Below are 141519 nucleotides of genomic sequence, written 5' to 3'. Positions count from 1 at the left end.
AGCAAAAACAAAATAACTTATTTAAAAATGCTACCTCAGATCTAATGTTGGACCTTTATTTTAATAGACATTTTTATGTCAGTCATTGTCATGGACATAGACAATATTTATGTGACTGGTTATGTTAGACATAATTTTAGCGGTGACAAGTAGGCTATGACCCTTATAATATTTGAAGTAGGATATGGTTTCAATTAAATTGAGACAAAACCGAAACCCCAGTGTGCGGTGTTCACTGAATTGCTGGCACATAAGAGAAAATGCAACATGGAAACAAAGCACCCCTGTCAAAGACAAAACTATTGAGTACTTTGAAGGGGGACATCAGGAGTTGAAGACTTCACAAATGTAATGCCAAACACCAGCATGTTCCAAACAAGTAAACCTACAGGCACTTCACGTGTCTCATGTAGCTCACCGTATCTGTTGGCTTGATCAGTAAAAAAATATATGGGTCGCGACTTAATGAACATGGAAAACTATGGGTCCCAAAGCAAAACCAGTTAAGAACCACTGGTCTACAGAACCCATGTCCCTCTACAGAGTCTATTCAACACAAATAGAACCAGACAAGCGTGTCACTTTGTTCTGCTGGCAATGCGGTGAGAAAACACAACATGAGCGCACTTGCCTCCTCTGAGGTGGTCACTTAATGGGTGTGATTGCACTCCCTCGCCCAGGTGTTTGCTGCCTCCGCCGCTGGCCTGCGCTGCACCGGCTATGAAATCAACTCCATCCTGACGACGAGCGCCCGGGTGCGGGCGTGGTTAAGAGGAGTGCCCCCTGGCAGCGCCACCTTTGTCTCTGAAGACTTCTGGAAGGTACGTGGTGGTGATGGGGTGTTCTCACAAAAGACTGATGCATTCATGAGAATGGCAAACCTCATTATATTTAGTGACTTGGCTGACACTTTTATCCAAAGCCACTGAAACAATCAGGGTACAGAACAACAACAGCATGTTAGTGCAGCAATAAGTACTTCTTGCATAGAATAGACTGACTTGAGGAACTTGTGCTTCAGTTACTCTGGTCAAGGGTCTCTCTTTGTCTGTCTTCTTTCACAGACCAACCTGTCAGATTACAACAATGTGACAGTGTTCTTGGCCCCAGGTGTGGTAAGTCACATTAGTATCATATAGGTTCATAGCAGAGGGCAAAAGACTGTCAAATCCAGTGTGTGTGTGTGTGTGTATGTATGTGTGTCTGTGTGTTCTGTATTGAATAATGTCTGCATTCATACACATACAGCACAAATGAGATGGCGTAAACTGTCTGCGGTATGGAAGTGTCATTAGTCCTAAGTGGAGCAGCCATGTTGTTTGGATACAAGGATACAAGGAAGTTTATTGTCACATGCATATAGTTACTGGAAGTAAGAAATGCAGTGAAATTATGTCTGGTGACAGCCTATTTGTGCATTTATGCGGGGGGGTAAAAAGTGCAGTAGAAGAGGGGTTTAGTAGATTAAGTGGCAAGGGCTGCATAAGAAAGGTGGGGGAGGATTGGGATTGGGGGGGGGGCACCAACAAGGAGCTTGTTGTTTGGGTGTGTAGGTCTGTTCTCTGTTCTGTTCATTAGTCCTTCCCACTGATCAGTGGCACCACAACTTTGATGATCCACTAGAGGTCTCCTCCACTTCGCGAGCTCGAGCTAAGCTGCGTTTAATGTATACAAAGTATCTGATTGGACACTCTTTTCTTCTTGCGTTCTAGAATCTTTTCTGTGTACAGAGATCTGAACTTTTTCGATCTGAATTTCAATCTGAATTTCGCAATTTGAATTTTTAGCAGTCTAAATTTCAGATGTTGAAAAATTACGGATTGATTATCATACTTACCGATTTGACAGTTACACATTTACAATTGTTTTCATTTCAACCCTTTTTATTCAATTTTTTTTTTTCATTTTATGTGAAATTACAGGACAGAAAACATTTGCGTTATTCCAATGTGTTTATTTCAGGTATTTAATTCAATGTCAAACATTCAGATTCAATACTTCTGGCACATTTATACTTCCATAGTCCTGCCCCTTCTGCATGCAGCACGTGAATAGTGCACACGGGAGAGCAGAGCAGCCGTGGGTCAATGATTGCACAGACGTTGTGCCGCAGGTCAGCAGAACCAGTGGACCAGTGGACCAGACCACATGCCTCCCGTGGAGCAGTTTGCGTGGCTTTGGAGAGAAAGCAGTCCGTTCACGTGCACCAACAGCACCACCCCCCACCCCCATTACCCAAAGAGTCAGTCAGAGTGTTCAGGCACGATCCACACAATTGTGGAACTGGCCGGATGCCACACAACCCCATGAGTTTTCCCCCCCCAACATATACACTGGCATTCAGTTCACATTAGAACTTTCAACAGCATAAATCACAAAGGCAGTCTTCTGTCACGCCGTGATGAGTCATGCTGCCGGCTGGTGGTTGAACGGCTGCAAACTTCACACAGACACCTAGATGCAAGGGTATAGTCTGCCTTCGTCTGTGCGGTAACAACTGATTCATCTTCACCAAAGACAAATACATCCATAAAATCTCATTTGTAATGCCAGACTGATTTAATTTACATAGGATTTCAGCTGCAAACCTGATTTCGGTGCAGTGCATTGAATTGAGCTGTTATAATGGCTGCTCTTTTCTGAAAGGAATTGATTGAGTAATAGGGATCTAATTAAGCATTCCAGGTTGTACCCTGCTTTTTAGCGAAAGCTGCTCAAACTGTTGGAAACAATATTTGTCCCGCTCATATAAAATACTGTTCAAGTTGCCCTTTTGTCAAATTTGGCATGTGAACTCATTTTCAATCATTCTACAATCAGATTCTACAATCATTCTACAATCAGATTTGATGATTTAATATGAAGTTTTGCATATGAGTGTCTACTTACCACACAGACCTAAACAGAACAGAACACAGATCTAAACAACAATGTAATTCTACTCATGCTTGAAGCCATCGGTTTCTAAATTGCACCTGATTATACACTGCAACAGGAACCTGAAACGATAAGACCCCACAGTTATTGCATGCAGGTGGTAAGCCTTAGAAATGCCTTAATTTGTCAGCACTCGATGCCAAGGTCCATAGTGGCTATGTGGATGAAGGAAATGTGTGTGTTCTTCCTAAAAGAGAGTTTTCTGTTGCCCCTGTTGCTTTAGTACATACTGTAATATAGCATATAGTGCATGGTCCAGGGAGGTCAAGGATCAAGGTGCATGTTCAAGCTGGGCTCCGTGAGGCTGTTTGTAAATAAAACATTGAATATAATTGAATTGTTTTCGTTTGTTGATTAGTTTGTGTGTTTGCTTGCCTTCAGATGGATGTACTTGGGGAGAAGCTGTTGAAGGAGCTACCTGATGAAGCACGGGTTGTAGCCTGCCGATTCCCCTTCCCTCACTGGCCCTTCTCTGCTTCTGAGGGACAGGGTCTCGACCAAGCCTGGGCATACGACATGGGAGCTGTGCGTGGCCATCTCCTCCAAACCCTCTACACCACGGCCAAAGGCATATAGACACAGTATAAACACTCCCTTTTGTCCACTTGACGGTGGACGTTGATCTTATTGTACAAGATGAGATCTGTAGCACAAATGGTACCAAATGCTCTCCCCTATTCCCCCTACACAGCTAACCTGAGATGCTGGATCAGGAGACGCGCCTTTATTTGTATCAAATATCATAATTTCTGTCACATCCACAGTCACATGGAACTTTGGACTTAGTATTGTGAAGCCATTCTGTCCATGTAGTCACACACAACTGCATTACCCATAGTCAGTGATTTCATAATGAAACTTTACTCAGAAAAGTGCAATTATTTTTTTGTATTTATAGTTGACTCCAAAAAAATGTGAAAATAACAATTAAATCCTATCATGAATCTTTTGTGTAGGCTGCTCATGTGTTACCTTGTGTGGTGCTATAAAGGAACAGTCACACAAACACGCAGAGTGGCATTTGAAATCCCCAGGAGACATTCATTTATCATTCATACATCAGCAGGTACTGTAGTAACAAACAGTCTAATAAATTAGCCATGTGCAGGCTTGCAGCTGGTATTTCGGCACGAGGAACCTCTCGCTGGGCTCAGACACCATGTTGTAGGATGACTGTTCTCAGAGCCTTTGTCTGGGCCACGTGTAACTGGTGAGAGTAGCAGTTGGAGGCCATGGCAGGCAATGTCATGCTGGCTCTTGGCGGTCCTGACTGCTGCCAATCTGTCTTTACTGTTAGTGCTCCAACATATTACTGTAGGCTATGTTCCCTATATTTTTAGCCTCCCCATTTTGAGGAGACCGCTAAGACTCGGGGTGTGTCACATCATAGCCATATCAGACATGTCAAGACAAGTCTCCTGGACTTTGATCAACTGAAATGACCAAAAGGTATTTAATTGTAAGGGCAGTTATAGGCTACTGCAGTTTTTTTCAAAGTACAGTGCAGTTACAGTACAGTGCGGTACAGTAGTATTTCAAAATGCTGAATTTCTGCAGTAAAGTAGCCTACAGTACTATGCAGTTTTTCCACAATACTGCATTTCCTGCACAAGAACGGCAAATATTTCCTCCAAAACTGCAGTTTTGATGCTCAGGGAACTGCAGTTTTGACACAGTTAATGCAGTTATTTTATAAGGGCACTAAACGAAATCATAATCAGTTAGGAAATCATTCTAGGACTGGTGGTTGTTATGTTGCCTAAACATTGGCGCAAATCACTTTTGCCTCAATAACCATTGGCCATTGAATTTGATACCACCAGATGACGCTGCAGCCTGTTGCTGTCATGAAGAAGAATGCCCATGAATCCACATTCCATATACTATTTTCCTTCTCCATAACAACACTTCTTGTGGTAATTCTGCTAATTGTGGATATGAACATGTATAATAAGCCTTATGACGTTGAAATTCACCAGTCCAACATAGCATAATTTAACCTCTCATGTCTTACTTGTATCCATCACATTTTGTGTCGATTAATGCATTCGCGAATAAGCTTAACATTATGCACACATCAATCTATAAAAGTACATGATTTTGAAGCCTACATGGATACAAGCTGATTTTAGACGTCATGTGAAATAGCTCACTTCCGAGCCTTGTTAATGAACGCACAGTAGCTCCCCCCCAACTCTGACGTAGGAAACCCAGACTGAGGGCGGTCTCCTCTCTTATATTCAGCGGAGAAGCCGGTGCGCGCTCAGAGTGCCAAAACAGAGACGAAAGCTCCGTTATGGATATACTGAAGAATACCAGCTATGTGCAGACAGCCAGCAGACAGACAGTGAGTGACCAAAGCACAGTCGGTGAAATGCGGTGGAAGAAAGGACAAGATCATGGACACATGCCATCAGAGCTGTCCAGGATCATTACAGACCCCGTTACTGGGAAATGTTATTGCCGTGGAAAAGTTTTGGGGAAGGTATTTAAATTTCCATTTCATTCTTCGGCATATTAATCGCCTGCTGTCGATTTGACGGACCATCATTGATTCCGTGTGTTTTGCTTCGGTATAGGGTGGTTTTGCAAAATGCTACGAAATGACCGACCTCTCCACCAGCAAGGTGTATGCAGCAAAAATTGTTCCTCATGCGCGCGTGTCCAAACCCCATCAACGGGAGAAGGTGAGGATATGTCTATAGCTACTTGGTGCAGTCTTGGATTTGTCAACCGTTTGCGTTGGTATGCTTAGCCACCTGTTTTCATATTGTGGTCTCTGTTCCCTATAGATTGACAAAGAAATTGAACTCCACAGAGGACTCCACCATAAAAACATTGTTCATTTCTATCATCATTTTGAAGATAAAGACAACATATACATTCTGTTGGAATATTGCAGTAGAAGAGTGAGTACTGAATGTGAAGAAGTTATTATCGTTCAGTGAAATACTTACCATATGTGACATATGATGCTAATTTTACCCATTTCTCCTTTTCTCTCTTTTACAGTCATTAGCACACATTCTTAAAGCGCGTAAAGTGCTTACTGAGCCCGAGGTGCGGTATTACCTCAGACAGATAGTCTCCGCGCTAAAGTATCTCCACGATCAAGAGATTCTGCACAGAGACCTGAAATTAGGTATGCTTTTCTTCAACAGACACCACATCACTATAAAAAGTGCTTTACATGGTCATGAGCTCAAGGGATCATAACGTGTATATTACAAGTTGTAGCAATGTGCTTTAGCTGACTGGTATATAGTCTAACTTATTGTGACCTTGTATATGTTAAGGTAACCTGTTCATCAATGACTCCATGGAGGTGAAGCTGGGAGACTTTGGCTTGGCATCTAAATTGGAACCAGTGTGCAACAGGCGAAAGACCATTTGTGGAACCCCTAACTACCTGTCTCCTGAAGTACTGAACAAGCAAGGTCACGGCTGTGAATCGGATGTCTGGGCACTTGGTTGTGTCATGTGAGTGTTGTCTTGTTTTGATTATGTTTTCATGCTTGCCCTGCTAGACACTGGACATGAATTCAGGAAGAACTGTGTAGCTTTCTGGTAGTCATAGTGACAAACCATGAAACTTTACCTGAGTTTGACGGCATTTTGCTTTACTCATGTCCTGCAGGTACACCATGCTTCTAGGCAGACCACCATTTGAGACCACTAACCTCAAAGAGACCTACAGGTGTATCCGGGAGGCGCGGTACACCATGCCCTCTTCACTGTCCCTTCCTGCCAAACAGCTTATCGCCAGCATGCTGTCCAAGGGCCCGGAGAACAGGCCACACCTAGAGGATATCCTGCACCATGACTTCTTTACACAGGTGTGGTGTTAGTTATCTATATGTTCCATAATGTAAAGGGCATGTGCATACTTTCTTTATTGGATTGGATTGTCCCTTGATAGCTATTTAATGTTGTTATCTTGCCCCCTCATCCATTGCCACTGCAGGGCTTCATGCCGGAGCACCTCCCCCCCAGCTCCTGCCACAGTGCCCCAGACTTCCACGTCTCCAGCCCAGCAAAGAGCTTTTTCAAAAAGGCTGCAGCCGCTCTCTTCGGCGGGAAGAAGGACAAGGCCAAATACCTGGACACTTTGAGTGAGTGCTTGCATTTATTTATTTATATATCTGTTTATTTATTTATTTGTGGTTCACATCAACATGTGTCAGTGTGGTGTAAGGGCCTACAGAGGTTGTACTTCCTTTCTATTGAAAGGCGCAATTGCCATCAGATGGCATTGCGCAAGCGTTCAGAGATTTATAAGTTGTTGTTTTTTTTTTTCATTGGAACAGATAAGCTCACCAAGGAGGAGGAAGACATCTACAAATTGCGACAAGACTTTCAAAAGACTGTTATCAGCCAGCCGGTCACTGAGGTATGCCGAGTTTCTAGATTAAAAATCAAACAAAAATCAAATCTGTTTTCCTCAAAGCCTACAATGCTAAGAAAAACAAAGACACAGTGTATCTGAATACAACCTCTTCTCTTCCATCGTTTCAAAAAATAAAGCAGGGCGGTGGGTCCACAGCTGGGAAGCAAGTGCCCCTGACCACAGACGGCCGCCCTCAAAGGAGAGACGCCATCCGCATGATTGTGCGAGGCAGCCTGGGCAGCTGCAGCAGCAGCAGCAGTGAATGTGAGTATGTGTGCGAGAGATGAGTCAGAGGAAATGTCATTCCTCCGCCGAGAGCAGTGATTAAGTACGCAGCAGGGAGCTGTCTCTCATCACTGTAATCGTCTCTTTCAGGCCTGGAGGACAGCACCACGGGTACAGTGGCAGAAGCCGTCGCCAGCGTCCTCCGGGGATGTCTCGAGCACATGCCCAAAGGTGAGGGTTCGTCTCCCTATCTCTCTTAAGACCTGCCGTCAGTTTCCTCTGGGCTGTATACTCTATCTTAATCAAACACTGGTGTCCTGTCAGCCTTTTGTTTGGCTCTCTCTTATGTTGACTCTGTGTTTGTCCTCAGCTGATAGCATTCCCAAAGGAGCAAACACCAGCACTCTTCGTTGGGTGACCAAGTGGGTGGACTACTCCAACAAGTACGGATTTGGTTACCAACTCTCTGACAACATTGTGGGCGTCCTGTTCAACAATGGGACACATATGAGTCTTCTTGCTGACAAGAGGTGAGATTTTGTTCATTTGACTGTTTTTGTTTTTTGTGTACTATGTACTATGTGTATACTAGGTTATGTGCTAATCAGTTGTATAGGACTCTAGGGAAATTGAAAGACTACTGGTTTGGACTTCATTTTTGGTTGCCTAGCAATTTGTCATTCAGACTCAGATTAAAAGTACAGCACACTGCAGACTGACTAGAGTTAATCTTTGCCATCTAAATGGAGTGGAATTTAAAAGTGACCATTTATATCTTACTCTTCTCCCTCTCTCTCTCTCTCTCTCTCTATCTCTCCTACAGGACTGTGCACCACTATGCTCAGTTGGGCCATTGTTCAGTGTTTACAGTCTCTGAAGTGCCTGAATGCTTTGTGGGACAAATCACCATCCTCAAGTACTTTGCGCACTACATGGAGGAGAACCTGATGGATGTAAGTGTTTGCTTTGGCTCTCACACACACCCACGCCTTGCCAGGAAGTCAGCCTTCCTGACGAAGGAATGTTTTTCTTCCTCGTTCACCTCTGACCCTTTCTCCTTGCTTCCTTTATCAGGGTGGGGATGTGACCAGTGCCACCGAGAACCAGATGCCCAGGATTTACCTTCTACAGTGGCTCAAGTCAGACCGGGCGTTAATGATGCTCTTCAACGATGGCACCTTTCAGGTAAAACCACCTGCCTACCCACATCCACATGGCCTACAATAATAGCATACCACACGTGCCCACGGGTTCGAGTCCACTGGTTGCACTGGTTGCTTTCTCCAGCTATTGAATGACCCATTCTTCTTCTTGTGAACAGGTGAACTTCTACCACGATCACACCAAGCTGATTCTATGGACCGAAGAGCAGGAATACATGCTGACCTATATCAACGAGGACCGTATCTCCACCACCCTGAAGCTGAGCGCCCTGTTGACCTCCGGCTGTACGTCCGACCTGAGGGAACGCATGGATTATGCCCTCAACATGCTGATGCAGAGGGGCAACTAGAACATATCCACACACATACACATGTGCTCATACACCACTGGGAAGCGAAGCACAGCTGGGAACCCCTCTGTGTATGGTCCCCCTCTGGGTTGTCATCTTTTTGAAAGACTGTGGAGCTTTACACAGGATGGACTTCCTGAACCACCCTGGAGAAGTACTCTCTGACCAAATACCCCCTGCCCACTGAGCCAGAAAGGTCTTTTTCACAGGAAAGGGCTGTACCCAACTCCATGTTGACAGAAAGGAAGATGGGGGAAAGTGATTGAAAGGATATGGATGACCGTTGAAGGATATTGTTTTTGTTTTGGGGTTTTTTTGTGTGTGAAAATACTTTAGGTAGAGGAACCATACTGGGCTGGACCCAGATGGACCGGTGCCGAGTAGTCTATTGTCATGAGAAGTGTGTAGATATGGAGGGCAGAGCTGGGCTTGTGGACTGTTATTTACAGAGCGACTCTGTTGACCGGAGTGGTGTCTCACTACATGAATTAAAGATGACGGAAGAGCGTTTGAACAATGGTTTTAGAACATTAGGTGAACATATTGTACAAATGGGATTTCATAAGCATGAGGGAAAAAAAGTCAATGTGTTTGAGGTCTGTCCATGAACGCATGGTCCGTTGGAAAATAATTTATTGTGTACATAAAGCAGTATTTATTTATTTAATGAATAAAGTTGAACATTCAATTACATGATGATTTTGACTGGTTGTGTTTAACTCTGCAGTAACTGCACAAAACAGATCAAATGGGAATATACCAGGACTCCTTTTTACTTATTGTTATCCATAATGAGAAGTGGTTTTAGCTTTAATATTGACATCCTCCTGTTCTTCCATCTGTATGCCTTTAATATGATACAGCAAACAACAGGAAGGAAATTCATTGGTTATTCGATTTAGGTCACTGCAATTAGTATCAAGATCCTGAGTCAGATGAAGACTAATTTGGTAATGAAGTGACCTGCAGATGGTTGCCTGGAGAACAGATGAAGGTGGTAGGTGAGCAAGATAGATAGATAGATAGATACTTTATTGATCCTCAAGGGGAAATTCAAGGGTCTCAGTAGCATACAGACATCACTTACAGCAGAAATGGTAAATATAAGTATAAGTATAAACATATAACTAAACTCCACTGTACAATAAAGACAGTAGAAGATAAGAAAACTAACAAAACTAAATACTAAATATTCTATATAAATTAAATTTAAAAAGTCCAATGTGCTTGAGGGTGATCAAGCATAAGACGCTTGTAGTGACAGGGCCGGGACTGGTAAGGTGCAATGTGTCATGGTGAAGGTGCAAAAAGTAGTCCAACCATAGTCCTTTAGTTATGTGTACATGGTAAGGTGCTCAAGAGAGTGAGTATCATGGTGAAGGTGCAAAAAGTAGTCCAATATTAGTCCAACAGTGCAACAGTGCAAGAATAAGGTCTAGAGACCAGCGTAAATAATATAGACAAATAGGAGAGTAAAGTATAATGTAGACAAGGTGATATAAAAAACTATGTCAGTGCAAGAACTATGTCAAGGGGACAATTAGGATGTTATTGTGCAGAGTGGAAGAACCCAGAGAACAAAAGACTGATTAGAATATGTTGATCCATCCTCAACGAAAACAGTACATCCTTGAAAAATTCTAATCAGGTTTTAGATCAAATCACAGCACTGAAACAGCCCTAGTAAAAATAGTGGATGATTTCAGACTGGTAACTGACTTAAACAAAGTCTCAATCCTTATTATGACCGCCGCGCAGCGACGATTATGACCTTTTTCGCATGTCCAAATTTCCGTCAAGGATTCCCGGGACACTGAAAGACCGGGGTAGACGAAACTTGGTGGGCATGTAACCCCATATGGATAGCATGGAACCATCGTTTTTCGTTTTGAAAATTTGAAAACGTATCTCGAGAACCGTAAGGTTTAGGAGGACCATTTTTTTTTGTATGTTGATCTCAAGGGCCATGTCAACCCATTCCATGACCACTCATTTCATGTATAGCGCCACCTAGTTAAACACAAAAAAGTAAAAATGAGGTGTTGTAATCGCAGGTATCTGTGACCTAACATAGTCAAAACTGCACGAAATTGGAAGTGTAGGATCATTAGGACACCCTCTGAATGCATACCAAGTTTCGTGGAATTCCGTTAATGGGGGGCCACACAATAAATTAATTTATGTTACTATACACCAACTGGCCTGTAGGTGGCCGGAGACAGTTTTCTGTGAATATCTCGAGAACCGTAGGGCCTAGGAGGTCCACCTTTTTTTTTGTATGTTGGTCTTAAGGGGGCATGTCAACCCATCCCATTACCACTTATTTCATGTATAGCGCCACCTAGTTAAAAATTAAAAAGCAAAAAAATTAGGTGTTTTCATCACAATATCTCTGGCTGACAAGGTCAAAACTGCACGAAATTGAAAGTGTAGGATCATTATGACACCCTCCGAATGCATGCCAAGTTTTGTGAACTTTCGTTCATGGGGGGCCTTACAATAAAATAATTTATGTGCAAGTAACGAAGAGGAATGACTGATAATGACTGATTCTTCTTTATTATTGTGTTACATGTTCCAAATGTAAAGCACTTTGAGTTGCATTCCGTGTATGAAAGGTGCTATACAAATAAAGCTCATTATTATTATTATTATTATTATTATTATTATTATTATTATTATTATTATGTAAAACCAGATGGGGGTCCAGTTAAAACATAAAAAACACAGTTACATGAGAGACACATTGTGAGTGACAGTTTTTGGTATTCTTAAAAAAACTAACTCATACACCATACAACATTAACCACACTCAGGACAGAATATACAAGGCACAGAAGTATGAGGGTAAAAAATATGTGCTCATTGTAGATAATAGTGTTTTTGTGCCCTATTTGCGCAAAGCCTATAGAGAGCTTTCTCTTCCCATGACTTGAATGTCAATTTTTTTTTTTTCGGTGAGAGAACATATTTTTGATGACAACCTTATTTCTAATGAGTTTCACACACTCCTCCTGCCAAAACTATCCCTGAATGCCACCCTCTTTTCAGGTCTCATCAAGTTGGCCAAAACAACAAACTCTGTACCTTTGCTTAATGGAAAAGGCAACCCGTGAACTACAGCAACAACAAAGGCCTTTGAAAGTCAAAAAATACAACACAAAAAAGCATCTGCCTAAAATACCACTGCGGGAGTGTTGAATCCATCACAAACATGAGCATGTTGTTTCATGTTCTCTCTTCCCTCATTGGCAACCTTGATTCACTAAGTCACTGCTCGTCATCTGCGCGTCAGTCCGAGTAGTGTAACACTAAAAGGGGGATATCTGCTATTTGCAGATGTCTGGAGGCATTACAGCTTCGAGTCCCATATAAGCTCAATTTTGTGATAAGGGTGGGAAATGTGCTACGTTGAGGTTTTTTCTCATTTCAAGAATATTTTAGCAGTGACATGATGAATAGGAATTTGCATGTGCTCTGCAGGAATCCAACAGTGTTTTTTTTTCCAAGTATACACAAGAGAGATGTTTAATTCCTAGTGTTATACGTAGAGGATTTCACACAGCGGCCAATCAAACTACGAACCCTGTTTACAGTCAAAAACAACTATCTAGAAATCAACCTTTGTGGACGTCACTAAGAGAACAGCATTCAAGGGCATTTCATTAGGGTTATCAAGCAGGCAACTTCCTTCATGGGTGTTTCATTGAATTAGGCCCACAACACCTCCGGGAGGTTCCACATGGTATCTGGCGTCTCTGACCCACCCCCCTCCACACTCATAACAGGTGTGAACACAAGAGGTATCATTTCTAATGTGATATTTTTAATGTTTTATAATGCCCACCCCCTCAGGGAGTCGACAATCAAATTGATATACATATTAATCAAAACTAGATGTACCGCATAGCGGTACAAAATATGACCGCCGCTCAGTCCTGTACATCCGTTCCGCAAAAAGAAATCACACTTTAATGTGTCTCCATATTTTACTCCATCCCCCACTCTTGAAACTTTTGTGTAGGCCTATGCTTGTTTGGCATGCCTGAGTGTGTGTGTGCGGCTGCACAGAAAGTAGCCTACTGGTGCTGAAAAGGTGAATAGATTGTAGAATAGCCAAAGAAGATGTAGCATTGTTATAAAACCTTTAAAATCTCTAAACAATCACAAGTAGGGCAGTTCATCACAGTTCATCCATTGCAACTGGATTGATGAAAGGTCACTTACACCTGTAGGCTACATTGTATTTGGGAAAAGCAAAAGGTATCAGCATAATGTTATTATGACCGCCGCGCAGGGAAGCGGCGGTCATATAGGTTTAGTCAGATTTTTTTTTTTTTTTTTTTTCGCATGCCCAAATTTCCGTCAATGATTCCCGGGACACTGAAAGACCGGGGTACACGAAACTTGGTGGGCATGTAACCCCACATGGATAGCATGGAACCATCGTTTTTCGTTTTGATCTGTAGCCCCCCCGCTGGACTGGACCCCCCGAAAGGAGGGTAGGGCAGACACAGTTTTCTGTGAATATCTCGAAAACCGTAGGCTTTAGGAGGACCATTTTGTTTTTTGTATGTTGATCTCAAGGGGCCATGTCAACCCATTCCATAACCACTCATTTCATGTATAGCGACACCTAGTTAAACACAAAAAAGTAAAAATGAGGTGTTGTAATTGAAGGTATCTGTGACCTAACATAGTCAAAACTGCACGAAATTGGAATTGTAGGATCATTATGACACCCTCTGTATGCACGCCAAGTTTTGTGGAATTCCGTTCATGGGGGGCCACACAATAAATTAATTTATGTTACTATACACCAACTGGCCTGTAGGTGGCCGGAGACAGTTTTCTGTGAATATCTCGAGAACCGTAGGGGCCTAGGAGGTCCACCTTTTTTTATGTATGTTGGTCTTAAGGGGCATGTCAACCCATCCCATTACCACTTATTTCATGTATAGCGCCACCTAGTTAAAAATTAAAAAGCAAAAATTAGGTGTTTTCATCACAATATCTCTGGCTGACAAGGTCAAAACTGCACAAAATTAAAAGTGTAGGATCATTATGACACCCTCCGAATGCATGCCAAGTTTTGTGTACTTTCGTTCATGGGGGGCCTTACAATAAAATAATTTATGTGTACATTTAGTGACGCATTACACCAACAAGGATTCGGGACACTGAAAGACCGGGGTACACAAAACTTGGTGGGCATGTACCCCCACATGGATAGCATGGAACCGTCATTCTTCGTTTTGATCTTTAGCCCCCCCGCTGGACTGGACCCCCCGAAAGGAGGGTAGGGCAGACACAGTTCTCTGTGAATATCTTGAGAACTGTAGGGCCTAGGATGACCAATTTTTTCCGTATGTTTGCCTCCAGGGGTCATGTTAACCCATTCCATGTGCACACATGTGCATAAATAGATACACACGCACACACATACATTTACAGTAATCATACGTATGACACATACTCACACAGTAGACATATGTACGCATGCATGCACATGCACAAACACACATACGCAGGCAAACACACAAGCACGCACATACACACACACACACACACCCACACACATAAACATAAATTTGTACACGCACACATGCACACAATTCAAGAATTTTTCCGTCATCTACTCCCTGAATTTTTGGTCATTGATACCGGGACACGAACCACCGGGGTACATGAAATTTGGTGGGTATGTAGCCCCACTAGACTTTTTGAAAAAAATTTCATTTAGGTACCGGGGACCACCACCAGCCCCCCACCCCCACCCCGGGCTGGGCCCCCGAACCGCCAAAAAAAAAAAACAGTTTTTCCTAAATAACTACCTGAACCGTGGCACTGAGGATGAAGAATCTTTTTTATGGTATGTTGGTCTCAAGGGCCCACATCAACCTGGCTCATAATCACTCATTTGTGATTTGCACCCCCACCCCCCGGTAAAAAATGAAAATGCAATATTATTCTGCTTTAATTGCCCCTATCTTCAGTTAAGATGTTCAGAACTGCACCACATTTTATGTGTATGATTGACCTGGCATTCTCTGGGGTATGCCAAGTTTAAGTAGAATTTCATCCATGGGGGTCTAAAAATTAGGTTATGTGTACATTTAGTGACTGTACACTCATTGGCCTGTAAATGGCGGTGCACACATATACACATGCACACACACAGGCACCCACATACTATCGGTATTAGAACGGCCGATACATAATTACAAATTCAGTAGGATTAAAAGAAAGCCAAAATAAATATTCATCATCATCATCATCATGGCTGCATTTTCAGTATTGGCGATAAGTAGTCGTTTGTCCACTAGATGGCGCATCGTTGCAGTGAGACGTAATTTTGTTGGAAGTTAAAAGTGGGTTGGAAAAACAATGGACGCTTCCTACAAGGACTGTAATTTACCGCAGCGGACATCTAATAAGGATAGGACGATGTTCACATGAAGTGTAATTCCCATTTCTTCTTGAAGCCGAAATAAATCTGAGGATGTTTATCGGACATGCTTGGTTTTTACTGCAGGTACGTTAATCTTGTAATATCAATAAGGACCTAGGTAATGTTACCGTTAGCGTTAGTTGAGTGATGGAGGCATTTGATTGATTGCATTTGTAGAAAACTATAAATGCTGTTATACCAAGCAAATTGATAGCAGCACTGTTTGTATCTTTCGACTGTCATTTATTGCACGTGCTACAAAATCATTCTGTGCAATGGAAGATTTACCAACGTTACACCGGTCTGATACAGTTTTGCCTATACATGCGTGAGACTGAGACGCCTTTTTATTTTGTTATAAAGTGCGTGCATGGTGTGAGAGGGGAGTCGATGTGCTTTGATTACAGCTTGGTAGTTGTAGTCTTGTGAAATTAAAAAGCACGTGTGTGTGAAGTATCCAAACAATGACACCTTCATTTCATTATGGCTGCTTTAGCAACACACCTTAAGCTACTGTGTAGTGGGTCCCATCTAGAAGTGGCTACTTCATTCGCGCTTTCCTTGACTCATGGAGCTGCTTGAATGTTATTACAATTTTTAATACGATATGGCAGTTTAAGTCCGCTTGATACTGTAAGGCGTAAGCCATTGGTTTCAAAGGAGATTTTATTTGTGTCGCCCAGCATAGCCTATTGACAATTTATGTTGTAAATAGGCCTACCTTATAATCCTACCTGTAGCTTAGGGAAGCTAACAGCTTTCTATTAGGATCTAGTTTGTTAGTTACCGTTTTGTCATAACTCCCTGATGCATTTTTGCATTTAGAATAGCCAGGCGTGTATATCTCAATCGGAAAAATTAAACAATATCCAGGTTGAACCCAGCCTGATCTGCCCAGCTATTTATTTTTTGATTTCTTAAAAGATTGAGCTTGGTCTGATGAAAGCCAGACTAGCCATGGACCTCAGTTACACAATGCAAGGGAACATGAATCAGCCTATATTTGCACGAACAATAACGGACAAAAGCTCTTCAACTTTGGCCCGTTAAAATGTGTATGAACAGTCTAGCGACGCATTTCATCAAGGCCCATTTGGACATGTCAGTTATTTGCACCACTGGTTAGATGTAAAACAGCATTTCGTTTCAGACTAGGCTACTGTTACTTAATTTGTGCATTAACAATAACGTTTCAGACTACTGTTACTTAATTTGTGCATTGACAATAAAATTATTACATGAACTAAAGATGACTAAAATTTTATGTAGAAGAAGAAACATTCACAAAAAATCCATCCATCCAAAAATGACCTTTGTTTTTGATAGCTGTTGAAAACGGCATGGAACTGACAGAGATGTTTTTGTTTATAAATACACAAAAAATAAATAAATAAATAAATAAATAAATAACATTATGCTGATACCTTTTGCTTTTCCCAAATACAATGTAGCCTACAGGTGTAAGTGACCTTTCATCAATCCAGTTGCAATGGATGAACTGTGATGAACTGCCCTACTTGTGATTTGTTTAGAGATTTTAAAGGTTTTATAACAATGCTACATCTTCTTTGGCTATTCTACAATCTATTCACCTTTTCAGCACCAGTAGGCTACTTTCTGTGCAGCCACACACACACACTCAGGCATGCCAAACAAGCATACACAAAAGTTTCAAGAGTGGGGGATGGAGTAAAATATGGAGACACATTGAAGTGTGATTTATTTTCGCGGAACGGATGTACAGGACTGAGCGGCGGTCATATTTTGTACCGCTATGCGGTACATCTAGTTTATTTATTTATTTATAAACAAAAACATCTCTGTCAGTTCCATGCCGTTTTCAACAGCTATCAAAAACAAAGGTCATTTTTGGATGGATGGATTGTTTGTGAATGTTTCTTCTTCTACAAGATTTTAGTCATCTTTAGTTCATGTGATACTTTATTGTCAATGCAAGTAACAGTAGTCTGAAACGTTATTGTTAATGCACAAATTAAGTAACAGTAGTCTGAAACGAAATGCTGTTTTACATCTAACCAGTGGTGCAAATAACCGACATGTCCAAATGGGCCTTGATGAAATGCATAGCTGTTCATACACATTTTAACGGGCCAAAGTTGAAGAGCTGTTGTCCGTTATTGTTCGTGCAAATATAGACTGATTCATGTTCCCTTGCATTGTGTAACTGAGGTTCATGGCTAGTCTGGCTTTCACCAGACCAAGCTCAATCTTTTAAGAAATCAAAAAATAAATAGCGGGCAGATCAGGCTGGGTTCACCCAGCCTAGTCCATAGGCACCCAATATTGTTTAATTTTCTGATTGAGATATCCACGCTCTGGCTATTCTAAATGCAAAAATGCATCTGGGAGTTATGACAAAACTGTAACTAACAAACGAGATCCTAATAGAAAGCTGTTAGCTTCCCTAAGCTACAGGTAGGCTTATAAGGTAGGCCTATTTACAACATAAATTGTCAATAGGCTATGCTGGCGACATAATAATGTTTGACATTTTAGAACCTTTTAAAGTGTGTTACTGTGACTGCACCTTTTAAGCTAATAATGAGAAAATAAGCTTAAAAGCCTCATCTCTCACCACCAACCTTTTAAGCTAATAATGAGAAAATAAGCTTAAAAGCCTCAACTCTCACCACCAACATTTTCAGATGAACTCTGTTGGTTTTAAGAGTAACAGGGTTGATATAGATCAATGTTTACTCTTGGTTCACTGTTTTTAAAGGTTAGTTTTATAAAAATTAAAAAGTTTTAAAGGTCATGTCTATTTGTATTATTAAACAAACATCACTTTTATACAGGGAAGGTGCCATATAAAACTTGGCAGTACTTTTAGTGTAAGGTGTTGTTTGGTGCATGCATCGTGGATGTATTTAACATACTGTAATGATTTTCTTGTGCTCACTGTTTTAAATTTACAGTTGTTAATGTGTATCTATATTTTAACCCACTTTTACAGAAAGTACAGCATGCAGAAACTGCCGGATGCTAATTTGCATATGTTGGGCAATTTGTGTAATTGAGCTAATTAGCATAACTTAGCATAATCACCTATATTGATCATATTATAAGAGCTGCTTGGCCAAAATGGACAATGTTAGTATGTTTGTAGGGGTTACTGGAGATGCTGAGTCCATATCAGACATTTTCAAGATTCAAAATCACTATTTAAACATGGTTTGGTCACGTTTTTACTCTCATTAAGCTGATTTTGCTGAGTTTTTTGGTCCAATTTAGACAGATTTTTGGAGGATAGGGCTGTAGCTATATACAGTAGGGCTGTAACGATACACCAACCTAACAATTCGATTCGTATTGCGATTTTTGACCCACATTTTGATACGAACCTCGATTTTTCTTTTTTTTTTGGGGGGGGGCTAGACATTTCAATAGCCTACCTTAGAACAGCCTATAGCCTGGAAATATTGTAAACAAAGTAGCATAGTTGGCTAGCTTATCATAGTCTACTGATTGGACTGTTCAGTTTCCTCGTGTGTGTTTAAGGTAATACTGTTCTCCTTGGGACAAGCCCTTTTGGGAAACATTGGTATTGAGATGATCATTCAACTTCAATGCAAGAGCTTTAACAAATATGTGCAGCATGATAATGATGCTAAGCAGATTTAATAGTGTAACAATTGATGAGACAGCGTTGTCTGATCAAAAGCTTTATTAAAGGTCGGGAGCAGGGACATAGGCACAGAACATAGCACACGCTAGGGAAGTCAAGAACACTCGCACCTAACACACATAGGGTTGGACGCAGCCTCACCATACAGGCACAAGCACACACAATAACAACCCCAAAATTCTCCCAGAATCCCCAGCGCGAAACATTGTGGGAATCTCAAGCACAGTCCAGCACGCTGACGTTACACAGCTCCCCCAACAAGCCATTGCCGTCCTCGGCGCGGGCGTTCCCACATTCAGTCCAGCAAAGTCTCTGACACTGCCACACAGCAGGTGGGGTGCACACACCGCAAGAGCCCTACTCACTCCGGGGGAACAACAACCACCAATGGCCCAATGCGGGCGTGCTGGCAGTCACCTGGCCGTCGCTGCTCGTCCCCAGCTCCCTTCAGTGAACACCCTCAGGTCGGACATTCGCAGTGTGCACCACCACAACGTTCCTCCAACACCTGGCGGGGCCTAGCCTCCACTGCCACAGACTCCCCGGCACTGAGCACCGTAACTGGCACCACACCTCCGACCCTCCACTCCGTCGTCTCGCCAGTCGGGGCAGCAGACTCCAGCTCCATCGCAGCCGGACCACGCTGCGCAATCAGGCCGTCGCAGAGCTGTCCTCCGCTGCTCCCGGCCGCTCCACTCTGCCACGGTCGCGCCAAGGCCTAGACCTTCTCTCTGGCTCGTGCCATCGGATTTCACACAACAAACTTTTTTTTTTTTCCTTATTTTTTTCTAAAGAGCCGCCCGGCCGAACAGGCCAACTTCGAACAGGCCCCCGCTTTGCATGGTGCCTCCCACACGCACCCAAAGGCTTAGAGTTCAGTTTTTCAGAGGGCCCTTCCGCCGAAGCTGCCCAACCGTTGTGCCTCAAACGGCTCCGCCAACCGTCCGTCCTCAAAGCACCACCTCCTTGCCACTCCACCTCTGCTCTGCTCCGCAGCCAGGGTCACCGCCAACTCCAGCCTAAAGCCGCCCGGCGGGGGCAGGGGCTCCAGGTCTTCTCGCGGTGAAGTCAGCGCCCAGGCCGGCGTCACCACCTCATCTTCCAAGGCCGCTTCCTCAGGCCGCTCTCCCTATCGCGTGAAGTCCTTCTCCACCGTGGCCACTGCATCGGAGATCCTCTTCAGGCAAGCACTCCTCCCGTAGCCCAGGCAAGCCCAGGCGACAGCTGGTCTCTTCCTGCGGCTTCTTCTGAAGGCCTCTGTAAGCTTTTTAGTGCCCCTTACAAGGGCTCTCTTTGGATCCTCTTGCTTGGGCATCCACCTAGCGGTGAGCATAGACGGATTATGAACTTTCGGGCCCCTGGGCCCAGATGTTTTAAGGGCCCCCCATACATTTTCACATATGTGGAAGGTGGGTTTGGAGGTCCTCCCTCAGAAATGTTTTAATTTGTTTGATGTGATTTCCTGTATTCTGATGCATTTTGGGGATGGCCAATCAGATTCATAGCCTACATCCTGATGTGTTGATATTGAGGCAATGATTTCATGCAAAGGCTTAATAAGACTAAGAACGTGACCAAACCATGTTTAAATAGAGATTTTGAATCTTGAAAATGTCAGATATGGACTCAGCATCTCCAGTAATCCCTAAAAATATACTAACATTGTCCATTTTGGCCAAGCAGCTCCTATAATATGATCTATATAGGTGATTATTCTAATTTATGCTAATTATCTTAATTACACAAATTGCCCAACGTATGCAAATTAGCATCCGGCTGGGGACCCATACTATATAGTTCTATCATAAAACTTTGGTGTACTCAACATTATTGAGTACACCAAAGCCCAAAAAGTATTATAGTCTGAGTAGAAATTTTTTCTTGAAAGGTCTGAATTTACATATTGAGCAAACTCATGATGCTCACAGGGTTGACATGATGGTAATACAAATTGTTATATTAGATCTGTTGGAAATATCGTATAACATGTGGCTATCTTTGTGATATACTATCAAGTATAAAACAAAGAATGGGATGTCATAAAAGTTCTTGTAGGTGTAATGGTCAAATGCCCTGATACTTTTGTCCATAAAGTTACTTTCAGGGTTCCCACCCATTTTCACTGACAAAATTCCAAGACCTTTCCATGACTTTTCAATGACTCTGAATGAAATTTCCAAGACTTTTCACGGCCTACAAGTAGAAATTTGCTTACTGTACACCACAGGTTGGGGCCAATATGAAAGGTTACAAGATTGGATAAAATGCATTTTCTCCCAAACTATTATATATCTATGAAGGAAGCGATCATATTATGTGAGTTGATGTATGCTCCAGGTGTGTCACTAGACCCAAAACTGCACTGGGGTACATGTCCCTCATATAAGGTGGACCAGGGGCATGCTCCCCGGAAGAACATTTACATTTTAAAGTTTAAATGCATCAATCTGGTAGCCTGGCTTCGCCCTTCTACGTACTTCCGCTCAATTTTAATTTCCCTTCAGTACGTCATCTGGGATTTCGGTATATTCGCGGGTTTTCTCAGGCCAAATTTTACCTGTCCAATCAGCGAACAGAGGGGGTGGCTGAGAACGATGATGTTGAGGTCGTGCGCTAGTTTGATTGGTTATGGCAGATCTAGAGTGACTCTAAGCAGATCCAATAGTTTTAAACTTCAACAGAGTACTTGCCTTCAAGGAAGTTAACGCTTGGCAATTGAAAGTGGCCAGACTCTCTGTACATTATGAAATGTACGAGAGTATGGTAGGACCAGACTATCAATCTGGTGCACTTTGAGAAGAAATTAAAATATTTCACTCGCTTATTTATATGGAGATATTTGTGCTGTAGCCTAAACTATTTTACACTTTAAAATGTTAACCATGCACACACAGGTGGAATAGTTATGATGATGCTGCAATAACTTTACAACCACAGAGCATGGTTGATGAATTTCACAGTTCAGAAATTGTCAAAAATAGATCATACACTTCATGAAATTAGGACAATAGGGTGCATTTGATTGTCTTATTGGGAAAAAAATACATTGGTATCCACATCTTTTGAAAAATCCATAATCTTAAATCCATATAAATTCCATAATCTCTGTGTAAAGAAGGATCACAGTGCCCAATATATATACACAATCAACCACATATTTCCGGTTTGTGATATGAAATATACAGTGTCACACAAACCGTATATATATATATATATATATATATATATATATATATATATATACATGTATGGAATATATGGAATGTGGTTTCTTGGGTGGTGGGTGGTGGTGTCAAACCATATGCTTGAAGGGTGGACCAAGTCAGTCTGTTCAGCAGCAGGTTTCAGTTATGTCATGAGAACATTAGAATTATGTTACTTCCTGGTGGAGTAGGCCTAACATCCCAAGGTTTCCTTTCACATGAAGCCCACTTTGTCAGGCTTTCAACACTTCCACAACCCTCCACCCAAGGTCTGTGGTATCAGATGCTGATAGCTTTCAATGTCCTATTGACACGCATATGCATATGTTTGGATGATAATTGATCTTTTATTATGTTATATTATATATCACCTAATATACATGTGCTGTGCTTACCATTTATATTGATTTTTACAGACTAATATAACTACTGGCTGCAGAGAAGGAACAACACTATGTTGGACTGGATTCTGGCACCATTCTAAACTGTGGTCCCCAGACCGTTGAATGCCTCTGGATCCCTATGACAGGGAGTTTGGAAGGCTGGGGCCCCTTTTCCCTGGGTTGATGTACCACCGCTGCTGCTCCACCCAGTTCCACCCACGGATATAGAAAACGGTGACTTATTCCTAATAGAACTTAACAGACAATGTGGTATTTAGGTTTATATATCTATGTTCCCACCCATGTGTAACACCAGCAACAACCTTTGGGTAAATATATTAAGGAATATATTTCAAAGCATGCTCAAAGCAAAGGGGCTCTCAATCTCGCAGAGCTTTTCTTGCCCTCCATATTCACCATCTCGCCATGCTCTATCCCTGACTCAGTGGCACTCTCATCTGCACACACCTGATTATGCCAATCAAGAACATTGTATCTCAAGTGACTTGAGTCAGGTGTTCTTGGAGCAGGATCGGATCAATAGCAGACCTGTGCATTGTGAGTGGAGGGGTTCTGGTAATAGGGCTAAGACTTCTAAGCTGAGATAGCAGTGTGTTAGCTTGGTGTACAAGTTCCTCGCTGTTTTAACACCTTGGTGAATAGGGGAACGGAAACTATAGGACTTATGTCTGTCTTTATGCACTCCAGGCTCCAGTTTCTTCTTTTGGCTTGCTTAGTCATGTTGGCAAGGTAACATATCCTTGCTGCCATGGAAGAGGTGACGTGCATTATGAAGTGATAGGAGTACAAAACCTTTTTATTTTTTTGCTAAACACGTTTGAGCATATGAGAGCTATATTTGGTTCCAACCAGGAACCAACAGCGATTTAGAGGAACACTTCAAAGGGCAACAGTACGACTCTTCCTACGGTTTGCGACGTCACTCTCCATGTGAGAGAAGCTTTTAAAGTCCACCACCTTGCAGTAAATAGCAGTCTCTAAAAGCAGTGAGATTGATGCTTTTCCTCCTGCATCTCGCTGCACAGCAATTACCTTTGTGATGTCACCGGGTGCCCGTTTCCTCACACTGTGGGAAACTCCAAGGGAACTGCTATTAAAAATGGCTCAGTTTCATTCATAAAGTCGTTCTTGAATGTTATATTCTTGCTGCTTTAAAAAGGATTTTTTTTAAAAACCCAGCCAAGCTTGTTAAAAATGATCTTTGCATAACTAGGGCCTAGGGCCCATGGTATTTTGGTCCCTCCCTCCTTTGTTAGCAAATTATCAGGGATTGTAGATCACCTAAAACCAGCTTCCCATACTTTGGTTTGGTTACAGTATGCATGCTGCTTTTTACAAATAAGTATAAAGTGTATTGCTCTCAGCGATTAGGCTCAGTATTAGCCTGGTCATGGAACTCACAATTCTCCACAGTAGTCCTATCATGCACACCATACTCTTCGTGGGTCTCATTTGAGGACAAAAGCACTTTTTGTCATATAAAAGGGATTTCTGTGCACCCACTTCTTCTGGAGCAGATTGTTATTGTGTACTGTAGTGTGTTATTCTAAAATGAATATTTCTGTTCGGATTGGACACGTTCCATTGAGCAAACCTATGCCAGGAGGTTACAATAAAAGTTAATGGTTGTCATGAAGAAAACGTTACGAAGACTAGCCAGATTCTAAAGCTCTTGCACTGAGAGCTAATGGTGGCATGGGGAAATTATATGAACACTAGCTCCATTCCAAAGCACTGAAAAAAGGGAGGAAGCAGCCTGATACAAAAACTTCCACTCAATGGCTGAATTATCCAGATTGTCTCCCTGCATGGTTTTCAGCCCTCTGGCTCTAGTGATAACCCTCTGCTCCATTCAAGTTCAGAAAAATGCCACCAGAAATGTTATGTAGGGCTCTTTGCCAGCTCTCCGTAGATCTGCGTCCTCTGTTCTGACATCTTTCGGGGGAGACGCTGTCCCTGAGTCCATCGTCTCAGAGGATGACATTTTCATTCCCAGGAATGCGTCTAAATAGGCCAATGAACATACCCTTAAGCAAGGGAAATCACATGCACCTAAATATACACAAATACGCATCTCTGTATTTTGACTTCATGCATCTTGAATCAGAGATGACACAGCTAGATCAGACAGTATCTCTGTCCTATATCTAAACATATGAAGTATCCTTTTCATAAAATTAGTTCTTATGATTACTTGTCCTCACCCATTTAGGCCAAGATTTACAAAGGTGTATTGTCTATTGTCTGAACATTGTCTGTTGTGTGTCTCAGTTCACCATTACATGAGAAGACGCCTATAAAACTGTAGATTCATAAACCAGATTAAGAGAAATACAGGAATAAAATCAACATAAATCTGGTCATCAAACACATTTGTCGAATAATCGGTGTAACAGTAAGCACCATGTTGATAAATTCAATCTATACAAACAATAAATGAAGAGTTCAGATGCAAAACCCTCTAAATCCGTCTGACCACTTTTCTTTTAAATGAGCATTTAAATTCAGGTTCCTATAGGTTTTTACCTATAAATCGATATTTCAGACCAGGAAGAGAGTGGTATTTAGTGGGTTTAGAAGTTAAATTATTTGATTAGCGTATACTATGTGTGGAGAGCATCCCCTCACCATCTTTATCTCATTTTTGACATAGGTGGCATTTAGAGGCTTTTGCATCTGAACCCTTCAAATATATTCGAAAGAAAGAGGTGAAGAAAGTGCTCAAATTAATGTAGAGTAGGTTCATTATGATACCAGACTCCAGTGAATGCAGATTTTGGCACCTGGCCACAGGCACTGAGCAGGCTTTGTATTTATGAGATTCATGGTTGTGGTGTGCTGCAGCTTCTGTTTAATGTTACCATGTCTCCTCTCACACAAGACAACAATCATACTGGAATTAATTGACCACACAAGGACTAGTTTTACACCGTATACAGAAAAAGCATGATGGATACAACAATATTTGTTCCTTAACATGGTTCTAAATACTTCGGTAAAAATGCTTTATGCAGAACAAATGGTGTAAACATAGTGTCATAAATTGTCATAAATTGTGTGAAAAGCTTCCATTCTCTCTCAACATCTGTTTAAAACATTCCACAGCTGCAAATCTTGGATACACCATCCATTGGTAAGCACAGTTCACAGGCATTCTATAAACTACAGGATATGGACAATGCAAGATGCAAACATTTGCTTCTATTTACACATAGAAGTATCAAGCAGACATCCTTGTGGATATCCTGTGTTTTGCCAGTGACATTGCTGGCCAACAATAGCCTCCTGACACAGAGAAGAGAGAGAGAGAGAGAGAGAGAGAGAGAGAGAGAGAGAGATGTGAGGTAATTCCAGGCTATTATTGCTGAATGGTATTGCTGTTTTTCTTTTTCACTATTGCACAACATTTGCAAAAACATTCCAAGGCATTCAAGGTCTGTCATTGACAGAACAGTGAAGCTTTTGCTTTAGGTAATCGACTAAAAAGGGCTCTCCCTGAGTGCCTGTTGACCTTGTCCTTACAAAGACAGAACATGTAGAAACAACTTTCGGGGAGACTGTCATCTCTGATTATGGCTACTTGTGTTAGTCTTGCTCTGACACGTTCCAGCTGGGTGATTCACAGTTTCGATGAGCCTAATCCCATACATCTGTGTCTCTATGGATAAGCACTTTTGCTTTGAATGTGACTTTTATATGTGTGTTTATCCGCTGTAGAAAATCATGCCTTGTACAATGTCACAGGCATATATCTGGTCACTGATAATAATGCTTACATAGAAACCAAATCACCCTGCAGTCAAGGCATGTGTTTTCTCAGCAGTTGTGTTTTCATGTTGCCCGGTGAAGCCATGAGGTGTATTAGTCCTTGCAGTATATATTTGGCATAAGGAGCTTGATACTTCCTGTGTGAGAGGACAGTATTACACATGCATAATACACGACTGAAAGGTGAGTCAGCACACGTGTGTTCCTCCACCTGCACCAGTGCATGACTTCAGAGTCTGCCCGTGTTTACTGCAGGTAGACAGAGCGTGACTGGCGTGTTTCGTGCATTCTCAGGACCGCCCGCATCCCAAAATCCCCCTGCGGCTCTGATCTCTCTTGGAGTCGACCCTGGAGGCAGAGGCGTCTGTCAGGAGGAGCGGTGTGCGCTGGGCGCATCAGTCCTCCGCGAGCTCCTCGAGCCTGTCAGTGGTGACGCACTGGCTCCGGCTGCCCGCACGCACGCCGAGGAAGGCAAAGCCAGAAGAGCAGTTCAGCCTCAGACAGCAGCGTGTGTCAGAGAGCTGCCAAGTCTGCTCCGCTCCGGCAGAGATGGCATCAGAGCCAGAGAGTGATTATGCGTGTATGTACGTGTGTGTGTGTGTGTGTGTGTGCGTGTGCGTGTGCTCCTGCCGCACGTGTAGCGTAATGTAGGGGGCCCATTCAGGTCCTCCTCTTATGCCACGGCTGTGTCAAACAGATGTTCCTGGGTGACTCCCACAGCACTGGGCTCCAAGTTATCATTACATTACTCACACAGCAGGTGCAGTGGAGCTTACATGGTGGTTTGTGTGTGTGTGTGTGTGTGTGTGCGTGTGTGTGTGTGTGTGTGTTCTTGAGTATGTGTCTGTCAGTCTATCCATTAGTGTGGGCGGGTACCTGAGGCTGTCTGTTTTATGTGTGCGCATGTGTGTCTGTAAGTCTCAGTATTCACTCATATAGTCATCCAAACATCTGTCCTTTTTTCTTCCTCATTTTATTGCGCACTGCCAGGCACCGGAAAAGATGGCACTTAATTGTTCGAATGCAGACATTTATAAGTCAGCCCATGTGACGGGATGTTCTGTGGGCTGGCGTGTGCAGCGGGGCCTCTCCTGATTGAGATTTCCTTTGTCTCACAGAGGCCAGTGAGTCAGACGGCTCCCTCTGTGGCCACATTGGAAACAGAGGCTGTGTGGAGCTGTGCGGTGCTGTTTTGGTTGGGTGTGGGAGGATGGGGGTCAGGCAGGAGGTGTCAGGAATGACGCAAGGACCCAGAGAGAGAGGCAGAGATAGAGGAGGAGAGAGAGGAAGAGAAAGGGAGATAAAAACAGTCATCATCGCTCATATTCAGGAGAAAACGGTGCAGTTCTTTTGTCATGAAGGCAGTGATTCTCATCAATTCCATTATCTCTCTCTCTCTCTCTCTTTTTTTGTATATCTCTGTCACTCTCTATCCGTCGTTTTCTCCTCATCCTTCTCCCCCTCTCTTGCCTGATCTTTATCTCACTCTCTGTCTTGTCACCTCTCCTCCTCCTCAGTTCTCTCAAAGCATTAAAGGCACAGTTCATGCAAAAATGACATTTGTCACAGCCATCCTACCCAGTACAACTCCATATTAGGTTTCTCCTTCCTGTGAAACACTAAAAGAGCAGACAGACTTATCCAACAGAGAGATACATTTTCTGTAACGTGGGACTGAATGAAGGTTATAGCTCTTTGTAACCACAGACATTTTGGTGGCTAATTCATGTTGTATTTCACTGACCAGCAAACCTATGGGTGACTACTGTCATACAGTAGATGGTGGCAGAGTTTTCATTTTAGGGTTAATTAGTTATTTAGTAGTATTCAGTTCAAAAGCTCTTTTGCACACCTCTTTTAGGACAGGTGCGTCGGAAAAGGTAAGGTGAAGGTATGTGTGACCGAAACATTGTGTGAAGTATAAGAACAGTGTGCGGGATTTCGTCTACACACATTTAGTAGTGCATTGTCATGAATAAAGTATAAATACATTAAAACAATCCCATGCATTGTTACCTCTCTAACGTTCTCATGTGTCAATCACTATCCCTCAGCCTTTCTGTCACAAATTTCCAGTGCTATGCATGGCATTGTTTAAATAGTGTGCTCAACATAAGCCTAAACGTGTTGCTCTCAGGCATCCAGCAACTGGCATCAGGAAATATTAGTGGGAGAAGCTTCCCCTTGACACACATCTCTGTTCTTCATTTTAAAAGCTTTTCCACCAAATGTCACACTTTGGAGATGCGCAGGCAGTCAGCCCAGCCACTCTCTGCCCCCACCCCCCCACTCAGGACAGAGTGTGTAGTCATGTCCCGTTTGAAAAATGGATTGTTATCTTGACACTCACGTCTCCCTTCCACCTGATATTTACTTTTTGTCCCCTGGGTTTGGCAGAAATATATTTCTCACTCTGGACAACAGGATAGGAGGGAGGAAACTGTTCTGAGGACAATTTTTTTTTACGTTTTCCTCCACAGGTTCACAGCTAGAGGCTCGTCCCTGAACCACACTTATGTATGCAGCCACATGCATCTGCACAAACACAGATTGGACCAAAGTTAGAGGGCCTGGCTGGCTTGGGAACAGTTTTGCTATCTGTACAGGGGCAATTCTCGCTCATCAGATTGTCAGCACAGTGATTGCCCTGAGGAGCAGCACAATGTTTTCACTACGATTTTTTGCTGATCCACTTTGTTGAGAAGTGCTTGCTGTGGCAGTCAATGCAAGTCGGGGGAAGGGTGATTGAAGTTGGCAAAAAGTGGGGGCTCTGCTATCGTTGCTATAGTTCCAGAATATCTCTTCGGCTGACTTTCAAAGGGCTATATCTGGACATGAAATCACACCTTCTATGAGTAGTTGGAGACTTGTTGTCAGAGCTCTGCCGTAGTGTGTGGGCAGAGAAATGCTAGATACAAAACACAGGCACACGCAGGCACACTCCCCTCTCCCCTCTCCTCTCCCCTCTCCTCTTTCCTCTCCTCTCTTTCTCTCTCCTCTCCTCTTTCCTCTCCTCTCTTTCTCTCTCCTCTCCTCTCTTCTCTTCTCTTCTCTTCTCTTCTCTTCTCTTCTCCTCTCCTCCTCTCTTCTCTTCTCTTCTCTTCTCTTCTCCTCTCCTCCTCTCTTCTCTCCTCTCCTCCTCTCCTCTCTTCTCTCCTCCTCTCTTCTCTTCTCTTCTCTTCTCTTCTCTTCTCCTCTCCTCCTCTCTTCTCTCCTCTCCTCTCTTCTCTCCTCTCCCCTCTCCTCTCCTCTCCTCTCTTTCTCCTCTCCTCTCTTCTCCTCTCTTCTCTTCTCTTCTCTTCTCTTCTCTTCTCTTCTCTTCTCTCTTCTCTTCTCCTCTCCTCTCCTCTCCTCTCCTCTCCTCCTCTCCTCTCCTCTCTTCTCTTCTCTTCTCTTCTCTTCTCTTCTCTTCTCCTCTCCTCTCCTCTCCTCTCTCCTCTCTCCTCTCCTCCTCTCTTCTCTCCTCCTCTCCTCCTCTCTTCTCTCCTCTCCTCTCCTCTCCTCTCTTCTCTTCTCTTCTCTTCTCTTCTCTTCTCTTCTCTTCTCTCCTCTCCTCCTCTCCTCTCCTCTCCTCTCCTCTCTCTCTTCTCTTCTCTTCTCTTCTCTTCTCTTCTCTTCTCTTCTCCTCTCCTCTCCTCTCCTCTCCTCTCCTCTCCTCTCCTCTCTGCTGGCGGTGCCGCGGCCGGGCACCTCGTCACTGCCAGCCTCTCTGGCCCTCTAACTCATCCCATTTCACACCTCATTGCTTATGCATGCACCACCACAGGGGTGCATTAGATCAATCACAGCCATGGCAGCCGGGACCAAGCACTCCTCTCAATTGCAAAAAGGACTCAGACTACGTTGTCATGTGTGAGTGTGTGTGTGTATGTGAGGGGTAAAGAAAAAGCCTACAGCACCAATGTGTGCGCAAGAACACAAGTAAAAGAAAGACTTTGTTTTGCACCTGTTGTCCTGCGCTTTTAAAGACTCTAATTGATGTGCGTGGGGAAGCATGGTCTGAAATACAGACATTCAGATCCAGCTGCACAGAGCTGTTAAGACACTTTCTCTGTACTCTGGATACAGTACCCTGTGTTCGGAACAAATTAACCCCCCTCACGTCCTTCGAGGGCTTATCTAGCCAGCTCCCGTGCGCACAATGCATCCACAGTTCGTCTCGAGTAGCGACCCCCGCCCGGATAGCTCGGACATGCTCCGACCTGTTGACTGACAGGCACGGCGCAGAGCAGGGCACAATGGGTGTTTTTTAGGCGGTAATGAAATATGTCTAGTATGCGTGTGGGTAAGCGGCATGTCACCGCAGCAGCTCTCCCACGGAGAGAGATGTAATTACGGGCCTGATGAATAAAGCATGCCGGCCTGCCACTGGGTTCCAGCCCACTGACTCAGAGAGAGAGAGAGAGAGGGAGAGAGAAAGAGAGAGAGAGAGAGAGAGGGAGGAAGAAAGAGAGACGGAGGAGGGAAAGAGACAGAGCAGAGGGCTAGTCACACACGGCTCTGCATCAGACAGTCGGCAGAAGAGCAGAATACTAATGCCCACTCCGGAAGAGTGGAGGAAAGAGAGAGAGGGAGAGAGAGATAGAGAGAGAGGATGGGGGAAGAGAAAGAGGCGGAGAAAGAGAGAGAGGGAGAGAGCGAGAGAGAGAGGAGGGGGGGAAGACAGAGAGGACTGCTGGCTGCTCAGCTCACACTGGACTGACAGACTGACTGACTGACAGAGAAATACAGAGAGAAAGAAATGGCATTGCAATACATTGCATTTTGTACATACATGCATGTAGTTAATGCACAGTCACTATAGTTGTATTGTTTCTAAAGGAATGAAAGTAGTAAATCTCTCTCTCTCTCTCTCTCTCTCTCTCTCTCTCTCTCTCCTTTCTATCTTGCTCTCTATCTATATATCTAAATACAGTGTATACAGTAGATTGATATAGATATAGTTATAGATAGATAGATAGGTAGATAGGCACACCACACATAAACCTAAAAGTGCAGGTCTCTTCAGGGTTGCATGGGGTTCGTGCACTTCAATGCAATTAGTGCATGTTTCCACTGTCTAGAACATTTGCCTTTGCCTAAGTACAGATTGATTAAATGAGCGTGTTTGGGGGTGGGACAGCAGGGTGTCGGACAGGAGCGCCTCCGCAGACGACAAAGCCTTGTGCTGCCCGACAGGCAGGCCAGGGACAGGCTGCTCTACTCCGTCTGGTTTTTTCATCCAGGCTTTGTTGGAAATGATCCTTCCAGTGAAAAAAGACCCGGAAAATGAGAAAATACCAACAGGCAAAAACACTCCATTCCACACATCCCCTCAGCAAGCACTGCTCCCTTGTCACGACACGAAAAACAGAACATATTTAGAGCCCCATGCTGTGGCAGACAGCAAAGTAGCTCTAGTGGGGAGTGGACAAAGCCAGGCCATAATGGCCATCTCTGACGTCGCAGGATATTGTGTCACAGGCCACTCACTACTCCAGCTTTTCCTGCACATCCTGCACCATTTACCCTCTCCAGACACTCAAGCCAACCACCTCTCTTATGTAAGTCTTTCAGTGCACTTCAACAGCCACAACAACCACCACATGACACTACGCCAACCATACGACCCAGACTCTGTGAGAGGATGCTCTTGATTACATCATTAAAGTTTGAAGTATGGAAAATGTTATGACTGACGCTGTAAAGTTATATAAGTGCTCTGACAATATTCTGTGCTGTACCTTGCTGAGAGCTCGAAAGAGCCGCCAAAAAATCTCAACCACTCAGCGCTCATTTTTACCTAAAGCAGTGAAACCACGGATGCCTCTCTTTATTAATATTGAAAAGCAATGTGATAATGCGCTTCACTGTGCAGAGCATCCATGCTAAAGTGGCCATCTCTGGTCCTGTACCACTTAAGTGTACATGACCTGTTATCCCTGTCTTATGTAAGCAGTGCAGGAAGACAGAGAATTAAAGACAGAGAACATTGAGCCTCGCTGAGAGCTTAATACCGCCTCTCCAATGTTTCTCCAAGTCGTCCACTAACGAGGGAGCCTTTGAACCCCCGGTGAATTCAAAGCTGGGTAATTATTCAGCTACATTGGGTGCAATAATGGTTAAATGCACACAAATAAACGGGCAGCAAGTTTCTTTGATGCTTCACATTATAATTCTATTTAAAACTGATTTGCAGTCATCAGAACACCTGCAAGCACTGTGGTGGAAATAAAAGACCCATGTTTCAATGTGAAGTGATTCAGACAATGAATCCATCAATTACACAACAACAACAACAGAACACTTCCTATATTTTTCCCCTTTACTAATCATTTCAAATTCTAATTTCAGTTACTGCACAGGAAATCATGATACCCAATCTTTAAGCGATTGCATCTTGCTCTGATCCTGAAAGTGGCAGACGAAAATTCCCTCTATCAGCTTGGGAAAATTCATAGCGTGGAGAGAGAGAGGGAACAGCTGGCTACTTGTACACACATCAGAGGAGGCCTGTGTGGCGGTGGCTTCAGAAGTGGATGTGGGTGGAGGCAGCAGAAATTATGTGAGTGGGCCGCACAAGCATGGGGAAAAACCTGACAGGAGAGCCTCCCGCTCTGGGCTTTCTCAGTGGAAAAATCAGCCAGTGAATCTCTGCCTTTGTGATAAGCTTACCATCTACACTCATTTGGTGAATCATTATTATCAGGGGTCCAAGCATAAATGACGCAGCTGGTTCTAAGCATATACTGTAGGCACCAGGAATGTGCACAAATGCACACACTTGGTGGAGGCAGTTGCTTCATAGCTTGTTAGTACTAATGTATGTGTTATGATCCCATCAAAGTATTTCTGCAAAATAATTTCTTCTTTCTTAGACTCTTACAAAAGTTCTTATCTATAAGTCATGACTGGGACTAAGCAACCACTAGGAAACTGCTGTGGCAATTGCCCCCCACACTTTGGTGCATCAGTGAGTGAATGTTTGCTGTGCCTTACAATCCCTTGTATCATGTACATGTTTTGTGTATGTGCACACGAAAAATAACCACTTATTCATAGTCTTGTACCATTCGTCAATATTTTAGCTGTCTCATAACCCAGCTCATAGCAGTTGTGGAAAGAAGGTCAACGTTTCTTTCAGAACCTTACTAGTTCCAAACATTTGTTACATTAGTCATCATATACTTCCTGTTTTTTTTCTGTGGACTATTGACAGGCATTCATTTCAATTTGTTGTGAAAGGAAAATTGAAAGGCCAAACTTTGGCATGATGTTTTGATGGAATGGGACTAAAAGGCAATTTGTCTTGTAAAAGCAATTCATCATGTCTTCTGACCTGAACATTCTCAGGCACTCTGTTTGGAGTAGATGTTCAAACGGATGCTGGCTCAGGTGAATTGGATGCTTCAAACTGGTCAGTCATATCTCAGAAGAAAGCTAATACTGATTACATGAGCTAAATATACAGCACCCTCCATTTACGGCATCCCTGGTTAGGTTGACTAAAAAGAGGAAACGCAAAAAATGCTATAAATGTGTAATGTGTGCTGTATATCAAATCAGCTATCGACTCAGACATAGGTCAAAGCATTTCAGAGAAAATACTCTCAGAATAGTCAGAATGTATTCAGCTGGATATTTTGCCTATTGCCAGGAAGCTCCTTGGAAACTTTTGAACTTGAAAGCTTCCTGTGAATTTCTACTATCTTTTATTCAGGCTTTGTGGTGGGCTATGTTTGCAGTGTAAATGCAACACCTGGGAATATTATGTGCTCACATGAGAAGCAGAGTTGTGGATCTTTTTCTGAAATTATGAATGGAATAGATAAGGTGTTATTTGCCTATGTGTCTATGACAAATAAGCCCATGAAATAAAGATGACTCTCCTATTTGTCTTTTATTTTCTCTCACTTCTAACAAACATTCTTTTTTTTAAGTCTTATATGGACTCCTTCACCTCATTCAGTATTTATATCTGAAGAGCCTCTACCCTTTTAGTTGCACGGCAACAGCCCATATACAGCGCTCGACTGTATCATCATTCAAATTCGATGTAACTCAGCAACAAGACCACAGCTCTGATTTGGGCTCCACCAATGTACTTCATCTTGGCCAGCGCGCCATTCCCTCAATGGCTGTCACCCACTCCTCACAGACACCACCCAGCCACTGAGGCTGAGTAATATACGCTGTGATTGATTGTCACCCAAATCACCGAGCTCTCATCCTCAACTTTTTCACATGATGAGCCCGACAGATACTGCAGCTCCTGCTGCCGCCACTCCACACCTCTCGTTGTTGACTCCGATTGGCCTGAGCTCCCAGGCTTCTTCTCACACAGATGGACTGCTATGTTGTCACAAGGCTGATAAGTCCCCGAGAGATGTCGCCGCTGCTGTTGGCTTAACGGCTACAGGGCACACACACACACACTCCGCTGAACTTCAATAGCCCCAGCCTCGCATTCATCTCTTTTGGGGTAAACATACCACCACCACCCCCCACCACACACACACACACACACACACACACACACTCCTCCTCCTCCTCCTGGCCATACGCCAGATAACAAATAACATTTCAGGGGTTGACTCAACAGTTGCACGACCACGCACAGGTGCAACGCACAAGCTGTAGCCCTCGAGGTAAACAGGAAGGGGCTAAATATGTCATAGTGTTGAGTGGGGAAGGAGGCCATTTGGCTATTTTCTTCTGGAAAACTTCCACTCTCCTCAACGTCACATATCCTTGACTTCATGAAAAGTCCACTGTTGTGAGCAAGCAAGGTCATCTTTTTACTATTTCTTTCCCCGTCAGCCTTTAAGACCTTTCTCTGACCTCTCTGGTGATAAACAATTCTTCTAGATGTACACACACACGCTCTCTCTCTCTCTCTCTCTCTCTCTCTCTCTCTCTCTCTCTCTCTCTCTCTCCCTCTCTCTTAATATACACTAACAAGTCAATTCCAAATTCTGGGAATACAGGCCTGAGTTTTACTGCAATGTATCAACAGTGGAGAGGACACCAGTCACATGGATCAGGATCTAAAAGGTCATCCTTTTAGCACGGAGCGCTGAAGATTAGTCTCTGAGTCACACAGCCACTGCTTGCCCCTGCTGTAGGAGGGGTGAGCAGTCCAGGGATATGAACCATATTGGTTTGAGACATGAACCGCATGCCTCAAGAATAGCTTTGCACTTATTTGCTTAGACATTATGATACAGAGCAAAATACAGAGATAGATGACTCATAAGGGGAAAAAAACACAAAAATAATTGTTCTGTGGGGATCATTGTCTTCTCCAATAATGCTATATTTTCCTGTGATATGAGTCAGCCAGCATGTAAAAGGTCAGAAGAAGGAACTCAAGTTCAAAAAGTACGATTTAATTACGCACATTCAAATAGTACAGGTGCAGGACGAAGATACAGTTCAAAGAAAAAGTGAAAGATCCGCACACTGGAGACCTCCCATTTAAGTATTTTTAATGGTAATGTTTCAAGCCCTTACGGCCCTTCCTCAGACTTCCAACAAGTGTTACACAGCTGCCCTTTTCAATTCCATTTGTCACATGATTACAATTAGGTTGCAGGATCCATTATACAATCAATTAAAGTAGAAAACATAGAATATTGCACCATGCCCATGTACATCAACAATACACACATACAATCAGGTAAAAAAGACTATTCTTTTACTTTTTCTCAGAAAAAGGAACTCAACATCACTTTGATTTTGTAACTGGTATTTCATGTAGGGACACATACATAACATCTCGTAAAGGACACAATTCCTTGTCTGACTCGGCTGTGTTCATCCGCATATGATGTAAGTCTGTGCCTGCGGTGCACCTACACCGGTGAGAGCTCAGAGTTGTTGTTTTTGGTGAGACTGCGTGGACTTCGCCCCTAACTGGGCTGCCCTGGTGGCAGTGTACAAACTAGCGGAGGGAGGGAGTTCCCAATCTGTGGATCCTGTTTTGTTTCTCTCCCTCTGACTCTGCTTGCCGCTTCCCCAGCTTCACATCATTGTTCTTCGCAGCAGCTGGAGTGACGTGAGGGGGAGGAGGGAGTTCAGCCTCCTTCCTCTCTCTCTCTTTATCGCTCTCCTTCTCTCTCTCTCTCTCTCTTATTCTCTCTCTATGACTCTCTCACTCAATTCCCCTGCTTTCAAAACACAGCGGCCTCACTCGGTGACCTCATCCATTGTTCAGGCCCAGTGCAAGCCGATGCATTAATTATTGACACAAAAACGAGAAGTGTGTAGCATGGCTGTGTGCAAACACCAGAGGGGCTGAGAGCAAGAGCTCCTCTATGGTGGGAAAAAACATGTCAGGCCCAATCTTTTCTCATCTGCATGATTTAGAGTAGAGCTACACTGCAATTTACACCAGCAGAGTGAGTTACAATGTTTACCACGAGTCGCCTAAGAAGACTACTTACTCAGCAAAACTTTGAAAATGTACAATGAAATAATGCTAACATTTAACTGAAGCATAAAACACACCATATATTATTGATGCTTTTAATAAAAGTTTATTTATAAGAGTTTTATTAGCATGACTGTTTGGGTACAGTGTTGCCAAAGCTAATGTTACAAATAACACAGTAATATCACAAAAGAAAGAAAAGTATGATAAGAGTACCGGTATACTCTCATCTGTGGACAATGAGACACCAAAATGGTGGATCTAAATACTGTTTGTCTTTTGGCCCTGAATTTGCTATGCAAAGTCTTTTGAAGTCACTACCCCCTCATATTTATCTCTGTAGTGACAAATGTAAATATTGCCCTTTGAAAATAACTTTATATTTACATTCTCTGTTTATATTTACACTCTCTGCATAAACAGATGATCCATATAAATACACAGAAATGCGTCATACATGTGTAACAAGTTTTACTCGAAGATGTGTGTGTTGTATTCCTCTAAACCAAAGCAAAGTGACTTGTGCTGCACAAAGTGAGTTGTGCTGCACTTGGGAGCTTTGGTCTGGTCTCCAGCTGGGTATAGTATACACAGGGAGAAAGAGGGAAAACACAGGGAGGGAGAGAGAGATAGAGATAAAGAGAGAGAAACAGAGTCAGTAAGGGAAAGAGCGAGAAAGAAAGAAAGAAAGAGAGAGAGAGAGAGAGAGAGAGAGAGAGAGAGAGACTTTTCCAAGGATGACTTGTCATTTCACGGCTTCCCCGCTCACACCCAGGGCTAGATCTGATGAACACGGTGATTCAAGGACACGTTGTGTTTTGACATGTCCGCCTTCGGTATAACCTCACAAGTTGTGCCCACGTGTGTTAGGAATCCTCAGAGCGACAGATGGCATAACTTGGTATAGTGCTCCGGGTTGACAACTTATGAGCAAATAGTGAACTGAGGGCCTCCAAAGTCTGGTTCTCTCAGGCTGTAAAAGATCTTCCATAATAAGAGAGAAAGACATTGAATCTCCCTGACCTTTTGAAGCCTCTAACATATCACAATTCTCACAGCTTGTACCTCTAACAAACAGTGAAGCCAGGATTCGGTGCCATTTGTGTACATCCCATAAAGCAAACATACCGCCACACTAAATAAGGATAAAAGCATCCTCTGAACACGCTGTCCCTCTGTCTTATTTACCTCGGATAGCTGCATGAAGAAAGCATAGAAATGTCAGATATGACTGTGCTGCAGCGATGAAAGTACACGCAAGCACAGCAGGTCAGGAGAGGGGAGATTGGGAAGTGACGGGTTGCGTAAGCAGGTTGGTGAGAGGAAGGCCCTACCTTCCTGTGATGCCAGATGCAGGGGAGTTGCGCCCGCCCCCGATCGAATCGGGGGTCCCGGTGAGTCAAGCCTCTCGCTGGCAACCCTCACCAACCTGCTGGCTGAATGACTGACTGCCTGACACTCCCCCTCGTCTTTCGCAGGTTTGCTTCTGTGTGCACTCAGATTTCTGCATTTTAATCAGTGAGTCAACAGCCTTGCTCCTATTTGTACTGCTTCCTGGGCGGTTCCCAGCGGACAGATTAGTGTGGTACTAATGGAGAATTGTGATTTGTTAAGTACCATTTAAACTTACCAATATGGAGGCATCATCTCATTAAAGGTCCATTAGATAAATGTAGGCAAATGTAATTTAGTTCTTTTTGTGAACCCAGCCCCCCCCCCTCCCCAGCACACAATAGATCTTCTTCAATCTCCCTCCATTATTTTTTCTTCTCTGAAAGATGGGTGTGGAACACTTCTGTCTTGCCAGGAGCAAGTTTAGTTTGGGCTCGGGCCTGACAAATGGGAGGCCCTTTTGTCAGAAAGGTGGGAAAGTTAACAAATTGACCGACAATACAGAAAGCAGGAAGTTAACCGAACCCTTGTCAAACACCCCTTTCTGCTCACATCTGAGGTATTCCAGTTATGTGGAAACTCATAAGTCTGGGCCAGCTCAGTCATGGGTGGGGATGAGGTGACCATGGGCCAGCAACGCCACCCCCCCCCCCTCACACACACACAGATGCACCAACATCTCACTGCCCCTATCCTTGTCCCCCTAAGCACTGTGATCTGCACACGTACATCCAGACCTGCACAGAAAGGAGCACCTTTGAACCTGATGAGTGGAAAAGGATGGGTGGAAATGGGGGAACCATCTGCAGAGGATGTGGGTGGCATCCTTCCCGCTCAAGGAAACGTCAAGGTTTGGGAGGAAGCCACCTCCATGTGTTCAGATTAAGGAATCCTGCAAGGCTTTTTGGACACCCTCAAGTGAGGCTGCTATTGTCACCTAAACTATCTGTACATTTAAGTGAGATGATGATCGGAGAGAAGAATATTTATATCTTTTCAGTTTTATTTGTTTCATGCAAACAGGGACAGTTTTCCATTTTAACAAGTTAATGTTTTTGTCAAGGTGAACAAATGACAATATTGTGAACATGCTGAAAATAGGAAAAAGGAAAATATTGCCCTTAGATGTGGTTTAATGATACCAGGAGAAAGCCTGTCCAAACAGCGAAATGATGTTTTCTCATCTCTTCCCAAGTTATTTTTGCCTCTGTGTTATATTTAGACTTTTGGAAAATAAAATCTAGGCTGTAGTCAAACAGGAAGCCAAAGATAAGAATGGTTTAGCTAAAGGGCTGCTAAAGAGTTCTACAAGAAAAGTGTGCTTGATAATTATTCAGCACAAGCTACAGCAAATAACAATCTTCTTTTATCCCATTTTGGACTCCTGGTGAAATGTATCAATTTAATGTGCTGACATTTAAGGGTTACAAAGCATTTTCATCTCTTTTATTAAAACCATACAAGCAATTTAGAAAATTAAAAGACACAATTAAGATGTTCCTGTTACCACAACCTGCAACAAATATGACTTACATAAAAATAGACATATTTCTGACAGAAAGAGCTGAATCACTTAATAGAGCCCAACCAATAGGCCTAGGGGTAGACCTATGGGATTTTATGTGATTCCGATTTCGATATCTGAGGATTTCACAAACCGGGCTCTATCACTTAGCTACTGTATATAGCCTTGTGAATTCTTGCTCCATACTAACTTGTTCATAACAGGCTTTACATGCAGGAGAAGAATGTGGTGTTAATTGTCTATAGGTGTGGCAATAACTGCTCACATCTCAATTACAATGGCATAAAAAAGCAGTCCTTCGCTTTCCAGGCCGGGGTGGTCCTGCCATAGGTGAAGAGCAGACGTGCCGCTGTCTGCATTTCTCAGGCTCTGGGGATCATCGGGCCAGCGGAGGACATCCTGAACAGGGAGGGCCGAGCAGGCCGGTGAGTTCACAGCATTGGGAGAGCGTTTGAACAGGACTTCCTGATCTCAACAAGGGAGAACAAATGGAAATGCGCCGAGCAGCGAACACAATGCTGAGAAAAGCTGCCAGCAGCAAGGTCAGTGTGGAGAGAGGCAGGGCACATTCATCAGCTATGAGTGAACCTGGGAGAGTTGGCGAGCAGTACGTCCATACGCATCATAGGAATGTTCACCTGAAGTGGTTGTGCACCTGAAGTGTGGATTTTTTTTTTTTTTTGCTGTTAGAAAATGTTATTGTTGCGTATAGAAATCTGACCCTAACATATAGTACTCTAATTTACAGGAAAAAAATACAGTATATTTACTCTTTTGATCCCGTGAGGGAAATTTGGTCTCTGCATTTATCCCAATCCATGAATTAGTGAAACATACACAGGACACAGTAAACACACAGTGAGGTGAAGCACACACTAACCTGGAGCAGTGAGCTGCCTGCTACAGCAGCGTTCAGGGAGCAGTGAGGAGTTAAGTGCCTTGCTCAAGGGCACTTCAGCCATGGATGTGGGCATGGGAGAGCAGTGCTCAACCACTTCTCCCACCCACATTTTCCTACTGGGTCGGGGATCGAACTGGCAACCCTTCGGTTACAAGCCCGAAGCCTTAACCATTAGGCCACGGCTACCACAGTAGACCTATGTGTAGTAGCCTACAACATTTAAGTTCTAAATGGTTTGGCAAATGCCATTTTGTAGATGACACAAATTCTGAAATTAATTGAATTCACTGTCAATAGTTGTCCTCATTTGATAATGTTCTTGATACTAATCAAATTAGCTTTTCTACATGATCTTACATAAATAAACCATTGAAGAGTTCTGTTTTTAAAAACAAAGCTTAACTCTTCAATGGCTTATTCTAAAATCACCTTGTCTGTACATTTCTTTCTTTGCACTTTGTCTTATTGAATACGTTTCTTTAGTAAGGGTGTGAAGGTACATGTATTCTTACCGAACCGGGGTGCGTTCCCCAAAACCATAGTTGCTAACCTGTTAGCAACTTAGTTGGTTGGCAATGGGAAATTGCATTACAACCAACAAAGTTGCTGACTTAGTTAGCAACTATGGTTTTGGGAAATGCGCCCCTGTTTAGTATAGGCTACAAGACGTTAGGTTCATTACAGAATATCGAATGTACCGAATGTACCGAATGTGTGGACCATGTTTCAAATTCGAGTTCCCGCACAAACATATCAAGTGGCACATGTCAGTTTAGTCAATTGACATACTTAAGCATTTGACACTTTTTCGAACTACTATTTCTGTTGCAGATCAGCAATATTGTCAGTGAACAGACTTACAGTACCGAAAATTAACCAAACCGTGACCTCAAAACCGAGGTACACATCATACCATGATTTGTGGACAGTTACACCCCTACCTGTTGTTCATCCTCACTTGAAATTTACTTAGTATGAAAATGTTAATATGTAAATATGTGGGGGGTTTTTATGTTGAAAATAATAAATATGTAACTGTTTCAGTGACTATGTCCATTTATTATCAGCACAATCCTGAATTCACTTTGTAAGTTATGACCAAATCCTCAGCATTTAACAACATATTAACCTGAAGCTAACAAAATGACTAGGTTTGCTCAATCCTTTCCTTTACAAGAAAACACTTGAACTAATCATGGTTTTTGAAATAGTAATAGTAGTAATCCAATAGTAATTCTGAACAATAGACTAATGTACAAGGAGACCCACTCCTATCAATACTTGGTCACTACCGACTGCTGTTCCTGCACGTTCCATAAGACATTTACCCGAATTAGTCTGGGGATACATGCACGTAGACCCAGTTCCTTCCACATTCTCTTGGACAGCTCACAGACAGGACCTAAAATTAGACAGACTAAAACGCTGTTATTGTCCCCTACACCCAAAGGCGTGGGAATTTTCTGCATCAGTTGATTCTACATTGAAGAAAAAGAAATGACAAGATAAAACGGTGGGCAGGAAAAAAAAGATATCTCACTTTAACACAATTCACTTGCTGAAGCTGTCAGTTTGAAGGAATAAGAGGAAAATAGCCAGTTTGGCAGAGCGGATGTTTGGTAGAGTGGATGGTAGGAGCTTCGTGACCGTGTACGTCACTATTTAAAAAGATGTTGTTTTTACTGAATGTGTGGACCATGTTTTCTGACATTTTTTTCTGAGCCTTATCATTATAACCAGTATGATAAAGAATTGCAGATGTTTTTGTCCTTGTTGATGCACACCCCACCACCATATTAAGCCATATTAAGTATCTCCAGTTTCACAAAAGGTTTCAGAGATGTGTAGCCTATGCCAAACACCTACATAAGGGTGATTATTTAAATGAAATATCACAAATTACTCATTCTAGTTCAATATCCTTTTTCATTATTGTGACATTACCATTCAACTCAAAAGGCCTCTCCTGAAAGGTCAGTCTGGTTGCATTTCTACCAATTTCACTGGGGCTATTATGAACATATTAGTAAATATACTTTAGTTTAAGACCTAGCACAATGAACTTAACACTTCTCCTGTATATATCTGAAAAGCATGGCAGATATGGTCAGATGTTGGGTTACAGTCTGAGGCATTTATAGTGCATGTGGACACAGTATTATGCACCCAACAAATTCAATGAGAGAAACGTTTTTTGCCTCAAAAGTAAAGCCAAGACACGTCAGTGACTTTAAGGATTTTAAATGCACACTGTTAAATGCAGGTCTCTCTTACAGAGGAACCCCATGCTAAAATAAACCTCTGTAGTCACAAATTTGATTGTGTTGGTATGAATATGTGTTGTAGGATGTGAGTCCTAAAAAATATACTAACATCATAGTTGTAACATTATTTAAATAGATTAAGAAATCCACTGCTATGGTCACCACCAAAGATTCTAAAACAGCTCCGCTCTAGAATCTTTTGTCACCACTATGGCTAGATAGATTCAGTGAAACTGCTACCTTGGCAATGCCATGTCATGGCTTTGGTACTCTTTGGTTTCTAGAAGGACAAAGGTCTTTGAGGATGGCATCACTCCTGGCATCACACCTGGCCTGTGTCCTTTCTCTACAGCCCTGGGCCAGGCCAGCTGTTTATTCATGAATTGTTTGCTTCAGTGGATTAGTCTAGCTGTTATTACTACCCAATGTAGCAAATGGTATTGCCAAGAATGATCCAGAAGATAACAACCCTGTGCCTAAGACGTGTCTAAGACATGTGGGAAAACTTTGGGTGAAGAGGAGGACATGCTTGAGCATGTGCTGAATGGTAACCAATGCACGCCAAAGGGGCAAGGTGCAGGTTGGCTATTTTATCTAGAGTGGAGCAAGATGTCAACATCACCTGACCATGTACAAAAACAATGAGGTTTATATGTCACCAGCTTGTCTGTGACAGCAGGAGATCCTGAACATGTTGTGTACAAATATTGTGAAAAGCTGATGGCATACTTTGAGGATTGACATCTGGCCAGACAGGGCTTTCAGTTGCTTCATTAATTAAAAGCTAGTAAAACTTTAACCTGGGGTGCCTTTAGTTGCCTGAGGTAAGTATTTGCAGACATTTTAGGATTTAGAAGAGAAATTGAAAATCATGCATAATGTACCTTTTCAGATGTGTTTATCCAGCAAAAAATGGATTCAAATTAATAATAAAAGATTAGTAAACTCAACATAACACAATCAAATCAGAGTCAAGTTATGTGAACGTGTATTGTCAAGTTTATGTGAATCCAATGGCATTCATTGTTAATAATAATTAGGGAAACTAACTCAGCAATGTCTGCTTGAATATCAATCAAGTAATGTCATCCGAACCAAGCATCAGAACTATTAGCCAAATTCTATTTAATTAGCCTAATGTATATTGCATCATCTGATTACCAACATCAAATCAGTGATCTTTTCCTATTCTGGAGACTTCATAATCTCCCCATACATCAGTAAAAAACACTGCAGATTGTCTACTGACCCTTTCTTTGTATGTTATTTACTAAACCCTTTAGAGATTTTATGTTGGCGTTTAGAGTGCTTTCTTTGTGGTGGGCAGATCAGTAATCCATTGCCCATTATGTGCCCGTGTAAGCTCCTGCTCTCCACCTGGGCCACCACGGCAGTAAATCAATAGCCAGGCCAGCGACCTCCAGCCCAGCACTGAGAGTTTACATGTGCAGGGCGCTTGACCTAAGATTTGCCTCTGCCAGCGCAGCAGCAGTCTTTCCAATTTCCCAGGGAAACAGGAAGGAGTGCACTATAACAAAAAAGCTGTTGGGCAAGCAGGCATTGTTGCGCCCACTGGGGCAAGAATACACATGAGAGGGTGTGGGGGAGTTTTCAGCGAGTTGCAGGTTTATATGCATGTGTCATACATACACAAGTTTAATCTTTAGCAAAATGCTGTTTAAAAAGAGCATAATCACACACCTTTCCCATGTTCAGAAAGAGAACCAAAGGAAGTGCTTGTTTTAATGAATCATGAAGATAGTGGACCACTAAAACACAATGCAGCTTGCCGTTTATAAAAAAAGACAAAAAAAAACACCTCAACATTCCATAACATGTCAAAGCAAGAGATATCTCTTGTGGTCCATAGGATCAAACCTGTTGTTGTTCAGTGTTCTTTGCCCGCCCTGACAAACTTTGTGACTGAGATTGTACTGCATTGCCATCATGTGGACTGAGCTAAAACGACAAGCATGTTTGAGAACATTCATTTGTTGAATTCTGTTACTACATCACAGCTGAGTGATTAAATCCCATGATGTTTACAGTAGTATGTTCATCATGAGATCCTACTAAAAATGAAGAGACTGCATGAATTGTACAACCCCAAAACAGAAAAAGTAATAATATTCAAATCTCTTAAACTCATATTTAATTGCAAAAAAGACACAGACAACATATCAAATGTTGAAAATGACAAATTTGAGTATTTCGTGGAAAAATATGTTAATTTTGACTTTGATACCAAAATGTGTGATGTTTCAAAAAAAGTTGGGATGGGGGTAACAAAATGCTGGAAAAGTTGTGTAATGATAAAGAAAACAAAAGGAGGGAATGTTTCACAACTAATTGGGATAAATGGCAACACGATTGGGTGTGAAAAAGAGCATCCCAGAGAGGCAGGGTCTCTTAGAAGTATAGATGTAGGGTATTCATCACTCTGTGTAAACCTGTGTGCACAAATGATGAAACAAGGTCATTTTAATGCTTCTTAACATGAAATTGTGACGTATTTGGGGAGTTAATCATCTACAGGACATAATATTAATAAAACATTCAGAGAATCCAGAGACATCTTTGCAAACAAGGTAAATAGCTGAAAAACAAATTGGATGGCCGTGGTCTTTTGGACCTCAGATGGCACTGCATCAACACTAGACCTGTTTCCAGACCTGTCATTGTATGGGCCCAGGAAAACCTCTGATAACCATTGTCTATGTGCACAGTTTGATACTCAATTCAAAAACTGCAGCCAAAATTGTAAGAGCTAAAATTGTATTGAGACATGATACAGAAAATACCACCCTCTTATCTGGGCCTGAGCTTGTTTAAAATGGACTGAGGTAATGTGGAAAAAAGGTACTGTGGTTAGACCAATCAAAGTTTGCCATTCTTTTTGGAAATCATCTGGGCTAAAGAGGAGAGGGCCTATCCAAGTATCCAACCTATCCAACTTGTTTTAGTGCTCAGTTCCAAACCCAACATCTATGACAATGAGGAGCATTAGTGCCTAGCATGGGCATCTTGCACATTTGGCAAAGCACAATCAATTCTGAATGATATATACAGGTTTTGAGCAACATACTGCCATCCAGGCAATGTCCTTTCCAGGGACTACTTTGAATATTTCAGGAAAACAACTGCAAAATGAATTCTGCACATATTTAAATATTTCTCCATAGAGGAAGAGTCCAGGTGCTAAGATGAACTGTCTGCAGTCCAGATTTGTCAAATTAGGTGCATATTCTGCATAATTGAATGAAAAACATGACTAAGAATACCCCATACAGTTAAGCAACTGAAATCCTGTATCAGGGAGTAATGGGACAACATTTCATTCTCAAAACTGTAGCAAATGGTCTCCTCAGTTCATAAACATTTACAGAATTTTGTTAAATGAAGAGGTGAAGCAGCACAGTGGTAAACATGCTCCCGTCCCAACTTTTTTTTAAACATGTTGCTGGCACCAAATTCAAAATTAACATATATTTTCCATGAAATAGTCCAAATTTTCATTTTCAACATGTTGTCCATGTCCTTTTTGCTGCTAAATATGGGTTTGCAAGACTTGTATATTATCACATTCTGTTTTTATTTACATTTTACACAATGTCCCAACTTTTTCTGTTTTGGGGTTGTACTAAAAGTGCACTTAGTCAGTCAGTAAACAATTCAATTTCAAGAAACACTCATTCAAAGTGAAACCATGATTCACAATTTGCCATGTCTTATTCCACTTGTTGCATTTTCCAGGGTTGGTTTCAATATGAATCGTTTTATTTTCATTATCAGTTTTAATTTCTCCTCAGTGCATTAATCTAGGAAGGGCTTTGTTTTCCTCCATCTGCTATCATTCTCATCGCCCAAAGCTTTCTTGATGGCGTTTCTCTTCTCTCTCTTCCTGATTTCCTTGGCTTTCCTTCGAGCAATCAGCGTCCATGTGCTAAACAATGCAGTGGGCGCTACAGGAAGAGGCTAATGAGGCCTTGCTGAAAGTGCAAATTTGTGGTCTCACACCATCCTGTCAAAGACACAGGAAGAAAGGAAGGAAAACCCCTCTTTGCTCTCATCTGTTCACTTTAACAGTGCAGCTGGTGTACCCATCCAATGCATTATATATTCTGCTTGGATGGAAACCGAGGAAATGCGTAGGTTTAGTGTAAAATAAATTCTGTTTCCTGGGCTTCCTTAGGCTGCAGGCAGATGTGAAGGCAGGGACCTCTGCTTATCCAAGGTTGTTAATAATGAGACTATAAAATTATTAAAGCAAATGTGACCATGTTGTTAAAAAACATTAATTACATAGTTCGATGGTGCTTGATTAGGAGGTTATTGCAGCTTCATTGCTTGGTCTTCCATCCCTGGTCATTAGTTAACATTTCCAGAAGACTCAGAGTACCCTAATGTCAAAGCTGATACAGTGTAGTAGCACTGCCCATGGTCCCTGTAAGGTAACACAATGGAGCCAAGATCCATTGTCCACAAAAAAGGGTAATTTTCATGAACATGTGGAGCTGTACAAGAGGTAGGTTGGAGCTGTACAACAGAACTTCAGGACCGTGATGCAGGTCCACCTCTATTTCCAGATATAGAAAACATGACCCATCTCCTTCCAGAATCACGTGTTGAATTATTTTACTCAGACAATGGCAGCTTCATATTCTGGTCATGGAGTTGTAGTGAGATTAGAACATCCCCTGCTGTTGACTCTGTGGATATGCACCTCAGTGGTGTTGAATCCAATAGCTCTTGTCATGTTCCAGTTCTCATGCCAGAGGACTTAGAACATGTTAACCTTGAGTCAGAGTTCAGCTGTGTGCAGGATCTACTCTACTCTGGAGAGTAAGATTCTCAACCCATCAGAATCGAAGCATACACCAGATGAGGGCTTTCAATATCATGGGCAAGTGGCAACCCTGTAAGTCAGTCAGAGTAAATGGCTATACCTATCTGTAGAAGACTAAGGCACAAGCTGGAAGAGTAACCGATAGGACCAAAGTGTTGTACTCCACAGACTGTTGGATGTAGGATATAGTGTAGGCCTATGCTGGCTTAAACTCATGTCACCCCAGCAGGGTTGTGCACAATTTGAATTGCAATTCTGCTTCCTGTTTGCTACCTCAATTGAAATGCAAGTGAAATTCAAGAATTGAATTGGAATTTAAGAGCCAGTTTCAATTCAATTCTGGAATTTTGCACAAGCCTGCACCCCAGAGAAACAGGTGTCTGCTATGAGAATTTATTCTATCAGCAATCAATGGCATAGAGCATTTTTAGAGATTGTGGATTGTGGCTACCGAATGTAGGCTATTCTCTGATGCTAATGGAGTCCACTGAGCATAATTTTCAGACTTTGAGTGTGTGCCACCTTTCACCAAGCCAAAACGGACACCCCTGAATCAGATCTAAGTGGTTCCTGCACAGCCAGGACATTTAACAACGAGGCTGGATGACATTGACCAGGAGTATGGCCTACCCCCATAATGACGCCATTCTGTAAATGGATTCAGACAAAAAGGTTAAGATTAAGGTTTTCATCAAGCTCAAAGGCCTACTCTGTATTTTACCTTGCTGCAATGTAGCCTAAAAACAATTGGCTGAAACTAAATTTAAGTGTGGATTTCTTCTTTGAGAAGCAGATTTGCTTTGATACCCGATCATTACTTAGGCCTAATTTGTATAATATTAGAATATTTGTAATTATTACATCTAACAAATACAAAATCTTAACAACAACAACTTCTAAGGAATGTGCCATTTAAACATCTGGATATCATGATATCCAGTAGGCTACTATTCCACTGGCAACTTGCCTTTCCAAGGCACTGAACTGCAATATTTTTTATTTTCCTTGTCTTTAACAGGAGCTTAAACAGTTTTCACTGCTAAAAATCCAGGACAAATAAAAATATGTACAGGTCGGTGTCAAGTCTTATTTCAATTCGTAAACTGCATATTACGCATGCCTCCGATTGGATAACGGAGAAGATCCGGGTACCCAGCTGTAAGAGCCTATCAGCCAAAAGGCACCAATATGGCGGAGGTAAGAGGGAAAGCTGTGAAGGGATGTCAGGTTTTAAATCAAAAAATAACATGTTAATTACGATTAAGTTCAAGTTAAAGAAATTATTTAGATAAATGTTAGCGTTGTGTTTTTATTTTCAGCGCCGATTGGCAAAATCGCGCAAGGTAGAGGCTAAAATGGTTGAATGAAAAAAGAAATCCAGCAGGACTAGCTAGGCCTTTGCGTCCTTATCAAGCGTCTAGGTAGCTAGCTTACTCGGCTAGCAAGTTTGTGTGCTAACGGGCTGCAGGAAAATCCGTCAATCTTATGCGAAATGCATCATTAAACTGCACTGTGTCACGGACATTAAGAGTCTGGTAGACCAAATAAGAAATATATAACCGTAAGCGTTTTTTGTGCATCACCGGGAAACGTTCAACCGGCATACTGTCGTTGTAAAGGGAAGATTGTTTATGTTTTTGCCTCGGCTGTGCTTGACGAGATTAGCTAGCTGACTAGCTAGCCAGCCAGTTATTGCAATTAGTGGCTCACTAGGAGGGACTAGTTATATTTCCCGCAGTGGCTGTATTAAGTACCGTTATTTATCTATTGCCTGTTTTGATAAGAAGAAAAAATGTGTACAGAAATAACATGCATATCTTCAGTAAAACTACATCTTCAGTAATCGAAATGCAATTTGGTCGTGTCGTGTAGCGGAAAATGTAATATGTCGCTTGTTCCTACATTATTTCATTTTCATTTACCCTCCTCCTGGTGTAACCATCCCGTGCATTCGGTCTTTATTGTAGGCTAGTTCATTCACTTGAAGTATAAAATATGTTTTGTTAATTTAATTCTCATGTCGTGGTTACAGGCTTCCCTCGGGAGTTCGAGCCCAGGTAAGGGGAAATACCTCTTTTCTGACCTGAAAAATTCCACTAACGTTAATGAAATGCGGATGTCTCTGTTTTATCATAGGTTATTAGCATGAAACCTATTTGAGTATAGTCCAAAGTCATTACTTCTTCTCATTTAAAACTAAAGTATTATTTTCTCCCTACAGTTGGGTCTTTATCTTCAGAAGACCATGACTTTGACCCAACAGCAGACATGTTAGTCCATGAATATGATGATGAAAGAACATTGGAAGAGGAGGAGACGATAGAGGGCGAGAGGAACTTCCGCTCTGAAATAGCTGATTTAGAAAAGGTAACTCCACAAAACCATGTCTCATCATTCAGTTGTATTCTTGTAGCTGTTATTTGAACTTGGGAATGCTGTAATGTTTATATATTGTATATTTTATGTTTATATATATATATATATATATATATATATATATATATATATATATATATATATATATATATAAAATATTATTCATACTCCAAAATTATTCATACAAACTATTGATTTTATGTTGATTTTTCTCTTGACCAATATGTTTGTTCTGACTGAAAATGACACTGCCACATGCCAATAGGTTGTAAGACAATGTGGTAGAAACATGGAATCCAAAAAATAAGCGTTTTTATCTTTTTCAACATTTTTATGAAAATGGTGTGTCCACAATTATTCATACCCTTTTAAAATAATCACTGGAAACATCTTTATTTGCAATCAAAGCTCTCAAAATGGTTCTTATACGTACCAAGGCGCTCCATGTCTCCACAATGATTGTAGACCGCACCTTTTTAGCTGCAATCTGGGTTTTGAGACGGGAACAATTATTTGCCATCACTCTGGCCTTGTACTCACTTTTTTGACGGATTGAGGTCTGGACTCTGGCTGGGTCACTCTAAAATATGACATTGTTCTCTGTTAACCATTTCTTGACTTGTTTGGATGTATGTTTTGGATCATTGTATGGTTTAATGGTCCAATGATGCCTATTGGGGCAGGTCTCTTGGCACACTTCCTGACCTTTTTCCTCCAGAATCTCAGTGTAGTCTCTTGCTTTAGTGCTACCGTTTATTTTGAGAAGGTCACCAGGTCCCCCTGGTTGAAAAACATTCCAAAAGAATACTTTTCTAACCCCCACAATTGAAATGGACATGGTGTCATTGGAATTTAATGCTTCTTTTTTATGCCAATCTCAGGCCATGTCCCTAGGTCAAAAAAAATTCAGCGAAAGCTAAATTATTTGTCCAAGTGTGCCCTTTAGCTGAGTTGTGCATGTTTGGAGAAGCGTGATCCATGATCAGCATCCAAGATGACCAAGTGATCCATTTTAAGATGGAGTGAACATTTCAACAACCAAAACACCATCCGCAATGTGGAGAATAGCTATAGAAATGTATTAGTTTTGGGTGTTTTTCAGACAATGGGTAGTGATGAACTTCTCAAAGTAAACGGTAACACTAAAACAAGGGGCAAATTAAGAATTTTGGAGAAGATCAGGCTGTCTGCCGAGAGACCTGCCCCAGTAGGCGGCATTGGACCATTAAACCACATAATGATCCAAAACATACATAACAAGGCAAGAAATGGTTAACCGAGAACAATACCAACATTTTAGAGTGGCCCAGCCATAGTCCAGACCTCAATCCGAAGGCCAGAGTGATGGCAAATAATCGCTCTTGACTCAAAACCCAGATTGCTGTTAAAAAGGTGCAGTCATTGTGGAGACATGGAGAGGCTTGGTAGGTATTATAATAACCATTTTGAGAGTTGTTCATGCAAATAAAGATGTTTCCATTGATTATTTAAAAAGGGTATGAATAATTTTGGACATGCCGTTTTTCATAAAAATTTAAAAAAAGATGAAAATGCTTCTTTTTTTGATTCCATGTTTCTACCACATTGTCTTACAACCTATTGACATGTGGTAGTGTCATTTTCAGAAAGAACAAACATTGAATCAATATTTGCCAGGGGTATGAATCATTTTGTTCTTAACTGTATATTGTAATATCATAATTTCTATTATTATTTTTATTATTAGTTCATTATTATAAATGAAACATTTTCACTTTATTGTATACTTTTAATTTGAGTAATAATGTAATGTTTATTGTTAGTCTATGTTGTACGTCTCTTTGGATAAAAGTGTCCGCAAAGTAAACATAAACAAAGTATTCTACAGAACCAATGGCATAGACAATCCTCTACCCAGCTCTCCCCACAAAGACAATAGTCATATTTGTATTAATTTCAACAGGAGGGCAACATGCCACTGGAGGAACTTTTGGCGATGTATCGCTATGAACCGTCTGTCAGTACTGGAGCAGGATCCAGTATGGACAGCTCATCTGGTGAACTTACAGATGAGCTGCCAGATATGACACTAGATAAGGTGAGCTATTCGACCCATACCATGATGATGTAGGTTGGGATACATGAGACATGGGGGTAAAAAAAAATCATGAAATGAATTGTGGGGGTTCAATTCAGATATGTAGTTGCTTTGATGGAAGTCATTGAATGTGTCATTAGAGTCAATAATTTACTGTAATTAAATTTGTAATAAATGTTTTGGATTTTCAGGAGGAAATAGCTAAGGACCTGCTGTCAGGGGACTATGAAGAAGAGACTCAATCCTCTGCTGATGACTTGACACCGTCAGTGACCTCTCATGAAACCACAGATTTCTTCCCTAGAACACTCAGATGTGAGTAGTGTTTGACGATATTCAAATAGGCTGCATTATTACTCAATTCCAAGGTGGCTGAGAACTTTGTGGTTGACTATATTATAATGTTGACCGTTTGTCAGATAAATTCATCATTAATTATTTTGTATAGATATTTTCAAGAATTGATTTGTGCTACATATTTTGATAGTGTAATGAGAAATATCAAACTATGTACACATTTATGAAATGTAGTGATTGTGAAACGGCATGGTTCTTGTGTTTAGCTAACGCTACATATGATGGAGATAAGGAATCTGAGGGAGAGGAAGATGGCCCAAGCCCTGAAGACTCGAGAAAGGTGAGTCTGATTTTCTTCTGTTCTTCTCATGGCAAGTCAGTTTTTATACAGAGCAAGCCGCTTATTTTTCTACTCTCAAACTGGTTCTGTCTTTTCAGGAGATAATGGTTGGATCTCAGTACCAAGCTGAAGTACCCACTGGAATCTGCAGTTATGGAGAAGATGAAAAAGGTGGGTTTTGAGCTAATATTGAATCAGTGTTATATAGACCACAAAGACCATTTTCTGAGCATCAGGGAAGAAAAGATTTTGTATAAAGTGTACACTTTAGCCCAGTGTTTCTTAACTGGTGGGTCGCGGAACTGTTCTGGGTGGGTCGCGGAACTTGTGGTTAAAAAAATTAAAAAATCACCCATTTAAAAATGCTACCTTATCAGATCTAATATTGGAACTTTATTTTCATAGACTTTATTTGTATGTCAGTCATAGCCATTGACATAGACAATGTTTATTTGACCGGTCATGTTAGACATCATTCGGTCATGTTGGACATCATTTTACCGGTAAACGCAAGTAGGCTACGACCCTGAATATTTGAAGTAGGATATGGTTTCACTTAAATTGAGACAAAATGGGACAGAAACCCCAGTGTCCAGTGTTCACTGAATTGCTGAGAGAAAATGCCACATTCAAACAAAGCACCCCTGTCAAAAACAAACCTGTCGAGTACTTTGAAAGGTGACATCAGGTGTTGAAGATTTCACAAATGTAATGCCAAACATCAGCATGTTCCAAAGTGGTAGGCCTACAGGCACTTTCGGTGTCTTACGATGAAGCTCACTGTATCCGTTGGCTTGATCGCTAAAAAAATATATGGGTCGCGACTTAATGAACATGGGAAATTGTGGGTCCGAAAGCAAGACCAGTTAAGAAACACTGCTTTAGACCACTAATATAATGGGAACCATGTGTTTTGTTTTACTTCAGTGTATGAGGAGGAGGACCAGTTACTGTGGAATCCTGGATTCCTGTCAGAGAGTAAAGTGAAAGAATTCTTGTCCCAAGCATTGTCCCGTACTACAGAAGGGATATCAGACAATGGTGAATGTAAAGGACATGTACGCGATAACGAACAGGTATGCATTTCACCCTTTTACTATTTTAGATGTTGAAATATTAAGCTAAGTATTTAAGTTCATCTTTAGTATCAAGATGAGATGTAAACTTTGTAAAGTAATCATAGTAGTTGATTAAATTGGGATTCATTAACCAGGCCAAACTAAGTAGTACTACGGTACTAAATTAATAAAAAAAAAACAGTTGAGACTGTGTAATGTTTACAAAGTACAACAAAATAGTCAGAATGTTGGTTAACTTTACTGTTGTATTTTTGCTGACACCTCAGTGCTATTAATACTTATTACTGTGGAATCTACAGCATAGAAATCTGTTTGTAAACTAATCTTTAAGCTTCTACACAAATCTTGCCTTTCCATCAATAAACTTAACCTCTGTTTTTCTATTCAGGCTTTGTATGAACTTGTGAAATGTAACTACAATACACATGAAGCCTTGGAACGATACTGCAGTAATTTGAAATCTTCTAAAGGTATACTTTTTTCTTTTGTTCTGATAAGAGAGATAAGATAACTTCGACTGTTTGTTATGAATACAAAAGCCATTAAAGTGATACTACAGTAATTGTTTTCATGTATGTGTATATAGAAGAGTCACCACCCTGGTCTGAAGACGAATGCAGAAACTTTGAGCATGCACTGCAAATATATGAGAAGAACTTTCACCTCATACAAAAACACAAGGTATGTTCCACCATTCTGTTTGTCACACTACTGGAAGGGGTTTTGACTCTTGCTTCAGTTCTTTTAATCCCCTTTTCCAATGTCCTCGTTACAGGTGACGACACGAACAGTTGCAGAATGTGTGGCTTTTTACTACATGTGGAAAAAATCGGAGCGCTTTGATTATTTCGTACAGCAGAACCGCTTTGGAAAGAAGAAATACAGCAGTTACCCTGGTGTCACGTGAGTATCCACTTCAACATTCCCATTTCTGGAAGTTTGGGCTGAACATCTCCGTCTCCATTATCACTAGCCATCAATGTGTGTTTGTTGGAGTGGATGAATGAATCACTCGACTGATTTAACAAAATATTGTTTCCTTCTCCGCAGTGATTTAATGGACAGACTGGTGGACGAGGCTGAGGGTCTGGCCGACACCACGTCGTCTGTGTGCTCAGTGGGAGCCAGTGGCCGGTTGGAGCCTAGTGCCGAGCAGCAGCTAGGCCTCCTCAACTCTATCACGGCCAGCGACCTCACAGGTGAGCTCTCAGTTCTTCAGGCGCTCATTGATAATCCGTAGTGTACCTGACCACACCTTTGTTAACTGTACATTTGAAATACAACTTATAAAATGTAAGTAATAGCTATATAAAAGAATAAATCTTGTGTTAATTGATCTGTGGTTGTGAATCCTTGCCCTCTGGTCCATCGTTCCGGGCATTACTGAACCGTGCTACTAAACATTTGATCAATTATTTCCAATGTGTTATCCATGGCTCTAGATTTTGTTGGTATTTTTTTCCACACGCTTTATGCACTGCATAAATATTTATAGTGCTACAAGAAGTCTTTATGGTACTAGGCTTAGGGGGGGTCATTTATGTGTTTTTCATAATCTATTTTACCTTCTGCAGCCCTTAGCAACAGTGTGGCCACTGTCTGCAACCAGAACGACTCAAACTGTCTAGACTCCTACAACTTCCCACCCCTGGAGAGCATACACCGGCCACTAAACCACGAGGAGCCGCTGGATTTCGGCCCCAGCGGAGAATCGGAGTGCCTCGGCCTGCTGGAGGGGGGGTTCTACCGCTCAGACCTGGGACCCATGAGTGCGTGTGGGGGTCGGGGAAGCAGCGGGGTCAAGGACTGCGAGCGTCCCCCCAAGAGGATGAAGATGACGCTGGGCCCAGACGCGTTCATGGGGGACGTGTCTGTGGCCAGTCTCGGAGTGGACTTCGATGGAAGCCGGAGGGCACACCGCATCACTGGAGCCAAGATGGCGGTGTCAGTCACAGACTTCAGTGGCCTGGCCACGGCCGAGCCCAACGGGTTCATGGGCCCACATGCACGGCACCATCACCAACATCAACACACAGCGCTGCAGTCTGAGTAGTGTGCACACACACACACACACACACACACACACACAAACACTCTCTCTCTTTCTCACTCTCTCTCACACACACACACTCTTATTATCATTCTGCATACACCACAGTGTACAAACCATGGACATAGACTCACTGAAAGTGATTCAGATTTTTTTTTTTAAATGGAAAAAAAAGTATAAGTCTATATACGTATACGTATACATTTTTTTTTTCATTTTGTTATATATTATGACATCAGTGATGTCTTTTATTGTATAGAACAAGAAAAAGTCTTGATTTCTCAAGAGTTTATATAGCCATTTATTTTACCTGGCCTTAGATTCTTTGTACTCCTTCATAATCCTTGTTAATGTCTGGTGAGTCATTTGTCTGTCATCCCTCTGCTTCTCTCTGGCATTATCTGAAGTTAGATGTTGCCAGAAACTGCATTTGTTTTTGTTAGTTTTTCATTTGTTTTGTAATTGGAATGTTTTTTTTTTTCTCCTAGATATGTCAGTGTTTACACACACCTAGACAGACTAGGCCTTGGCTAATGTAGCATTTTATATGTCAGGATTTTTTGTATTCAATGCAGTAAGAGCCTCAGCGGTCAAGACTACACAAGAGAGAAGAGCACTTTTTTGGCTGAGTCGTTTCATGTCCTGCTCCTTGTTTTTCTTCCTGTGGATGCATGCATGCTAGCTTGTCTGCAATTTTTTTTTACCAATACCACATAGGGGCCACAAGAGTTTTGTGATTTGGTAAAGTGCAATGTTTTATAATGAACAATTTCATATCTGTCCTTATAAATAGCCGTGAGTTCCTGGTGTGATTTGTTCCTGATTAGGTGTACTATACCATTGAGATCTTCCTCTCTGCAAAGCACAATATATGCTTTGTTTGGGGCTGTTTGGATTAGTAGTATTTGAAATGGGCAGGTGTTCGTTTTCAACAACTTGCACGATTTGAGGGCATCATACAATTACCACTAAAAGCTTTTTGTGTGTGGATGTGTCACTGAAAGTGTCTTGGAGTTTTTTTGGAAGTTTTTTGATTCACAGGTAACATTCACCTGCCCAAGGAGAATCTTACTTTGTATCTTGACAGCAGAGTATTCAGTACAAATGTCAAGAATGTCAAATATTTGTACAGAAACCATATGGCTACATTGGCTACTATCATGGGCCTTTGCATCCCTTGTTTTTTTCCCTTTGGCAATGACATGTTGCAAGTGGTTGCCATCATTAACACCATGTGGTAATCCATCTTGCAATTGTTAAAGGTTCCCAGTGATGTCCGTCAGGAACTAATTAGCAGGACAAGATTGTGATTGAGACTTTTTGTCACTGGAACTTGGTCAGTATTATGTTTTATGTTTTAATGCAGCTGCATATGTTATCTGTATTCAGTATTACCAAGGGGGGAAAGGGTGGGTAACCTGTTAGGTGTTTGTATTTTAGGTTGTGAAGTTGTATTGGTTTGAAAAGTGATGGCGTGTGTAGGGGGGTGGATACACATTTTTGGATTTGTTTCAGACAAAGCAGTAGTTACCCATCTGTAACCATACATATTATTAATTTATGGCATTCGTCTATGCAGACATTGATAACTTAATTTCGGAGGATCAAAGTGCATGTTGCATGTCAAGCTTTCTCTCTTAAGCCATATAGTACTTCTCTATACCATTTTTGTACTAGTAACATCACAAACCATTTTCACCATGATGCAGCTCAGACATTCTGTGAGAAATTATGGCAAAAACCTTGAGTTTGTAAAATCACACGTACTTATTAAGGGAATTGCTGATGCAAAAACTAAAAACTTTCAATTACTGTTATGGTCCTGAGGCAATAATTTGTAGATATGTATAGATGTCCTGTTAAAACATTTTCTCTGTTTACCATTTTGCTTTTTGTTTGTGTCTTTCCTTTTCTTTTTTGTGTTTTGTTTTGTATTTTTATGATTATTCATCTAAACCATGCATGCAACCACTCCTTTCCCTGAAAAACCACTGTTGAGTTTTTTTTTTTTTTTTTTTTTTTTTTTTTTGCAATTCTGTAAAAAGTGTTAATATATTGTTCAATATGGCACATGCGTTTGAATCACATTAACTCACAAGATAATGTCAACTTTTAAAACAACTAATTAATGTCTGTTGTGATTAGGAGATTGAGTCAGATTGCTAAATACTAATCAATATGATGAGGTTGTGTTCTGGTCAGAATGGCTGGTCACTGGTTCTTTTACTAAGGCAGTTGGTGTTTCATGAGCACATTACAGAGATGTGATATCAGCCCTATTTTAAAAGATCTGGACACAAACACACAGCATAATCTAAATCTTAAAGTTGTCCCTTGCAGAATGTCCATATTGGGCTTCAGTCCCACTATATGTTTGGCATGGGTTCTTTCTTTGTATTGCATGAGTCATATTTTACCCTTGGGCTGTTTTTGAGCTAAAACTTATATCGATATATTGATTCTTTGGAAGGCAGTTAGATTCTGACTGTCATAAAAACATGCTACATGAGGATGACATGCCATCATACCCTGTGAACAAATTTTAAAGGTACAGCCAGATAAACATAACCCGTAGATAATTTTCTTGCGTTGTATGGGATTAAGATAGTTAAAGCTATTCACGTTGGGGACTATATGAAAAAATGTGTAAGAGCTGGATTTGGTGCGTGCAAAGAAAAGTTGTTTTTAATCCTTCCTCTTGTATATCAGTGTTTCTCATTTTTCTCGGTTTTTGTTTTCTTCTTTCAACATCACACATGTAGAGGTACTGGAACAGTATGTATGTGGATAAGGTAGCTAGAGCAGCTCCTGCAACCTTGCGCTGAGTTGTGGTTAAATGGCAAAGTTTTAAGCTGTGCAAATCACATTCTACTCATGGTCCGTATCTTTTTGAAGTTCACAAAAGATGGGTTTGAAATTTATTGACATGTAAAGCTTTCAGCAACCCCTTGAGATCTTGTAAATGTAGATATTTCAGTGAAATGTTTTGTAGTTTTGTTAGTGAGTAGGCACTAAATGTCAATTTTCATTTGAGATGGAGATTGAGTAAAAAGTCTGAGAAATAAAAATGAAAAATATATATGTGAATAATACCAACAAATACTTTAAATGTATATTCAGAAATATAGACAATCAGTACATTTAATATTTGAACTATTTGAATGGAAATCTTTATTGTTTATATAATGTGTACATAACTTTTTCCCTTTTGGTTAGCATTATTTTGTATTTTCTGTTGTACTTTAATACTTGGTGTACATATCCAGGAATAAATCTCTGGAAATTGTCATTCTATTGTGTGCAAGTGTGTTTTTCAAGTCTGCCACAAAAAAACAACAACACCTGAGTAACTAAAACAACTGTCACTTTCTCCATCTGACTCACTATATTTCCTCTGGGCTCACGTTTGACATGGTCCGTTTCAGCTTGGCCTTGTCAGAAAACATTTCCTTCTAAAGCAACAGATTCTGTTAACAACAGATTCTGTAACACTCAAACACGGTATAGAAACCAAGCTCTAAATAAAGACAAAAGGACTTATCTTGGAACTAACCTGCTACCCACAGCCATGGTAGGACCCCAAACAATTAAACATAATGCAAACTTGCAATTACTCTTAGCACCTCCTAATTTGTGTTTTGGTAAAACAGTGTTCTTATATGAAATGGATCCCACCAAACATGACCCAGTGAGCCCCCAGAACCTCTACATTTCATCACCAGGACATGCACTCTAGATAGTGAGTACAGACATGTATTAGCTAAATCTTGTTCACTGTACTGTGCTTACAGTGTATTTAGAGTACACACAGAAACATCTTCAAACATATAGTTGGCCAAGTCAAATAAATGTGGGGGAAAACTCAACATATTAAATACTTTTAATAGTGGAGAACTTCAGTCCCAACATTCAGTCTATTACCATTCCAGCAGCAGTCAGACTTTACAGGGCGTGTAGAGGTTTTGCCTGCCTGACTTAGTTGAACTAGGTTGGATTGAAGTTGAGCGAACTGGGAGGGAGTAATAATTAGCAACATGTGCGCTTGCAGACAAAACAGCTTTGGATGAGGAGCAGAGATGGCAAGATGTACATCTGCGAGAACTGGAATTTGCTTGGCTTTTCCCAGAGCAGGACTGTCACCATAGGCTTCAAGATACTCAACCTCTCCTTAGGTTAAGATTTAGGTGGAAGAACACAGTCCATGAACCAACAAGTAAAACAATCCAGTAAAATATCTACATCTTTAAAAATATTTGTATGTACATTTTCACAAATAAAAATTAAATGTTTGTTTTCTCTGCAATTTGTAGGATGAAAGGTGGCAGCCTCAGTTGTTGAGGAGTCCTCATATGTTGAGGAATAAAATTAGGCAACATAAAACAGAAAACAAATGATAAAGTAAGGACTCTGGTAGATATTGCTGATTCTTGGTGTCACTCTGGTCCACCGCGCTGTGAGGAAAACAGAAAAAAGAACAAACAGGTGTGTGATTTTTTTTTTCTCTCCATATAGCCGTCTTGTTTTATTTCAGATAGACATGCCAATGTATTTTGAGTGAACATATTCAAATATGTAAGGGCAGCACATAGGTTAAAGTAGCCATGTTTAAATGGACACTTTTATTCTGATTAGAAACAGAATAACGGCTCAATCTGAATAATAATTGTCATATAAACATCTCAATCGGAATGAAAATTCCTGGTCCGATCAGAATTTTAATTTCGGATTGACTGCTGTATCTTCTTAAAGAAAAGTAGGCAACAACGGCTATTTCGATCAAAGATTCTAAAGCGCTTGAGAGCACCTGATCGGAATAGGACGTTCCCCATGTAAACAGACGGCACACATTATTCAATCGGAATAGTTTAATCGATAATGACGAAAAAATAAACTGTCCATGTAAATGTGGCTAGTGAAATATCTCAGACTTCTATGCACACAGAGTTTATTTTACTCAAATTGTATAACATTTGGTCAAATTTAAGCAGGTTATTTTACATTAAGTTCATGGGCAACAGCTCTAGTGGATTTTCTTGTAGTCAGCATGCCAATTGCATGCTCCCCAAAACTTGTGACATCAGTGGCAATGTGTTGCACATTTCACAGTGGCCTTTTATTGTGACCAGTACAAGGCACATCAGTGTTGTCCAAAGATGTGTGTATTGAACAAATCTTCTACTTAAATTGATATATATACTGCTAAAAAATTAAGGGAACACTTCCATCATACACTGGATCGGTACTCAGATTTTGTAAATGTAGTTTGAGAATGGAGAAAAGGGTGGAAGGTTTAAAAAAATGTGTTTTAACAATTGTGGAAAACTGTAAGTGTTCCCTTAATTTTTTTGAGCAGTGCACACACACACACAGACAGACACAGACTATTAGTCTCATACACCTACACAGGAGACTATTAATCTACTATTGATGATATGAACTACATAGAATAGAATAATTCTACTGAATTTTCAGTAGATATGCAAAAATAATTACTTTAGGAATAGTAAAGGGGGCATGCCTCCAAAGTTGTCATATCAAAACACAGAACATCAAAACAGCAGCCAATGCACTGACCTGAATATACTCCATTTCTTCATCTGTGACTACCCTCCTGCGATACCTTTGTGGAAGATCCTTAACTACGGCAATCGTATCTGGGGTCCCAGGTAATCGACTAACGGGTCCAGGTGGTCTTGGTGGTGGTAGTACTGGTGGTAATGGTGTTGAACTTGGGGACGTGTCTGGGGCAAGACTGGCAGCAACCACTTTCAGTGCTTCTTGAACTGTTCATACAGGCATAGTACAAGGTTGTGTTAAAAACACTAACGTTATTAATACCTACTATATTTTCACAAGATCAAGGTATTTTGTTGATACATTGCTCTACGTTTATAGTTAACTTCCATCAGACATCGCCACAGTAGTTCACTCATGTGATTCAATTGTTATCTTCCTGACTGGTTGTAACAGTCAGACTCTAGTCTAGTGGCTGACAATTACATGGTACAGAAGAGTTGCAGTGTCCATTTCTGAAAGCCATCCAAATGTAAGACCACACCAGCCAACTGTCTTACGCCGACATAAAGGAGATTTTAATGTACTGTCAGAGAGCTCAAAGGCCTAGTGCTAAACAAAACTCACCATTTGGTCTTGGTATACCTTTTCTATTGGGAAATTTGATTAAGGGTGCGTGTGGTCGCACGGCCTGAAAAATACAATCATACAAGAAAATCAGCATTATTTAATGATACCGTCATTATATTAACTATATATATCTCATTAGGTCTCAAGTTATTACCAAAGATATTGGAAAGAAACTGTATAGCACTGCAATGAGTGGAGTGCTCTCTTGGACAGGAATGTCACAGTACCGGTACGTTTATTGGTCTCAACAAAAGCCAGTGGTCATCTAGGTTCCGGTGTTGCACCAAATTCTGTGACCTGTCGAATTTTGTGACTCTAGAGGATGCCGTTTTATGAGTCTATGAATGTACTGAGCTATACTGACACACTGATGAGGCAATTCTGTTATATGTATAATTCTTCTAATACACTTTGCACATCTTTGAAACATGGAGCATATATCTCTATAGAGTAGAGCTAAAGCCTACCCCACCACTCCAGTGAAGAGGTGGACTTCAGCAGGACAGGTCACATATGATAGGCCTACTGTCAAATTAATGTTACCCCACTATAACTCTGCAGAAATGGACTGATATTGTACATTGTCATCGACATCAGCAAACACTTTATTTACATTGACAAACTCCTTGCTATTGTCTGTTAATATACTTTTTGGGACCTCAAACTGATATACAAACTTAAGGAGGCAGTTTGTGACCTCCACAGCATTTTTTTCTGCAGTTACAGTGACTTAATTTGACAGTAGCCTATCAAAATATGTGACCTGTTCTGCTGAGGTCCATCTGTTCACAGGAGTGGTGAGGGGTAGGCTTTAGCTCTACTCTAGAATAATACACCCACACCCAGTCAATGTTCCATGTTTCAAAAATGTACAAAGTTTATTAGAAGAATTATACACATAACAGAATTGCCTCATCAGTGTGTCAGTATAGCTCAGTACATTCATAGACTCAAATAAAACAGCGCCCTCTAGAGTCACAAAATTCGACAGGTCACAGAAACAGAATTTGGTGCAACACCGGTACTTTCGTCAGTGCAGTGGTAATCGATGACAGCAAAAAGTACTAAGAGCAAGCCACTACTACTAGACAAGGAAGGTCTTGGGAACTACAGTTATTTTGCTTTACCAGTGCCATTATTAAATGAAAATTGCAGTGTATCACGGCAGGTAGAGCCACGCCACATTTCATAACAGTAATCACCTGTAGCCTACGTTAAATGGTCAAACCAGACATAGCTGGCTGGCGAGCAGCAGTCAACTAACGTTAGAAGCTACCCGCTGTGTGACAAGGGCATTTAGACACTGACAAATACACAAAATAAACGACAACTAAGGGTTATTTAACCATGTAACCAACACCGCTTTAAACAACAGCCATTCAACCAGTCACAAACACTGAAAGAATCCTGGTGAGTTTCATTAATACATTTTTTCAACATTTCCCCTACTCTTTACCTGAACGACCCGTCCAGCGGCAGCCATCTTGCCACTAACTTTGCTTCCCATGGCGACCTCGTTATTCTTCTTCCGGGTTAAAAAAAGATCTCGCTTTACCACCTGAAGATGGAGCTGTTGTCACGAAATAGTATTAGAGGACAAATTCAGTCAGCTAGTTGCGGCACATTGTAATGGTATGACTTATGGTATAGCAGCCTATGGATGCTGAGGATGCGGTTAGTCAATAGCTAGATGCGCTACTGAGATGCAGCGTTTTGGATAATACAGCTTTAGACCATTTAAAACTAGAGAGCAATCCTCAAGTCGTCAAGGGTGAAAGCATTTAGCTAATCGACTGGTTGGCTAACAAGCTTAGCTACAAAGTGTACTTATCCATGATTAAGATTATACACCCCGTAAAACATATTTGAATACAGCATTTCGCTTGAACACTACTGAGTAGGCTACTCTACGTTTGCCATACTGTGGGGATAATCCACAAAATAAAATAAACGCGCTAACGTACTTATACATACCGTTAGCTTACTCCACTTTCAATGTCAGTTTATGAAGCACAAGTGATGTGACATTAACATTATCTGATCCCCACCAGACAATGAACATCTCATCGATTTGTCATTAATTGCTACACAAGTAATAGTAAAAGTGTTATAGCAACAACGCAAAATTAGACAATATGTAAATAAAATAAAATTACCTAAAAGTGATATGGCTAAGCGACTTTTCCTGTGGTAAAACCATGACCGCCGCCGACTGCACCGACACCGTATACCTTTATTCTGGCGTTATAAATAAGGCTGGGCTGTAGCAGCGTTGTGTCACGTGATCTGTGTTTGCATTTCCTGGCGGTCGATTTCGAGTTGTGAGTTAGCTCTGCGGGCTAGCTTTGTTGTTCTAACGTTGCTCTTCGAGAATTCAGTATGTTTACCTCTTTTATCGATTTAAACCTTTCGGTAGATTTACTACGCATTATGCTATGCTTGTTGACTATGCGTTTAGGTTCTGTTTAAGTTTTTTGGGGGGACAACGTTAACTAGTATTTGAATGTTAACGTTAACTGGTTAAGAGCCAGCGAACTTCACCTATCATAGTCAAGCAATAACCTAATCAGAAAAACGATGGTTAGCCAGAGAATACCTGCTCAGAATTAAGCTTTCCAAGTCATGTCTTTTTTATTGAAACATCTACAAAATGTATAGACAAGGATAAACTGGCAAAATACTTGTCTGTGATGCTAGATTCTCTATGTCTGGTTCATCACACAACTTCTTGACTAGATTATGTCTATGGGTTGTTTACATGTCTTGAATGATGTTTCTTGCAGGCCACAATGGACGGCTGTAAACAGCTGGAAGGCGTTTTACAAGATAAGGAAACTGGAGCATTCAGTGGCTGCTCACCTGCCACCATCCCAGATACTGTAACAGCTGTCGATTTAGTGAGGTTGTATTCAATGTTACTCTTTCATCATAAAGACGTAACTTAGTGAGGTTGTATTCAATGTTACTCTTTCATCATAAAGACGTAACTTAACTTTATACATTAATTATAATTATAGTTAACATTCTAATATGTTCTCCTCAGGATGAAAGAGACCATCTCAAACCAATGTTTTGAAATGATGGTACAGGCCAACTTGGGTATGGACTTTTGCAATAATGTAAAGATTCAGTGTTTTGTTCGTGAGAACATAGTTTTCAAGAGCCTTTATATATTTCTTTACATTGTATTTGACCCTTGTCAGAAAAAATGTATATGGTTATTAATATTATGTTGGCATCTCTTGTACAGGCAGTAATAAAAAACTGGTTGGTGATGATGCAGATGTGTAAGTATGCTTATATCAACTCTTTCAACTGTATATTTGAATCTGAATATTTCAAATTGACCCATATATGTGTTCTACATACCTTTAGATCAATGTATGAGGAGGGACTGGAAGAAGAAAGAACACAACTCTTCAACCAAACGCTGGCATTGAACAGGTACCTATGAAGTATCTGCCAGCTACTTTTGAACATCTATCCATTTGTGGTCAAGGCAACACCGCTTGTCAACCTTTGGATGTAGCCCATGATGGTTCACATTCACCAATAAACAGCTGATGATGTCATTATTTGGAGAATGGCAAATTACCTCCCCCTCTCATCACAGACTTCCAGATTGGACATGCCAAAGACCCTGCATCATACCTTTAAGCAATTTGTGAATAATTGAATGAAACTGTACTGTTCAACTCTACTAAAGATTATGTGCTGTGCATTATTTCCTGTCAAGGAACATTCTGCTTTTGGAGGGAAAAGGGTTTTCCTTATGCAAAGAGGGTGGGAAAATGACTCTTTGTGGATAAAGTTTTCATGCTTGTGTTGCTTCAGTACTAGAATATGTGATGCGATCGGGAAAAATTGGTACCAATGATTCTGATACCATCCTAGCAACATCCAAGATTTTGTGAGGATGGTATCCAGGATTTTGCTAGGAGACAGTGTCCAGAATGTTGCTAGACTGGTATCAGAATCTTAAGTTGGTGGAATTTCACCAGAGATGGTTGAAACGGAGCAGTAATCAAGGACTTTTGAGTGCACCATGTGAAGGGTTTTCCTAGATTGCATCAAATATAAGCATTACAGCATTTCCATACTGTAACACTGATCTCGGATAACATTGCATAAAACGTCTTGGTGTTTATAAATGATCGATCTGTTTCAGGATGCAAATCTGGAACAGCATCACTGCCAAGCTAATCCAGAATGATGAAAGTTCAGAGTTTGTAGACCTTTTTTTTCTGCATCAACATATATAAATGCAAGTTATGGAATTATTCATTGTTATGGAATTATTCAGTATTAATTAATTTTTCAACAGGGAAATTAAGATGCTGGCTCAACACAGTGTAAGCCAATTTGCAAGAATACGAAAACTTCAACAGGTGTGTTATCCAAATTCATGTTGATATTTGTGTAGTAGATGTATAGTAGATATTTGTGATCCAGTAATTAAAAATGCCCAATTTAATGGTGATTACATTCATTATATAATTAATTATTTAAGCAATAATTTCTTGTTTGTTAACAGCATTTCTCTTTTCCATTTTTGTAGGAGTCCCGTGAACTTCAGGACCAAATCATAGATCTACAGAAAGAGAGGCTTGGTAATATTGTTGCACATACAGCATTTCATATTGTGCTACATGAAGTAATAGGCAGCATTTCTTTTTTCCTGCAACACTGTAGTATTACTTCATGAAGTACCATTCTCAAAACAAAGTAAAAGGAGTACAACAGAGTAATAACTCAGTAATACCCTTCCTTCATTTGTAAGACCTGAAAGTGCTGATTAAGAAGAAGATGCAGGAGATGGATGAGCTTCAAAAGATGAGAGAGAATCAGGGTGAGGTGGAGAGACGCACCATGGAGAAAGCTGACACAGTTATGGAGAAGCATCAGAAGGTCATCGCTGTATCACAGAACATTTTAAGGGTACAGCAACTGTATGCAGTCAATTTATGGTTTGATCTAATGAACGCATACTTGCACCCAATTACTTTGAATTCCCTTTCAGCTCACATTTAAAGTGCTTGACAGAATGAATTGTTGACCTAATTGATTACATGTTTAAATGATTCAATTTTTTGTCAAATGTAGATTTGTGTCTGTGCAAGACAATTTTTGACAACAGTACATTTTTCTATAGGGGATAATCCTTGCCACCAGAGTGAACTGGATGGATAATCCAAAGTTAAGAGATATTGCAATGGGGTTGGAGAGCATTCCAAATTGAGGAAACAAGTGGAAACCCATAGAAGACAACAACATATGTTGTGTGTGTGTGTATTTATATATATATATATATATATATATATATATATATATATATATATATATATATATATATATATATATATATATGTGTGTGTGTATATATATTGTCATATTTTTGAAATTGTAGAATAAAAGCGGCATTGTAAACAATTATTTCCATTTTATGTGTAAAGAGTTTTTTTCAAGTACAGCATTTAAGTAAAGTTGTAAATATCCACATCACTGGTATAAATTCTGTTGTATGTTGTATTCACAAGAGCACGCAGATCATTACATGGCATAGTTCCATATAAAGTTTTTTTTTTTTTCTTTCAGTTTTTGTAACCTTTTTTTCCCCTCACATGACCACAATGTCAAATAAAAAGCTCAATTTTCATGCGCTCCAGAAAACATTTGTACATTTCTTGCAATAGGAAGACTACCGAATCATAACCATTAGCACAATTTACCAAAACAATGCATGGAAATGGCTTTGTTCTTGCAGGAGTACCTTTTTTGTTTTAAGTATTTTGAACGTAGTAGCACATAGACTTTTTGAAAACACAGTCTACTCCATAGGATTATGTAAAACGGATACCGACAGCTGCTTGCCTCATAGACTGTACATATAGAACACATATTCTATACAGTCTATGGCTTGCCTAGTCTCATCATGGACCTATGTAAAATTAGTCATCCAAACGGTAGATGGTGCTATAGTTCACATTCACGCTTCGATGTTAAGAATACGAAAGGTTCTTCCTGTCGCTTGTTGTAAACACGTGTGCAAGTGGACCACATAACTAATCCAAGAATATCTCCAAATCTGTCAAAATGCCTAAAGTAAAAGCAGAGAAAAAATCTCGACAGCATCAGGAGGTGAAAAGCCAAGGTCGGTGACGCTTCAGCTTTTGCTGCTATTCCTGTGACCATTCATGAATAGCTATTTTAAGGTTCTCAGTAGCCAGTGCTGCTAACTGTTTTGGAGTAGCAGCTAATGCTCACGTTAGAGAGTTGTAGGTTATACTTTTCGTAAGGGATTGTTTCTAGTCCTTGTGTTGTAAAAGATTTGTGTCATCACTACAGGTATTATGTTCAATACTGGCATTGGCCAACACATCCTGAAAAATCCTCTGGTTGTCAACGGTATCATTGAAAAGGTGGGTCAGTTTTGTCTTTTCAGATTGTAACGTTATAGTATGTAAGCCTAATGTCTCCAATTGATACTTGATAATGTATGTGACTTTAACACCTCCTTGTTTGGGTGTGCTCAAAAATTACCTTGAATTTGCAGGCTGCGCTTAGACCGACAGATGTGGTGCTGGAAGTTGGACCTGGAACTGGTAACATGACCGTGAAACTCCTGGAAAAGGCAAAAAAGGTAGGCTACCTGGGATAACCTTTGTGGACTGCCTGAATGTGATGTGAAATGTGATTGTTGTTTGTTTTGCAACTTCTCTAACCTTTACCTTGTTCTTATATTGTCCCATCAGGTTGTAGCCTGTGAGTTGGACACTAGGTTGGTTGCGGAACTTCAGAAGAGAGTACAGTGCACGTAAGTATTAAGTTGTATCAAAGGCATACCATCCCTGGCCATCTTGGCATATCTCTAAAATGCCCACCTGCCCAAACGATTCGATTCGATATATCGATGCATCAAATACACTTTTCTGTTAAAGCCATGGATATTTGACTTGACTGAATGCATTAAGATACTGTATATTACAGTTTTCAATATTACTTATGTTTTCATCCAGTGGGATATCAAGTATGCAAATATGTGATGTTTGTGCTAAGTTGGATAAAGTAAGAAAAGTTGTAAGATAGAATGATGTTAAAGAGGGTAACTGTCGTGTGTATTTTTGTCATACCTGTGTCTAGCTTAGCATGATTATTCTGTTATGTACATCACCCTCATGCAGGGTAAGGATTTGGTAAGAGGGATAAGATGGGGTTGGCTGGAGCTAACAAACCTTTACTCTTCACAGACCAATGCAGACAAAGCTACAGATCTTGATTGGAGATGTCCTGAAAACAGAACTGCCCTTTTTTGACGTCTGTGTTGCCAACTTGCCCTACCAGGTATGGCGCATGTAATTTCTTGTTTAAAACAATTAGAATGTTTTTGTCTTTTAAAGTTAGCAATGGAGTATTGACCTTATTTGGTAATTTGTCTTCAATGCCCAGAACATTGACTGTCTTTCCTTCCCCCCCTCTATAGATTTCATCTCCTTTTGTGTTCAAGTTACTGCTTCACCGGCCTTTCTTTAGGTAACATCACTTCACAGCACAGGGAATGTTGTGGCATTTATGTTGTGCAGAGTTCCACTGACTGATCACTAATGTACACATGTTGAATACTCGACTCAGGTGTGCAGTCCTGATGTTCCAGAGGGAATTTGCCATGCGACTGGTGGCCAAGCCCGGTGACAAGCTGTACTGCAGGCTTTCCATAAACACACAGCTGCTCTCACGAGTAGATCATCTCATGAAGGTATTGGATTGTGGTGTTTAATCTGTCAGTTTCTTTATGCGTTTCCCCTACAGATGAGCGCAGAACTTTTGTAGTTGTTCAGTTGTGTTTGATCAGAGTTTTCAGAATTGTGCTTTTATTTGTATTGTTAAACGTAGGTGGGAAAAAATAACTTCCGTCCACCCCCTAAAGTGGAATCCAGTGTGGTTAGAATAGAGCCAAAGAATCCTCCACCTCCAATTAATTTCCAGGTAAGTCCTGTCATTTGAGCCCTAAAAAGGAGGTGTTTGTCCACCGATTGGTGGCTAGTGTCCAAGGGTGGGATGGGGAGAGCTGACGAAGACCATGATATAATGTATAATTCAGGAATCTGTTGTGGCAAAGGTCTCGGCCAAGTCGTAATTCATCTTTCGTTAGATATGTGAATAACAGAGAATTTGAACCATAGCAAAATGGTAGCCCTCTGATTCTGAAGCCGATGACCCTGGTTTATAAATAGAATGTCTAGGATTGTTTGTGTAGGGAAATTAATATAAAAATAGATGTAGCCCTATTTATACAGGAGGAAATCATTCAAGTTAATGCAAATAGGCATGCATGCTCTGTGCAATGGTGTGTTTTGTGATTATCTTGAAACTTTATACGTTAGTCTTGTCACTTATTCCGTCAACCATACTGGTCTCTTGATGTGGAACAGAAAGGCTCCACGCCAGCTTGAAACATTAACCAGTGAGATTATCTTTGGCCAATAAAGGCATGCTCTGACTTGCTTCTTCTTTGCTTTGTGGTGCGATTCTGGTGTTCGTCATTACTCGTAGTCAATTGGCCTTGGGGAAGCTCACTGGCCTGGGGCGAGTAAAAGAGCATATCAAGTTGGTTTAGGTTACTAGCCTGTTCGTGTCAGTTTTTCTGGCCATCACAGTCACAAGTAATTTCAGTTCCTGGCTAACAAAAAGAGGGGTTCATTACAATGTAATGGAAAAAAAAAAAAACACCTATGTGATAGTGACTTTTTTTGGGGTAAGTGTGGGGAAATTGTGTTAGAGCCTGCTACTGCTTTAGCTATGTCTTTTAACAGCATGTCTGAACATTTATTTTCCATATTTAACAGGAGTGGGACGGTTTGGTTAGAATCGCATTTGTTAGAAAGAACAAGACACTCAATGCAGCCTTCAAGTACGTACTACTGCTTCTGTTGTAAATTATAGACAATAGTTTTAGTGGGAGGATATAAAAGTAATTTTCCTGTTACCTCTCAGGTCCACAGCAGTGGAACAGCTACTGGAGAAGAACTACAGAATCCACTGTTCTTTGCACAACATTGTAAGGCTATTTTACTTACTAAGAAATCAAACATATTTTCATGGTCCTTGCTTCCTTAATCACAAAGCATCTTGTGTTTAAATATTTTACATCATCCAACAGGACATCCCACAAGACTTCAGTATCACAGCCAAAATTGAAAGCGTTCTCCAAGAGGCAGGATTCAGTGAAAAGCGGGCTCGTTCCATGGACATAGATGATTTCATGGTGTAAGTGATGCAGCAATGAACACATACGCCCTCACACTAAATAATGTTGACTTAACTATACAAAGCAACAGATGAAGTGGAAGAAAGTCCTCTGATTTAACCTCAATCATTAACCATTAAATGAAGTCAGTTGTGCAGATAAAGAAATATGTTGAACTGTTTAATCTACAGACTTCTCCATGCCTTCAACTCTGCTGGGATCCACTTCTCATAACCCTGAAGGAGCAACCCCTGGATTGTATCAAAACAGCCTTCAGTGAGGAGAATAACACAGAGGACCCCTAAACTGATGAAAACGGCTGTGAGCCAATAGTGGTACTTCATTTGAGAGACCATCTTCAGATTCTGAACTGCCGCTGCTGTGTAAAATGAACATTGCATCAAAACCGGCACACAGATTTCTATAGCGTTGCAAATATCACAAACTATGTCAGGGGGAAGAGCAATAAGACTGTTTTAATGTGTGTAAAATAAGCAGTTACATAATTTATGGATGTACGATGTGTTGCTTGACCCTTGACTACACATCTGTTCTATATGTCTTTGTAAATACCTTAACCTAACTAAAACTAAGAAATCCAACTTAAAAAATCAAAAGGAATCATCTCCACCTATTAACTCAAAAACTGTCCTGAAATCACAAGAAATCCCTAATAATGCTTAAAAACTGTCTTGAAAGGACTGACCAACAGTCCAGCTGTGGTTTTATTTCTGACCTTTGCGGTCACCTTCACAGGGCTTCATCCTCTTGCCCTTTTCCTCCTTGGTTCTCAGTGTCCTTGTGGCTGCCCTGTCCCTGGCTAAGAGCTGCTGCTTTGTGTCTGGCCCTGGCTCATGGCTCTGACTACTGCTCTGGTTCTGGCTCTGCGGGCCTGGGTCACCTGTCTCCCAGTCGGCCTCGTACGTGCGACAGATTCTCGCTAGGCCTTAGAGAGAGAGAGGAGACAAAGGAGATTGTTAATCCGCTTGGTACTGTAAGAACAGGGACTAAATGGAAGGTGGGTAATCAGATTGGGTTTTCCCCTTTACACACAAAAGACTGCTCCTACTGCTGTGTTTCTATCCTTAATTTTATGGAATTTTGTAGCACTTAAGTACATTAATGTTTTCACTTTGGCTAGTGACATACTTTAATACAGTTTACCCCTAAGGAGTGTGTGATTCAGTTCTTATGAATCAGAAAAATAATGATTTGGACCACTTATGTATACATACACAAACCTCGTCCATTAGTTATGATGTAAAACGCCTGGGTCAAAACACAGCAAACCTGAAAACGTACCTCATGTCAAATCAGTCTTTATTTAGCCACCAAAACATTTGGTGTAAATGCTGAAAACATCAGTAATGTAGAATAGTTCGGCCCTAATTTTACTCATGTTTTGTTTGTTTTTCTTTTATACAAAGCGTTTAGTGGTGTGATATTCATGATCATCAGTACTACATGTAAGGAAGTAGTAGTTGTTAGCCACCTCATGGTTTGATATGGCACAAAAACCAAACACTAGACGTAGAGTCATAGGAGACGTGGAGTATAACAAGGTAACTAACAAGGTAAACAATGAAAAGTGCATCTTAATTGCAACTCATTCTCTTCAACAGAAAGCAGCATTACTAACCTGCCCACTGACGTACAACAAGAAAACAGAATTACTGTAGTGAGAGAACACAGGAGCTCAAAAGAAACCGTGAAAGCGAACATTCCGTGTGATGCCTGTAGAACATGGTTATCAGTGATTAAAGCCTGCTAAAAAACTGATCTTCAGAACAACTTCATCTCGGGAGGAAAAACTTAAAAACAACTACGCTAAATAAAATATAGGGGGGAGGTATCCACTGAACCAAGTAAGCATCCATACAAAGAAAAAAAAAAAACATTAAAAAGAAATAAATAAAACAACAAAGAAACTAGAATAATAAAATAAAACTTCTGACAACCATCATGATCCTGCACATACAAGGAAGTCCTTCACATTTCATGACTACCGTGTCCGTTCTTTCTGTCCACCCAACTCCTCCGAATGGTCACATGAATGTAGACGATGAACACTGACTGTCTATTGGTAAAAACAAAGAAGAAACTGCGAAGACGCTGAAAGGATCATGGCTCCTCTTTTTTTTTTTGTCTCAACATAATCTGAACTCTGCGGGGTCGGGCCTAATCATCTAGTGACACGCTCCGTTGCATTAAAATGTGCAGTAAAATGCGCACATAAATGAACACAGAGAGCCTTTCCACCGACTACAGGGCACGAGGTCTCTTGGGATTGATCTGCTTACTGGCTTGTTCCTCTTCCTGGAGTGCAGAGCGGAATGACCTCACTTTATCTGTTAATAAAAAGAGGGATGAAATGAGTACAACTACCCAAAAGTAGCTGATGTGTTATGCTCAGGGTTGTACCTTCTACAAGATATGAGGAACATGCTTGTAATGAAATCATGCAGTTATAATTATTTTGAGAAATCAATAATAAAAAAAAAAGCATTACCTCTAAGTTCAACTAAGATATCAATTCGTTGGTCCAGAATCTGCTCCAGTTGGGAGGAGTAGGCGTCTGCATCATAATCCACCTCCTCCGTCATGTCCATCAGAACCTTTTCCTCCTCCAGCCACCGGATGGACTCCTGCTCAAAACCAATCGAGATCAATCCAGTCAACTCCTCTACTGAAGACTGTACACACACACACTAAATCCCTTCCTTGGATGTCTGAATCTGCTCCATGAACTGAACTCAGGCTACAGTTAAGTTAGCTAAACTAATAAAATCGGGCTGGTGTTTTTTTTGCGCAATTCTGCATACAGAAACTGCAGTACAAACATCACCTCCTCAGCGGAGGAAGTGAAGTGGGCAGGTACAACAACCAAGGTTAGAAACAGGATCAGTCACCTGGAAGACGGCCCTGTGGTCCTCCAGCACCTGCTCCTCCATCTCCACCATCTGGGACACGGCCTCATGGAAGGTGAAGAGCTGAGGGGATACTTCCTCCTCCTACAACACCACACAAAAGACATGGGCACAAGTAACATTACTTACTGGGGGAGGTCAGCAAGGATGGGCACGCATGATGAGAACAAATACCAGGGGTCAACAGGAACTCGGCCTTCAGTTCACATTAAAGAGAGAGAGTTTGGATTCAAAATGGTTAAATTCAGAATTTTTACTGCTGACACGGAACAAAACGTCCCTAAGGGTCAGAGCATAAATTCTAACAGTCCAAAACTGTATTTTCTGCTCACAGTATCTCACAATAAATGACAGCTGGAAGTAGCAGGGGTAAAAAACAGTGGCTGTTGCCCTTTGGGTCTTACATTTTGCTCACAGAGCAGCTTGAGGTCGTCCCTCTGCGGGGAGTTGCTGATGTCCCACTCCTCGTCCATCAGGTCCAGCTGGCTGACGGCGTGGATGTTGGGCCGGCTGCTGCTCTCCACCACCGCGCTGGGGTCCACGGTCAGCTCCTTCACCCTGTCGCCATGCAAGACCAGAGTTTCAGACACCTCAAGGAACCTCAACAAATTTCAGCTGGAGTCATAGGTGTACTGATGCCACCATACACAGCCAGTAGGCACTAGCCAGCCTAACACCACAGTCTGTCATTACCAATCCACTTTTTGACTAAAACAGTTTTTAAAGGAACACGCCAACATTTTGGGAAATTAACTTATTCGCAGAAGGGTATAAATCATCTTATGTAACTCGGCAAATAAGTTAATTTCCCAAAATGTTCACTTAAAAACTGCTTTACCAATTGCCCAATACAATACAGAACCTGTCAGATTTAGAGTCATCAGGCCATCCTGTAGCCTATTCCCACACTGCTCTCTCCACACACCGTGACCTCAAGTGGCTGCTAATGGTCTCATCTTGAACGTGCCCCACAAGTACAACCACCATACAGAACAACAGTATCATTACCAAAAGTGGAAAAAATTAAGCTTTTTAACCAAATCACAAAAGAGTAGCACTTTGAAGATGCAACACATAAGGGTTAGGAGGCAAAATGACAGACAGCCGTGAGGACTTTTAAAAAGCTTTGAAATGAAAGGCGTTACTCTGCCACAAGCGCAATAGCGACAGCAACAGCAATGACGAACATGGGCCCCAACGTCCATATGAATGGAGAATGTTACTCATGGTGCTTTTGTGCTGCATCATCCTTATGAGAATTGTGTGCATTTCTTGCATGCTGGTGCCCTTACATGCACAACCACGTAGAAAACAGCATGAGGAGAAAAAGGAGAAAAGAGGGGAAAGGGAGAAGCTCGTATGGGTGCCAGTGAGATGAGTGGCGGGGGAGAGAAGTAGGAATGCCGTCATACTCATGGGCGGGAGAGAGCTCAGAGCGATTTCCTCCGCCCTGGGAGAAGGGGATGTCCGAGGGACAGATCCCAAACTCCTTCACTCTGAGGACCGCCGGACAGGACGAGAGAGGACAGGGAGACACACAGAGAGGAGACGAGAGGGTCAGGACAACAGGCGGTTTGGACAGGGAAAAAAACGACTGTTCCCAAAGACCCCACCACCACCACCACCCCAACAACCTCTTCAAATCCTGCTCAGTAGAGAGAGAAATGCCCACTTCAACACTGGTCACTTCAATCCAATAGACACGGCTGGACGAACCAAAGAACAGTTTCCAGGCTGCTGAGCGCTAAGCCTACCATGGGAATTCCTACTGCAGCTTGAGCTTGAGTGACGCAACACTGAAGGAAATGACTATGTAGTACACAGCATTGGGTTGTTGTTCAATCCTTCAATCCAAATTGTTTGACAAAAGCTCATTGAATATGGTGGGTCCACACCTGTTGGCATAGCGTAGCGTGTTCAAGGTGTTTTCACAGGAGGCCATACCAGGAGAGATGGTTGCAATCTGGGAAGGAGAGAGAGAGAGAGAGAGAGAGAGAGAGAGAGAGAGAGAGAGAGAGAGAGAGAGAGAGAGAGAGAGAGAGAGAGAGAGAGAGAGAGAGAGAGAGAGAGAGAGAGACATTAGTGAGCCACAAAACAAGCCATCCTTTTCAGGCAGTACAAAGCAGGCATTTTCAGTGCTATCTGGCAGAGGGTGAAGAGAGACGGCCAGTGACGTCAGTGAAGAAGAGTGAAAGAAAACTCACTGAAAGAAAGTACAGAGGAAAGGAATGAGGTAAAAAGAAAAGGAAGAACTCACCATGCATGTCCTGGAGTTCTCTCCGATGAAAGAGTCTCGGAGCACCTGGGTGAGTTTGCTGGCTCTGAAAGGCGTGTGCGGTTTGTTGCGTCCCAGGGCCCTAATACATTCCTGTTCAGACGGAAACATAAAGTAGACCGTTTAGCAAGGAGCCGAGTGCTGCTGCTGTTGAGGCTAAAAATAAATGTGGCAGGTAACCTTTAGAAAAAAGGGGAACAACAAATAAAAACTGCTTACAAAAAACAGGAGGAAGAAAAAGGCTTTGAAAATGCAGCCAGGTAATTTAACTCACAGGCCTCTTTGAGGTGAAAAAAAAGAACTACTGTAGACTATTCACCCTTTTAATGCCCAAAAATATAGAGCATCTTCCTTTGTTAGCATGGCTAAAGGCACAGACGGATCACAAATCAGAACACCAATAAACCTCTGAGTGTAAACAACCCTCAATGGAGAAAACTCAAAACAAAAGAAACAACCACAGGCCATGTAAAGCAGTGGTTCTGCCCTAATACCTTCAGTGCAAGCAGGCTCTTGTTGATCTCGGCTCCCTCCAAGCGTGTCTGGCGGTCAGCGCTCGAGGTGTCTGCCCCGCGCTCGTTCCCCGCCAAGTCAATGAGGGAGAACTTCCCGTGCATCTTGCCTTTCCGGCGCAGAATGATCTGGAAGACGGCGTGACTGCGGGACGAGTGGGCATTGGCAGACGTCTGGCCTGATGTCCTGAAGCAAAGACAGAGACAAGCAGATTCACATTAGAAACATAGAGACAGAATCTTATAAAGCAAATGACCTCAAGTCAACTAGTCTCAAATACCTTGTAGAACATCAAACAAGAAAACAAGGGGGCTTGCCATCACATTTTGATGTGCCACTTCCATTTCACAAGTGAATATGGAACATCATGCAGCTCATGGTAATGATAATCTTTACAATATCAATATCATGAATAATGCTGGCAACATGGTAACATAATGACTGCGAGTGGTAACATGAATAATAGAAGAACAGGAGTTGACCCATTCCACAGGACATCCTTGGTGCATCCTCGGTCACCTTGCGCTTGAGAGAGACAGAGTTTGTGTGTTTGTGTGTGTGTGTGTGTGTGTCACACCTGCAGCTGTTGCCGACCTCGATGAGCTTGAGGACGTCCTCTGTACAGCGCACCTCGCGCTCCTGCAGCCCCACCACCTGCACCTGCTGCTTGCCGTCTTCCAGCACGCGCAGCTTCGCCTTGCGGTTCAACAGGTCAAACACCTGGAGCACAAACGCTACCAGGTGAGCTATGCCACAAAACAACTCTTACAAGCTCAGGTGAGCTGCGCCACAAAACAACTGTGTTTCCTCTACGTTTATTTCAGCATGGCGGCCCCCCACGGTTTAATTAATACCGCCACGGTATCAGAATCAGGGCAGACGCACATTTGCTTTTTAAATAATCCTGCGACATATCCTCGACGTATCCTGCTGGCTGCCGCTCACATTGCAATTTAACAATAAGTAGCCTAAACTAGTCAGAGGTTATTATGGCCCATCCTGTTTCAGTTCACAACTAGGCCTACAGTAGGCTATTCATCGAACATCTATCAACAATATAAGCTAACAATGAGTACCTTATACCTATGTTAATTTTTATAAGGCTATCACAATTAAAATAATAACCATATGGTAGTAGGCAGACAATCTGTTTTGTTTTGCGAGCAAATACATTTAGCAAATAGTATATAAATGGAATAAAGTTCCTTAAAAATTACCACGGAGGTCTGATTTGAATGACAGCTAGCGGAGCCAATAAGACAACATAATTACCATTAGAATGAACTTAGCTTGGCTGTTAGCCTGGTCGGGACCAGGCTAGGTGCAGAGAATAAATCCCCATGGTAACTTATGTGCCATCTCTTTTGTGAAACCAAGTCAAGGCTAAATTCATCCAGGATAACCAAAAAAATCCCAGCTTAATCGCTTATCTAGGTTTTGTAAAATACCACTCTGGTGAGCCATCTTACAAAACAACTCTTACAAGTTCAGGTGAGCCATCTTACAAACAACTCTTACAAGTTCAGGTGAGCTATGCCACAAAACAACTCTTACAAGCTCAGGTGAGCCATCTTACAAAACAACTCTTACAAGCTCAAGTGAGCCATCTTACAAAACAACTCTTACAAGCTCAAGTGAGCCATCTTACAAAATAACTTTTACAAGTTCAGGGCATGTGGCAATACGGGAAATACAGTAATGCAGTTTTGAAGCCGGCAAAACCCACTGTCATAAGTACATATTTGATATCACAAAATACAAGTAGAAATAATACAAATGTTTATAAATATTTTTTTTCATAAGATTGCCTTCACTGCATTTTCATTGTCTTACACACTGAACATGAATACGTCGTTGAAAATGTATCGCACAATTTACCTTTCCACTGTAGATCTCAAAGAAGGTTGCGTATACTTGAAGGTCCAGCTTCTTGTAGATGGGTTTCTTCAGCATTAGAAATACATCCCGAGCTGCACACAATAGAGACATCAAACTGAGTGTGATAGGGTCAGTGTTAAAACAAATGAAGTAACGGTGGCTGAATTATCACAGTACAGTACAGTACAATCTGCTCTAAGTTACCTGCTAAAGCATAGACTCCCTTCGAGCAATCCTGGTTCTTTCCTGAAAAGTCTCCCCCCATGGTCTAAATTGCAGGAAATCAAGACATATTAGTGTTGTATGATGGGAAGTGTATCAATTTTTTTTATTTTTCTGGAAAGAAAACAGCTACATTTTCAACTGAAATGATATTCCATTGACTTACATGGGTTTTCCCACTTCCTGTTTGTCCATAGGCAAAACAGGTCGCCATCCCCCGTTCAAATATGGTCTCCACTAGCGGCCTGGCCGTAAATCTGATAGGGAGGTGAAACACGTCACTGAAACTTTTTGAATCTCTCCGTGTTCACCTCTCTGCTTGTTCTACCAGTTCCTACGGTTCAACTGAGAGTGGCGCTGACATAAACAAACGTGCACATAGCACAGAATCAAAAGCTCAGTGTTGCTCAAGCTCACAAGCTCAGCTTAGGAGAGGTTTTAGTGTCTTTGAGCATGTAACCAGGGGATCCAGTTAAGGACCTAGCATGACTTAATTAAACAGACATACACAAACACCAGTGGGTGTGTGTTGCAATGACGTGTTTCTGTCTCGTTTGTCCACAGGGTGGGGCAGCAAATGACACACAAATGGGAATACTATGACATCCTGAATGAAATTCTAGTGTGCTTAGACGTTTACTGAGAGAACACAACAGCCTCAACAACAATGCCTAAGAGTTTTTCTATAAGGTTATAGGCTTTGTGTGAACCTGAATTATGAATTTCTAACTTTGAGCCAAATTTGTTACCAGTGGTTTTAGGTACTACAATGTAAGTGACAAAAAGTAGAACTGAAAGGACACAGAAAAAGTTAATTACCTATAAACCATTTCATTTGTTGTACTTTCATCAAAGGCATAGTCAAAACGGAACGTCTGGTTCTCCAGGTATCGCGTCAGATCAACTTTCTGCTTAGGTTCGTGGACCATGACGACATCTTTGCTGGGGATGGTGATCACATCCAAGTCCTTCACTGTGAGCTCTAAAAGGAGAAGGGAGATTTTGATGCAGCCACTTCAAGCAAGAGAACCAAGGGTCAAAGATCAGTAATAGCTTTCCATGAATGTGAATTAAATTCACTTTGACACAGAGTGGTCATAGCAGGGCGCCGGTTTCTTTTAACTAAATAATAGGAAATTAGTTACATGGTGAATAACAAATTAAGTTTTTTAGCAACATTACTTTTCAATTTGCAAAAAAGCCAACACTCTGTGTGAGAATATGATTAGAATTTTAAAGTAATTTGCCTGCATCTTTAATTGGCATGGCAACTGGGACTCACCAGTAAAATAGGCATGCAATTTCATGCAATACCTGTATCACAATACCTCACAGTGCTACTTTTGAAAAAAGATAACAGTGCTTGATAAAGTTGTAAAGTAAGCCAAAGAGCATCCTTGTAGCCACATCCCTGTTCCTTAGCATAGAGGCATGAAGATTAACCACTAGGACCTCAGGAAACTCAGACATTTCTGTTTTTCCACTAAGGACAGATTAGAAGATGACTAGCCAACCAGCGAACCAAATGTACGCAGACATACAGTATGGTCATCTGGACATGATTAATCTTTCTACCAAATAGAATAATATGGCTGCGTAGGACCCACCTTTTTTGTTCAGAGGACGTTTCCTGACACATACGCATATTCGATGCTCCTCAATCTGACAGGGGGAAAAAAAAGTATTGGCAAGTGATCATCTGAACCACATTGAAATAATTTCCATCAATAACTATCTCCTTTATCTGCCTTGACAACAATGTGCACTACAATCTGTAGAAACATCTACAGCACACATTCTTCTACTATTACTGAGGTTACTTCAGCGACCTTGGCAGATCAGAGCGCTGCGTCCTTACTCACCAGATCAGAAGTGGTTAAAGGCCTGTAGTCCAGGCTAGCTCGGAACTCTCTGATCATCTGCAGAATCTCATAGTTTGGAACAGTGGTGTCAACTTCCTGCAGGATCAAAAAGTGTGAGGAAATGTGTGCCTTACAGACTTTGTATATTCAGAGAAATGACGTATATATGCATGCAACGTGTGCCTTACAGATTATGTATATTGAGAAATGCCCTATATCTGCATGCATATGTGTGTGTGTGTGTGTGAGATTTGAGAGGGAGGCGCATGGATTCTGACCTGCGCTCGCTTCTCTCTCAGCTCCTGCTGCTGCAGTCGTCGTCTCTCTCTTTTCTCCTGCAGCTTCTCCACTTCCTTTACGCAGTTCGACTTCCTCCTCGCTGCACAGCAAGCACAGAAAGAGGAAAGGAAATGTGAGAAGGGGGGGGGGGTTGGGGTGTCCAGAACAATCAGCAACCTTGCACTAAACAAAAGAGACTCGTGAAACCCTCTGAAAAGAGCCTTTTTTCATCTCAAACAGTCTCCCTCCCTCCCCTCTCTCTCTCTCTCCCCCATTTTCTATCCCTCCATGTCTGTAGTGTGCCGGGGGCCAACAGCCAGTGGCTCTGACAGTGGAGACAGGAAGATAACAGAGGCAGCTGGAACACGACAGAGCCAGAAACCCATCCTCTTTATTCATTGTCCCCTGTTCTCTCCCTCTCTCTAGTCCGTCTCCTCTTCTTTATTCCCTGCGCTGCTCTCCTACAGTCACTAAGATTCAGCCTGGATTCAGCCTGAAGCCTGTGACAGCAGGCGAGCCCAGACAAACCTGAAAACCACACTAATTAAATATGCAAAGAGAGGGAGGCCGACCGGAGGATCACACCAAATAACTGACCCAATTTTGACTTTGGTGTATTGACAGAAAGGCAGTAAAATGCAGTTTGTGGATGATTTGCTAATGCAGGCAATTTGACTATGCAAACCACACTGTGGACAGACGGTTGAAATTGTCTGCGAGGCACAACAGCCAAGGAGAATCTTGTAGGAGTTTAGCATGCAGCAGGAGGGCTTAGCTTAGCATTTAGCACAAACCACTGTCAAGAGTAGACAGATTAATCTGATCTAATTCAATCACGGGACAAGCCAGGTCAAGACTAGGTCAGAACAGCACAACTTCACGGGAGAACGTGAGGAGGGGTGAGGGGGTGGCGAATGCACCAAACACGAAGACGACCAAACAGGCCAAGTCCGCCAATCCACCTTAAGAACTGTTACACAATTAAGAGCCAAACACATGGGGGGAAAGCGGCTTCCTTCTGACTCCACGGACTCCGCAGGCTATCTGTTGGACTGCAGCTCCCCATACGCTGGGGCTAGGGACTAGGCCGGGGAGGGGCTTACCGTTCTGTAGCTGCTGGGCGGTCTGGCTCTGGGTGGGCTGGGCTGGCTGCGAGGTTGGGGGAGGCACGGCTGGCTCAGGCTGCTGCTGGTACTGCTGCTGGGCAGGCCGGGCACGGGTGGAGCCAACTTCAAACACACAACACAACATGAGGCTCAGTGCACAGCAGAGAGACATGTTCTGTGGGGTATACTACGAATCTCGATTAGTGGGTTAGCGAGGTATGTTGCGCTCAAAGTCAGGGTATGCTGTGACACGAAAGTGGATCTGTTTTAGTGTCGCTATATCACCATGGTATCTTATGCGGTCAACCAAACCTGGTCGGGAGGAGGTTATGTGCTAAGTTATAGCTCAAATCGTGTAATCTATCACCCACTGACCAATCAATTGTCTTAAAAACGAAGTTCTCACACGTGTAGGATTCTGTCATATATCTTACAGGTGGAGCTCCGCCTCTACTAACATTTTGGATCTCGAATGCGCTTTAATAGTGCTGTGCGTGCAAATATCCCACTAATGGACGTGCATACCATACAACAACTGATGACAATTGATTTATTTGATGTTATAGGTTAGACACAAAAAATGACGCAGTGTAGACTACACTATCGCTCATAAATGCGGAAGTAATTGCTTTTTAATAGAGGCGGTCTTGTGCGTCTCCACGTTTCACGATTGGCCAACGTCATCCCAACACCGAGAACGCGCACAGATCTGAGCTGAAAGCCTAGTTTGACAAATATATTACATAACTGCTATCGTAGTATCACTTACGTATACCCCCGAGTCAAGGCTTTGTCAAGCCTCGATATGTCTACATAGCCTAGATATGTCTAACGTGCTTCGTAGTATACCCCACGGGTCTTAGAACACAGAGGTGGAGTGACCATGAATAGAAGCAAAACACTAAACAGCCAATAGAATCAACTAAGGATTTGGAATTGCTGTGCAGATTCCTGAATGCAGAGGCAAAAGAGACATGCTTACCTCTGTTGTCTCTGGACGGGACTTCATTTTTTACAGGTGCGATGGTTCGTCGGTTCTGCACAAGATGGTGCAACACGAAGAAATCAACCGTAAGATATTGAAAAAAATTGGCTACACTATCTTACAGACTGTGTACTTGATCTGAAGTATAAGTCTGAAGTCGTTAGTGCAAGGACACTTCTTTTTAAGTAAACACCTCCAAAGGGCTATAAATTCTCAGTCTGTGTACGGTGACCTAATTCTATTATCCCCACCACCAACAAAAAAAAGAAAGAAAAAAAATATTTCACAAAAGGGTATTCTGTGCTGAGATCTCCACAGCTTGCCTTTTTTCCAAAAAGGAGGTAATCCTATCTGTTCCTGATCAAACTGGCTGATGAAATCCTTAGCGGCCCCCCCTTCTCAATAATCTAATGTAACACCAGAGCCACCACAGCTATCTCTTTTCTGAGTCAAAAATGCACAGATTCCTCTGCACCTATAAATGTAATGGCTTCCCAAAGACAGAGTGCCTACCTTTGGTATCTTGTTGACCTTGGTGGCGCTGGCTGTGGGGGGAGGAGGAGTCACCGGGCTCAGGATGACCTCTTCCTCAGGGGCCACGTCTGGATTGAGAGAGAAGATGCTCTCCAGGTCAATCTGAAGAGAGACAGGACATGTTTTAGTCAAAATGCTGCTTCTGGGAGAGGGGGAAACATGATCAACTTTCACTCTGCCCTGTTGGTTGAAAAAAAGACTTAGTGATAGCACTACTAACAACTGGACATGCTAAATCTAGCATTTACCACTTGCCAATCCCCCTCTAGAACTGTCACTCGATTCTATGCGAGTAGTGCTTATTTTTGCACTAAGAAGTCCTTGTTGACTGCACCTTAATTGTTTCCCTTTTTGTAAGTGTTTTTTGATTAAAAGCGTCATCTAAATGACTTAATCTAAATGATAGACCTTAGGCTTCATTTTGCTAGTGGAATGCTGAACGATGACATGAAAAGGAATCTCTTCAATGTGCCAAAGCAGCACTGGATCACTGGCATTTTTAGTTTCACGTATTCCTTTATGCTTTTTTTAAATTCCTAAGCCCCATTCCACTCTCTGCAGCAGAATTGAGTCTCGCTGCACCCTTGAATTTAAAAAGCAATAGAGCACTTGTTATCCCATGTCTGACACATCAAACACACACCCCACATCCTCGTGTCTAAGCGTTCAAAACCACCTTAACGCTGTGTAAAGAACAACCCCGCCACTAAGCCCCGTCTTGGCAGCAGCAGCGCCTTCCTGCCAGCCACGTCGTCTGCCGTGAGCAGCCCGTTACATTATTCACAATGTTTAAAGAGCGACGCGGTTGTACCATGCTACTGGCATACCTCTTTCCCTTTGGTGTCTCCGTTCTCGATCCACTCCACGGTGACACTGTCGTTCTCCTCATTCAGGGAGGTGACCATCGCTTGGTGTATTCGCCCTGAGGGGCAGGGGAGGAAAAGCGAGAGAGGGCAATAAATATACAAACATAAATAAAAATATAAAAATAAAGGGTCACCTTAGGATGCAGAGTGAAGTGCTCATGAAAATTTGACAGCGTTGCAGGGCAACGTGCGTGCTTCTTGCCTCTGGAAGCGCTTGCACTTCCATGTTTCCCACGCACTGAGCTTACAGCCCTTGGCTCCAAGATTCCGTTAAGTGCTGCACTCTCAGTACAAAGTCTTGTTGGGTTGATATCTGCTGTCTTGTGACTTGCTTTAAAACACTTTAGTCTACCAGCTGAGATGAGCTGATGACTGCATGCACTATGCACATATAATAGTGATAGATATCAGTGTTTCCCATACATTGACTTATTTGTGGCGGCCCACCACAATATCAACATTGACCACCACACAATGATTTTCCAAGTTGTACTAAATTGTGCTTAAATCTGGTTAGCATCATAACCACGCTGTGCTAATTTGTTAAAAACTGTTGTATTCAAGTTAATTCTGCAAACCAACCACCACAAATGGAATTCAATTTTGCGGGAAACACTGGATATACATTTATTTTCAGGCATTTCTGCTCTTCTCTCTGATCTACATTTCGGTATATTCCTACTCACTGTAATCATGGAAAACAACAGTGTCCATTATTTATGAGTCTGATGATTCTTTGAGCAACTCTCAGCAGGGTTCTGTCTCTAAATCCACATCAGCAACATAATCCTTCTGCATTACTTGAGCTTGCAAAAACATCAGATCAAATGGAAATACTGCATAAGCTAAGAGCAAGAGGTCCACTGCTTATCCACAGTCTATTAATTGAGTCACAGGCAGAGAAATCACAGATGGGCTTCTCATCACATAAAATCAGAAGCATGTGACACCAATAGAGGAAACAAATTGTAAAAACTGGTATAAGAACTCAAATCTTAACAGGCTGTTTGAAACTGACATATGTTCTGGAATCATCTAAAACCACTTGGACATATATCTGCCCTTTCCCCCATTCCTCAAATGTCTCCAATGACAGAAGTCTATCATCCATTTGCATTTTTTCATCAGCATTACCTACTGTCCAGAATTGCCTAATTTCACAAGTCAGTTCCAGCATCAAGTCCTCCAGCCTTTTCCTTTCTATTGTACAGATCACTGTAGCAATCTAGGCAAATAGCATAGACTGGGAGAATGTCAGTAGCCTATTCTTATCATTGTTCTAACAGTTCTGGCCATTCTAGTCTAAAGCATTAAAATCAAATTCCCCTGCACGTGTGCTTGGACAAAACAAACTAGCCTATATTACATATACATATTTTGCAATAATTCTTTAAATTAAGCCCCAGGGCCACTAATTTAACTCAGAAGACGCCCGGTCCACTTTCAAGCCTCTTGTTTGCTCAACTACAGCGCTTTACGCTCTGATTGCAGCAACAGACGGATTGGCCTGTTACATGTCAGTTTGGCTTCAATGGCAACGTCTCTGGCCACTCTTAACAAACACGGACTTATCAGATAAAATGTCAAATGAGGCCAATGTAATGGAAACGAAATGCCTCACTATCAAGAGGGAACAATCTAATATATAATTACTTTACTTTTCCTATGAATTGTCCAAAAGTTGTGACATCACCAAATATGCATATGCGTGCAACTTCCCCACGACAGCAAACATCCTTCAGTGTGGCCGAACAGCATACAATGCACATAGGCTTGTTTCCTACACAACCACTGTTTCAACACTACATACTAACATAAAGGTGACTATTGTTCAAAGGTTAGTCACTATTGAAAGGCTCGTCACCATGGAGATCTTCACACATTACTGTGTCTACCTACCGTTAGCTAACCATCCACGGTGGTCGTGGAACAAGAGGGAGGTCGCGCCACATCCTGGAGACAGCTTCGTAATGTTGGGCTACCTGGCTAACTTTTTGCACGAGTTTCTCCAGAACTAAGGATGGGTAAACCAACGTTCCATGATGATAGCTTTTGAATAAGTTTTGTAACGTTAACAACAAAAACCCGAAGTTAGAATCCACAAATGAAGTCCCTTGAGCTTCAAGGTTGACTCCAATTAATACCTGCACTGACTAAGATCAGCTCAATAAAAACTTCAAAACATACGGTATATCATCCCTTCAAGTGAACATCAGCAAGTTAAGGCAACGTTACGATAACGTTACCAATAAACTTAAATACAATACAATGTTTGTTACATAGGTGGTAAGTTGCTTGCTGATTCGAAAAAAAGATTTAAGGTTATGAAATGTTGCACTCAATCTAGTTAGCAGCTATTCTCTTGGCAAGCCAGCAATCTACATCACAACCAAATTAACCAGCAGGCTATATAACTTTATACCTAAAGATGAATTACTATGTTTAACGCTAACATTATCTTGTATCTCGGACTTTGGCTAACGTAGCGTTAACTCGGATCCTCGGGGTGGGATGCCATTTACTAGAACATAACGTTACTATTAACAGCAACTGTTACTGCTTTGTGTAGTAACCAAAGCAGACCGTTTGGCTTGGCTGGATTGCAAACTGCGGCAACGCCAGATAACCAGCTAACATTACCTATTGTATTAATCGAAGGGTGCTCCGAAATAATGTTAACGTTACCTAACACGATTACGATAGGGTTAGCTTGGTAGTTGACTAGCAAGGCTAAACTAGCTATAACTAATCAAGCTGAACAAAATATCCACCCAGCTAAATATATTTAGGTAACGTTAACTGCGAATTAGCAACGGTAAATAACGTTTCTGCAAGACGCTAGCATGGCACTGCCACCCAGCAAAACGGGGTTGTGTTTGGGAGACAACCGTCGCTGTGCTTAATAACCAGACTGTTACTACAACAAAGATAAGGGACAGCAAGCTAAGTCCGATACATAGAATAGGCAGGCTAACAACTTAGCCGAACAGAACTCGACGTAAAGGCAGGGCGACATCAGACCACTGGGCTAACGTCTGTTAGCTAGCTATATTAGCAAGTCAGCTAGCAAAGCCAAGTCGAAAATGACTTGTTAGAGTTAAACTTACCATCACTCCTTTTAATCTCCACGTAAATACCGACGGTAATTCGGCCGAAATTTCCCGCCATACTTTACCGGTGGAATATATGCATATGATATATATGTACAAGAGTGTTATTATTTGAATTTATCTCATCTGTTCCGCCTTGTTGAAAGCCGGGAGGATATTACTGGGAGGGAGAGGTGCTCAGAATAAAATTGAAACGCATGCGCACAATGACCGAAACTGCGTCCCTGCAAGTTATCCTACTGTTTAGAAGTAGCCTAGCTGAGTAAGGTGTCGCCTGGGTCCGAAAAACAAGTGTTCGTCCATTATGCTTGAAGTATACATTGATCTAACTAGGATAACATTGACCAACATTATGTGCATCGATCAAACATAAGTTATGGTTTATGTTGTAGGCTATGTTGTATGTCCCACTGCTGCCCCCTACTGCTCTAGGATGGCAGTATCAGAAATGGATGCAGCCGACTGGCCGACTGAGGTACAAAGTTCTACTTCATCTGAAATTTATTAGTCCTCGTGGTTTATACGATAGAGGCAGTACAGGTTTTTTTTATACAAATGTTTCATCAGGATGTGTAAAATACAATTAGCAAAACATATAACAAAAAACAAACAATTTAGATGCTTTCTCTATGAAATAAATAACACAGTTAAAAAAGAGTCTGCAGAAGAGTTATCCCAGTCCTTAGTGTTCCAAGAGGAAATATATCAGGCCCTACTCTATTGTCTGCCAATAGCAAAGGGCTTAATGAGTCCAAGATCCATAGCCTTAGAGAGGGATTCACGGGCAGCATCAATCAGAGGTTGCTTCTTGGGGTTATCCTCCTGTTTACCGACAATTGTCAGAATCTCCAGCATCTCGCTTTCGATCAGCTTCTTTGCCACCTCCTCATCAGCATTCATCATGTTGTAGACAATCACTAGACCTCTATGCTGGACTTCACTATTGTCATGGAGACACAACCTCTGCAAGATCTCAAGCCACTGTACGGTCTACAGAGAGAGAGAGAGAGAGAGAGAACTCTGTGTTCAACATTATATGTGTAAATCTCAGTATGCAAATGTTCTAGGCAAAATGGAGATATCTCAAATTAGAAAACATTTGCTACCAGACAAAATGGCACAGGTTGAGAGCAGCCATGGCATGAGACTAGTACGTACCACAACGCTGATCTTAGTGCAGATCTTTTTATGTGCGGCAGTGAGCATAGCCAGTGCTCCAGACGCTGCCTTCTGGAGTTTGTCATCATCCTCAGAGCAGAGCAGCACAAGGAGCTTCAGCCTGTCATTCCCATCCTGCAAGAACCTCTCCTGCACCTGTTGTGCCACATCAACACACAGTTTACTGGCTGAGTTGACTCACTGCACTTCTGTGGATTCATTAAGTATAAGTATATATACTCTTTTGATCCTGTGAGGGAAATTTGGTCTCTGCATTTATCCCAATCCGTGAATTAGTGAAACACACTCAGCACACAGTGAGGTGAAGCACACACTAATCCTGGCGCAGTGAGCTACCTGCAACAACAGCAGCGATCGGGGAGCAGTTAGGGGTTAGGTGCCTTGCTCAAGGGCACTTCAGCCGTGCCTACTGGTCAGGGTTCGAACCGGCAACCCTCCGGTTACAAGTCCGAAGCGCTAACCAGTAGGCCACAGCTGCCCCCTAATTGACCTGTACAACATGCCCTTCCACAACTTCCATTTTGACTGACCTTAAAACAACCAAAGTATGTATTATGTCATTATTGCAATATTGAAGATATAAATACAAATATGAGTTTCAGAATATATAGGTCATTTCTTTGCTATGTCCTATTATTTGAAGTAACTGAAGGCCTGTTTACCTCTTTGCAGGTGACGAGGTTGCACATACACTCAGTGGCTGCTTGTCTAATTTGTTCGTGGTCCTCAAACATGTAGGACTCGATGTCTGGGAGAGCATTCTCCTTGATAATCTTTTTCCTGATAGAAGGGCAGAAAAAAAGAGCACAAAAAATGACTGATTGACTGAAAAAATGACTGAAAAATGAATGATTATTGAAGGCTGAACATTATATCACTGAAGGAGTTTTTTTTTTTAAAATAATTATAGGCATTAATGTGATTATTATCATAGGAGTGTGAATAATAATTTTAATAACACCCACCTAAGTTTTTCACTGAAACCAGACAGGTTTGTCAAACTCATCAGGGCCTCAAAGTTCTGCATACCGTCCCTCTCTGTGTTCAGCAGGCTGACAAGTGGCCGCACAACCTCATAAATCTGCATTTAAAAACACATGTTGTCATGACTAACAGCTTAGGTGATAGATTTTAGTCAAAATATTTGTCATCATTACTAAACTAAGGGATAGTCTTACCCTCTCTCCTGGGAAGGCAAGTTCTGGGTTGGAAACGGAAGCAATCTTTGCTAAAGCATGAGAGGCTTTGATTTTCCCATTGTCGGTTCCCTCCAGAGCCAGGGGAATAAGAGCCTGTGATGTAGAGGGTAAAATAACAGTGGCCATACAAATGATCATGTCTTTTTATTGTAATAATACTGGGCTAATAGTGAGTGTTTAAACAACACTAGAATACCAGGTATGCTTTGCTAGAAGTGGAAACATTTCAAATATTGAGAGAAGTGATCTGAAGATGAATTGCTTTCATTCATTGTATTTTAAAGATGTTCAGTTACCTTTCCGCCTCCTTGAGCAACAATGATGCCACGGTCTTTAGGATCATCTGCTAAAGCAAAGAAAACTCTAGAGAAAAATATCATTCCGTTTAATATTCTGCACATTGTCTATTGACAGTTGGGTAATCATGAATTAAATTAAATTAAGTTGTCAAAGTACTTAAAGTACTTAAATCTTCACCTTGCAAGCATTTCTTTGGTCTGGTCAGTTAGAATTGTGCTGTCTGCTTTAACCATGACCGCAAGAGCTGAGGTCACCCCAGCTTTCAACATCCTCTTCAGTCTCTTCTGAATGAAGTCCTTTTTATCCTAAAACGTAAACAACCACATGACTCTGTCAATGGCTGAATTTGAGGACACATTGTCCACACAATGTAAACTGACTAATGCTGAAGCTGATAATAGGCCTACACAACATTTGGGCAATTTTATGAGGCAGTGTTCCTCATTATTGTAGTTCTGGCACATTTCCATTGATATTGGGCAACAATGTCTTTTCTGGAGAACTTTAATCATCCTTACGCAAATTATCAGGATCATCCAATCAAAATAAATGTGACTTGTTATGTGGTTGCCATGCAACATTGCTCAAAAGTTGCCCCATGTATTCTCACTATCACCTCAGGTGCACTAAATGCTAGTCCAACTCTAGTTACCTTTGGGTGCTGCTCTGGGACGTGCTGCTTGGAGAACTTGGCCAATTGGACCAGCTCAGGGATGATGTCTTTTTTGTCATAGCTGTTGGTACAATTCACCAAGGTACAGGCCACAGCATAAAGAATAGTCTTGTCTGAAGACTAAAAGAAAGGGGAGAAGGGATCAAATACGTTTGTGTATTTGCTATAAAGAATGAGCAAATGATGATCTGCTCCATTATTTACAGTATTTGCATGATATTATAAATGATACCTTTGCAAGATCAAACATAGCTTTCAAGGAAGGCTCATCCTCAACAAAGTCATCTTTTACATCAGCGTCATTTGTGAGGTAGGCCAAACCCTCCACAGCCCACTTCCTTGTGCGGGCATCAATAGTAGGATTACACAACCATCTGAAAGTGAAGAGTGCCAATACGTTATATTCACCATACCAAAGGAACAAATGCATAAACTCTGAATAGCATCCATTCCATTTCTCAGTAGCCTCGGCAACAGCCTTGAAAGGGCTTAGTATTATACTCACTTTCTGCACTGCTTGCCCAGCTTCTCTGTAGAACCCTCTGCAAACTGTCTCAGGGCATAATCATCCCCACCAGCAGAGCCCAGCTTACAAAGACCCTATGGTTACACTTGCCCAGCTTCTCTGTAGAACCCTCTGCAAACTGTCTCAGGGCATAATCATCCCCACCAGCAGAGCCCAGCTTACAAAGACCCTATGGTTACATTAAGAATACAACATGAGTCAGACTCTTCAAGCATAGATAGATAGATATAGATATACGTTATTGCCACATAACAATGTTGGTGGTAATTGTTGTTACAGAAAGAGATGGCCCAGTCCAGCAAAGGAGTAGCCTAGAAATCTAGACGCGCCCCTAGCTAGTCTAGCAACTCAGGGCTAGTCTAGCAACTCTCCGTTGGCTTGTGAGCTCCAGAAATCGAAACTCAATCAGGCCAATGAAATCGTGTATAGAGTCGTTAGGTGGGCTTAACATAATGATTGATGGCAGAGTTGCAACGGTTTGGCTTGAATTCCCTGCTACTTGAAAACAAATAAGATGGATGTTGCTGTTGGCGAACAGTGTGACACGAGTTAAGCTTTTATTAAGTTGGCAAACGTTTGAACTAGCCAACTAGCTCCGCTGGTGGGAAACGATGGGACTCATAGCTGCCGCTGTCCTATTAAGTGCAGAGGGAATTTGAAAGACAACTGATTATCCCGCCCCTCGGACTGAGCACTGCGAACGGTGAGTGCCCAGACCCTACATTTTAATGTGGGTCTGGCACGTCAGGCTAGCAAAGGAGGTAAAATTAAATAAATAAGTTGTTCAGATCAATTTTGTAGTATTCAGGAGTCTGATATTCTTTTTATTAGAGGCTATTAAAGGCTCTCCCTCAATCCTAAAAAAGACTCAAGAATCTTCAAGGGGAAGAAAAGTCAGGGGGAAACAAATACTTACGACCAGAGCCCGGATCTTAATTTTTTCGTTCTTTGTCTTCTTGTAGATGTCCTTGAGCAGGGCCACGCCGTTGGTGGTGAAGAAGGAGGCACGGCTCATCTTGGTGGAGGAGTGGATGAGGGCCTCCACCGCCACCATCTGGTCCACCTCGCGCTCTGAGCCACAGAGTGCCACCATCATCTCCATCACCCCCTGCCTGCCCACCAGCTTGTCACCGACCTCAAAGGGACCCTGGAGGATCCCTGACAGCGTGTTAATGGCGTGAATGTTCCTGTCCATATCATTGGGGTCAAACTTTGCTCTGTGTAAAAGATCCAAGAAAAATGTTGGTGAGATAATTATGATATTGAGCAAATGTGGTATGGTTAGTTTATCTAATGATTAATCCACCTGAACATAATGATTGATCCACCTGAACATAAATTCAATATTGTGACTGGAAGAGGGGGAACTCACTTAATATATTCGTCACAGATATCCCTGAAGTTGTCTCTCTCAGGGTCGCAACGCAGGTCATCGTATAGCTTGTTGAGGAGGATACTGGCAATGAGCTGGGTGTTATCTGTCATAGGCAGCTGATCCGGCAGGTCAGGCACCTGGCCACACACCTTCAGGATCTTCTTCAGGCCTGAGAAAATTGCAGGGAAAAGTTTACAACATTACTCTACCTTCAAAGACCAATGCTCTCCTACTGTGATTTTGAAAGTATAACAATATGCAGAGAAGATTTACACCAAAGACTATGAAAAGTTTAGATGAAATGATCGCTTACCATGGTCAATGGTGAAAAGAGCTTTTGAATGGTCTGGGTCTCTTTTGTCTTTACGTGGAACATTCTTAGACAAGAGGTTGAGAGCCTGATCTCTTCCATGGCCTGACACCTTCTTGCTTGCGACCATTTCCAGCAGAGCCATAAGGATGGCCTTTAGATCCCTGGTTGTATCTAGAGTAGAAAATTGGAATTCAGTAAAAGTGGTGAAATGTTTATTTATGACAAATATGAGGCCAACCTAAATACTCAATTTCTTACCAAGAACAAGAGACTCTTCTTTTCCATACTCCCTTCTGTCTTGTCCAGACAGGGAATCATTCACGCACTGGAACAGATCTGCAGTGGCCAAGGCAATCTCCTCATTGTTCACTGCCATAATGCTGCACATCTTGTCAATCCCAAGAAGGCGGATGATAGCCATTGTCTGTTGGCAGATGACCGAAATATGTAAGAATGAATTCATACTTTATACCTTCTCTTCTAGAGGCAATTTGGTCCTCCTGTGTAACTGGTATGTATACATTTTCAAGGCAAGGCAGCTTTATTGGTATACCACATTTCCTACCCAAAGCAACTCAATGTGCTTTACCTCATCAGAAAACAGCATATAATATATGTATAAATACACAACAATGGGTTGCTTCAAAGTAATTTGTACATTAGTGTTCAAGACACTGTCTTGTTTGGATCCTTACCCTTGCTTTGTGCCCAGTGCACATTCCAGCGAAGGTTCGGATGGCTGCCAGAATCATCTCAGGTTTTCCTGTGTCGATTAGCTGTTGCAGCAGGGCCACGCCATTGTTCTGGAAAATTCTTTCAGCGCCTGCCTCCTCTCTGGCCAGAACAATCAGGTTGTTTGCAGCCTAAAACATATGGAAAAAAACATATCTAAACGAGCAACATACAAAGATAGATTATTTCTCAAACACAGTCCATGTCCTGTATACGGGTGGTTCTTAGTGTTCTTAGAGTACAAACCTTCTCCCGCTTGTCTTTCTCATGTTCTTCATCAAGCAGGATATTAAACATACTCTCTACCCTTGAATCAGTAGAGAAGGTGCTTTTGAGCTGTAGGAAAGGAAAACAACATTGTGACCCTTCAATACTTTTAACACAGAGTGCAGCTGACAACTGGTCTTTATTAAACATCTTTACTGTAGGGATAAAATATTTAGAATTATTTGGAGGTCCACCTTCTGTTGAATTTCTGCTGAAAGTCGCCTCAAAGTTTCAAGGAAAGTTTTGTTCTTTGGCTCTATGGTGGCGCATCTCTGGACATCCTTGAAGGCCATGTCAAGCTTTCCTACTTTTTCAAGAGCTTGGCAACGTCTATACAGGGCTTTGATGTCTCTAGCATCAACATCAATGGCTGTGATGAAAGGAGGAGGATAAACATAAAGAAAGTATTTATTTAATTTTCAAACTTATCTATATCTGAAATTATATTAATATTAAATTGATAGATTTTATATTTTTGTCTCTTTAAAAAGTTTTAAATGTAGATCATACCTTTTGAGCAATCTGATGCTGCTTGAACATATTTTTCCTAAAAACAAACAAGCAAACAAAAACACAACAAACACAAACAACAATGACAAAAAATAAATAAATGTGTTCTGCATTTGCATATGATTTTTTAAGTATTCTGAGTGTGTGTGTGTGTGTGTGTATGTGTATGAGACAAAGAGAGAGAGAGAAAAAGAGAGAGAATGAGAGAGAGTGAGAAAGAGAGCTATACCTTTTTAAGGTAGCAGGCCGAACGGTTTCTGTAGATGACTGCTGACACTTTCTTGTCTTTGGACACCTTAAGTGCTTCTGTGTAGCTTTCAATGGCTTTGTCAATATCACCCCCCTGGAAATATTTATTTCCCTCGTCCTTCAACTGGACTGCGTCTGCCATCTACAATTCAAAAAGCATTGTTTAAGTACGTATAACCCTAATATTATAACCCTAATTGTTAGAAAGTGCATTTCCACTGATATGATTAAGATTGAGACAGTACTTAAAACGCAATCAATTTACTTAAAAAGAAGAGACTTTCCTCTTGAAAGCTAATCCATAACGAGGAGAGAGCCACATGGTTTGAAATGTCTGTTCCACACAAGCATGCAAACTAAAGCCATCAACAATTAAAGTCTAGCTAGCTAATAGCTAATTTTCTGAGCAGGTTATTTTTTTAGGATATGAAAAACAAATTGCCTACTGAAGCAGTGCTTCTAAATTTACAAGCAGCCTTTCCTTCACAGTTTTGACTGCTACATAGAACATATTCTTCTGCACATATAAATCTACATAAAATGAATTTGCAAAGTTAGTAAAACAAGAATGCCATTTGTGTTCCTAGAAATAGGCTTGGAAACAAATACTTTTCCCGTTGAAACTCATATTGCTCTCTCACATTTAGAAATGAAGATGGTAAATTCTTACCTTTCCACAAGTTGTCTCTGGACTCAGCTCAGTGTAGCAAATGGCCCAGCACATGTTATCTCAAACTTTAAATGTCCTTCCTTCTAGCCTTATTTGGGCAACATTTGCTCACTACTGAAAACCTACAGCTGATAGCAACCACAGAATAGACAAGCACCTATCTGACCTCCCTCAAGATTTCACAATGACCCCTAAATTATGCTGTCAAGCGCTGAGGCAATAGAGACCATAAAAACAACAAAGGAGCAATCAAGAATCACTTTACCTCAAAAGATATGTGTCAGTTTAATTCTCTTCTTTCTTGCTTGAGTTGAAGTAATGTCTCTTACCTTTTGTCTCAATGCTATAGACCACCATGTGGGATTTATATATATCTCACTCAGGGAGATAGGACATACCAGGGGGGAGGGCACTTACACTCTTGGCAAGATAGGGGCCCGCAATTACAGATTACAAAACAAAACAGAGCAAATGCATAACCATCAAGCAGTTTGAATGGATCTTTTTATAACAATGTTTTCCAAATGTATTGTTTTATTAAATGGTAGGTACTAGTTGTTTGTGAGCATTATCGGTTTTCACCTAAAACATTGTCCCCCACCTCTTTTTTTAGATGGACTGGCTCGGATATATGCTATTTAAGGAATAAGTTTGACAGCTGAGAAACCACCAGCAAATGTCTGTGTGCCTTGAATGGGTGGGTGCAGTGGGGGGTGGCAGCTTGGGACAGCTGTGGGGATAGAGAGGTCCAGCAGATTCTAGAATGAGAACGTTCCTGAATGCGACTTGGACAATCTGCAGGGTCAACTGTTGCCTCCATAAGATATTGGTAATTCTAGTGGTTTTAAACAAATGTGAAGCAATGTGAAGAATACTTGAATGGAGGGGTTTTGTACAGTGTAATCTTGCAGCAATAGTATCGTTCCTCACAAGCATAGAAAAAAACATAAAAAAGATTTTTAAAAAATATAATATTGCAGAAACATATTGCTGTCCCTTTCCAAACTGAGGAAGAAAAGATTAGGGTTTTACTTCTAGGCTTTCAGTCATTGCAGTTAGCCAAGCATTAGTGTAACCTCTTAGACCTCTTATCCTCGTTTAGACAGTCGGATTGAAATTATTCCAATTGAAGACATCAGATCAGCTGTTTACATGGCACAATAATTTAATCCGAACAGGTTATAACAGGTGCTATACATAAACATCTCAGTATACCCACTTAAAATAGGCAAGTACGTATTAACATTTGGGGATGATCACAGTATACCCACTACAGCTAACTATACATCACAGTATATCCACTACAGCTTACTAGACCACTGCCCCAAACCCCATTCTCAAACTACATTCACAGACACTTCTTGCAAAATTAAACAGTTTTACCTCAAAACTAAATAATGCCTTCAGATCATATAAAAAGCAGTCAAAATGAAAACACTGTCAGTAATTGCGCACTACATCAAAAAATATGAAAAACAATGTTCAGGTCAGGGCATAGCTCCTGGAGAAAAGTTTATTGTTTACAATAAATGTGTACAGTACATTGTATACAATGTACAGTAAATGCATTTTGCATCCAAAAAAGGAAAAAGATATAATTCATTGGATTTAGCATTTAAAGTAAAAGGAAAGTATTGATTCAGTACTGTAAATGAGAAGTCTACAGCCTACATTGCACTGTGAATGGGGCAAAATCAAAGGACTGTTCAACAACCTGTTTGCACTCTGATCTGGCTTATTGGTTGTGTCACATCATTCGAAAGTGTGCTCAGTTTTCAGTCGTTGTGATTAATTTATTCTACTTATTTGTGTTTACATTTTGTCACTTGTGGTTACCAGTATCACAGTGCAAAATGTGTTGTATTTGTATGATGTTTAGAGTTTTGCAAAAAGAGACAAAGAGATCTGCAAATTATGCGTCACTTGGTGAAAATTGTTTATGGTAGCCTACAGGTACTGTCAAAAGAGCGATGGAACCACTGCACTTGGTTCAAACGATGAGATTGAGCGTTTTATCAATTCAGAAAAAGGCTACATATAGCTACAGTAAATTTGTCCTCTCTCTAACTGTTGAGCATTTTTACACATCTCTTACACTATAAATGGGAAACAAACACAGCCATACGTGATTCCAGGTAATTAAAACCATAGCAAGGAAGGCAGGGCTCAAATGTTAACTAGAAAATAAAATTCGAGGAAATTACCAGTGCATGAAAAAGCAAAAAATACATTAACATAAAATGCAAAAAAAAACTTTTATTTGGAAACAGTTGTGGGCAGAGGAAACAGTTGGTGAGAGTCATAGTTGAGTATATTTATTAGTATATTTATTTAGTATGTTTAGTATATTTAGTATATTCTTTATCTTCTACTGTCCTTATTGCTTAGTTGTCTTTTTATATTATATACTTTTAATTACTTTTTCTGCTGTTAGTGAATGTGTGTGTTGTCTGTATGCTACTGAGACCTTGAATTTCCCCTGGGGATCAATAAAGTATCTATCTATCTATCTATCTATCTATCTATAGTTGATGACAACTGACAGTTGAAATTGGCTGAACAGTTAAATAGTTGAATAGTTTAAATTGTTAAATTATTTAATAGGGTATTATTGTAGTGAGGACCTTTATTTTGAAACAGTTGTGGGCAAAGGAAACAGTTGGCGGGCGTCATAGTTGATGACAACTGACAGTTGCAATCATAGGTTGCAATGGCTGAATAGTTAAATAGTTGAGTAGTTTAAATGGTTAAATTATTTAATAGGGAACTATTGTAGTGAAGACTTTCTTTTTTAAAAAGTTGTGGGAAGAGGAAACAGTTAACGGGAGTCACAGTTGATGACAACTGACAGTTGCAATGGGTGAACAGTTAGATAGTTTAAATTGTTAAATTATTTAATAGGGAATTATTGTAGTGATGATTTTTATTTTGAAACAGTTGTGGGCAGAGGAGACAGTTTATGGGAGTCATAGTTGATGACAACTGACCGTTGGAATGGCTGACCAGTTAAACAGTTGGATATAGTTGAAATTGTTAAATTATTTAATAGGGAATTATTGTAGTGAGGACTTTTATTTTTAAACAGTTTTAGGCAGAGAAAACATTTGGCGGGAGTCATAGTTGATGACAACTGACCGTTGGAATGGCTGAACAGTTCAATAGTTGAGTAGTTTAAAGGAACCGTATGTAAGAAAAATATTTCAATTAATCATAAAATGGCCCTGATATGTCACTAGACATTAAGAAATAATGTTCACTTCAAATACTTATCACTGACAACAGTAGTCCGGCCAGGATATTGTCATTTAAAAAGTGAAGTTGCAGCCCTCAGCTGATGTTGATGTTGTGTTTTGTCATGTCATGTTGTGTTTTGGCCTGATGCGCCACCCTCCACCTATCTACTAATCACAAAGTCAGTAGTGTTTTGCCATCCGGGTTGGCAACCTCGAGTCAGGGGGGAGGGGGAGGGGATACACCGCTCTTCAGTATTTTGAAAGTGATTGCAGTACCAGTTTTGGCCACAATCTTACATATGGTTCCTTTAAATAGCTAAATTATTTAATAGTGAATTAATAGACGTGCATAGGTAGATAGTTTAATAGATGTTGATAGATAGTTTAATGGATGAAGTGAAGAAAAAGAAGTGAAAGAAAGTGGGGAAGAGAAAAGTGAGCTATCCAGTTCAATGGAGAGAGACACAGAGAAGAGATTCTATTGAAGTTGCATGCAGTTAGTGAGAGAGCACAGGTGCAGTTGATTGCATTGTAAGTCGTAAATTGGCTCTGTGAGGGGGGGCTAGTTGAGCAGCTGTCAGTTGATACAGGTGTAAATCAGTTTGATTAGCCCATTGTGATGTCATAGTGCCAATGCAACGTCTATGGGGAAAACAAGCTTGATTTATGTTAATATCTGAAAAAGTATAACATTTACAAAAACGAATACATTCCTCAAGTGTCCTTTTCAAGACGTTACAAAGTGTGAACGGAGTTACGTTAAACGGTTTTCACCAGAATCACATACTGTACATACATACATCCTAGAAATCTAGACGCACCCTAGCGGCAAATTACATTTGCTGCCAGGGCTAACATACTGTGCCTTTAAAAGCCATGGGCCGGGTCGGGTCGGGTTGTAATTTTCAGGCCCGTTGAGAACTCTCCTTGTCTAGCAAGCCCTCTTTTGCAGCCTTTTCTTGCCCTGTCCCAGCTTTTTTGAGACATGTTGCCATTATCAATTCGAAATTAACATATTTCCTCCAAAGCAATGCATTTCCTTTGTTTCAACAACTGATATGTTTTCCTTGCACTATTTTTCATCAATATCATATGATTCGAAAATCAAACCATTCTGATTTACAATTTCTACAATGTTCGATTTGAATTTCTACAATTTTTCGAAATTGGGGTTGGCCTACTAAGACAGAGTTAAATGCTAATGACTCGCCTTCGCAGTAAGACATAGGCCTAGTGAAACTTGCAATTTCATATGAACTTGCAATTTTCGTGAAAGTGCAATTTCATATCTTGCCATTGGATGACGCTAAAACATAGCAGGAGGTGATCCTAGGAAACGACAGCAATGCCAAACAACCCAAGTATTTTAATATTTATGACAAATGCATTTTCCCAGTTCCTCCTATACTATCTACGAATACATAGCATACTGTTTTTCCACGAAGAATCGAACTATTGTCTGTCTGTCCCATCTAAACAGAAGTTAGTTTCATCTAACTCTACCCTGTAGATGGCCATATAAGCTTATCTGTAGCCCACACTACCAATGCACGACGACGGTGCGGCAGGACTTGACATAAACACTTGGCCACGACTACACGCCCAAAGAGGTGGAGACTGGCGCTTGCGAATGACTGTGAGTTCCTCTTGGCATTGATACGGCGAGCTGTCATAGAAAGCTGCGGCAGCTTTCGTTTTCTCTGACGTCTACACATCCTTCTTTTACATATATCTGGATAATAGTTATCTGTGGGTTATCAGGAGCAGCTAGACAGACACAACAGATACCCTTATACGAAGGTAAGGAACATTTCTACAAACAATAGACTACTTATTTAGAGATTTGAACCTACCTGTCCATTCGCAACACCTGTCTATTTACGTGGGGGTGACAATATGTCGCAACATGGGTGGACACAGTCCTCCAGTGAACATGAGAGTGGTCCACCTGACTGTGCACTTAGGCTAGTTTATAATGCTGATTTTCTCTGGAAATGTTTTTTTGTGTTACCTGGGTACACACATGAGTATAAAACGTGAAATTCGCATCTCTTTATAGACACCCGTTATGTTTGTTCAGCCTGAATTTAGAACGTAGAACAAAAACGTTATAGGCTTATTTTTGCGGGTTGATCAAGTTACTTCGAAGGGTCTCACAAATTAGGCAAATTATTAGTGAAATTGTTGCAACCCGAAGGTTCATTAAATAATAGAACAACACTTCACTGATGTCAAGTTCATCATTTCCGTATAATCGGTTGAACCTATAATTAATAGCCTGTTTATTGTTAGACTACTGGTGGACATATTGTTGATCAGTTTGTGAAATTCAATTTTGGCCAAGACTATAGCTTCAACAGTCAATATTTTGGATTTTGAAACTAGGCACAGCACTTTTCCTTTCTTTGGGGTGTAGGCCAGTCTGTTTACGCATTGCGCTCGCTCATGTGCGCGGTTTGTCGAAATTAACATTCTCTTGTTAAAGCGTTATATCATGTAGTTTATTGTGTGTCTGTGCGTATTACTCCCCCCCTCTCTCCTTTTCTTTCTGTGTACTGAACATTTAAGCTTTAACTGAGAGTTCATCCCAGACATTGATCATTAACATAGGCCTACATTTTCAACTCGAAACATGTGGTCCCGTTTTATGTATGGTAATAAGCACATGGGTCATACCTGGAGGCAACCCTGTCACATGATTGTTTGAAACAATGGAAGGAAGACAATCCATGTTGTTCATACTCAAGTTCTTTTTTAATCCCCTGGATAACTCAGTAATCTAAGAAAAAGTCTATAAGACATTGTGATTCAAGAAGGCAACATTCTCAGACAATGTTGATACACAACTTTGAAGAAGATGTTTTGATGCTGAAACAATCGATAAGACAAATAAACAGGTCTGTCCACTTTCAGGGTTTTGTTGTGGCTACTTGTTTTGAATGTTTAGTATTGTTCTATTATCCTCAACTGACCATTTTATCAGAAGTCCAAGATCTAGTTCCAAACAAACATAATTATTTATAAATGTAACATAATGTGTATTTAAAATTTTGAAAAGGGCAGCCACATTGGGGTTATTTGCCCCAAATTAAATTAGGTCTGTCTAATCATTGAGTCCTTCCCAGTCCTTTCCTCCTCTCTGCTGACAGAGTTTGCAAACTGTTGCATAGCAGCAGCAGCAGCAGCAACTGGATTGGCCAGTGCATGTTTCAAATCTCTTATCTCCCACCCATGTCCATATCGCTGGCTCCTTCAGTGCTCCGACACATTCCTGCCCCGCCGCGGACGCCGGGGCCCTCCCCACACTCCGACTGCTTCCCCGTCTCCTCCGAGTGCACCCACCTTCATTAGGTCACAGATGTCAAATATCTCTTGTTGTGTTGATCAGATTGTAACTGTGGGAAGGCAGTGGCCACGGTTAGCCACAGATGATTATGTGAACTATGAGGTTAGGTACAGGTGCTTTTTGATTGTGAAATATGTTTTGAGAGGACAAGTCTCATGCTATGGTTCATGGTTATATTTAGAGTGGATGGGAGCAGATTCTTTGCTGTTCTGACCACAAGAGAAAAAAAACGCCCATAATTTTTTTTACTAGTTTTCTCTTCCTGTCATTAAATTGATCACGAGGTGACAATACATATTAATAATGTAATGTATTTGTCATAATGGAAGATATGCAGTAGAGGGGAAGATACTGTCTTTATTATGTCATATATTAGTCATAACGGAAGGTATGCAGTAGGCAAGCCATATTAAACATGACGTCTCCAATTAGTAATATAAATGTTTCAGTATGGGTGAACTCCTTGCTTAGCTCACTGGTATTGACCGTGCATGTGACAACATTGTGGAACTGTGAGAAAGTAAGCAGATGTGTGAGGTTGTTTTGACTCCACATTGCAGATATGTGTGTGTGTGTGTGTGTGTTCCTATTGTGGTCAGGGTCAGGACTATTATCAGAGGCGGTAGAGGCAGTGAGACAGAGTGCTGTGTTTGCCTTGTCAGAAAGCCCAGACTCAAGGGTCCTTAGACGTCTCTCAAAGTCCATTAGCTACCGTGAGGTAACATTTAAAAACATGATGAGATGACATTGAGCTGACCATTTGACCTTCATTGATTTGAAAATCTTTCAGAAAAGGAATATAGATAGAAAGGTTTTGTCTCATGAATTTGTCAGTTGAATTAAATGGAAATTTCCTGAAAAGATTACAGTTTGACATTACAGTACTGATATCTGTATGTTAATGTTTTCTGTGTTAAATGAGCACCTATTTATTCTGTTTTAACTATAGGGAGAGAAATTGATCTTTTATTTTGGATTGTTTGCCGAAGGTGATCCTGTCATACTGACTTTACATTGGAAAACAGTAGATGCAAATTAGCCCCTTCGTTGAAAAACTATCTGCAGACTAACAAGGATTTATGTCAAACTATGTCTATTATATCACCAAGGAAGAATGAGAGAAAATGTTTATACATCTAGTAAAATGTACAAAATAAATGTAAATAACTCTTTAGAAGTCTTCAAATGTGAGTTAGCCTGAAGTGTGAACAAGAAAACAGACTTAAGTTTTTGACAGTTTAGAAGTGACAGCTGATGGTTCCAATCACCCTCAGCTATGTGTGTTGTTGTGAAGAGTTTTTTATACTTGATGGAGGATAAGACCAAAGGTTGGCCTGAGTCGCAATCACTGGGGTGTCTTGCAATGAAATAAAAAGCATGTGAGCGTCATCTTCAGACAAGTTACATAACTTTGTTGTTTTTAATTGTTTTACAATGCTCAGCATTTTTTCTGTACAGTGCTGATACATTCTGTGTGCCCAATATATTAGCATGGCTCACCTGTGGACATTGAGCCACTGATTTGCATGTCATAGTTCAGATATTCAGACATGCATGTACTTTCTATGCCAGTGAAAAAAACGATTAGCTTTTTTTTTTGCTTCATATCAATCTCCAAACTCATAAACACTGTCAGCTAGACTTGGCTGACCTCTATATGTAATGTCTCAGGGTTTTATCAAGTGTGTGGTGGTGCGGTAAAATACATTCCCCAACTCAGACACCCCACCCCACCTACACTGTTTAGTTAGTGCAGGCTTAGTTTGGAGAAGGAAGCTGGTAAATGTTTGATGTCAGTGGATGTCACTTTGAATAGAACATTTCGCCCCTAGACAACAATATTGGCTTATCTCACAGCTCATGGCCAAGGTTTTTTTGTGTCACCCGTGGAAACCCTTCTTTTTCTTCATTTGGTCTGACTTGAGATTCAGTTTACTTTTCCTCTTGTGCAAATATTGGCTGTGTTCATTTGGAGTCGGAGTTGGAGTTTGTGTTTTTCAAGACTTATAGTATTCTCTAACATATTATTTTGGAATTTATTTATGTTTTCTGGGCCAACCGACACAGCAATCTGTTATTGTTGGTAGTTTGTTATTTTGTTTTAAGTGCCACTCTCTCGTGTTTCTTTTACTAAACCTCCAATTCACCTTGAAGCTTTTGAGAAGGTTCCCAAGGCAGAGACAAGTCACCCCACACTATTTCATTTATAAAGGAGAAATGTGTTATGTCATCACTGCATAGAGAACCCTTCTGTAGTCTCAAATTGTCTCTTTCCTCCTGACACCGGTTGGCCTCGATTATGTGACTTATTTCTCAAGGTGCACTACACTAATCCTGGGTCCCTCCTCTTTATGGCACAGGGGTGAACAACCCCCCTTTACGTTCATGTAGTGTAGTACTTGTATGTTGCAGTGTGCCATGATTTTTGTAACTACCACTAGTGTTTGTTTTGGTCACCTGTGTTCATTGAGGAGTTTCCATGCATACATTGCAAAGGTGGTAGCAAAGAGAGAGTGAGAGAGAGACTCTGTCAAAGATCACATACAGAGTCCTCCATTGTTCCCTGAGTTGGTTACATAACAACACAAGTAGTCAAAATAGACACATATCCTCTCCTTTTCATCTGGTTCTTAATCTTAATTACCACGAGTGGCAACTGCTCCCCGTGCGCCTCCTCCCCTGGCTTCCTGGTGATCTGGCCGCCAGACTCTGGAACTCAGACACAGCAGAGCAGCTTGTCGAAACGAACCGAAGAAAAATAAATGAAGAGAAATGCGTCTGCGGAGGAGTTGTTGCAGCAGCGGCAGAGGTAGCAGCAACAGTGCTGTTGTGACTGCCCTCGCCTTCCCTGCAGAGAGCTGAAGCAGGGAGTGGTAGCTCTCTCTCTTTTCTCTCTCTCCTCTCTATCTCTCTCTCCCTCTCTCTGGGATGGCTGGAGAAGGGCAGTGCCAGTGGGCCCAATGAAAGCCCCTCTGTGTTGGCCGCTCTCTGAGATCATGGTGCCCTTGCGCAGGGAGAGGCAGGCAGCAACTGAGGTTGGGAGAGGCACGTACACGTATCTTGTTCCCGGACGCCGCTCAGCTTCTTTTGGTGGCAGTCAGAGTTGATTTGAAAGAGGCGGGATGAACCTGGGGTCTTGGGGTGTTTAGATCATCTTATGCCATCTGGAAATTAAGATCATTGATATTTCTAAATCCCTTGGATAATCAAACAAGTGACCACATAGGTCAGTTTGCACCAAAACAAGACTAGTTTGCGCAGGCGTCCACAGGAAAATACAGAAAAGTTGACAGTTTCAGACAAAATGTGCCTGGTGTGTCTAGTGGCAATTTTGACTTTCTCTCTCTGACCCTCCACATCTTTCTATTTCTCTCTGTCCCCAGTGACTCCGTGGGCACAAACTAACCCAGTCTGCTCAAAGCCCACAGCTCACATGCACTGGAGAACACTCCCTGAATAGCTAACTAAATCTGGCAGAGCAGAACTTTCTTCTCAAGACCTTTTGAAAAGCTGTTTCATCTGTAGTTTTCCATGTTTGTTTATTTTTCTATGGTAATAGTTTGTCCTGCTGTCGCAGCTTGTCTGTAAGCAGTTATGACTAATGTCTGAAATAGTATTTTCCGTTGTTTCGTTCACATTTGTTCCATCAAAATTTGTATCTTCCCCTTCCTCTATTTTTTTTGCATATGATACATCTTTGCACAGATTCCAGTATTTCCCATAATTAATGTTTTTTTCGCCCCTAAAAAATGTTTCATAACACAATGTTCTGGTGCATATTTTTGCTTCACATAAGTTCACCCATGAGGTTAAGCCAATTATGTAATCTGTGACACTGTACCCAATTAGTGGAGTGAAGTGACAACCGCCAGCCAAGAACAAAGGCCTGCGCCCCGCCAGCCAAGGGTCCCGAAACATAATCCTCTCCTTTCCTTCGCCAGAACAGAAAAACAGAATTACTTCTTGAACTTGACTGAATCCTCAAGTTATGGTTATGGTTATGGTTATGGATTTAGCAGACGCCTTTGTCCAAAGTGACACATAAATACAAAACAACATAATAATATTTAAAATTGAACAGGGAACAGATTAAAATGTAGGTCAAATATAGTAAGGAGAATAGTTGTAGTACACAATAATATCAATTCAAGCAATAGCCTAATAAAAAGCAATGTAAAAAAGGGGAAAGGCAATAATAAAACAATAATGTCAATTCAATCAATAATATAAAAACAATGACATGCTAAGACTACATTAAGGAGAATATCAATAATAAACAATAATGTAAAATTAATTAACAGCCCAATTAAAATAAAACAACATTATATAAACCATAACACATAAAAGCTTAAACAACTAAGTATATGTTGAATAGGAATGTCTTTAGACCCCTCTTAAAACTTAACCCAAAACTACCACAGGAGCGGAGAGCACTGGGCAGTTCATTCCACCAACATGGAACCACTGAAGAAAAGAGTCTGGAATTAGACCCAGTTTTCATGACTGGTCGACACAACATATCAGCTCACCAGAAGACCGCGGTGGGGCGGTTGGGGATGTAAGGCTTGATTATTGAATTAAAATAACTAGGAGCAGATCTAGTTAGTGTCCTATAGGCCAAAGTGAGAGATTTAAATTTAATTCTGGCTACTATAGGGAGCCAATGGAGAGTAACTAGGAGAGGAGTTACATGTGTCCTCTTTGGCTGATTGAAGACCAGGCGTGCTCCAGCATTTTGAATCAGCTGTAATGATCTTGTTACACAAGCGGGTAAGCCAGCTAATAGTGAATTACAATAGTCCAGCTTAGAGATGACCATGGTCTGAACAAGAAGTTGTGTGGAATCTTGTGTCAGATAAGGTCTGATCTTCCTAATGTTGTAAAGCATAAACCGACATGATTCAATGATGACTCAAGTCTGTACCCCTTGATAATTGCTTGTGTTTCTTCATTGTTGCATCCATGGCGTTTATATGAAATGCACCTTTAACCACAAAAAAGAATGTAGGACAAACCGTCAACACAAATTAAAGGTTATCTGAGGTTTAGGGATTTTAACATGAAATGAGTCAACATTTAGTCAACGGGAATTCCCCACTGAACAATTAGTGCAACTTGTTGTGCATTTAGTGTTTCAGCTCTTCGGAGGGAAATTGTTAGCCTGGTCCTACCAGACTCGTAAATTTCATAATGTACAGAGAGTCTGGCCACTTTCAATTGCCAAGCGTTAACTTCCTTGAAGGCGAGTACTCTGTTGAAGTTTAAAACTATTGGATCTGCCATAACCAATCGCTAACGTTTGGTCGTGACATACAGTATGTCTGGCTCAAACTAACGCACAACCTCAACATCATCATTCACAGTTACTCCCTCTGTTCGCTGATTGGACCTGCAGATTTTTGCAGGAGAAAACCCACGAATATACCGCAGACCAGAGACTTTCTAATGTGGAGACACAGCACTCAAAAAATACTCCAGTTAGTTTGTCATGCCAATATGGCCGTTGTCTGCACATATCCCACCCCTTCCTCGGCAAAACGTCGACATGTGAATACATTGAGCCAATCATGTGGTGTGATGTGAATACATTGAGCCAATCATATGGTGTGTTGTGAAGACATCGTGCCAATTATGTGTTGTGATCTCGCCGCTGGAGCAAGATTGGTGTCGTGAAGCCTTACACACACGCATTTCTGACGAAATAGATGCACGATAAGTGCCCAAAAAGTGTTGCAATATGGCTGCCGAGTGGAGGTACTTGCCTGATAAGGACGTTGAGAAATGGAGATCTATGTGAAAAATCACCGGAGTTCTCCTTTAAGTTTGAGCAGTAGTTGATTTTCAAAGTTCAACTCCAACTCATCCTTGGGTCGCTTTGCAGTGAACAGTAATCCAGCACAACTGAAAAGCCCCTCACAGGCAGCTGAGGCAGGCAGGCCAATGTTGAGTTGCAGAGAGTTTTTTTTATATTTGGAAACGAGCAGAAGGTTCAGCAGATTAAAGGGTGTCAAACTGGTGGGGGAAGGTGGGAAGTATAGGGCCCCAATGGAGGAGAGGGCCCTTGAAAAGTGGAATACAGGGGGCACAACATTTTCACCAGGCATTAGTAATAACTCAGGTAATCCACACATAAAAAATCCAAACAACTCCAAGTAGAGTCATGTGTAATGAAGTGGAATAACACAGGGAAAAAGTACGCTAAGAAAAAGCACTAAGGCAAGGAAAGGGAAGAAACAAGCTGAAATCTGTAAGTATCTAAAAGTAGTTATAGAGTAGTTATCCTTTCTATCTGTGCAAATTAATATAACCTTGGTTAGTGGCCTACATATCGATGGGCTATAAAAAGGTTTTTCATTACCAAGGTGTCACACAAGAAACATTTCATGATGGATAAAAGCAAAAAGCTCTCCCAAGACCTTTGCAACCTTATTGTTGCAAAACATTTCAATGAAACTGGTTACAGATAGCCTGGGTGTTCCCATGCTGCCTTGCACACGATTTGATTCACGCTGCTAAGGCAGCCTGGAGACCATGGAGCAAATTTTCGCCTGAGATAGGGAACCAATCACAGAACAGGGGGAAAGCAAGGCGATGATGAGCTATGCACAGGCGCATTTGATAGACATCCGTGGCACCCAATAAACGGATCTGGGCATTTTTTTCAAATACGAGAAAATGAACGTTTGGTTCCCAGACCACGTCTCATTGAGAAGTGGTGGCGCTAGCCAGGCTAGGTTACAGATGCATTTCAAAACTTCAGAATCTTCCAGTAAGCAGCATGGGAGCAAGTGGAAGAAGCATCACTGCATCGTCAACCGGCCTTGCACAGGATCTCCTCGCAATATTTCCGACCAGGGAGTAAGAAGGATAGTCAATTCCAAGAGCCAAGGACCACTCGGAGAAAGCTCCAAAAAGACTTGAAGGTAGCCAATTCAATTAAATTCAATTAAACAGTTCTGGAAGTAACTAAGATCAGGATTCACAAGAGGGACCCCTGGAATCTGTTTAGAACAATGGGCCAAAATCACACCTGATACTGCGACTAATAAGTTTACTGGACAGGAAATGTCTTGAAGCTGTCATTACAAACAAAGGCTTCCACAGAGTATTGAAGAAATTTCAGTAGGAACGTTCAATACTTTTTTTCCTGTGTCATTCCACTTTATTACACATAACTCTTATGTTTGGATTTTTTATATGTGTGTTAATATAATGTGTGGTGAAAATTTCGAATATACTCACTGGAAGTTTAGGCTAATTACTGGGGGATTAAGCGTTCAATACTTATTTCCACCATATATTTATTTTACCTGAATATTTTAACTTACAAATGAAATGTCAAAATGAATGTCAGACGAAATGTAAAGTTTGACTGACTGGATTTTGTATACAAAACATAGTGAAAACTGTCTAGTTTATTACCACAGTCACGAGTTGGGTCGCGATAGTCTGTCATTTTTAAAAAGTGGGTCCCCAGAAAAAAAGTTTGAGAAACACTGGTCTAAGGTCACTCTCACTCTCCCTTGCTAAAGAGCTAAATGGTTTAGTCCACCTGCACGATTCATAAGGTAGTCTATATTTTGTTTATTTAATTGAGCATCGCTAGTGGACCGCTAATTGTTGTGCTGCTGGTGTATTTCTCCAAGAAAGCTAAGGTTACTAAAAACAAAGGCCAAAACAGGAAAAAGAGAGACATCAACATGAGGGGAAACAACTGCTAATAAGCTTCTTTCCAAAGAAAGGTGAGCACAAACGTCAAAACACGAAATCCCATGGTGTTTGCTTGAATATCTCCGCAATCATTGGTGCTAAAACTAACTGAGACAATCCATTGGAATAGCGTAAAATACACTTTCATACCTTAGGCTAATCTGATGCATCTCGTGATCCAGCTCCATCTCCATCACTTTCAGAAAGACTGCATGGCGCCAGCTTGATTCATGCTGGCTACATGCTGATCATTATCACTAGGCTAGTGGTTTAGGGCGCGGTTTTTTTCGCTCCCTTTCTGTTTTCGTTAGTCTTAACTTTTTTTTTACTCAAGTAACGGATGGGATTTTTGATGTAGCGAGTACAATACTTCACTCAAAATGTAATCAAGTAAAATGTAAAATACCGATTTTATAAACTACTTAAAAAATACAAAATACACAGAAAAAATACTCAATACAGTAAAGTGAGTAAATGTAGACCTATTTCGTTACTTTCCACCTCTGGCAAATCATTGTGTGTTGATATTGTGGTGGGCCGCCACAAGTAAGTCAATGTATGAGAAACACTGCAGCTTATTCCATTAGTTATACATGCAAATAACCCCCTACAGGGCTTTGATTATTTAACTGCTCTTTGAAAATATTTTTTCTTGTTGTTTGTTCTAGTTGCTAGCACATTTTGTGTAAAAAGCTAGGACACCTGACAAGCTGTGTAAGATTATTAATGGCAATAAAAAGGGGTGTGGCATGTGACTGTAGCTTGAGTTAAACTAAGAATCAACCATTATGTGAATGGGCCTTGAGATTACTGTGTGCATCAGGAAGGAGAGCTGTGGCCCGGTGCTGTAGTCCTCTCCAGTTCAAGTGGACTTGATTCTCTGTGACGGAAGTCACAAAACCAGAAGCAGGTTTATCTGGCAGCAGCTTCATCCCAGACTTCAGCACTCTCTGAGCTCCCGAAACTGATCTGAGGCCAGTGTTTGTGCTGAGCTCATGGGCCCATGAGTTTGCTCTGAGAGGATTGCATCTGCCTGCCACACAGAATTGCTCAGTGGTGGAGGGAAAATCGAGAGTGGATCATTTGTCCCACAGCTATGGGAGCGGTGTGAGGATTTCTTAGCTTGTCAGTCACAATATGCTGGTTGTTTTACACACATTGGACAAGCTACTGTAACACCAGCCGGAGCTGATTTAACAATGCAGAGAGGTGTCTGTTGTGCAAAGTGATACACAGAAGTACAAAGTCATCATACATATCATCATGTATTTTGTGGCATATCTTTTCTACCATCTAGCAGTGTATTATTTTCTGTTGAAGTAGAGGCAAATCGTTGGCACTGTAAAGTTGCATTGTGGGGGGAAAAAGCGTTGCATTTTGAAAGGCACACACAGCAGCTCTTTGACAGCGGGCCTCCCATGGATTGTTCCGGAACGTATTCAGTGCAGCCTAGGTCAGGGTTTTTCAAAAAATGACTCGGGCTTCAGAGAGACAAGGTGCTCTAACTCTCCACTAACTGTTGTGTACATCCTGAGGTTCAGTCAGTACACAAGGCCAAGGGCAAAACTCCTCTGATGAATAGATGACACTTGTTGTGAGGCAGAGATACAGCAGACTTGTCAATGTAATGAGTCATCATACTATATGTAGGTAAATAAAGCAGATTCCTATCGAGGAACGATGCTTTTTACGCCTACCTTTTAATCCATCAACACAGTTGCTGACGTATGTTGCCCATTAGTATCATGAGGCTACTTCTGATAACACTTAAAAACATGAAAACATTAGAAAACACTAGGAATTAGGAATGTAATAACTCTTTTATTTCTTTACAGTATACATTAGTTTTGTTGAAGCATATCTTTTAAATTAACATTTGTCAGGTGACCCCTTCATTTGAGAAGTTTGTCCAAATGTTTTCAAAGGCAGCAGATACCTTATGAGCCTGTTCCTAAAATCATGCACAAACCTATGCAGTGTTCCATAAATAGCATGGGTTTACTGTAAATGATTGCCTCTTTTCACATGTCTGCCTATGTCAGAATTTGTGTGTGAGTCTGAAATAATTTCTTGTCCTCAGATTTCCCCTTTCAGTCCTCTGTTGTTTGGAAACCTGCTATCATCAAATCTTGTGGCTATGCGTGTCCTTGCTGTGCTCATAGTAGTTAATAACAGAACATAGAGGTAATACTTACAGAGAGCTGCGGCTGTTGCTGATGTCCTAAGCTTCTGTTTGCCACTTGTGCTGTCTGGATTCTGGATTCCTGAAATTTTACTGTAATTCTTAGCAGTCTGGGATACATTTTCTGTAAACATTAGATGCACTGTAATACACAAATGACTAAAGAACAGTATTTTGATACTCTTTCCTTCCATTAGCTTGAGCCTAACTCTAAACTTAAGCCCAGATTTATGTAATGAGAACGTATTACAGGAATGTTCTGTTACTCTTTGTTATTCAGAGTATCACTTAAACATAGTTACATTGTAACAAACATTGTGTGATATAATGTGGCCAAATATCAAAAACACACTGTGATGTTGTAACAAATAATTCAACCAAAGTTGGCACAAGCCGCATACTGTACATCAGCGATTCACTTGTCAGCCATTTTATTTAGCCTGTAATCACTACAAGTTGCTAAAACATCCCATGGTCTTTTATCACTACATCACTGCTAATCTCTTCCTGTCTGAATACAGGTTTACTCTATTATGACCTTTGTGGCCACTTATGGTCTTGGTATGGTTATGGTTGCAGATTATTTTGGATATAGGACCAACTATGTCCCTCTCACTCAGCGAGCATCCAATCAACTGATTTAACAATAAATGTGATGTCATGAATCGGGTATTGAAAATAGACCAAAATAGGAAAACGTTAAGATTGTATCTTACACCTCTCTAATCTATGATGCTTTTATGGATTTCTGGTAGAGCCTGCAGTAAATGTTACAGATGTTTTGAGCCCATTATGATTGCTGTTTTTTGCTGCGTCATGTTGTATTCATTTGGTTTGGTTGTTGTCGGCCACTGTGGAAATTCCCCAACCAATATCACAAGGAACCTATATTTTTCACTCTCATAACTAAAAATGACTCGTGTGGAACAAATTGTTACTTGTCTTAGTATTAGAATTATTAACAAGTTACACAATTACTTTGGCTTTGGTTCTTAGTTGTAGTAGTGCTCAAAGTAATTCACTCAGCTTCTTCTTTCCAAATGATGGTAGATGCCTGTTGTTATTCTCAAAGGGGCTTATTATGTAGTTCTGGTAGACTGCTTGATTTGGTGTAACAGATCTGTCATGCTGCAGCTGCACAAGAGGCCTGTTTTCTCTCTGCTGTTCCTGTTCATTGATGTCTCCTGTATGTCTCTTATGGATAATTCATTTGGTTGAGGGCGGCTATATTTGGTAGCTGTGCGTATGGACTGCTGATTAGAGCTGTTGACCAGTGAGGGTTATGTAATGCAAGGGTCTCTGGACCATTGACATGCGGGTGTTGGACTTGATGCAGTACCAGCAGCTGGTTACAAGCCTCCCTCTTCCTCTCTCTCTTTCTCTCTCTCTCTCTCTCTTTCTCTCTATCTCACTCACTCACTCTCTTTCCATTTCTCTCTTGATTCATCTACGTCTCATTTACACACAGACTATTTCTTATCCCTGACGCCCACACACTGACTACACTTATATCTATCTCTATTGTAAATTGCCCTCTTAATCTGACCTACACACACACACACACACACACACACACACACACACACACACAAAAAACAAAGAAAGAGTGTGTGAAAAAGACAGAGAGAGTGTGTGTGTGTGTGTGAGAGAGAGAGAGAGAGCATGTGTGAAAGAGAGAGAGAGAGAGAGAGAGAGGCATACATCTGAGTCTGAACTTTCCGTTGCATTAACATAAACAGTGGAGCGCACTCACGCGCTCTCCTCTGTAAATGCTCCGATTGTCTGGAGGAGCTGCTCTCTGAAGTCAGCTCTTCAGGAGGGACTGCTGTGGCATGTGTGTTTATGCCTCGGTTCCCAAAGCCCACCACCACTCTTGCACACACACACACATACACACACACACACGCACACTTGCTATTGCACGCAAGTACACACATACAATATTACACACACACACACACACACACACACACACACACACACACAGACACACACACATGCATGCACACAGACACACCCACACAACACACAAACACACTAATAAAGGCCTGCACACTCTCTACTTGTTTCATGAGGTGCCATAGTTATATTGCACTGCTTTTCCAACCGCTCATTTCTCTTTCTCTCCCTCTCTCTCTCTCTCTCTCTCTTTCTCTCTCTCTTTCACTCCTTATGCCTCCCTGGCTTTCTTCCCTTTCCCCCTTTTTCTTTCTGTCTAACGCTTTGTCATAATGATTTCAATCTTTTAAAGACAACTTTTCAGCAACTTGTAATTGTTAATACAAGGTCTTCTCTCTCTCTCTCCCTCTCTCTCTATCACCAGGAGCTCTTGAAGTTTTAAGGCTCTGTTATGTTATGACTGCTCTGACTGCTGGCAGCTTGTTATGGCTGCAGGTTTTGATTTGTGGTTTGGCAGGGATGTGGCCATATTCCCCCACGACAAGTTGCTCAAAAGAGGATATGTAAAGAGACACACACACACACACACACACACACACACACACACACACACACACACTTTGTAATCATTAATGTACTTAATTTAACTTTAGATCAATCGATGTTAATGTGAAAGGCTGTTAAGCCTCTGTGGGCGGCCTATCCAGGTAAAGTATTACCATTATTGTAAGACCGGAAAATTTAATTAGTGTCAAGCGAGCCCTCGAAGACTATGATAGAAAGCTCTTTTAAGTTTGAACTGAAAGTTTCTGAAAAAAAAGGAAAACGGCTGGTCATTGTTAGATAATTGTTCTGTTACATCTAACACTGTATCCTAACTTTATGTGATTAGAATCAGTTTGATTACATTGTTTTCAAGTGGAAAGTCTTAAGATAATTGTTCTGTTACATCTAACACTGTATCCTAACTCCATGTGATTAGAATCAGTTGGATTACATTGTTTTCAAGTGGAATGTCCTAAGTGTACCCGACACGAGTCAGTGCTGGGCAGTGCGATGCAGCGTGAAGTTTTAAACAGATCTTTGTTGGACGCCCCATCTCTATGTTTTCTTTCTGTCGCTCACACTGTTCTACTATTTTGAATGAGAAATATAATGCAATAGAAGGGCATAATTAACTAATTTAGTGTGGACAGAGAACATTCAATGCTAAATGACAGTTGCTTGCACAGATGCAGTCAGAATACGCTGTCAAATGATTCCATATCATCTCAGCAGTTTTGGTCTAGTTCACTTCCCAGTTAGGATAACACAAGAGTTATCACTTTCCCTTTGTGTCTAATGCAGCTTTTTGATCTTTCTTTGTGTCTTGTTGGGATATTACAGTAGTAACATTACGTTTAAGATTTTTGGTATAATGTAGCTGGATCTTTACTTAAGCTAAAAAGGGCATAATTCTTTGCCTGCAGCTGGAACTTTGGGGTTCCTCCTCTCTTTCTGACGGCACCACAGAAGTGAGCAATGCAGTGGCCATAAGCAGAGGAGACACGGCACCACTCTTGGCTAAAGCAAGGTATGTACATATGTATAGGACAGGACAAGCTTGGAGGAGATGTACTTTGCTCCCTGATAGGAAACTCATTGTGACAAGTACAGTCTGAACATACGACACTCAGTTCAACGTATTATCTGTGAATTTATCTGATACGTGCAAAAGACATCCACAGAACAAAGTAGTAGGTTGAGAAATAAAACATTTTATAATATCTGGCCATCAGTGACTAGACAACACACAATTCACTCCTATACAGGACACCGTCTCCACCGTCTCTGTCCTTAACAAACTGAGAGCCCCCATGTTGATAAATCACAGCCAGTTATGTTACACCATAAAAGGATACACTTGTAGAAGACTAGAAAAAAATGTCAAGGAGTTCAGAAGATTAATCTGAGGCTTGCTGTCTGACGCTTGTCTCCTTCAAAGATGTCGTCAGCCCCTGGGAATGGAGTTGGAGGGACACGCAATTCAAGTGCAGAGAAAACTTACAAAAAGGTAGTTCTTTCTTATCTGTGTTTTAAAAATGTGTTTGCTCTACGGTGTCTGACAGTCTGGAAAGTATTTTCTAAGAAGAAAAATGTTTTCAATTTCAAATATGATAAGCATTTCAAGTTAATCAGTTAATCAGAGTCCTGGATTGGGTGGGAAAAGAGACTGTTTACTGTTGCTGATCTTGTGAATGAGGGCATTGATAGATTTGTGTTTATGCACTAGTTTTGTAAGCGGAAGCCAGACGCCTATCGGGTACATTGCTTATCATTGTTTGTGTACATTCAAAACAAGTAGCAATGTTTATTTTAAGACTAACCCTAGGGCATATACACCATAAAATGTCCTGCATAATATTTTTAGAAAATATATTTTAAAAAAGGTAAAAAAAATGTTACTACTGTATATTTACATAACTTTCATCAAAGTATTTAATATCAATATACTTTCAGATTTTAACAAGATAAGATCATTTTTATTTCTACGTCAAAGAATATGTCTTGTTATTTTCAGTAGATTTAGTCAGTTTAGATGTTTAGACACTTTGTTAAATGGGGCAATAAAGACAGACAAAGAGAGAGACAAGGTAGAGGAGAGGGAGAGAGAGAGAGAGAGAGAGGGAGGGAGAGAGAGAGAGAGAGAGAGAGAGAGAGATGACTAAAATTGGAAAGAGTCCTGCTGATTTGCCCACTCTGCTGTTGTCCTTGTGTTCCAGACCACTTCATCGGCACTGAAGGGGGCCATCCAGCTGGGCATCGGGTACACAGTGGGGAACCTCACGTCCAAACCCGACAGAGATGTGCTCATGCAGGACTTCTACGTGGTGGAGAGTGTCTTTCTGCCCAGGTGGGCCCCACGACGTACACAACCGCAACACGAAAAACACTGACATACTAAGGACAATGATTCTGAAGTCTTACATTTAATAGGCCACAGTGGCAGGAGGTGTGTCATGTTGCATCAGATTGTGGTCAACTAGTTTGATCAGCTTCCCCCGCATGAACTTGTTTGACAGTAGTTATTCATTTCAAGCAATTTACCATTTTTTTTAACCACCTCACCTAATCAATGGCTTCTGTTGTAAAGAAGGGTGGATTTCTTTGTGTCTCGGGATGAAGTAGAAATGTGTTGTTTGTTCAACTTAAAGGCCACACTTCATGCTTCTGGCTTTGTAGGTAGATATGCAGGGTTAATGTATACTACTATACTATAGTTGTTGTCAACAGATGATCGAGGTAGAGTCACTATGCAAATATCTATGGTATGTGACATTTTAGTTAGTAGCTTCCTTCCTCTTCACTCTGAAATAACCAAAGAAAGGCAAGACACCATTAATCCAGCTTTTCATTACTGACTTGACACGAGAGCCCCCCCACACACACACACCATACTGACACACACACATTAAAAGCCTTGCGTAACCCACTTAAAATGGATTTGGAGTTGCACTATTTTTTTTGACAGTTTGATTACTTCAAAACGCTTATAAAAGAAGTATGCACTATTAGCTAACCAGTGAGTAGGTCATTTATCAAACAAGGCCAGTGGTCCCAATGGTCTCAAATGGCCTCAAAAGGTTGGGAAATTCTTAATGTAGGCTATTACAGGTTTTTTTTCTCTCCCAGGGCTAGGTTACACCTGTGCCACATTGTGTAATGCGAGTTGATTTTTTTCTAGTGAGTGAAAAAAGTGTCCACCCTCTCCCCAGGTTGGAACACAACACTGATCAGCTTGACACAGAAACATGCAACACAATACTGGTTTAGCCAACCTGTAAATACACCGAGGTGTCACATAGCTTAGAGGTGCTGAGGAAAGAAAGGGCATTTAGCAATCCTTCTTTGGCCTCTGGGATGAAGTGTAGCTGTATGTGAGTGATTGTTCACTTGCTTTTCTGTCCATGGATGTGTGTGGCCTGTTTCCGGTTCATTTCTGACCCGTGCTTGGTTTTATTATGCAGCGAGGGGAGCAACCTCACCCCAGCCCACCACTACCCTGACTTCCGCTTCAAGACCTACGCGCCCATGGCATTCCGCTACTTTCGGGAGCTCTTCGGGATCAAGCCGGACGACTATCTGGTATGACAGAATCTCTTCCGCACCTCAGGACCTCAGACACTCAGGCTTCCATGACCCTGTTTTAGTCACGCCCTCACATGCCCCACATACTTCCTGTTGGCCTATGCTGAGGCAAACTTGGTTTGGTAAAGAGTAACTGCCGCCACTTCTCATTTTCTACTGTCACTTTGACCTTAATGAATAACGAGGCTAAAGTCAGCGTCATAAGCCTCTGTTTTCTGTCAAAATGACCAGTTTACCATCATGGCCATGTTGCTGAGTGTGGTGATTAGAAGCAGAATTCTTCATATCTAGTAAGGTTTGGTTGCAATCTGTTTCTGTGGAAGATTGTGTGTGTGTGTGTGTGTGTGTGTGTGTGTGTGTGTGTGTGAGAGAGAGAGAGAGAGAGAGATAGAGAGCTGGGGATGGGATCCTGTTTGCTCTACCCTCTCATTCTGCTCAGCCTCCACCCTCCTTCTTGCTGATGTTTGGCCTCTTTCAGAGCTGTGTGACTGTGTGTGTGTGTGTGTGTGTGTGTGTGTGTGTGTGTGTGTGTGTGAGAGAGAGAAAGAGAGAGAGAGAGACTGCAGTGGGCTCTGCAGCAGCTCCTGCCTTTGTAGCTCCCTCCTTGCCAGCCAACACACTAAGCGGATTGTGGGCAGCGCGCAACTAATTACCTACATTATCACCATTATTGTTTTAATTATCTCTCGTGAGCAGTGCGCAATGTGACACGATCCCTCTTTAATTACCCCGGGGAGGGGTAATAGAGCTTTGCCAGGGTATAACAGAGTGTTCCTGGCAGGCTACCACTGCATTTAACTCCTCCCATGGTGTTCCCTCTTCCCCTACAGGGACTCTCCCAACTCATCGTTATTAGACCAAGGGTTGGGACTACTGTACAGCTCCTTATCACACTAGTGTTTTTGGAGGTCAAGTGCTACATTCTGCTTTGTTTTCCCTCACGTGATTCAATTTTATATTGAGTATTTGCGTGGTGTTATTGCATCTTACGGTTTGTTTGGGGCTCTGTGTAGATGTTGGAGCTGAAGGATAAGGAGTGGGACAGATTGAGGATAGAAAAGAAAGAATGGATGCTTGATTTCTTTTGATTATGTGTTTTGCCTACGAGGCGAGCAAAGCAGTGAGAAAAGCCAATTAAAATGGAACAGACACATAAACATACACTCCCCCCACACACACACACACACACACACACACACACATGGTTTCTCTCTTCCTCACATTCTGTCGCTCTCTCATCCTCTCTCTCTCTCTCTCACACACACACACACACACACACACACACACACACACACACACACACACACACACACACACACACACACACACACACACACACACACATACACTCTCACACACACACACACACTCACACTCACACACACACACACACACACACACACAAACTGACCTGTGGAGCTGAATGCAAATGCCCATGTGTTTGTTCTCCCGGCACAACGTGACTATTGACTTCCATTAGTCAGGGGCTCTCGGGGAGCCGTGGGCCGTCTGGCCAGAGCCTGGCCCCTCCTGCTGGTCTTGCTAACCCCCCCCCCCCGGTGTACCAGAGGCCCAGGCTCGTCCGGGAGTGGGCACAACACGCACAAACTGCATCATCATGGACACTGCTTGCATTATTGCGCCTGAGACCACAACCTTTACTCCCAGGCAACCGCTTCCAGTCAAACCCTGCTGGACTTCTTTTTCTTTTCCTGTTTGTGTTTTGGGGCTGCCACGCTGATACTTATGAGGTCACTAGGCCATAGGAAAAGATGTCAAGCATGAATAGATCCTGTGTCTGTCGAGTTTGTTCGCATGCCTATTACTAAAAGCAATGGCAGGTTGAGATAAGGACGTAAACAAGAGCTGTCACCTACACTGCAATTTTGCAGTCAAATAGCACTATTTTTTGTGCACTACTGAAATTTCATCATCTGTCTTCTGGAAATGTTGAATGAAAAGGTTTGAATTTGACTCAGGGGCATTATCCCTTGTGTTTGTATTTTTTTTTCCAGTACTCCATCTGTAACGAGCCACTAATCGAGTTGTCCAACCCTGGAGCCAGTGGGTCACTCTTCTACCTGACCAGCGATGACGAGTTCATCGTCAAAACCGTCCAGCACAAAGAAGCAGAGTTCCTACAGAAACTACTACCAGGTTATTACATGGTGAGGCCTGAGCATCTGAATGTTTTCTCTTATCAAATAATTTGCATTGACATGAATGATTGCAGTGCTCTAGTTATTATGTAATAATCATTATCTCTTCATGCTAATAAAAACTACCTCCTAAAAGTACTGTTAGTTACATATTAGCCTAAAATAAGTAAAAAATGTTGTCCACTGCTAATTGGGTTGTTTGTTTTTTACAGAATCTAAACCAGAACCCTCGGACGCTCCTGCCCAAGTTTTATGGGCTATACTGCGTGCAGTCCGGCGGCATGAACATCCGATTGGTGGTGATGAACAACGTCCTGCCCCGCGCTATCAGGATGCACTACAAGTATGACCTAAAAGGCTCCACGTACAAGCGTCGGGCCTCCAGAAAAGAGCGTGAAAAGTCTTGCCCCACTTACAAGGACCTAGACTTTCAGGACATGCATGAAGGTCTATACTTTGATGCGGAGACCTACAATGCGCTGATAAAGACTCTGCAGCGAGACTGTCGGGTGAGTGTCTTTTTTTGGCCCCTGCTGCTTGCCGGTTTCACTTCGGGATTGAAGTGTATACTACAGAAGGGTCAGATTGGGTGTTTTGTTGGGTGAAACAACAACTGCGCTGCACTACTTGCAAAATCCTACTCCTGCTTGCAAGGAGTAAATCAGAAATAGACATGAGGAAGTTCAAGCTTCAGTCGTCAGTCTGAGTTTTCTGCAGAGCAAATGCTGTCTAACAGCATTCTAAGCAGTCAAAAGAGAGGGAGGAAATAAACAGCCCATTTCGGCATGTTTTTTTTTTTTTACACCAGCGTTTCCTGTGTCAAATTGTATCATGAGAAATGTCCCCATAAAATAAGATTAAAAGTTGTCTTTTACTCACAAGTTCACACACTCACACACTTGAGGCTCCTTATTATTCATGTGTATCTGCAACTGTCCAAAGGACATGCAACAGTGTTGTTGTCGCAGCAAAAACAAAAAGCATGTCCTGGATACGCACAGGAACTTCCCTATTGGACCATGTTGCACTGCCTGTTAAGCTTGGCAAAGGCGCAGCGTGTTTCCACAGAAATCTTTTTTCCCCCAGTCCCCCCCCCCCATCCTCCTCCCCTCCTCTCTTCCCCTAACTCTCCGCACCCCCACCTTAGGACATGACAGAACTCCAAACACGGATTGCGATTAAGAAATGTTCCCAGCATGACCAAAAAGAAAAGTGCTCGGGTCTAAAGATAGGGACCGTCAGGTCTCGCATGCCAACTCTCTCCACCTCCACTCCATTCCTGCACATTAGTGGCTAAACTCGATTAGAACAAGCGCAGATTTTGCTGCAGGTCTGCGGTTTATGTAACAGGCCCCTCTTACGTACATCTGAGTTGCTTTAGGAAGGGGATTTACATGTACTTTGCCATATATTCCACTGTTTGTGTGGTATGCTTGAAGCGATCAGATTGTATAGTTTTACATCTAACTCTAGCTGGTTGATATCTGGATTGAGAGGCATGGTGCAAAAACATGTTTTAATGTTGCTAATTCAGACTATTTAGATAGTATCATTCCGCTTTCATATACACACAGTTCAAAAGAAATAGAACTGAATGCACACTATATAAAAACACTTTAAGGTCGCAATCAAGAAAAGAAAATGAGATCCATAGAGATGAGAGATTATTTGCTAAACCAATACAGTCATTATAATGCTGAATCACAACAAATGGCTGAGATTTCTTCTACCATACATGCACAATTGGGCTCCATCAAAACAAACAGAGAGAAGCCAAGCATGTAATGAAATGACCAAAATCAGTGGCATGTTGCTCCTAAATCCATCCTTATTAGGTAACACCCCGTCAGGGGTGGCCATGCGTTTGGAGTCCTCTGCTGAAACACTGGGATTGTTTGTTTACTAGCTGATGTGCTCTTGCACATCACTGTTTTCACACAGGACCCCTTTTTATTAAAAAATTATGGAAATGATTCGATATGGAAATAATTAAGTAATTGCTTGCTCTTGGAGTTGTTGTTTTTCTCTCTCTGTGCTCTTTCTCTCTCTGTGCTCTTTCTCTCTCTGTGCTCTTTCTCTCTCTCTTGTACTCTCTCTCTGTCTTTATGCTGTCTCTCTCTCTCTTGTACTCTCTCTGTCTTTATGCTGTCTCTCTCTCTCTTGTACTCTCTCTGTCTTTATGCTGTCTCTCTCTCTTGTGCTCTCTCTCTCTCTCTTGTGCTCTCTCTCTCTCTCTCTCTCTCTCTTGTGCTCTCTCTCTTTCTCTCTCTCTCTCTCTCTCTCTCTCCGCTGTCTCTCACTCTGGTTTTACATTTCTCTTCTCTGCCCCCCCCCCCCTCCCCTAAGGGCATCCAGCTAAAAGGATCAATGCTAATGCAAGTCACAAGCATGCCAAGTTCACAGAGAATCCAAGCTTGTCTTGAAAAAAGGAGATGCCAAAATGGAGGGTGGAGACAGTTATCTTGGTTGCAGGGGAGCAGCTGTGGGAAAACACACACACACACACACACACACACACAACCACTCACCCTATGCTCCGAAAAAGAGGCCTCCAACTACAACATGATTAAATTTCTTTCCTGCTTTGTGCCAGTGGCAGGGCATCTTTGTGTTTCTACACAGACATCAGCGATATCATTGCTCACAATCAGTTCTAGGAGAAACTGGCTGGATGCTGGGTGTACATACTGTAGATTGTGTGAGAAAGAACATGCTTACACACGTACATGCACACACACACACACACACACACACACACACACACACACACACACACACACACACACACACAACACGCAACAGCAGCAGTGCAGGGCCATGTCCTCTGCTGTTGCACACAAACAGTTGTCTGTGATTCTGTAGTTTTTATTGTTATCGCTTCCTGCCCGCTGTCTCCTGAGCCCAGGCCCAAAGTGCCTCCTAAGCAGAAATCTCTCCCGTTTTTTCCCTGAGTAAGCAGCACAGTACAGCACAGAGCCGGCCGCCACTCTGCAACCTGCTGCAGCCCAGAAAACAGGAGAGAGGGAGAGGGGGGGAGTAGAGAGACAGAGAGAGAAAGGGAGACAGAGAGAGACAGAGGGATAGAGAGAGAGGGGGGCAGGATGCACAGGGGTTGTGTATGTGGGTCAGCAGAGGGTGGTGGTTGGAATGTAGGGTAAATGCCTCCTCAAACTGATGGTCCCATGACGACGGCCATATGGAGACGGAGAGGAAGTGCTCAATAATGCATGAGGAGTAGTGATGAAGAAGGATCGCCCTCATCATGGGCTGGTACTAGCATACATGTTTCATTCAGACACCCCCATCAACCGAGACTCTTTGTAGGGAGGGCACAGTGATTTTACTTTGTTGCCCCCCGGGCATCATCATCATCAGGAAATAATAGCAGACAGCCAAGCAAAATTTGCCTGTTTGGTGTTAATGATGTATTGACTGGGTTTATTTCCTTGTGTGAAACCAAATCTCAGGTACAGCGTAGACTTTCATAGTGTGAAACTTTACCGTCAGCTTACCAAAAGGAAATGGCTGAGTTGGACTGAAGTTGCACCATTGCAGGAAGAGTGTACATTTCCTGTGTATTGGTTTGATTTCAAATGCTTCCTCTCGTTTGGCAATCTGTCATTTCTTTAATGCCAATAAGAGAGTGACTAGATCAATCAGTAGACCATACAACAGTGTAAACTAAAAATATGACACAAGGAGTACCATGCCAAACATGTCTAAACATATTGTAAATGTGGGATGTAATGCATAACGAAAATGCAAGAAAGCCATGGATAAACAAACTTCCGCTTTAAGGCACTGTGGATCTGTGTCTGTTGTCTGTCAGTATGAAGGACTGATTCAGATTGACCAGAGGGTGTTGCTCAACCAGATTCTTCAGATTTCTCTTTGTACTATAATAATAGGCATTTAGGCCTTGTCTTCAGATAAGTACTGTAAGTCACTGAGACACTGAGTTTCATAGGGTTGGTCATCGCCCTTTTTGGCAACAATTGGAAGATTACATCTCTCAATTTGAACCAAAGAGGAAATATCATAGGGATTCTAGTCATATAAATGCTCTTGTGTAAACTACTTGTCTTGCTGTTTTATCAGTATAAAGACAATGACAATGCCAAACCAGTTTTTGTTTTTAAAACTTGCTCACTACAATTTTCCTACCTTGGAGTTCTTACTCTTTGCTTTAAATAACACGGTTCCGGTTTTTTGAAGGTGCTAATGTTTTCCACACTATTGTACTCCTCCACTGGAGTGGAGAAACAGGAACGTGTTCCGTCGGTGACGTTTGAAAGGAAAAAGTGCGATGGCTGCCGGCTTCGCCACGCAGTGGTTGGACAGGTTTAGAGGCAAATCAGGCCTGAGGATGTGGTGCAACTTTTTTTTCTTCTAAAGGCAAGTCATTTGAATGGGCTGGAGGTGACTCGAATATCTCCCCATGCAAAACAAAGATTGTATCAACAAATGTGCACATAGTACCTGCCTCCTCTTGGTACATTACGCAACAGGTGTTCAAGCTCTATAGATGGGATCCAATCTGACCCATGGAAATGACAATTATTTGTGTTTTCATTGAACTTCCAGCCATGATGAGATTTTATTGTGGTTTTGCGAGTCAGCCCCTTTCCTCCATCGTGTATGCAAACCTAATTCTGACCAGAGCTGCTGCTTTGAACAGTTGTGGTAATGGGTAACATGAGAGCGAGGACCTCAACTTTCTGCTTGCGAGCACCTGTCTGAGTGAGTGAATTCTGTGTGTGCTTTAGGGATTGCCAGTAACGATCCTCGCTCTTAGGTTCCTTGACTCTGAAAAGGCCAGTCCCTTTGCTTCCATGTGTGTTCTGACAACTGGCTTTAGAGACGACTCCCTCAGCATACAGCTTTAAAGGCCAGCGCAGGCAATCAGCGACAACGAATAAATATATTAGTGTGTGAGTTGCACATAAACAAATAAAATATAGAAGGCAAAAGAAAAAAAAAAGTATGACAGCTGCACCCATGTGTGTGATTGACCCAATTTTTGAATTTTAATCAGACTGAAAGTCGGCATCTAGAAAAGTGGAACAATACACTCTCAACCCTTGCTTAAGAAGAATAGAGACACCGCCAATCAATGTGTAACCTAGGAAAACAGAACCAAAACACATCAGATAATAAAACACTGCACAAAGGGAAGAAAGACATTCCTTAAATGATGCAAACATACCTTTGACATTCCTTCCCTATTGTTTTTTTAGAACTCTTTTTCAATTTCCTGGTGGCATGTTCTCTGATCTCTGACCAGGTGCTCGAGAGCTTTAAGATCATGGACTACAGTCTGCTGCTGGGGGTGCACGTGCTGGACCCCAGCCAAAGGGAGGGCGAGACGGGCCAGGTGGGGGTGGACGGCAAGCGCCCGCTTGGCCAGAGGGTCCTCTACTCCACGGCCATGGAGTCTATCCAGGGCGACGGCAGGGCGGCAGAGGCTGTGACCACTGATGACACGTGAGTGACGTAGTCCCATCCCAATCTTTTCCGTGTGTAATCACTGTGTGTTCCAGGGCCATTGTTTTTGCTCCCTCCTGCCATGGCAACCATGTAAACAGACTAATGGCTCAGAGCCCTGCTCATGGTCTGTATTAGTATGGCTGTCATCTTCCCAACTTAATATTGTAAACATTCCTATTAAATGTATCCATTAAACATTAGTGTGTGTCTAAAGATTCAACACTTGTGTGTGTGCAAATCACAAGTGAAAGGATTCTTCACATGCTCCTTGTGGTGTTATTTTTTGGCTTTCATAAAAGTTTTGCTGAGTAGCTAATACTTCAGTCATCTCTGGAGTATCTGTTGATCTCTTCTCTCTCAATGGTATTTGCAGAATGGGTGGAATTCCTTGCAGAACACACAAGGATGAGAAGCTGCTTATTTTCCTTGGAATTATCGACATTCTGCAGTCCTACAGGTAAGACGAATGTCAGCCCACTGCGTCATCACTGAGGTGTTAGTCCATTCCAGTTCCTGACATTAGTGTAATGAAAAAGTAAAAAAGCTGGCAGAAGTATATTTTGGAACAGGCATCTCACAAAAATGATGTAAACTTGGCCAAATGGACTGGATAGAATTACATTAGGGAATAACAAGAGCAGCTTAGTCTGCTCTCATGTACCCGTAAAGTTCAGCTTGTCCACTGACCGTCACTAATTCAGCCGTAATGCAATTTCGAAGGAGAGAAAGAGGAAGTGGTCAAACTTCTCCTCCACCCTGTTCCCTAGTCGAAGTCCTCCAGAGAAGATGGCCCCCACTTTGGCCATTGTGTAACATTGTGTAATGTGTCCCTGTGCCAGATATCTCAGATCTGTTCCTGCTCAATGTCCCTCACGCCAGTAATTAGACATGGAAATGGCACTGACAGCATGGCTGGTTATATAACTTTAATATTAGCTCTCTCTCACCTCAGGGCAACCATCTCTGATTTCAAGGTCTTGTGGGTTTTTTTTTTTTTTTTTTTTTTTTAATTCTCTTTGGAGGGGTGGGGTGGGTGGCGTTGTTCATGAGATTTTGTGTATCCTGTCTTCTGACATGGGCCTTTGTTCTTCTGTCTGTTTTCTTGTTTGTGTTTTTGTGAAGGTTCATTAAGAAGCTGGAACACTCATGGAAAGCCCTTGTCTATGACGGAGTAAGTAAACACTGTGTGCTGCTTGTACCCCTGCCAGATGAAGGCCTCATGCTAATGAAACGTCAACTGTTCTGTTCACCTTTTTTCCAGGACACTGTGTCGGTGCACCGACCAGGTTTCTATGCAAACAGATTTCTCAAGTTCATGAGCACAAGAGTGTTCCGCAAAATGCAAAGTAAGCCTACATGTTGTTGTTTTTTTTGACTTTGCATATCACATCCAACCTATATCCCTTTAGAACATTCTACAGATGAAGGCCATACAACCTAAAATAATTGAAACTGGCTTAAGTAAACGTTTTTCCTTGCCGCAAGAATATACATAATACAGAATGCATCACATCAGTATCACTACAGTACACTACACCCCCCGAGGAGGCACTTCAAAGGGGATTATACAGTCTTAGTTTTGTTCCTAAATTGCCTTTAAAAAAGTAACTACTTAAAACATCAGATGCCTCACCATTACAGGGAGTTAGCCAGTGGACCCAAAAGCCTTTCAAAACGATGTATCACTTCAGCTCATGTGAGCATATCACATTTACAATGGAATGTTTATTCATGTTTTTCATTTTTGATGTTTTAAAAAAAGAGCAAGGGTATCCAGCCCATTGTTTAAATATTCACCGAGATGGGGAGATAGAAATTTGGTTTTGTTGTCTTTTAAACTGAAACAGAGGGATGGTTTTTGTTTTATGCTCTCCATCTGAAGTTTCAAAGTAACGGGGAAGAGACTATTACATAATCATCCCTACTCATTAATGCAGCAGGGGGAAGCCAGGGGGGGCTTTTTTTGCTAAGACAGCCTGCATGTGTGATGAGAATCTCTGAGATCTCACTCTCCCATTTCCCCTTCCCCCTCCGTTTTTAGCGGCCCGGTTCTCTCCCACCAGACGGACGCGCAACTCTATAGCAGCCTTAAAGTCGTCCTCACAGGAGATCCTGTCGTCCCAGCAAGAGGAGAAGAATGACGACAGGATGGACAGATTGGGTGGGGCCCGGAGCCTGGCCAGTTTGGATGGACAAGGTAGGCGTGTCAGTCAAAGGACTCTATTGTCCTTTATACTCAGTACTTGTGTTCATCTTAGTTAACAAACAAACCCTGTCTTCTGATTAATCCTGTTTAGCATCACAACATGGGTCTAATGTAATTGATCATAATTGCCATGAGTTTCTGTTTTGATGTTCTTAGAAAACCTTACATGAAAAGCAGATCAAGGTTAAAAGTGCTTAAATGGTGCTAGGCTGACATGTAGGCTTAAGCCCAACTGACGGGATGAGATGGTAAAACACGAGGGACCGTTTATTAAGGCTTGGCCTGTGATTAGAAAAGGTTCTGATATTGTTTACACCCAGTTCCCGCCATCAACCCACCCATCCCCCATTTGCGGAGCTTCCCTTGTAGTCTTCGTAGAAGGATGTTATCTGGGTGGCTGCTACTTCTTGGAATTATTATCATGGCCTGCCAGAGGCCTGCTTCAGTCATGGGCAGGCCCTCACACGGCCAGGATGAGAGTTTTCACCCATAAGCAGACTAGACCACTGACCTTCCTGTGAAATGACATTCAAAAAGAGGAAGGAACTGTCTTGCCCATATTTTGCAATTAGATACATTGTTAAGAAAGAGCTGCTTCACTGAGTAATCTTCCGTTCAAGAGATGTGTGTCTCTCCCCGTGTATATTTTTCAGAGCTGCTGAAAGGTTTATGTACATGTTCAAAGAAGGATCCTGCTATGACATTACTGGAAGCGAAAAACAGAACCTCAGCAGTTTTGTTCCTTTTACAAAGGAAGGCCAAGTGTAGGACAAGGCAGGGAAAGTGCTGATAAAGTTAATTCACCTCCGAGCATGTTTACTCAGGTTGAGTAAGCAATGACTGCGTTTACATGAAAATTGAGTATATTGGTTATTATCAGGCTTTTAAGTTTTCTAATTTTGTGTTTGTGCATCATATCCCTTAGGAACTTATGGATTTATCCAGGGTTCTGACATCAGGATTTTAGCCTACATGAGCAAACAAAAAATCGGAAAACTTAAAGAATATATATATATATATATATATATATATATATAATATTATACTGTATAATGTCCAGGTGAATGGCTGTATTTCCATATGCACTTCACTAGTTATGAGGCTTATCCTGATTTCGATCAGATTCAGGATATGGTGTTTACATGAACACAGGGAAACCTGGTTATTAATTTCCTTGTATACATTATAGATAGTATCCCAGTTACTGATTACAATGTTTTGCCAAATATTCTAGAGAGCACCACACTCTTCTAATCAGTTCTAATCAGCAATCTATCTATGTAGTGCTCTAGAATCTTAGCAACTGTCAGAAATGGGGCTGTGTATACTTATGGAGTAGACTAGGCAACTCCAGCTAGCATAAGTAAGGGATAACGGCCGCCGAGGTGTCCTGTTATACGGAATTAATGGACGAGGGTGAGAGGCAAAGAACTCCCTGACGTGCAGTGGTTGCCATTATAGGCAATAGTCATGCCTTTATGGCGCGCAAAAGAAACAAGCGGTTTCATTTAAAAAGAAGCCGACTTTCTTTGGCCCTAACAGGGATAGCATGGACAGTTAGCATGTTTACAGTTGTTGCGAAGCCTGCTTCCAGGCTTCCTACTATGGTTGTTATGGACCCTTTCAAGAGAGTTCCATTATCAGCATCATAGTTGGCCCCACAAGACTTCCGTTTTAACATTCCATATGTTATCTTAATGCAGAGGAAGTAGATTGGGGCCCAAATAGAACGTTCAAGCATTGTTTTTGTTTTTATTGTTGAAAGGGTCTATAGTTACCAATCGGTGATTAAACTTTTTTTTTACCAGACCTACTTCATAGGTGTCCCGTTATTCAGAATTAATAGCCACCCCACCAGCCTATCAGAAAAGAGTATTTCTTCTCTCCGGGTTGATAACTGGGAATAAGGGGATCGGGATAACCTAGCGTTCATGGGCTTCGGAAAAAACTTTTTCCCAGTGAAAACATCATCATTCCGCATCATTCACGTCACGTAATGTGTGAGTCAGAGGTCGGAAAATGGGGCTACATTTTGCTAACAGAGTTGCCCAGTTAGGGGCTCGTCATCACTTTTGTCAACACGTTGTAGTTCGTGTGTAGTCCATGTGGCCTTTCATGTCCAACAGTTTTAATGTGAACTTGGGAATTTGCCGTTTTTGTCACTTGAAAGTTGCATATCTTTCTTTCACAAGCATCTTACACTATATTTTAAGCAAATACAGTTTATTTAGGATTAGTGAGTGTATGTTTTAACCTTTGTTGTGCCATTTGTGTTTGTCACACATTCTGACGGCAAAGCACATGAACACTTGCTGTGGGAAAAACAAAGTAGCCACGGGGGCGGTCCTCATTCCGAAGTGCCATGAATGCACCATTTTATCCGGTTTGCATTTACGTTCACCACAACACAATGAGTCAGAGGGCATGGTATTCACCTCAAGTAAGGTAGCGTTGTCTAGTTTTTAACACAGCAACATTGCTAGCCACTTTTACCAACACCAACGGATAAACAACACATTCCACGATATTCCACAAACAACAAGACAACGTAACACATACCTTTGAGGCATTGGAATTGAGCTATTGAAATGGACATTCACATTTGCTAAGGAGTAAAAAGAGGAGTGAAATGACACAGTTACTACTACTAACACAGCTACAAACAAGTCATAAGGACTTGTGTCCGTGTTTTCGGACGACTTACAACTGGTTAGACGACAACGGGATCGCACCATTATCCGGGATTCTGAAATCGGGATATGATGTTTACATGCGCAAACACTTGTTTGTTGTACATGCGCAAGCTTGAAATTCGAAAAATTAAAAATCTTATAATAACCGGGTGGTTCATGTAAACACAGTTAATCAATTTGAAACTCCTGAAACATGACTCCTGACATTGACAAAGCCTAACCTTTGTTGTAGTTCATTATTGTTCATCTGAGTCATTTAAAGGGAACTTTCTACTCTTGTGAACCAGTTGCTAAGTTCCTTGACTACATTTTCATGTTGCAGGTTTTGACTCCTACGTCCGCCCTGACCTGGTCCCTGTCACGCCATCCCTGTATGAGGCTTCGTCCATGGGCACCACCATCTCCTCCTCGTCCATCTTCGTCAGTGAGCAATACCTGGATGACCACTCTAAGGACGGGTAATGCCCTTAGAACAATACACACAGCAGGGTGGTAGTGGTCTAGTGGTAAGGGATCTGGGCTAAAGGTTGAGACTAACCCCAAAAGTTGTAAGTTTGATTCTAGGAGCTGCTACCATTGTAGCCTAGGCCTACTCCTGAGCAAGGCACCCTATAAGTATTTCACTGTAAATCACTCTGAATAGGAGCATCAGCTGAATGACGAATAATGACAATATACAAAACATTCTTTAAAAAAAGATCAGTGCAGGTATAAGTATATAAACTCTTTTGATCCTGTGAGGGAAATTTGGTCTCTGCATTTATCCAAATCCGTGAATTAGTGAAACACACTCAGCACACAGTGAACACACAGTGAGGTGAAGCACACACTAATCCCGACGCAGTGAGCTGCCTGCTACAGCGGCGCTCGGGGAGCAGTGAGGGGTTAGGTGCCTTGCTCAAGGGCACTTCAGCCGTTCCTATTGGTGGGGGATCTAACCAGTAGGCCACGGCTGCCCCACCTCCTAAAATACATTGCTGTCTTTTTGCTTAATCACTGTTATGGCACCGACCATGATTATAGGATAACAGATTAGGATCTAGAGAAACAATGTTCTCTTTGGAGGAAAGAGCTGTTGTCCTCATAATGCATAGAGAAGTAAGAAGTATTGGAGAAAAATAGTGTGCAAAAGACCAGCCTGTAGGATCACTGTGTATGCGGATCAGTCATCTGACCCTTTCACTGTTCTCATCCATTCAAAACACCACGCCACACCACACCCTCCACCTGGTGTTGTTCTTTCACTGTCGCTCTGCTGACGTCTCACTAATCTTGATCTTTTGCCCCAGTCACGCACCTGTTTTGCTACCAAACTCCCTGTCAAAGGACTCACTAAATATTTAAGCAGGGTCTAAAAGGGGGTCTGACTCTGCCATTGTTTGTTGACAGAAAGTCTGACAAAAGAGGGTGTTTGATCTGAAGGTGACTTGAGCCTAAGGAAGCAGCAGGCTATTGCTATGACTGTGGTGATGGCTGGTGATGAGTGTACCCAAACACAAGCCGTCTCAATAGACCATCACAAAAGAACAGGCCAGGGGTAATTTTTTTACATATTTATTTAAGATGGTCTGGATAAGCTGGTATTTTGTTTGAAAATAGTGCCCCTATGGCAGGCTGAGTATAAAAGAGTACCGCGCCAGAAACAGAGAAGTAATCAAAGGAGAAAGTGCTTGTGTTTCTTTCAAAGATTTCATTAAACCACTTAAAACGTCAATAAAGTAATTTAAGTCATGAAAGTAAAGCATGAATAGCTGCACGGAAAACAGGATTTGTAGCAAATCCATCCAACACACCTGATGTAGAACACTAAATAAGCTAATAGGCACCATGCTCTAAAGAGTCGTGTCAATGCGAAAACTGGAAAACGATTTGAATAGATGCAGGTAAATGTATGTTAATGAGTAGCCTCTGAGTCTAGGCATGTAAAACCAGACATAATCTCTTTGCTTACATCGTGAGGCAGGAAGTGAGTGGTATACCCGTTATCACGATTTGACAGAGTTGGTGAAATCTTTGGCCGTAATTACTGGCACTAAAACAGTAAACACATTCCTGCAATAAACTCGAGCAACTGGAGTCAGGTGACTCTTTGTGAGCAGCAGCCAGCCGGTGATCTGGAGGCCTGTCTTCAGCTGCCCCCTGTCGTATGCTGGGAGACCATTATGTAATGTTTTTTAGGGCAGTTTTTTTTGTCCCTTTTTCATGCCACATTTTTATGTGAGAGGCCATGGATCTTTGCTGTCAAAAATGATTACATTTTTAGTGAAATGTCAGTGAAGTTCAGGCTTATTTTATAACTTGAGCAGCCTCTGAGTTGACGATCCATTTCACATCTAAGTTAACAAATTGATTAACTGTATAAAAATGTTATGAAGAAAGCTTTCGAGATCAATGTGCCTTAAAGTACTGAACAAGGACTAATATGTTTCTTTCCACTAGTTACATGCTGGTTCTTTGCCTGTATCTTTTGTTTTTGTAGGGGTATTTGTATATTCTACATTTTTAATCATCTTTTAATGTTATGATCTTTCACATCCTGCAACGTCACAGCTAGTAGGACTCTTTCCCCCAATAGGTACCTTGACACTGTATGCGTTTGGGGTGCGCAGTATTCAAATGATCATTGAGACATCTGTCCCAGCAGCTTGTTAGCTCTGCTCTGTTTTCCATGCTCATTTGCATTGCTGTGTTCCCTCTGTAGGGATGATGCAGCTTCCAGTTCCACCTTCACGTTGGAGGACAGCGCCATCTGCCTGACGTCAGAGCAAAGCACCATGGACATGGACAGGGATGACGGGTCTTTTGATATCTACTTAGTAAGTATCGGAAGTCACAAAACATTTTGACTTATATGTGTAACGATCAAAACACAAACTTTATTCTGGAATATTAGTTCATAGTGTCCAACATGGGCTCTTATTTGTTTATTTGTTTGTGTTTATTTTGCAGTGAAATGTAAGAAGACATCGAACATCATCACTGCGCATTAATTCAACCATCTGATGGTTGCGACTCTTCTCTGGTGAAGCAGAGGATTCCCACCTAAACACTACTCTGCTCCGCCACATCCATCTACTCAGCTGTCAAGAGATGGCATGCCATTCCTTGCCTTTTGCCAAAACAAACAACCAGGGGGGAAACGACTCTTGATACAGAGGTGTGAGAAATCCATGGGAAATATCAATATTCATGACATCCATTCCAGACATGAAGAAGGCAATGTACCTCCTCCTCCGCTTCCCTCCCAGGACAATATACAAGACTCGCGTTGCATTTGAAAGCTGTAAAGACCCACCGATGTGTGTGCATCACCTGATATCTGCACAGCGCCAAATAGTGAGGCTGATGTGATACATGCTGCCCATTTCAACGTAAAACAAAATCAAACAGAGGGAAGCAACAGAGACAAACCTTTGCATGGGTTAGAGGCTACCTTGACAAGTGACTTTGTGACTGGATCTTTGAGCGCTTGGAAGCAGGTTGGAATAGAAGGGTGGTGCTCACCACCTTCTCCCAAATGGCACTTTTTCTGTAAGGATAGTATGTATGTTTGTATTAAACATAGTCTCATATATTTGGTTTAGGTGAGTTGCCAAACCTGAACTCTTTCAATGAGAACGCACATTTAAACATATGTAGTATGAGCATTGTTGTGTTCATTTTTCGTCTAAAACACAATGAGACAATGAAGAATAATTGTTGACCTTTAGATGAGTAAAGAATATTTTGGGGTGAGGGTGTCATGACTGCATTTTCTCAGGATATCCTTTTCATATTTCTGCATCCTGTTTATTACTTAAAGATAAGTGATAGGCTAGTGTGTGTACCATGTTCAGCTCCGCAGCTGACCTGTTTCTAGAGAGACCATATCAAAGTTATCTCTTTAAATTCTATAATTGCACATTTGTTGGTTTTGAGACCATAATTTATTAAATCACTGTCAATACAAAGATGTTTGTCTTTCTTCTATGAAATGCTCGCATTTGTCATAGCCTATGTCATTTTCATTCCCTCAGAATGACTACTTGAATACTTTTGATTTTGCAAGGTAATGCAAAATTGTGAGGGATCATTAGCCAGGATGCCGGGTGAAAATTGCCCTGCCCACAGCATTTGAGGTTGGGAAGTTCGGTCTGGACTTGTTCCATTGTGGAGCAACTATGCCCGAACCAGAGGTGTTCAGACCAATCAAATTGGGCTTTGTACAATGATGGACAGATGAGCAACAGTGCCTATCTATCACGTCATCTGAGCACGCTTAGGTTGATTTTGTTTGCAACAAAAGTGCTGTGGCCCCATAGGAAAAATGCATATTAGGCAATTTCCATGCAGTTTGGCCTTTCATTTACACAAACACTGGGGTTTTATCACTGAAAACGATTATTTCTGAAAACTTAAGCCAAAGTGGAAATGTGGAAAAACTCACTCACTTTCATCAAGGGAAAACAGCTTGTTTGCATTGTGACATGTTGTTCCCTCTTTTGTTTAAAATCTCTGATTGGCCACCTGCTCGAGGGGTTTGCGACACCCTTCGGCTATCCTGCTATGTATTCCGTTGTCTTAGATTTCACTATCAGGTGTTGTACAAGATATTGACAGCGCAATAACTTAAAAAAAGGCATTTGTGGAGAAGTGTTCGGGTGTTCTTGAGCTCACAGTAAGCTATTTTGTTGCTCTGATTAGTTAGGTCCAGAGCGGTAGATAAAACATCTTTTTCTATGGCTCTGGTTAGGTCTATCCAATTGAGTGCAGAGGCGTTTCCCCCCTTGTAGGTTAAAACACGACCCGTCTCAATGGAGCAGTATCAGACTCAAATTCTGACTAGAATTGAGTATGCATTTCTTTTTCGCATGTCCACATTTCCGTCAAGGATTCCTGGGACACTGAAAGACCGGGGTAGACGAAACTTGGTGGGCATGTAACCCCATATGGATAGCATGGAACCATCGTTTTTCGTTTTGATCTGTAGCCCCCCCGCTGGACTGCACCCCCCGAAAGGAGGGTAGGGCAGACACAGTTTTCTGTGAATATCTCGAGGAGGACCATTTTTTTTTGTATGTTGATCTCAAGGGGCCATGTCAACCCATTCCATAACCACTCATTTCATGTATAGCGCCACCTAGTTAAACACAAAAAAGTAAAAATGAGGTGTTGTAATCGCAGGTATCTGTGACCTAACATAGTCAAAACTGCACAAAATTGGAAGTGTAGGATCATTATGACACCCTCTGAATGCACGCCAAGTTTCGTGGAAATCCGTTAATGGGGGGCCACACAATAAATTAATTTATGTTACTATACACCAACTGGCCTGTAGGTGGCCGGAGACAGTTTTCTGTGAATATCTCGAGAACCGTAGGGCCTAGGAGGTCCACCTTTTTTGTATGTTGGTCTTAAGGGGCATGTCAACCCATCCCATTACCACTTATTTCATGTATAGCGCCACCTAGTTAAAAATTAAAAAGCAAAAAATTAGGTGTTTTCATCACAATATCTCTGGCTGACATAGTCAAAACTGCACTAAATTGAAAGTGTAGGATCATTATGACACCCTCCGAATGCATGCCAAGTTTTGTGAACTTTCGTTCATGGGGGGCCTTACAATAAAATAATTTATGTGTACATTTAGTGACCGTACACCAACAAGGATTCCCGGGACACTGAAAGACCGGGTACACGAAACTTGGTGGGCATGTAACCCCACATGGATAGCATGGAACCATCGTTTTTGTTTTGATCTGTAGCCCCCCTGTACTGGACCCACCGAAGGAGGGTAGGGCAGACACAGTTTTCTGTGAATATCTTGAGAACCGTAGGGCCTAGGATGACCAATTTTTTCCGTATGTTTGCCTCCAGGGGTCATGTTAACCCATTCCATGTGCACACATGTGCATAAACAGATACACACGCACACACATACATTCACAGTTATCATACGTATGACACATACTCACACAGTAGACATATGTACGCATGCATGCACATGCACAAACACACATACGCAGGCAAACACACAAGCATGCACACACACACACACACACACTCACACACACATAAACATAAACATGTACATGCACACATGCACACAATTCAAGAATTTCTCAGAATTATGAACAGGCAAGATGGGGGTGGGGTTGTATAAAATGAATTTTACATGTGAAATCTATGAACTAATCATGTTTTGGTACTTGTTGTCTAGCAGATACCAGTGAGAATTGAGTGTGGATAATGCAATTTAGTGAGACAGTTAGAATCATATAGGCCTTTCAGCGTGATTTATTTTTGTGGAAAAAATGTGCTGGACTGGGCGGCGGTCATATTTTGTACCGCTAGTACATCTGCGGTACATCTAGTTTATATATTATTTGCTACTGGGCTCCCCCTACAATTGAGTATTTGTATTTTACACAACTGTCATAAATACCACTCATATCTTGCAAACGTCCCCCTGGACATGGTATATATTTGTTAAAAAACATGCAAAGATATCTCCGAAGAGAGATGTCAACTGACAAAGTATTGCACAATTTCATATAAATAGTACGGTATGCACAATTGCCATTAGAAAATGTGTGATTCTCTGGGTGGGGGAGAGCGAAGAGTGAAGCAAGGCTGGTTCTCCGTAGACAGGGTAGGTTATGGCTGGGAAGGCGCACCAAGCACCATTCCCCCTATTACAAAATGACAAAATGGCTGTGGTTAATAAAAAAAGCATTAGAAGCTTTTAAAGGTTCGTCCACTATTACAGTGAAGTGAGTTCAGCCTATTAAATAACACCCCTCTCTTCCATGCTGCTCAAGCATGTCAACTGGCTTTCTCATCCAATTTTTTTTTTTACACGACAGAAATATGTTGACAGATGCAGTCTTTTGTTATTAGCCATTGTTGTTCATAAAGTGGGGTCATACTGTATGCCTATAGGGATTATAGGCCTAGTAACGCCCAAATAGGCTGATTATAGGCCTAACTAACCTACAAACCACACAATAACACACTGTAATTGGTCCTGTAATTGACCCAGACTACTAAGATTGGATGTGTTGTAATTAAATTGTGAGATTTCTAGTATAGCCTAATAATGTTTAATTGTAGAGGCGTAATAATTGGTTGGCCTATTGCCAATCATGTACAGGCACTGGACTTTGGCAATGATTATTCTAGAAATGTCTGATCTCACGAAGTTTGAGTCCATAGGCTAGTCTACTATTATATTATATCATATTATATTATATTATATTATATTATATTATATTATATTATATGCTACAGACACTCCAGGAGGATTGCGTCACATTCTTTAAAGCAATCAAATCTGGTTTCTGCAATGATCAGAATAGCCCAGCCCTTTATTCTTAATAGGCTATATTATTTTTTGTATTCACAAATGTAGATGTGCCTACTTTAAAACTGCACTGTGTAATATTGGCAGAATTAGTTTTACATGTGGTGCAAGTTTGTAGGCTAAATATAAGGGAGTCCTTCTCTGAATCTCTTTATTAACTGTAGGCCTAGGCCTACTTAATTTATTTTTGAACTGGCTGTCTGTTTCCTTGCCTTTTACTAGACCTAAACCTTTAATGTGCTTTTGTGTAAAGAAAGTTCCGCAGTAATCAATAAAACGTTAGAAAAATAATCATATAAATTATTGAAATTATGATGACTACAAATACCAGGATGTCTACAAAACGTAAAAAAATACAGACATTTTAATACATTCACCGACTGAATCGATAGTGTGTTGCTTTGGTCTGTTCCTGCTGGTCAGAGCGAGTCGATTGGCTGTCTGGTTTGTAGCAGGAGTTGAGTTGACATTATACAGCGTGGTGCTGCAAACATGTTAAGGTTGACCAAGGAAGGTCAGCATACCTGCAAGTGTTTACTGAATGCTTTTACAAAAACATCGCCCCATGGCACCAGATACCGGCAAAAAGAGGTAGGTCGATTTGTTTGACAGCATAAAGAGGTGCAACAACTAAGATTAGTTAGCAAGCTAACTGGCTAGTCAACATTTAATGTTCTGATGGTATAGCTAGCTAGCCAGCCAACAACCTCGATAGGTATTTGGTTAGCATCAGTTATGAATTCATAACATAATAACTCTCTGAAAGGTGAATTCAGGGTTCATTCAGGTCAAGTATTTCACCACAGTTGAGTTGGCACATCTGTATGAATCCATGCAATTTGTAATAGGCTACTACGTCATTACTGGCTGGTAATCCTTGGATGGAAAACTGAAAGAATTTGTAGAGCGTAAACTAACGTTATAGCGTAATTTATAATATCTTGTAATAAAAGAGGAGGTTAACGTTAGCGGTTAACGAGATACTTTTCATAATATGTTTGACATTTATTCTATATGACCGATCACATTTGTTTTGTGTTACAGAGTCGGTGTTTTGGCCTACCCTACGTGGCTCGCCACTCATCAAATACACATTTCCCCCAAAATCAAAGTAGGCTTAATAATCTTCCATTGTCGATGACCACAGGGACGCTGTACCCCACGGTAATATTAGGATACATGTATATAGCCTATTATGTCGCCTACTGTACATTATAACATAATATTAAGTTGAAATGCCATAGTGTTATTAAGAAGTGTTTTAGATTAACCATATTCCAAGATTACTGATGACACACGTTGGATGCTACCACAATAAATGTTCAACATGATTTCTTTTATGGTTTGTGTTATCACAGTGGTTACAGGAGGGACAAGTGGGATATGCTCAAAAGAGATGCTTTAATGTCACACCTACACATGCAGGGGAGAGCGCACTGCAGTCAGGGTAATGTTGCTGCATATTTTGTCTTTAACCATTAGGCAGGAGTCACATTTGGAACAAAGCAGGACCGCAAATGTATATGACTGTATTATGTAAGGGATAATGTATTGTCCGCCGGTAATTATCAGGAAATAAGTCCTGACAGGGAGAACAGAACCCTGACGCGCAGCAGATCACAAAGCCGAGAAGATGGTTGAGTATAAATTAAAGTCAGAGTCCAATAGCAAAGGAAAACCTCAGAGGTTGGCAAAACTACCTTTCTTCGAAAAAACACAATGCCTGACCTAAAACTGAAATCACCACCTCAGAATGAGATAATATGGGTAAATTATACATTTTCTGAATCCTTAGAGTCATGCCAGTATTGCAGTGTTTGCATTTTGTATCTCTGATGCTCCCTGATGCCACAGGATTAAAAGAAAAAAGATGATTTAGGCGGAAATGGCAGGAAAATGTGTGTGATTAAAAGTTTGAAGAGCTCCAGGGTCGGCTGTATTTGTCCAAAGTGTTCACAAAAGGACTTGAATGGAAGCTCAAATGGTCTGAGATGATACCAAACATAATAAAATCAAATATGCAAATATGTCTTTAACAAAGGCCAATAGCAATATAGGCACCTGTGTCAAAAATTAGTTTTTTCAATGGGGGACTTTAACAGCTGATAACACTAATTTAGCTGTGACTCCAGAAGGGTTAACATACAAAAATGTTAACTACAGACATGTATCTTTTCAAAAAGTATAAGCAACCTTTGCCACCTTGAGTGGTACCAACATCTCATCTGGCCCATGGACTATTTCAGGTGTTGCGTGGCAACGTATTACTAGCTGACTTTCACTTTCAATGAAATTCCATTGCAATAAGCGAACAGACTTCTTGCGGAGTGATATGAAAGACGTTAATTAGAAGCACAAAACCTGTTTCCATTGACAGCGGTGATTATATACTTTGCCGGTGATTATATAGATTTAACAGACCACCGACCGTTGGGAAGGCCCATTCATGTGAATGGAACTTTCTGCAGCACTCTGAAGAGCCGTGTAATAAATTGTAATATTATATAACGTTATGGCTACCGGTATATTGTGGATGCAGACTCATTTGGGTGTAAAACGGCTTTCTGCTTGTATTCGTCTGGCTGTTTGAATGAGCCCCATTAAATGAGCTTGTGACAGTGCATCATCACTTGGATTTAGTTTCTTTCTCGTCCTAAGTATTCATCTGTGCTTCTTTTACAGAGAGTTTACTGAAGCTGTGTATGATAAATTAGCGGATGAAACGTTGGATGCTTTGGCAGAATACTTTGAAGATCTTGCAGATGAAGACTTCACTGGAACTGACTATGACGTTGTCTTTGCTGTAAGTTTGGGAATTCTTCCTCTGGTCTTCTGTATGCCAGCGTTGTGCCAACATTCAGGAGTACTTATTTTTGTAGTTAGAATAAGGTAGCTTAGTACATAGCACGAGTGCCACCCATATTGTCAGATGTCCCCATGTGCTTCACTCAGATGTCCAATAGGGGGAATCATTGGCTTAAGTTATACTGTATAGAAGCATCAAGTTATACTGTATAGAATCATTGGCTTCATTGGCTAGGGGGGGATCATTAGCTTAAGTATAGAAGCATCAAACATTGATCATGTTTTGGAAGGACTCAAAT

General features: G+C 41.4%; 10 protein-coding genes and 1 long non-coding RNA gene across 19 annotated transcripts in view; 7 read left to right on the top strand and 4 right to left on the bottom strand.

Moving 5' to 3' along the window:
- Positions 1-3881, top strand: part of si:dkey-190g11.3 (uncharacterized protein LOC567059 homolog) — a 5953-nt gene extending 2072 nt beyond the window's left edge. For 2 of the 3 annotated variants that reach the window (XM_048243695.1, XM_048243694.1), the window contains 3 exons: positions 681-821; positions 1065-1115; positions 3319-3881. In XM_048243695.1, coding sequence (XP_048099652.1) covers positions 681-821; positions 1065-1115; positions 3319-3513 — 387 coding nt within the window. In that variant the 3' untranslated portion in view covers positions 3514-3881. The remainder of the gene's footprint in view (positions 1-680; positions 822-1064; positions 1116-3318) is intronic. The other variant, XM_048243696.1, reaches the window with a different exon arrangement.
- A 1310-nt stretch (positions 3882-5191) lies between these two features.
- On the top strand, positions 5192-9758 carry plk2b (polo-like kinase 2b (Drosophila)). The gene is made up of 14 exons (XM_048244507.1): positions 5192-5422; positions 5517-5624; positions 5730-5846; positions 5950-6079; positions 6234-6417; positions 6575-6773; positions 6902-7049; positions 7245-7327; positions 7462-7588; positions 7700-7780; positions 7920-8079; positions 8373-8502; positions 8624-8734; positions 8871-9758. Exons 1-14 carry the CDS (start codon positions 5234-5236, stop codon positions 9060-9062), a joined length of 1959 nt encoding a protein of 652 aa, XP_048100464.1. The 5' UTR covers positions 5192-5233; the 3' UTR covers positions 9063-9758.
- Positions 9759-49060: 39302 nt separating this feature from the next.
- mier3b (mesoderm induction early response 1, family member 3 b) lies at positions 49061-59381 on the top strand. 2 transcript variants are annotated; one of them, XM_048243349.1, is made up of 13 exons: positions 49061-49070; positions 49906-49930; positions 50095-50240; positions 52192-52326; positions 52518-52641; positions 52890-52963; positions 53062-53134; positions 53891-54039; positions 54431-54512; positions 54629-54723; positions 54818-54945; positions 55093-55241; positions 55617-59381. In XM_048243349.1, the coding sequence occupies exons 1-13, from the start codon at positions 49062-49064 to the stop codon at positions 56093-56095; spliced, it is 1668 nt and encodes a 555-aa protein (XP_048099306.1). In that variant the 5' UTR covers position 49061; the 3' UTR covers positions 56096-59381. The 2 variants fall into 2 exon arrangements, with proteins under 2 accessions (XP_048099306.1, XP_048099307.1); XM_048243350.1 differs by lacking the exon at positions 49061-49070 and adding an exon at positions 49141-49434.
- A 573-nt stretch (positions 59382-59954) lies between these two features.
- Positions 59955-64479, bottom strand: mrps36 (mitochondrial ribosomal protein S36). 2 transcript variants are annotated; one of them, XM_048243354.1, is made up of 5 exons: positions 64393-64479; positions 63693-63806; positions 62234-62297; positions 61667-61875; positions 59955-60543 (listed from the first exon to the last, which is right to left on the bottom strand). In XM_048243354.1, the coding sequence occupies exons 2-5, from the start codon at positions 63741-63743 to the stop codon at positions 60526-60528; spliced, it is 342 nt and encodes a 113-aa protein (XP_048099311.1). In that variant the 5' UTR covers positions 63744-63806; positions 64393-64479; the 3' UTR covers positions 59955-60525. The 2 variants fall into 2 exon arrangements, with proteins under 2 accessions (XP_048099311.1, XP_048099312.1); XM_048243355.1 differs by lacking the exon at positions 64393-64479 and adding an exon at positions 64211-64314.
- Positions 63841-67551, top strand: cenph (centromere protein H). Of its 2 annotated transcripts, none has more exons than XM_048243352.1 (10): positions 63841-63910; positions 65020-65138; positions 65280-65335; positions 65487-65523; positions 65612-65680; positions 66405-66461; positions 66561-66624; positions 66795-66846; positions 67017-67174; positions 67389-67551. In XM_048243352.1, the coding sequence occupies exons 1-10, from the start codon at positions 63893-63895 to the stop codon at positions 67473-67475; spliced, it is 717 nt and encodes a 238-aa protein (XP_048099309.1). In that variant the 5' UTR covers positions 63841-63892; the 3' UTR covers positions 67476-67551. The 2 variants fall into 2 exon arrangements, with proteins under 2 accessions (XP_048099309.1, XP_048099310.1); XM_048243353.1 differs by lacking the exon at positions 63841-63910 and adding an exon at positions 64508-64613.
- Positions 67552-68231: 680 nt separating this feature from the next.
- On the top strand, positions 68232-72650 carry dimt1l (DIM1 dimethyladenosine transferase 1-like (S. cerevisiae)). The gene is made up of 12 exons (XM_048243327.1): positions 68232-68387; positions 68582-68655; positions 68790-68876; positions 68989-69050; positions 69484-69577; positions 69717-69766; positions 69866-69989; positions 70127-70219; positions 71080-71144; positions 71228-71291; positions 71394-71500; positions 71672-72650. The coding sequence occupies exons 1-12, from the start codon at positions 68330-68332 to the stop codon at positions 71712-71714; spliced, it is 921 nt and encodes a 306-aa protein (XP_048099284.1). The 5' UTR covers positions 68232-68329; the 3' UTR covers positions 71715-72650.
- Positions 71938-88246, bottom strand: kif2a (kinesin family member 2a). 3 transcript variants are annotated; one of them, XM_048243324.1, is made up of 22 exons: positions 88035-88246; positions 84889-84983; positions 84041-84163; positions 83525-83579; positions 82540-82665; positions 81436-81536; positions 81158-81253; positions 80903-80957; positions 80115-80277; positions 79462-79552; positions 79278-79341; positions 79074-79165; positions 77773-77915; positions 77177-77381; positions 76665-76775; positions 76303-76370; positions 75820-75903; positions 74812-74965; positions 74390-74491; positions 73990-74125; positions 73781-73828; positions 71938-72426 (listed from the first exon to the last, which is right to left on the bottom strand). In XM_048243324.1, exons 1-22 carry the CDS (start codon positions 88093-88095, stop codon positions 72206-72208), a joined length of 2394 nt encoding a protein of 797 aa, XP_048099281.1. In that variant the 5' UTR covers positions 88096-88246; the 3' UTR covers positions 71938-72205. The 3 variants fall into 3 exon arrangements, with proteins under 3 accessions (XP_048099281.1, XP_048099282.1, XP_048099283.1); XM_048243325.1 differs by lacking the exon at positions 71938-72426 and having other exon boundaries at positions 72784-73828; positions 88035-88240; XM_048243326.1 differs by lacking the exons at positions 71938-72426; positions 75820-75903 and having other exon boundaries at positions 72784-73828; positions 88035-88239.
- Positions 88247-88523: 277 nt separating this feature from the next.
- On the bottom strand, positions 88524-95519 carry unc45b (unc-45 myosin chaperone B). Its single transcript, XM_048244668.1, has 19 exons — positions 95341-95519; positions 95112-95148; positions 94796-94971; positions 94581-94670; positions 94298-94465; positions 93861-94026; positions 93603-93773; positions 93287-93458; positions 92831-93131; positions 91894-91988; positions 91621-91762; positions 91368-91508; positions 90893-91020; positions 90712-90778; positions 90395-90508; positions 90182-90297; positions 89879-89996; positions 89196-89351; positions 88524-89027 (listed from the first exon to the last, which is right to left on the bottom strand). Exons 1-19 carry the CDS (start codon positions 95500-95502, stop codon positions 88755-88757), a joined length of 2793 nt encoding a protein of 930 aa, XP_048100625.1. The 5' UTR covers positions 95503-95519; the 3' UTR covers positions 88524-88754.
- A 5390-nt stretch (positions 95520-100909) lies between these two features.
- Positions 100910-135023, top strand: pip5k1bb (phosphatidylinositol-4-phosphate 5-kinase, type I, beta b). 2 transcript variants are annotated; one of them, XM_048243594.1, is made up of 15 exons: positions 100912-101063; positions 115870-115973; positions 116385-116453; positions 117163-117293; positions 118408-118525; positions 120544-120696; positions 120900-121196; positions 125972-126171; positions 126548-126631; positions 127297-127345; positions 127436-127520; positions 128216-128371; positions 131396-131531; positions 133775-133889; positions 134023-135023. In XM_048243594.1, exons 3-15 carry the CDS (start codon positions 116385-116387, stop codon positions 134023-134025), a joined length of 1596 nt encoding a protein of 531 aa, XP_048099551.1. In that variant the 5' UTR covers positions 100912-101063; positions 115870-115973; the 3' UTR covers positions 134026-135023. The 2 variants fall into 2 exon arrangements, with proteins under 2 accessions (XP_048099550.1, XP_048099551.1); XM_048243593.1 differs by having other exon boundaries at positions 100910-101063; positions 127297-127520.
- Positions 105493-110508, bottom strand: LOC125294675. Its single transcript, XR_007193546.1, has 3 exons — positions 110470-110508; positions 106451-106541; positions 105493-105773 (listed from the first exon to the last, which is right to left on the bottom strand). It is a non-coding gene; the product is annotated as an uncharacterized LOC125294675 (long non-coding RNA).
- Positions 135024-138826: 3803 nt separating the features above from the next.
- Positions 138827-141519, top strand: part of fxn (frataxin) — a 9537-nt gene continuing 6844 nt past the window's right edge. The window contains exons 1-4 of the mRNA XM_048244513.1: positions 138827-139006; positions 139460-139579; positions 139774-139862; positions 141098-141218. Of these exons, the coding sequence (XP_048100470.1) occupies positions 138908-139006; positions 139460-139579; positions 139774-139862; positions 141098-141218 (429 nt within the window). The 5' untranslated portion in view covers positions 138827-138907. The remainder of the gene's footprint in view (positions 139007-139459; positions 139580-139773; positions 139863-141097; positions 141219-141519) is intronic.

The sequence above is a fragment of the Alosa alosa genome, chromosome 5, assembly GCF_017589495.1.
Source record: "Alosa alosa isolate M-15738 ecotype Scorff River chromosome 5, AALO_Geno_1.1, whole genome shotgun sequence".
Lineage (NCBI taxonomy): Eukaryota > Metazoa > Chordata > Actinopteri > Clupeiformes > Clupeidae > Alosa > Alosa alosa.
Note: the sequence above shows the minus strand (reverse complement) of the source record. Positions and strands in the feature narration are given on the sequence as shown.

Coding starts and splice junctions, on each gene's coding strand:
- dimt1l (XM_048243327.1), top strand. CDS start 68,330: ATGCCTAAAGTAAAAGCAGAGAAAAAATCTCGACAGCATCAGGAGGTG. Junction 68,656..68,789: donor TCAACGGTATCATTGAAAAG/GTGGGTCAGTTT, acceptor TTGAATTTGCAG/GCTGCGCTTAGACCGACAGA. Junction 71,292..71,393: donor ACTGTTCTTTGCACAACATT/GTAAGGCTATTT, acceptor ATCATCCAACAG/GACATCCCACAAGACTTCAG.
- cenph (XM_048243352.1), top strand. Junction 65,524..65,611: donor GTTGGTGATGATGCAGATGT/GTAAGTATGCTT, acceptor ACATACCTTTAG/ATCAATGTATGAGGAGGGAC. Junction 66,847..67,016: donor TCTACAGAAAGAGAGGCTTG/GTAATATTGTTG, acceptor TTCATTTGTAAG/ACCTGAAAGTGCTGATTAAG.
- kif2a (XM_048243324.1), bottom strand. CDS start 88,095: ATGGCGGGAAATTTCGGCCGAATTACCGTCGGTATTTACGTGGAGATT. Junction 79,342..79,461: donor CAGGAAGTGGGAAAACCCAT/GTAAGTCAATGG, acceptor CCTGCAATTTAG/ACCATGGGGGGAGACTTTTC. Junction 74,966..75,819: donor GAGCTCTCTCCCGCCCATGA/GTATGACGGCAT, acceptor GCATGGCGACAG/GGTGAAGGAGCTGACCGTGG.
- pip5k1bb (XM_048243593.1), top strand. CDS start 116,385: ATGTCGTCAGCCCCTGGGAATGGAGTTGGAGGGACACGCAATTCAAGT. Junction 116,454..117,162: donor CAGAGAAAACTTACAAAAAG/GTAGTTCTTTCT, acceptor CTTGTGTTCCAG/ACCACTTCATCGGCACTGAA. Junction 128,372..131,395: donor GGCCAGTTTGGATGGACAAG/GTAGGCGTGTCA, acceptor TTCATGTTGCAG/GTTTTGACTCCTACGTCCGC.
- unc45b (XM_048244668.1), bottom strand. CDS start 95,502: ATGGCAGACGCAGTCCAGTTGAAGGACGAGGGAAATAAATATTTCCAG. Junction 91,763..91,893: donor CTGGGCAAGCAGTGCAGAAA/GTGAGTATAATA, acceptor CTTCACTTTCAG/ATGGTTGTGTAATCCTACTA. Junction 91,021..91,367: donor TCCCAGAGCAGCACCCAAAG/GTAACTAGAGTT, acceptor TTTACGTTTTAG/GATAAAAAGGACTTCATTCA.
- mrps36 (XM_048243354.1), bottom strand. CDS start 63,743: ATGGGAAGCAAAGTTAGTGGCAAGATGGCTGCCGCTGGACGGGTCGTT. Junction 62,298..63,692: donor CCGCTGGACGGGTCGTTCAG/GTAAAGAGTAGG, acceptor TGTATTTTTCAG/GCCGTGCGACCACACGCACC. Junction 61,876..62,233: donor AGGTATACCAAGACCAAATG/GTGAGTTTTGTT, acceptor CTGTATGAACAG/TTCAAGAAGCACTGAAAGTG.
- plk2b (XM_048244507.1), top strand. CDS start 5,234: ATGGATATACTGAAGAATACCAGCTATGTGCAGACAGCCAGCAGACAG. Junction 5,423..5,516: donor GTGGAAAAGTTTTGGGGAAG/GTATTTAAATTT, acceptor GCTTCGGTATAG/GGTGGTTTTGCAAAATGCTA. Junction 8,735..8,870: donor TCAACGATGGCACCTTTCAG/GTAAAACCACCT, acceptor TCTTGTGAACAG/GTGAACTTCTACCACGATCA.
- mier3b (XM_048243349.1), top strand. Junction 49,931..50,094: donor CCTCGGGAGTTCGAGCCCAG/GTAAGGGGAAAT, acceptor TTCTCCCTACAG/TTGGGTCTTTATCTTCAGAA. Junction 50,241..52,191: donor AAATAGCTGATTTAGAAAAG/GTAACTCCACAA, acceptor TAATTTCAACAG/GAGGGCAACATGCCACTGGA.